Consider the following 144179-nt stretch of genomic DNA (forward strand, 5'->3'; position numbering starts at 1 on the left):
ATTCAATAATCATCACGCTTTGGAGTTCTTTACCTTGGAAAATGAAAAACTCAAAGCTGAGATTTTTTGAAGAGAACTTCAGTGTAAAATTAGCAGGTAAAATTGCATAGTCTGCAAACTAATTAAATGAAGTTGGCATCTCAAGAGGGAGACTGCCAGCATCTTTCCCAGGCATTTAACGGCAGCTGCCTGACATGACCACAGAAGCCAGGTGATTTGGTTTCATCCAGTCAGCCCTCCTGATTTAACAAGACAATGTCTTATCACATAAGAAGCCCTAATGTATTAGCCAATATTGAATCATTCCATTTCTCATTCCATTGGCATGTGTTATTCTAAGGTATAGGGAGCAAAAATGATTCTCTGGAACTGATTGATGACACAATTCAGGGGTATAGAAACCACACCCTTTAATCTACATCACCTTAATATTATCCTTGCATTTCTTCTCATGCTTGCTGCCTGCAGCCTATCAGTCATTGTTTACCATGCACCTACTATGTACAAAGCACCTTGAAAGGCATTATGGAGAAGGATTTTCTGAATCAGACCCATTTTCTGCCTTCAACAAAACTTTGGAATCTCAGAGAATGTGGGTGCGCGCATGCTTAGCTACTAAGCCGTACCTGATTCTTTGAGACCCCATGGACTATAGCCCGTCAGGCTCCTTGTCCATGGCATTATCCTGGCCAGAATATGGAATGGGTGGGTTACCATGTCCTCCTCCAGGGAATCTTCCTGACCCAGGGATTGAACTTGAGTCTCCTGTAGCTCCTGCGTTGGCAGGTGGGTTCTTTACCCCTGAGCCACCTGGGAAGCCCCTCAGAGGAGGTAAGAGTACACAAATAGATATCACAGAAGAAAGATGAGATGAGAACTATACACAATTAGAGAGTACAAAGGAGTTCAGAGAAGCTTTTTTTAAAAAATCCCTTCAATAGGTTCCATCTGGAAAATAGTCTCCTTCATATGTATTCCTTGGTTTTAAACAATTCTGTTAAAACCTAACATCTCACACTCTCACTTTATATCCTATGCTGGGTCTTCTTAATCACCATAAAAATTAAAAATCTCTTCTTACCTCTCCTATTCCCAATCCTGGCTTTAGTTTGGGTTCTGCTCATTAACTGGTTTTAAATATTATGTTTTATTTTCTGCTGATGGAAGTCTTGACATTCATATAGCTAAACTTTCAAAGGAGACAGAAGAGGATTTCCCCAATTGTCTATACTCAAGCTCATGACTTCTGACTTAGGACCATCTCTTGCAAAGGGCAATGGAGGAGAGACAACATCTGACAGGCAAAACGTGCAGCCCATTACTGAGAGTTTTAAAGGTCAGACTGCAAGTGACCTGCTCTTATATGTGGATTTCACAATGACTAAAGAACAAATGTTCTGAAGAGATTAGCTGGATAAAATGACTATTATAAACTCACCATTTATATATGCCAGGACAAATGGAGCAGCATAAGAGCATTTTTTTCTGAATTTGAGGTATGACAGAGAAAATTAATTTGAGACTAGAGAATAGAAAAGGAGAGTTATAAATTTGGAGTTTGACAAATATGGCATGCTTATACAATGTGCCAAGTCTGAAATAAAAAATGAACTTATTAGAAAATCCCAAGTCCTTGTAGTTTCTTTTCCTAAAACATTTTTGCCACTCAGAACTTTTTTCTACTTTTTGTCTTTGATGTTGTAATTCCTGTTTTTATTGTGTTTCCAAATGTTGAGCCATGATTACACCATCACCACTATCATCACCGTGAAAAAAATACATATAAAGTGGATGTGAATTTTATCTGGGTTATGTACAAACTAGCAAATAAACACCTTAAACTGTACTTTCAGCCCCAGGAAGGTAAAATAAAGAACCAACTGAAACTAAACTGTAGCATTTTTGCATCTACTTACATATATATGATATGTATATAGGGCAAGTATAAACTTATGGTGCTGATTTTTCATATGCATATATGCCCAAAGACACACACACACACACACATCCCACACACACCAGGCAGTACCCTTGCTATATATGTGTGTGTACACACAAACACACATATGCAGCACTTAATTTAGTACTTTGTCCATCTGTTTGAGGAATTTCAATATAGTCTTTTCAATTGCAGTAAAGTATGAGGATGTGTTTCTATTTAGGATCAGGTGAATCCATCTTTTTATTTGTCCTGAACATGGTATATAGTGCCCAGAACACAGAACACACTTAGTAAATATTGTTTGAACTAAATTAGACTGAATGGTGAACACTACAAATAATCAATTAAATCAGTACAACTTTAATATGATATATAACATAGGCATAATGAGATTGTTCCTATTCTGATTATAATTCTATAATCAGAATAGTTCAAGTCTTGGAGGTCTGAAGTATGATGTAGAAAAAGGGCATATCCAGACACAGGAGTTACAGAACCCAGGTGTGAATTTCAGCTCTGTTATTAATAGCTGTGTGACTGGAGGTAATTTATTTAATATCTCATAACAGTACTGACCTTGGTGTTTGAAGCATCAAACCAAATAATCTGTATAGGCAATTTTTACATGGTAAGTACTCAATATATATGGCTTTCTTTCTCCTTTTTTATTTTGACCAAATTTTAGCTGTTTAATATTTAGAAATAATAACTTTGTCTTTTGTGGGTTTTTTTCCTACTTTTGGGATTATTAAATGAGCAAAAATATTAGACCTTTAAATTAGTTCAGTTACATTATCTGTTGCTTTATTGAGCAGATGTGTATCTTCTAGTGTAGTAAATAACTGAAGGATACACTTGTATGCAGATAACAATATTGGTGGAGACCTCTTGTTAGAGCAATCATAAGGCTACCATGGTGGTTTGGAGACTGAGATCCATATATCAAGCCTATGTGACCATGGAAAAATCATTTCTCCATTCTCTGGGTGGTAGTTTCTTTAGTTTTAAAATGAGGAAGGTATACTATATCTGAAGGTTATCCTAAGAGTTCTGTGATTCTTCATGCATAAAAAGATTCTTGATTACTGGAATTTATGGGAAATGACAGAGATAGAAGGGGGAAAAGACAGTTACTTAGCCTTTCGAAGAGTTGATACATTCTTCTGAATTTTCCTCTGTCCTGTAAGTGTTCAAAACTGAAGTATACCTTTTTGTAAACAATTGTCCCACTGCTAAAACGCTTTGATCATGCTTGCTTTGTAATTTGAATTGTTATTCAACAATGATGGTTAACTTATTCTCATATTCTCTCTCTGTGCAACACATCCACTCTAACCTCTTTCCTGTGTGTCAGCTTGGTACTGTGTGCACTGCACAGAATAAGACACGGTTCCTGTCACCAAGCTGCTCACAGCCCAGGGAATGACTGCAAGTGAGACAAGACAATTGAGGAAGATGAAGTCTGTTCTCTAATTAGGGCATGAGAAGGCGGCAGCATTGAGGGGCGGGTATTTAATTCTGACTGAAGGAAGCAACGCTTAGTAATTTAAAGTAATAAATTGCATGTTTCCAGACGTTTTTCTCAGGATGACTGTTTTCTTAAAAAATTTTCCTTAAAAATTTTGAGAAGAGAGCAAATCTAGGCCTTGCAATTCTGCTAAAGAAGGTTTTATGCCAAAGTGTTTAGATCCCACTGGACTTGATGATATAAGAGTCTGATGTGGTGAAGGAATTCTGACCATAACTGCCCTATCCCTTAATCCTGCTTTCAGTTCATTCATTCATTTTCTCAACAAATATGGAGCAACTCCTCTGTACTAGTTACTGTTCTGGGTGCTGGGGATATAGAAACAACTGAATTAACAAAGATTCACCTTCATTCCTTGAAAACAATGGCTGATTCTAAAACAGAAACAGGTACTATACGGATAATCCTGGACCATCACGTAATGCCGAAATTAAGAAAGTGCTAAAAACAATTGATGGGAATATGTCAAATGGATGTAGGAGCAACAGAAAGCACTTCTAATGAGCAAACACGGGGCAGCTTGAGGAATAAACTGAGACAGTACTGGACTGTAATGCAAAACATAAAATAAAATCAATATACATTTATAATGATAAACCTAAATGATTGAATAAATTAATAAATGAGGGAGAAGAAACAAATCTCTCATGCAGAGAAATTCCAAATAATTTGCATAGATATTCTGCCCTCAAGGAGTGGGACTGTGTGGACTCTCTGTGTACTGTGTACAATGATTCACTGAGGACTGCATAATGACTTCCTTCCAAAGATTACAATATGGAAATTGTGGGGGGAAGGTAAGAGTATAGTAGAGAAATCTTGATCAGCCAGGTGATCAAGGTCAACTTCATCAGTCATAAGTCACGTTGATAGTGTGCACTCTTGATATGATGTGATGAAAATGGCAATTTACCTCTGTGATATTCTTCTCCAAAAGCCATAACCTCAGTGTAATCATGAGAAAAAATAAGAAATTTTCCAATATAGGGACATCCTGCAGTATATCAAACCATTACTCTTCAAAACTATCAAAAATATCAAAAACAAGGCAAGCCTCAATAACAACAGCCTAAGGAAACAATGCAAAATGGCTGTCTGGGGAGGCCTTACGAATAGCTGTGAAAAGAAGAGAAGTGAAAAGCAAAGGAGAAAAGGAAAGATATAAGCATCTGAATGCAGAGTTCCAAAGAATAGCAAGAAGAGATAAGAAAGTCTTCTTCAGTGATCAATGCAAAGAAATAAAGGAAAACAACAGAATGGGAAAGAGTAGAGATCTCTTCAAGAAAATTAGAGATACCAAGGGAACATTTCATGCAAAAATGGGCTCCATAAAGGACAGAAATGGTATGGACTTAACAGAAGCAGAAGATATTAAGAAAAGATGGCAAGAATACACAGAAGAACTGTACAAAAAAGATCTTCACGACCCAGATAATCACGATGGTGTGATCACTGACCTAGAGCCAGACATCCTGGAATGTGAAGTCAAGTGGGCCTTAGAAAGTATCACTATGCACGATACTGGATGCTTGGGGCTGGTGCACTGGGACCACCCAGAGGGATGGTATGGGGAGGGAGGAGGGAGGAGGGTTCAGAATGGGGAACACATATATACCTGTGGCAGATTCACTTTGATATATGGCAAAACCAATACAATATTGTAAAGTTAAATAAAATTTAAAAAAAAAAGCATCACTATGAACAAAGCTAGTGGAGGTGATGGAATTCCAGTTGAGCTATTTCAAATCTTGAAAGATGATGCTGTGAAAGTGCTGCACTCAATATGCCAGAAAACTTGGAAAACTCAGCAGTGGCCACAGTACTGGAAAAGGTCAGTTTTCATTCCAATCCCAAAGAAAGGCAATGCCAAAGAATGCTCCAACTACTGCACAATTGCACTCATCTCACACGCTACTAAAGTAATGCCAAAATTCTCCAGGCCAGGCTTCAGCAATATGTGAACCATGAACTTCCTGATGTTCAAGCTGGTTTTAGAAAAGGCAGAGGAACCAGAGATCAAATTGCCAACATCCGCTGGATCATGGAAAAAGCAAGAGAGTTCCAGAAAAACATCTATTTCTGCTTTATTGACTATGCCAAAGTCTTTGACTGTGTGGATCACAATAAACTGTGGAAAATTCTGAAAGAGATGGGAATACCAGACCACCTGATCTGTCTCTTGAGAAATTTGTATGCAGGTCAGGAAGCAACAGTTAGAACTGGACATGGAACAACAGACTGGTTCCAAATAGGAAAAGGAGTACGTCAAGGCTGCATATTGTCACCCTGCTTATTTAACTTATATGCAGAGTACATCATGAGAAACGCTGGACTGGAAGAAACACAAGCTGGAATCAAGATTGCCGGGAGAAATATCAATAACCTCAGATATGCAGATGACACCACCCTTATGGCAGAAAGTGAAGAGGAACTAAAAAACCTCTTGATGAAAGTGAAGGTGGAGAGTGAAAAAGTTGGCTTAAAGCTCAACATTCAGAAAACGAAGATCATGGCATCCGGTCCCACCACTTCATGGGAAATAGATGGGGAAACAGTGGAAACAGTGGCAGACTTTATTTTTGGGGGCTTCAAAATCACTGCAGATGGTGACTGCAGCCATGAAATTAAAAGATACTTACTCCTGGGAAGGAAAGTTATAACAAACCTAGATAGCATATTGAAAAGCAGAGACATTACTTTGCCAGCAAAGGTCCGTCTAGTCAAGGCTATGGTTTTTCCTGTGGTCATGTATGGATGTGAGAGTTGGACTGTGAAGAAGGCTGAGCACCAAAGAATTGATGCTTTTGAACTGTGGTGTTGGAGAAGACTCTTGAGAGTCCCTTGGACTGCAAGGAGATCCAACCAGTCCATTCTGAAGGAGATCAGCCCTGGGATTTCTTTGGAAGGAATGATGCTAAAGCTGAAACTCCAGTACTTTGGCCACCTCATGCGAAGAGTTGACTCATTGGGAAAGACTCTGATGCTGGGAGGGATTGGGGGCAGGAGGAGAAGGGGACGACAGAGGATGAGATGGCTGGATGGCATCACTGACTCGATGGACGTGAGTCTGAGTGAACTCCGGGAGTTGGTGATGGATAGGGAGGCCTGGCGTGCTGCGATTCATGGGGTTGCAAAGAGTCGGACATGACTGAGCGACTATACTGAACTGAACTGAAGGAAACAATACAATATAGCATACAAGATAGAATTCTGGACTAGATAAAGGACATTAAAGAAAAACTAAGGAAAGTGGAATGAAACTATGGACTTCAGTTAATAATTTTCCAATATCCATTCATTAATGTGACAAATGTACTATACTAAAGTAAGATGTTGATAATAAGAGAAATTGATGATGACAGTCATTAAAGTCGTGTCCGACTCTTCTGTGATCCCAGACTGTAGCCCTTAAGCGTCCTCTGTCCATGGGATTTTTGAGGCAAGAATACTGGAGTGGGTTGCCATTTCCTTCTCCAATAAGATAAACTGGATACTAGATATACAGGAACTTTCTGTACTATCTTCTATCTTCTCAGTTTTTTTTTTTTTTCTGAAAATATAAAGCAGTTCTAAACATTAAAATCAGTTTTAAAATTTCACCACTTAATGGGATGTTATTATTTATGCAAATAAAAATAATTGTAACATGCATAGTATGAGAGATGAAATAAATGCCATGGAAAAGATTAGAGCAAGAAAAGAGTAGTGAGTGCTAGATATAATGTCATTTTATCTGTAGTGGTTAGAGAAAGTCTACTTGAAAAGGTGGCATTTGAACAAAGACTTAAAAGGTAAGATAGTAAATCACATAGCTGACAGGGGAAAGATTCCAAGAAGATGAAATAGCCAGTGTAAAGGCCCTGAGGTGGGAGAAATCTTGCCATGTTTGAGGAGTAGCAATGATACCAGTATAGCTGTAGTGGAGTGTAAGGTAAAAAAGAGATGTAATGTTTGGCCAAATCATGTAGGAAGTTTTAACTGTTGGAAGGTATTTTTCTCTTTTTCAAAGTGAGATATGAAGTGGTGGATTTTGAGCAGAGAATTAACATGACCTGATCAAATTTTTAATAGGATATCTGAGAGCTAGGGGACCATAGGCTGCAGGAGGGAAGGCAGAAAATCAGGTGAGGTTATTGCAATAATTCAAGTGAGAGATGATGGTACCTTTGGCTAGAGATTTAGAGATAAAATTGGTGAAGATGGCTGATTCTGGATACATTTTCAGTGTAGAGCCAACAGATTGCTGAGTGTTTGAAGAGTGTGAGGGATAAATTTCAAAGGACAGTAGAAAGGATGGAGTGGCCATCAACTAAATTTGGGAAGATTGTAAAAGTAGTAAGTTTATGGCAGAAGTCCAGAAGTTCATCACCAAGTTTCATTTCTTCTACTTTCCAAATATATTTCACATTTGCCTTTTTGCTATCTCCACTGCCTCTCATCAATTATCTATCGTTCTTTTTCCTGGACCTTTGCCATAGCCTCCTAAATGGACTCTCTGTTTCATTCCTGCCCCTTACTACCAGTTGCTCTCCAGAAAATGAACACAATCTTGTAAAAATGTAAATGCATCAAATCATTCACTGCATAAAGTCCTCCCAATGGTTTACACTCACTTGTTGAAGCTAAAATGCATCCCTGTCTATAACATCAGCCTCATCTCCTTACTTACTAACCTCCAGTTGCAGTGGTCTTTTCTCAGTTCCTCATGGCTAGTTCATTCCTTCCCTACCCCACTGTACACTTCTTATCCCACCTCCCATTCTGACACTGCCTCTCCCAGGACATATGCACAAGCTATTCCTTCTTTCTGGAAAACCTTTCACATGATAGATGCCTTCCTAGTCTTTGCATCACAGCCTCAGAAATCTCTCTTCTTTGTTCTCTGTTTAAACAAACTCCCCTTTTCCTTGTTATCCTGTCTTGTCAGTATGTTTATTTCTTATCATAACTTGTCATTTGGTATTTTTGTTTGCCTGCCTCTTTTTCTATTTAATCTATAGAGTCTAAATGGGGGCCAAATCTGTTTAATTTCATCATTTCCCTCTCCCCCATGCATACTACAGAATCATCAACTGTATTAACAGCTCAATAAATACTTGAATTATTGAGATATTTTGAGTTTTTCCAATTATTTTAGGAACACGTTACCGGTGCAGGTCCTCGGCCTCCGTTTTACACTTTCATCCTTGAGGCCAAACTATGGAGTGTGCAGTTTCATAGAAAAACACCAGTGAATGCTTAACCTACAAAAGCTGCTTAGTAGCTAGCCTCAGTGATAGAATCTCATCGAGTGGGCTTCTATTCTGTTCAAGTGGAGTAAAAATAGGCACTGCTTAGCAACCAGTGTTTTGTATCGAGCTCTCTCCTTCAAGGAAGGCAGAGCGATGCTAGGGCTAAAATACTGAGGAGATTCAGGAACTGGTAAGTACAAGAAATAGCTAGGAAGAAGTGCTTTTGAGAAAAAGCTTCAGACAATTGTTCCTGAAAGAGCATGCTCTTGAACGTGACTTGCTAATGATGAAAGGACCACCCCTCCACCTTTTTTAATAGGAAAACTTCACATCTCCTAAATTAGGGAATATGCTCTGGTCAGATTACAGAGGTTCCTCACAGACACCAACACAGACATACTGACAAAAAACTTCCCTCCCTGTCCTGTTTAACTGCATTCATTGTTCTTATTACCACACTCACCAGAAATAACACTAAAACCAAATTAAAAGCTGGGTTTTGTTTTTTAGTTTGAAGCTTTGGTTTGGGTTTTGATTTTTAATTTCAAGATGCAGGTGGTATGTAAAAGCCTCAGCTTTATTTCTGCCACTCCATCTTTGTACAAACTTAGGCATGTCCCTTTTGCTTCCTGAGACTCATTTTCCCAACTGTCAAAGGAGATGATTCACTGACCTCTGAAGCCTCTTTTTTACTTAAAAATAAGAGATGAAATTATCTTATTTTTGTTAACAATCTAGTTTCCAGATGCAACTATTAGCATGTGATTTATGAACAATGAAATGATTTCAAGAGACAGACTAAATAAAATACACTTAGATTTTCAGTATGAAGAATTCTTATTTTATTATATCTCATTTAATTCTCTCAAAAATCTTCTGGGGAAGTTTGTATGAATATCTTATGGACAAGAAAATTAAAACTCAGGAATGCAAAATGTATAGCCTAAAACCACATAGAGGCAACTAGGTAATTTAGTAAGTAACATTCTTATTTTAATCCTGATTGTCTAATTCTTAAATATAGGAATTTTCCAACATATTAGAGCTGAGTTAGGGTAAAATTACATTAGTACATTAACAACTATTGTCAGATTTCCCTGGTGGTCCAGTGGTTAAGAATTTACCTGCCAGTGAAGGGGACACGGGTTCAATCCCTGTTCTGAGGAGATCCCACGTGTCCCAGAGCAACAAAGTCTGTGTGCTACAACTACTGAGCATGTTCTCTAGAGTCCTCAAGCAACAGCTACTGATCTGTCTGCTGCAACTACCGAAGACCTCATGCTCTAGAGCTGAGGCTCCGCAACAAGAGAAACTGAGGCTCAAGTGGCTCAGTAGAAGAGAATCTTTTGGTCGATGCAGGAGATGCAAGAGCCTTGGGTTTGGTCCTGGGTTGGAAAGATTCCCTGAAGTAGGAAATGGCTACCCATTCCAGTATTCTTGCCTGGAAAATTCCATGGACAGAGGGGCCTTGAGGGCTATAGTCCATAGGGTTGCAAAGAGTCAGATAAGACTGAGTGACTGAGCACAGACACACACAGAGACACACATACACACACACACAAGAGAAGCCACCACAATGAGAAGCCTGTGCCCCACACTACAGTAGCCCCTTGCTTGCTACAACTAGAGATAGCTTGCACCTAGAAAGAAAGGCCCAGCAGAGCCCCAAATAAATGAATAAATAAATAATAAATAGTTTTCTTTAGAAAATATTTTCTTTCAGATTCAAATGCTTCCTTCAATGCACACTTGGTAATCAACAATGGAATTCCTACAATCATTTCTCCTTCGAAGTAAGCGCCACGCTTTCTCATTAGAGGTTACTGGAGGGACACTGCAGAAGGATGAACCTTCCTCTAAGGACTAGGGGTCAACAATGCGGGTGTGAGGACATTTGGTGGAACCTGCTCCAACCATGGGCTCAGAACAGTCTCTCTAGGATCATTCCATCTCTGTGTGGTGATAATCTTCCCAGAGCCGCACAGACTCTCTGGGTGGTCCCCAAGCCCCTGTGGCCCAGAGGGTCACACACCTGCCGTGGTTTCATCTGCAAGCCTCTCCCATCCCCCAGCATGGTCTGTCTCCCCTTGAAGCCCTTCTGCCCTGTCAAGGCCAGCTGCCCCACTGCACTACTGCACTAGGTTGCTGAGCCCCTGCACCTCCTTTGCAATCAAAGGGTTGCCTATTGTTTGCCCGGAGGCTCCAGACCTGTCCTGCCACCTCTGCTATCCTGTGGCCGAACCACACCTTCTGCAGTGAAGTCTGAACCACTTTCAACTTTGTACTTTCTTAGACACTCCATCAGCCCTAGGGTTGTTTCCTTATATCTTACAGTTATTCTTTTACCAAGGCTGAAAATTCTTTATACTTAACTTCTTTAGGTTAATCTGAGTGGTTTCTATTTAACTCTTAACTGGGTCTGGACTGTTACACCAATTGAATTCAATTTGTGACACATTTTGACAGAATATTATATTTATTAGAGGGAGGGTGAAGCTCTTAATCTTAAAAAAGAATAATAGTTTCAATAAACATTGATTTCAGGTTTATCCTAATCGACTTAGTGGAGCAAAAAGAGAGAACTGGTAGAGACAGATCTACAGACAAATCTTAAGGGAAGACTGAGGGGAAATTTGGGTCCTTCAGATCAGATCAGATCAGATTAGTCACTCAGTCACGTCCGACTCCTTGCAACCCCATGAATCGCAGCACGCCAGGCCTCCCTGTCCATCACCAACTCCCGGAGTTCACTCAAACTCATGTCCATCGAGTCAGTGATGCCATCCAGCCATCTCATCCTCTGTCGTCCCCTTCTCTTCCTGCCCCCAATCCCTCCCAGCATCAGAGTCTTTCACAATGAGTCAACTCTTCGCATGAAGTAGCCAAAGTACTGGAGTTTCAGCTTTAGCATCATTCCTTCCAAAGAAATCCCAGGGCTGATCTCCTTCAGAATGGACTGGTTGGATCTCCTTGCAGTCCAAGGGACTCTCAAGAGTCTTCTCCAACACCACAATTCAAAAGCATCAATTCTTCGGGCTCAGCCTTCTTCACAGTCCAACTCTCACATCCATACATGACCACAGGAAAGACCATAGCCTTGACTAGACGAACCTTTGTTGGCAAAGTAATGTCTCTGCTTTTGAATATGCTGTCTAGGTTGGTCATAACTTTCCTTCCAAGGAGTAAGCGTCTTTTAATTTCATGGCTGCGGTCACCTGCAGTGATTTTGGAGCCCAAAAAGATAAAGTCTGACACTGTTTCCCCATCTATTTGCATGAAGTGATGGGACCAGATGCCATGATCTTCGTTTTCTGAATGTTGAGCTTTAAGCCCACTTTTTCACTCTCCACTTTCACTTTCATCAAGAGGCTTTTGAGTTCCTCTTCATTTTCTGCCATAAGGGTGGTGTCATCTGCATATCTGAGGTTATTGATATTTCTCCCGGCAATCTTGATTCCAGCTTGTGTTTCTTTGGGTCCTTAAAAAATGCATATTCAATTTTGATTCTAAATATCTGTCCCTTCTTCCCCTACTTTTGATATTGTGAAGCCATTTTGAAATTAAAAGAGAAAGGTAGGAAATAACAGTAACAATCAGGAGTAAAAGGAACCTCTCACAATAGCTAGGAAGTTTTTGTCTGGACAGTTCCTTCCTTTAGGAGTTTGTAGGGTATCCATCTCAACTTAAGAGGGAACATTCTAATGAAATGACACAGGAATCCATCTTGTGTCTAATTTGGTTCAGAGTTTCTGCTACTGGATAAAAACAGAGTAGAGAGATTCATTAAACTTTCAAATAACAGATGCTAGGAGGAATAACAAATATATACGTATAGGCTAAATAACCTCAAAGATCTATATAGAGCTGAGGCTAAACACTCTATAATTCAACAAAGCTGAGTCTTCAGTAGATTTATATTTTAAGACAGTTCCTAAAATTTTACAGCTCTCCCCAAAGGAAAGAAAGTTTTCTGTTTTCGCAATGAGAAATTATGGGCTTTGCCTGTCTCTGCTGATTTCTCTTGGTGAAAGTGAAACCCTTGATTAATTTTCAGAAAGATTCATAAATACAATGAATTCATTCTTTTGATCTTGTTTTTTTCTTAACAGTGCCTCACTAAGGATCAGACACGAGCTATGCCTACACAAAATCATAAATCTGGACAATTCAGGTTTGAAAAGAAAAGCAAGTCAAATGACTAAGAAATAAATCAAGGAAATGTCAGCTGCAAAACAACTCCTTACATGACTTAGTTTTTCAGTTCCATGTCCATATGAGCATCTTATGTATTATATAACCACTGGTAATTTGAGGTGGATTTATGGCAGCTATAAGTAGACATATTATCCCATGACCAAAATTGAGCTGCCCTATGTATTTGCCTTAGATAAAGTCACCCTAAAGGATTTATAATAATCAAAAATAGTATAATAATAAAATATCTTATAATTATTGAGAGCACCCTATTTTCCCAGGTACCAGGATAAGCACTTTACTTGTCTTACAGATTAAGTAGCCTGATAAATTAATATAGCTGGAAAAATAGAGATGTCAGTTTTGAATCCTGCTGTGCTAATTCTAAAGCCACTTTTATGTACTTCCAGAGTTTAAAGGAGCACGTTCAGTGCAAGCTCTATTTCATAAGAGAAAGAGGTCTGAGAAACAGCATATATGTACTATGGACTCCTAGAATCAGAATTCAGACCTATACCTCCTTCTCTGTTATATTTTCCACCATACAAAGTTTGTAAAGGATATTAGATTCTCTCTGGTGATACAGAATGTGTTTCTGAGTCTCTCTATAAAGAGAGTAGAGTACAGTGAAGGCAAGGTTGGGAGAGTGCGGGGCAATAATTGAATGCATGTAAATTAGAATGTATGGAATGGCAGTGTTCAGATATGGATACGCAGTTCAATAAACATTTTTAATGCTTACTATGGGGCAGTTAGTGTGCCATATTCTATGAGAGACTAATAAATCAATCAGATAAAAATCTTCCATTCAAAAGAATAATAGTGTAGTAGAGGAAAACTATATATCTATAAACTAATTTAATGAGAAACAGCCCTGTTTAAGTACATAAGAGGTTTTTTTTTTTTTTTTCCTAGAAGAGTATCAGCTTGGGTAATTTACTAGTGCCTTCACAGTATTGTAAGTTCCACTGAATAGTGTTTAAAAACTCAGTCACTGGATTATACTGCTCTCTGAGTTTGAATCTTAGATATCAAACTAGTGGGAGGAAATCAGGAAGAAAAGAGGAAGGAGGGAAGAGGAGGGGATGGTAGAGATAAAGGATCCAAAACACTATAGGGTATGGAAGAGTTACCAATCAATTTCCTTGCATAAGGTAGTCCTTGCTGTCTTCTGAAAGACATCTGAGCTAAGTTTAGAAGACTTCATGGTGTTTTAATATGCATAACAAAGTAATCTTCAAATTCTGTGTTATTTTCAGAGTTGTAAGAAAATTATAAAAATGAAAAGCCAATTTAAAAATTCTTTGTTTTCATCATTCTAATTAGATGGGAAAGAATTTGGATCCTAATATCTAAGACAAAGGTTACCAACTCTCAGCCTGTGGGCTGAATTTGGCCACAAATATCTTTTGACTGGTTCATGAAGGATTTTTAGGGATGCAAAATTGTTTGCCAACTTTTAAAAATCAAGAAAATTTGCATAAAAATGGAATTTTCTGTATATTTAACCCTGGCAGAAACAACCATGCATGGCTAAGTTCCAAAAAACTATTTTCTAAGTTTTCTGGACTCTATAAGCCCTCCAGATTCATACATAATTTTGAGGGAAAGAGGAGACCCTTCTGCCCTCCTAAAAATAATGACTGCAGTAAATTTCCTGCCAATATTTCTGAGTAGAAGGAAATCCAGATATATTTTATTTAGGATAATAAGTAAATGTGAGGTATTTGGCACATGAACAAAAATTTATCTTTTCACCAGTAGAGATTAAAGTAGGAAGGGAACATCTAGGTTGAGAGAAAGGCAATTCAAGTGTGTTCAGGGAAGATAGTAGGTGAAGGAATAGTTTTGTGGGGTGGGATGAGACAATGGTAAAGGAGGAAAAAAGAGATGTGGAAGGTGGGTATTTTGTGTCACATCATAGAAATTTTTGAATTAATATCATTCGCAGGTGGCTGAGACTGGTGCACTAAGCGCAGCCAAGAGGAGCTACCCCACGTCCGAGGTCAGGGGCCGAAGGCGGGAGGAACCCAGGCCTGAAGGGCAGCGGCCAAGAGGAGTTACCCAACGTCCGAGATGAGGGGCAGCGGCCGAGAGTGCCAGACTGTGACAGCGCAGGAAAGGCTGAGAGGAGCTACCCCACGTCCGAGGTCGGGGGTGGGTGGGTGGCAGCTGAGAGGAGCTACCCCCACACCCCCAAGCCCAAGGCCAGGGGCGGCGGCCGGGGGGAGGACCAACCCCACGTTCAAGGAGCCGTGGCTGCACGGGCACAGGAGGGCCTAGAGGAACTATCCCACGTTGAAGGTCAGGAAGGGCGGCGTTGAGGAGATACCCCTCTTCCAAGGTAAGGAGCAGTGGCTGCACTTTGCTGGAGCAGCGTGAAGAGATACCCCACGCCCAAGGTAAGAGAAACCCAAGTAAGACAGTAGGTGTTGCAAGAGGGCATCAGAGGGCAAACACACTGAAACCATACTCACAGGAAACTAGTCAATCTAATCACACTAGGACCACAGCCTTGTCTAACTCAGTGAAACTAAGCATGCCCATGGGGCAACCCAAGATGGGCGGGTTATGCTGGAGAGATCTGACAGAATGTGGTCCACTGGAGAAGGGAATGGCAAACCACTTCAGTATTCTTGCCTTGAGAACCCCATGAACAGTATGAAAAGGCAAAATGATAGGACACTGAAAGAGGAACTCCCAGGTCGGTAGGTGCCCAATATGCTACTGGAGATCAGTGGAGAAATAACTCCAGAAAGAATGAAGGGATGGAGCCAAAGCAAAAAGAATACCCAGCTGTGGATGTGACTGGTGATAGAAGCAAGGTCCAATGCTGTAAAGAGCAATATTGCATAGGAACCTGGAATGTCAGGTCCATGAATCAAGGCAAATTGGAAGTGGTCAAACAAGAGATGGCAAGAGTGAATGTCGACATTCTAGGAATCAGCGAACTGAAATGGACTGGAATGGGTGAATTTAACTCAGATGACCATTATATCTACTACTGCGGGCAGGAATCCCTCAGAAGAAATGGAGTAGCCATCATGGTCAACAAAAGAGTCCGAAATGCAGTACTTGGATGCAATCTCAAAAATGACAGAATGATCTCTGTTCATTTCCAAGACAAAACATTCAATATCACAGTAATCTAAGTCTATGCCCCAACCAGTAACGCTGAAGAAGCTGAAGTTGAACGGTTCTATAAAGACCTACAAGAACTTTTAGAACTAACACCCCAAAAAGAAGTCCTTTTCATTATAGGGGACTGGAATGCAAAAGTAGGAAGTCAAGAAACACCTGGCGTAACAGGCAAATTTGGCCTTGGAATACGGAATGAAGCAGGGCAAAGACTAATAGAGTTTTGCCAAGAAAATGCACTGGTCATAACAAACACCCTCTTCCAACAACACAAGAGAAGACTCTGTACATGGTCAACACCAAAATCAGATTGATTATATTCTTTGCAGCCAAAGATGGAGAAGCTCTATACAGTCAGCAAAAACAAGACCAGGAGCTGACTGTGGCTCAGATCATGAACTCCTTATTGCCAAATTCAGACTGAAATTGAAGAAAGTGGAGAAAACCACTAGCCTATTCAGGTACTACCTAAATCAAACCCCTTATTATTATACAGTGGAAGTGAGAAATAGATTTAAGGACTAGATCTGATACACAGAGTGCCTGATGAACTATGGATGGAGGTTCGTGACATTGTACAGGAGACAAGAATCAAGACCATCCACAAGAAAAAGAAATGCAAAAAAGCAAAATGGTTGTCTGAAGAAGCCTTACAAATAGCTGTGAAAAGAAGAGAAGTGAAAAGCAAAGGAGAAAAGGAAAGATATAAGCATCTGAATGCAGAGTTCCAAAGAATAGCAAGCAGAGATAAGAAAGCCTTCTTTAGCGATCAGTGCAAAGAAATAGAGGAAAACAACAGAAGGGGAAAGACTAGAGATCTCGTCAAGAAAATTAGAGATACCAAGGGAACGTTTCATGCAAAGATGGGCTCAATAAAGGACAGAAATGGTATGGACCTAACAGAAGCAGAAGATATTAAGAAGAGATGGCAAGAATACACAGAAGAACTGTACAGAAAAGATCTTCACGACCGAGATAATCATGATGGTGTGATCACTCACCTAGAGCCAGACATCCTGGAATGTGAAGTCCAGTGGGCCTTAGAAAGCATCACTATGAACAAAGCTAGTGGAGCTGATGGAATTCCAGTTGAGCTGTTTCAAATCCTGAAAGATGATGCTGTGAAAGTGCTGCACTCAATATGCCAGCAAATTTGGAAAACTCAGCAGTGGCCACAGGACTGGAAAAGGTCAGTTTTCATTCCAATCCCAAAGAAAGGCAATGCCAAAGAATGCTCAAACTACCGCACAATTGCACTCATCTCACACGCTAGTAAAGTAATGCCAAAATTCTCCAAGCCAGGCTTCAGCAATATGTGAACCGTGAACTTCCTGATGTTCAAGCTGGTTTTAGAAAAGGTAGAAGAACCAGAGATCAAATTGCCAACATCCACTGGATCATCAAAAAAGCAAGAGAGTTCCAGAAAAACATCTATTTCTGCTTTATTGACTATGCCAAAGCCTTTGACTGTGTGGATCACAATAAACTGTGGAAAATTCTGAAAGAGATGGGAATACCAGACCACCTGATCTGTCTCTTGAGAAATTTGTACGCAGGTCAGGAAGCAATAGTTAGAACTGGACATGGAACAACAGACTGGTTCCAAATAGGAAAAAGAGTACGTCAAGGCTGCATATTGTCATCCTGCTTATTTAACTTATATGCAGAGTATATCATGAGAAACGCTGGACTGGAAGAAACACAAGCTGGAATCAAGATTGCCGGGAGAAATATCAATAACCTCAGATATGCAGATGACACCACCCTTATGGCAGAAAGTGAAGGGGAACTCAAAAGCCTCTTGATGAAAGTGAAAGAGGAGAGTGAAAAAGTTGGCTTAAAGCTCAACATTCAGAAAACAAAGATCATGGCATCCAGTCCCATCACTTCATGGGAAATAGATGGGGAAACAGTGGAAACAGTGTCAGACTTTATTTTTCTGGACTCCAAAATCTCTGCAGATGGTGACTGCAGCCATGAAACTAAAGACGCTTACTCCTTGGAAGGAAAGTTATGACCAACCTAGATAGCATATTGAAAAGCAGAGACATTACTTTGCCAACAAAGGTTCATCTAGTCAAGGCTATGGTTTTTCCAGTGGTCATGTATGGATGTGAGAGTTGGACTGTGAAGAAGGCAGAGCCCCAAAGAATTGATGCTTTTCAACTGTGGTGTTGGAGAAGACTCCTGAGAGTCCCTTGGACTGCAAGGAGATCCAACCAGTCCATTCTGAAGGAGATCAGCCCTGGGATTTCTTTGGAAGGAATGATGCTAAAGCTGAAACTCCAGTACTTTGGCCACCTCATGCGAAGAGTTGACTCATTGGGAAAGACTCTGATGCTGGGAGGGATTGGGAGCAGGAGGAGAAGGGGACGACAGAGGATGAGATGGCTGGATGGCATCACTGACTCGATGGACGTGAGTCTGAGTGAACTCCGGGAGTTGGTGATGGACAGGGAGGTCTGGCGTGCTGCGATTCATTGGGTCACAAAAAGTCGGACATGACTGAGCAACTGAACTGAACTGAAGGCTCTTTTCTTCTCCTTATTCTTTTTTAGAAAAGGATTCAACATGTATTAAACACATATAACAATCTAAACAAAAATGAAAATTAAAGAAAAATACAAGCCCATTCAATGAGAATGACTTTTCCCCCTATTTTCCCCTTAAGTTTTTATCCATCACTTATTATAGTCCTGAAATAGTTTTTAGAACATATCTATAAGAGGGATGCAGCATGGAGAAGTCATTTGTTCCCATAATTACCACTCGGTCAAATAGCAATTTAGTGCTTAACTTTACCAAGTGCTTTTGTACATACTATTATTCAAATCATAATACTCTCTGAGATAGGTGAAATTATATTTTCTACCAAATGGAACTAAATCCCATGTTTTGTGTCCCCAGGCCCAATCTACTTGCAATATCCCCCAATCATCACTTCAGTGCATTTGCTCTTGGTATTCTGGATCCTTTGAGTACAAAAGGGTTTACTTTATTGTATAGGGCTAGTGAGGACAGGCTGACCTAGAACCGGTATGTTAACCAAGATGAATCAGGTGTTAAGGAGGGTAGTGGGGCTAAGGCATGACCAACTTCCAAGTGTAAACCTTGTATTTTAAGAAGGGACTATAGAACATTCATGAGACACTTGAGTGCCAGCAGGCAGGCAGAGAGGCACCTCTGTGGTGGGTTTCAGGTTACAGAGCAGGACTATAATCTATATAGGGAGACTCTGCCAAGAATAAGGAAGAGTCTACACCCACAGCTTCCTGGCCACGTTAGGAAGACAGAAGTCAGAAATTATAATGAGGATTCCAAGAGAAAGCCACAGTCAGAGCACTATAAATGGCAATGCTTCTCAAACTTTCAGGTGCCCTTGAATCACCAAGCGGTCTTTTTAAAAATTCACTTTCTGAGTGGGCCTTGGGTTGGACTTGAGTTTCTGCATCTCTAAAAAGTCTTCAGGTGTTGTGGTTGCTGATGGTCCTCTCCTGAGTAGCAAGTGCTGTGCTGCATTCAGTCACTTCAGTCTTGTCCAACTCTTTGCGACTCCATGGACTATAGCCCACCAGGGTCCTCCGTCCATGGGATTTTTCAGGCAAAAATACTGGAGTGGCTTGTGATGCCCTCTTCCAGGGATTATTACCAACCAGGAATTGAACCTGTGTCTCCTGTGTCTCCTCCATTGCAGGTGTATACTTTACCACTGAGTCCCTGGGGAAATCCTTGAGTAGCAATGCTCTATAGCAAAGAGTCACAACAGATTAGCTGCCAGAGGCCCTAGAGCTGCCTTAGGTGAGGATTCATCCTGAAGACACCAAGTCTGAACTAGCATATGAGCATCGCTCTACCTTTAGAATGTAGAGTGAGAGGGTGAAAGATCTAAGCTTGACCTACCTCTCCAGACACTGGTAGATGACAGTTGGCATGGAGAAGACTCTCAATTCAACTAGTAAGAATTCCTCCAAGACCCACAAGCCATACAGGGCCATTCTGAAGCAGTCAATTGATATATCGGTACTTTAAAAATGAACTTTCAAGGCTTTGCAGAAGAATCAGAGTCAGTTCTTTTAGACCCTAGCCTAAGTAAGTGGGAAATAATAAGTACTAGATTTTTAGTGTTTTAAAACTGGCAGTAAATTTGGGAGCATGGATCAGCTTCTGTAGCTTGCCCAAAGGAGCTGAAAATAGGACTCATTGGCAGAGAATGTCATCTGCTGTGTTTGAGATTAAAACAAAAGCCAGATGGGCCCCAAAGACAGCAGAAGAGGTGGGGCAGATGGAAAATGCCCACCATGGGCTATATAAAACACAGGATGAGAAACTTGCTTGTATTTTACCCTTTTGAACCAAACAGATGTTAGGGAAGTACTTACCTTGAAATGAGGAGGGCAGTTGTCTAATGTCAAAGATAAAGCTGGACACTAGTTAAAGTGGTTGGGACAGATTTTAATCAGTAATATACTGTCACAATAGGGAAAAGAGTGCAGCATGAGCCAAATTCAATTTAGACTTATACTGAAGTGACTGGGCATTTAAAGGGAGAATGGACAAATGAGGAAGGAAGTGAACAAGGGCTCAGTAGAGTCAGGGAAGTGAGAAATTACAGAAAGTAGCAAGGGAAGGTTTCTTGTGAAACCCATCTGTGTTTGCTAAGTGGCTCTTATCAAAGTTAGGCTCCAGGTCTCTCGCTGAGACTGGAAGACAGGCACCCTATCTTTAAGTGTTGGCTGGAAGGAATGAAATATTCTCTTGGCAGCCTTGAGTTTCTCAGGTGTTTTCAGAGTCATCCTAGGGAAGCACTTAAGCTGTTAGAAATGTTAGTGTTTTGTTCGAGTGTTTATATGCTAACAGTAAGGCCTGGTCAAGCAGAAGCCCAAAGAAGAAAATATTTGTCACTAAGTAATGTGACATTGAAGGTGCTCAGAAGTTTCTAGATTGCTCCACCTTTAGGAAATTCTGGAATTTCTGAAAAGTGTGCCCATGAATTCAGCCTTTTGATATGATGCCATCAAAACACAAAGGCTATCATTTGAAAAATTATCAGCTATATTAATAATAACAAAGCAAATCCATAAAAGATTAATTCAAGACAGGCTTAAAGAGTTTATCTAGACAGTCCCATCCTTACCATTCCCATTTCTGGTGCATTTCATAAATGTGGATAGAATAATTCAACAAAAGTGTCTTTCCCAAGACCCTGTTAGGGAAATAATCAGATATATATTTCAGGAAAGCAACAAAAGAAGTTGCTGAAGCAATGTGGGGAATTTAAATTCACAAATACTGGGCTATTCCTCTTCTAAATGGAGTTTGCAATGCTTCCCCGACTCTCCCCACACCCACATCCATACCCGACTTTCCGCAGCATCCACAGCCTCAGGTGTAGTGGGAGGCGGTAAGTCCCGATGCCATCTGTGCTGCTAGGATGCCCTGGTATTTCCACCCTCCACCCCCTCTGTCTCATCTCCACCCCTATCTTTTTTTCTTTAGAAAAATCTGCACTAGAAGCAAAGAACTGTTTGATCTCATTCCTCTCCCCCTTACCACTCCCCACCAACACACATAAACACACATTTCTCCCTTGAGTCAGTTTGTCAAACCTTTTGTTATTTACCCTTTAGCGTCACAAATAAGTCTGGTCTTGCCAATATGAGCCACATTTCAGTATTATTTATATAGCAGCAATTGCTTCCTGCATCTGTGATTATAACCTAGGGGAAAGAACTAGAGCACTGGCTGGTCTTTCAAGTGTTTCCTTTTTGCTTAAGTCATTAATGTTCCAACATTCAGTGCAGGTTTTCTGCCATGCCTTTTAGCCACTAAACTAATGTTACATTAAAGTGATAAATGATGCTATAAAAAATGAGGAACCCCAGCTGAGGGATTAATGTGAGGTGCCCTTTGAAAAGGATTTAGATTGTGTATTTTGAATGTATTTGTTATGAGATTCTTTGAACATTTTAGTAATACACTAGCTTTAAATCCTTGCATTCTGATGTTGTCTGTTTAAACAATGTCAGATCAACTCTCGCTTCATAGACACCAAAGATAAATCTTCTCATTAAGTGAAGCCCTTTTGATCCTATCCAGATAGAAGCCCATGGTAGAAAAATGATTAAGGAGCTCCTCTGAACTCATTACCATTCATTCACTCAACTGCTTTTCTCTTCCTGATCTTTTCCTTTCTCTTTCCCTCAACAAGAGTCATCCTGTTTTTTCCCACCAAATGGGTGAAGCCCTGCTCTAACAGCCTCCCACGCAAAGGTGGTTTGCCAGAGGACAAAAATCTTCATCACAGAACTCTACTATTGAATTTCCCTCTTGAAACAGGGCTGTTTTATAAGATCATTAATTTGTTCCAGACCACTTTGTTGTTGTTTAGTCACTAAGTTGCATCTGACTTTCGCAACCCCAGGGACTGTAGCCCTCCAGGCTCCTCTGTCCATGGGATTTCCCAGGCAAGAAGACTGGAGTGGGTAGCCATTTCCTTCTCCAGGGTATCTTCCTGACCCACAGATAGAACCCACATCTCCTGCATTGGCAGGCACGTTCTTTACTACTGAGCCACGAAGGAAAGCCCTTCAGACTACTTAGGGGTTAGTTAAAGAAAAGCTCAAACATTTCCCCCATTTTATCATATATAGATTTATTGTATTTTACGTTTTACATTTGCGAGAAACTTTTAAACTCTTTTTTGATCCTTCCCTCAAGTACCAGCTCTTAAAGTCATTGCATCATAAGATATATGTGCTAATATTTGCTATGAAGATAATTATGTTTCCATTAAGTAGAATACTGACATTAAATTATTTCTTAATGTCACCTTGAATGAGTAGATCTTTTTTCTCTCATGCCTTTAATCTTATGTCACTATTCTCTTGTTTTACTAACATTCAAAAGCACTTGTGATAAAGAATGACGTAGGTATAAGAGGTGTCATAGCAACCAGCACAAGCTGTAATTATTCTGCAGTGCTATCAATTTGGTTTTGTAAGGAGTTATGTTCTTTAAAAGTATACTTCCTTTTTAAGTTAAGGCAATTAGAAGCCTGTGCAGATTGGCTATTTCAAGGAACCTTCAAAAGCACATCTGAGCCTAGTTACTCAGTTTCTTATTTACAACACAGAAGATGTAGACTGATGGAAATAAAAGTAGTGAATTCAGGAAATCATATTGCTAATTTAAGCCAAAAATGCTGTGGGGGATCCTTATGTGTCTCCTATTTTATCATTAAATTCCTAATTGTAGAACACAAAGTCTTTCCAAACTTATCAAGTCTTTTCCTTTTCCTCTAGTTTCTTTTCTTTCCTTTTGGATTAGAAATGATTTGCAACCTGATAGTTAAGATATCTTTGGGCACATTCAGAGACAGAGTAAACTGCTTGAGTTCTTAAAAATTAAATCCCCAAAGTAATGCAAAATGATAATTCAAAAATCACTTTCTGTCAGTTCAGTTCAGTACAGTTCAGTTACTCAGTCGTGTCCGACTCTTTGCAATCCCATGAACCACAGTGAGCCAGAGGTCCCTGTCAATCAACAACTCCCAGAGTTCACCCAAACTCATGTCTGTTGAGTGGGCAATGCCATCCATCCATCTCATCCTCTGTCGCCCTCTTTACCTCCTGTGCTCAATCTTTCCCAGCATCAGGGTCTTTTCCAAGGAGTCAGCTCTTTGCATCGGGTGGCTAAAGTATTGGAGTCTCAGTTTCAACATCAGCCCTTCCAATGAGCACCCAGGACTGATCTCCTTTAGGATGGACTGGTTGGATCATGTTGCAGTCCAAGGGACTCTCAAGAGTCCTCTCCAACACCACAGTTCAAAAGCATCAATTCCTCTGCTCTCAGCTTTCTTTATAGTCCAACATTCACATCCATACATGACCACTGGAAAAACCATAGCTTTGACTAGACAGACCTTTGTTGACAAAGTAATGTCTCTGCTTTTTAATATGCTGTCTAGATTGGTCATAACTTTCCTTCCAAGGAGTAAGCATCTTTTAGTTTTATGGCTGCAATCACCATCTGCAGTGATTTTGGAGCCCAAAAAAATAAAGTCTGACACTGTTTCCACTGTTTCCCCATCTATTTCCCATGAAGTGATGGGACCAGATCCCATGATCTTTGTTTTCTGAATGTTGAGCTTAAGCCAAATTTTTCACTCTCCTCTTTCACTTTCATCAAGAGGCTTTTTAGTTCTTCTTCACTTTCTGCCATAAGGGTGGTGTCATCTGCATATCTGAGGTTATTCATATTTCTCCCGGCAATCTTGATTCCAGCTTGTGCTTCTTCCAGCCCAGCATTTCTCATGATGTACTCTCCATATAAGTTAAATAAGCAGGGTGACAATATACAGCCTTGACGTACTCCTTTTCCTATTTGGAGCCAGTCTGTTATTCCATGTCCAGTTCTAACTGTTGCTTTCTGACCTGCATATAGGTTTCTCAAGAGGCAGGTCAGGTGGTCTGGTATTCCCTTCTATTTCAGAATTTTCCACAGTTTATTGTGATCCACACAGTCAAAGGCTTTGGCATAGTCAATAAAGGAGAAATAAATGTTTTTCTTGAACTCTTTGCTTTTACGATGATCCAACACATGTTGGCAATTTGATCTCTGGTTCCTCTGCCTTTTTTAAAACAAGCTTGAATATCAGGAAGTTCATGGTTCACATATTGCTGAAGCCTGGCTTGGAGAATTTTGAGCATTACTTTACTAGTGTGTGAGATGAGTGCAATTATGCATTAATTTGAGCATTCTTTGGCATTGCCTTTCTTTGGGATTGGAATGAAAACTGACCTTTTCCAGTCCTGTGACCACTGCTGAGTTTTCCAAATTTGCTGGCATATTGAGTGCAGCACTTTCACAGCATTATCTTTTAGGATTTGAAAGAGCTCAACTGGAATTCCATCACCTCCACTAGCTTTGTTCGTAGTGATGCTTTCTAAGGCCCACTTGACTTCACATTTCAGGATGTCTGGCTGTAGGTGAGTGATCACACCATTGTGATATCAGGGTCACAAAGATCTTTTTTGTACAGTTCTTCTGTGTATTCTTGCCATCTGTTCTTAATATCTTCTGCTTCTACTAGGTCCGTACCATTTCTGTTCTTTATTGAACCCATCTTTGCATGAAATGTCCCCTTGGAATCTCTGATTTTCTTGAAGAGATCTCTAGTCTTTCCCATTCTGTTGTCTTCCTCTATTTCTTTGCACTGATTGCTGAGGAAGACTTTCTTATCTCTCCTTGCTATTCTTTGGCACTCTACATTCAAATGGGTATATCTTTCCTTTTCTCCTTTGCTTTTTGCTTCTCTTCTTTTCACAACTATTTGTAAGGCCTCCTCAGATAGCCATTTTGCCTTTTTGCTTTTTTTTTTTCTTGGGGATGGTCTTGATCCCTGTCTCCTGTACAATGTCATGAACCTCTGTCCATAGTTCATCAGGCACTCTATCTATCAGTTCTAATCCCTTAAATCTATTTCTCACTTCCACTGTATTATCATAAGGGATTTTGATTTAGGTCATACCTGAATGGTCTAGTGATTTTCCCTACTTTCTTGAATTTCAGTCTTCTCCCAGTCTTGTTTTTGCTGACTGTATAGAGCTTCTCCATATTTGGCTGCAAAGAATATAATCAATCTGATTTCGGTGTTGGCCGTCTGGTGATGTCCATGTGTAAAGTCTTCTCTTGTGTTGTTGGAAGAGGGTGTTTGTTATTACCAATGCGTTCTCTTGGCAAAACTCTATTAGCCTTTGCCCTGCTGCATTCTGTACTCCAAGGCCAAATTTACCTGTTACTCCAGGTGTTTCTTGACTTCTACTTTTGCATTCCAGTCCGTATAATGAAAAGACATCTTTTTCGGTCAATGACTCATCATAAAATCAGTTTCTTGTATTAATGACCTGAATTAAAAATCCATTTAATAAGTAATCCCAAGGTGGATGAAGCACAAGCTGGAATGATATTTCATCCTGGAATGAAGATTGCCAGGAGAAATATCAATAACCTCAGGTATGCAAATGACACTACCCTTTTGGGAGAAAGTGAAGAAGAACTAAAAGGCCTCTTGATGAAATTAAAGAAGAGAACAAAAAAGCTGGCTTAAAACTCAACATTCAGAAAACTAAGATCATGGCATCCAGTCCCATCACTTCGTGGCAAATAGATGGGGAAACTATGGAAACAGTGACAGACTTTAATAATCACTGCAGATGGTGACTGCAGCCATGAAATTAAAAGATGCTTACTCCTTGGAAGGAAAGTTATGACCAACCTAGATAGCATATTCAAAAGCAGAGACATTACTTTGCCAACAAAGGTCCGTCTAGTCAAGGCTATGGTTTTTCCTGTGGTCATGTATGGATGTGAGAGTTGGACTGTGAAGAAGGCTGAGCACCAAAGAATTGATGCTTTTGAACTGTGGTGTTGGAGAAGACTCTTGAGAGTCCCTTGGACTGCAAGGAGATCCAACCAGTCCATTCTGAAGGAGATCAGCCCTGGGATTTCTTTGGAAGGAATAATGCTAAAGCTGAAACTCCAGTACTTTGGCCACCTCATGTGAAGAGTTGACTCATTGGAAAAGACTCTGATGCTGGGAGGGATTGGGGGCAAGAGGAGAAGGGGATGACAGAGGATGAGATGGCTGGATGGCTCGATGGACTTGAATCTGAGTGAACTCCGGGAGTTGGTGATGGACAGGGAGGCCTGGAGTGCTGCGATTCATGGGGTCGCAAAGAGTTGGACACGACTGAGTGACTGATCTGATCTGATCTGATCCTAAATATACATAGCCAATATACTTGTCTTTCCTAAAAAGCACATTAGAATTTCACATCTCTTTGCATTTGTGTGTATATTTCTTTTGATCTGAAATGACCATCTTTCTCCATCTGTGTCCACTGAAGTCATATAATTCTTTCAAGATCTGTTCTCAAATTAACTTCTTGAAGATTTCCCAAACTCTAAATAGAAATAAATTCTCCTTGACCTATTCTGCCAACACCTTCCTTTAAAATGTATAGGCAAAAATTTTTTTGCCTATAAATTTTATATTTTTTCCTGTAATTAATCTCATTTGGATAACTGTAAACTACTGGAGGAAAAGAACCCTGTTGAATTGATTGATGGTTTCTCTGCAGAGTTAAGAACAGTACCTGTAAACATTAAGTATCAAATGCATCAGTGTCTTTGTATTTTATTTAATAATGTGGCTACTGGAAAATTATAAAGCTCACCTCATTATATTAGGCTTTGGTTTTGACTTAGGACAGTATTGCATTCCCTTTCTTCCCAATCCAGAGATCAAATCTGTGTCGCCTGTGTCTCCTGCATTTCAGGCTCATTCTTTACCACTGAGCCACTGGGGAAGCCCTCTATCAGTTTACAAAATGTTAAAATATTTAAATATTGTTATGAGAAAAGAAAGTGTAACAAAAGCATTAACTATAATCAATATGTGCTCCTTTTAAGAAAGGGGAGATTCCAAAAGGTATTATGTATCTTTTATAGTTTTTCAAATGATTAAAGTAACAGCATTATAAACATCATGTCTTTTTATTTTATATACTCTGGACCTTAATTCTTACTTTGAAAAAAATAAAGTGGTTGGCTTGAGTGGTCTGGATGGTCTGTAAAATACATTCTAGTTCTGACATCTGGTAATCTAAGGAGCTTCATGTGTCATGACAAATACCACTCATATTCCCTGTCATTCCTTTTTCTTTTTATTTCCTCATCCATTAAATTGTGGGGATTTTTACACTATTTATACTTCTTCATCACAAAAGATATAATTTATGCCTCCAAATTCACTGTATTTGCGTTAATCAGACCCTACTTGCCCTCCACCTTCCTTGAGTTTTAACAGGACTTTCACATAGACCCTCTTCTCTCTCATTTCAAGCTACATTGAAAGGAATGTTTCACATTTCAGATCTTTTTTAGTTTAGTTTCCTTCAAACTAGCTTAATGAAGATGATTAGAATATTTTGTGTGGGTACAAAGTCTAATTGTCACGACAAAATGCACAGGGGCTTCCAGGAATTTTGTTGGAACACATGCATTGGGAATTCTCTCTCCTCCTGCCCCTCGTCAGGAAGCCCCAGCTGGTGAGTCATGGCTGTGCTGGCAGAACCCTTGAAAGATCTTGGAAAATAAAATTCTTCAGAAGGGCAGATTATTCTTCTTGGTGGAAAATGCCAGGTTGTAAAAACAGAGGCTGAATGACTGAATTTAAGCTGCAATTATCTCAGAATGATAATTAACTATCTTCAAGTTTTAAAAGATTTAAATGCCTTCTACTTTGCTGTATCTGTTTTAGTATGAGTATGTTTGAATTTTTTGAGTCCAGAGAATGATTTAAAACTGTTTTTCCTTTTTCTTTCTAGAATTTTTGTCCTCCTTCCCCACTTGGCCTCATAATCAATGATGGGAATTGCTTTTGTGTATTTTGTTGTTGTTGTTCAGTTGCTCAGTCATGTCCAGCCCTGCGACTCCATGGGCTGCAGCACACCAGGCTTTCCCGTCCTTTATTGTCTCCCAGAGATTCCTCAAACTCATGTCCATTGAGTCAATGATGCAATCCAACCATCTCATCCTCTACAGCCCCCTTCTCCTCCTGCCCTCAAACTTTCCCAGTATCAGGGTTTTTTCCAATGAGTTGGCTCTTTGAATCAGGTGGCCAAAGTATTGGAGCTTCAACTTCAGCATCAGTCCTTCCAATGAATATTCAGGACAGATTTCATTTAGGTTTGACTGGTTTGATCTCTTTGCAGTCCAAGGGACTCTCAAGAATCTTTTCCAGCACCACAGTTCAAAAGCATCAATTCTTCAGTGCTCAGCTGTCTTTATGGTCCAACTCTCACACCCATATGTGACTACTGAAAAAAAACATAGCTTTGACTAGACAGACCTTTGTTGGCAAAGTGATGTCTCTGGTTTTTAGTAGGCTGTCTAGGTTTATTATAGCTTTTCTTCCAAGAAGCAAGCATCTTTTAATTTCATTCATGGCTGTAGTCATCATCTGTAGTGATTTTGGAGACCAAAAAAATAAAGTTTGTCACTGTTTCCATTGTTTTCCCGTCTTTTGCCATGAAGTAATGGGACCAGATGCAATGATTTTTGGTTTTTGAATGTTGAGTTTTAAGCCAACTTTTTCCTCTTTTCTTTCACTTTCATGAAGAGGCTCTTTAGTTCTCCTTCACTTTATGCCTTAAGGGTGGTATCATCTGCATATCTGAGATTATTGATATTTCTCCTGGCAATCTTGATTCCAGCTTGTGCTTCATCCAGTCTGGCATTTCACGTGATGTACTTTGCATATAACTTAAATAAGCAGGGTGACAATATACAGCCTTGGCCTACTCCTTTCTCAGTGTGGAACCAGTCCATTGCTCCATGTCCAGTTCTAACTGTTGCTTCTTGACTTGCATTCAGGTTTCTCAGGAGGTAGGTATGGTGGTCTGGTATTTCCATTTCTTTAAGAATTGTCCACAGGTTTTTGTGATCCACACAGTAAAAGGCTCCAAGGTAAAAGGCTCTAGGGTAGCCAAGAAGCAGAAGTAGATGTTTTTCTGGAATTCTGTTGCTTTATTCTATGATCCAACATATGCTGGCAATTTGATCTCTGGTTTCTCTGCCTTTTCTAAATCCAGGTTTTATATCTGGAGTTTCTTGGTTCATGAACTGTTGAAGCCTAACTTACTAGTTTTTTTTATTTTTCTTCCCAATTTAAATGACCGTGAGTGAGTATATCATTAGACTTTAATACCAACATAATTCTTTAACATACTATATCAGGTAGGATATCCAAAAACTCCGAAATAAGAGGTTTGAAATTAGTTGTCCAAGGCCACACAATTAGTAAATACAAAATCAGGATTCAAACCCAAACAGTGTGGCTCCAGCATCCATGCTCTTAATTACTGCATTATATTGTCTCTCTTTGAGAGACATGGATGATTGCTGAAGGATAAATTCCTAGAATTATAACTGAGAGTAAAATGGTATATGAAGTTTTATATTTCTGTGCTGTGCTGTGCTGTGCTTAGTCGTTCAGTCATGTCTGACTCTTTACAACCCCATGGGGCTATAGCCTGCCAGGCTCCTCTTGTCCATGAGGATTCTTCAGGCAAGACTACTGGAGTGGGTTGTCATGCCCTCTTCCTTCCTGATCCAGGAATTAAACCCAGGTCTCCCCCATTGTGGGCAGATTCTTTTCCATCTGAGCCACAAGGGAAGCCAAAGAGTACTGGAGTGGGTAGCCTAACACTTCTCCAGGGGAACTCCTGACCCAGGAACAGAACCAGGGTCTCCTGCATTGCAGGCAGATTCTCAACCACTGAGCTACAAGAGAAGCCCTTTATGTTGGTGAAAGTGAAAGTGAAGTCACTCAATCTTGTCCGACTCTTTGTGACCCCATGGTCTGTATTTCACCAGGCTCCTCCGTCCATGGGATTTTCCAAGCAAGAATACTGGAGTGGGTTGCCATTTCCTTCTCCAGGGGATCTTCCCGACCCAGGAATTGAACCCGGATCTCCCACATTGTAGGCAGACGCTTTACAGTCTGAGCCACCAGGGAAGGTTTTATGTTGGTAGATATTGCCAAATACTTATCCATAAAGTTATATTAATATCTTCTAACCAAGATTACATCAGATTATCTATTTCCCCATATTCTTGCCCATGTGGTGTATTATTGATTTTTAAAGGAAATAATTGCCATTCTGATGGGTGAAAAAATATATTTCAACATATTTGCATTACTCTCATTCTGATGGTAGTTAAGCATGTTTTCAAGTGGTCAAGAGCTTTATTTTGTGATAGTTAATTTTAGGTGTCAACTTGACTAGGCTAAGGGATGCCCAGGTAGTTGATAGAACATTAGATACTGTTTAGTAATCATTAGGTTCAGGTGGCCTGCTCTATTAGTTCCCAGACAATAATGAAAACCTTCCCTGACCTATTCCATGTGCCCATGAAAATAGTTACCCATTCATGAATTTTGACTTAGGAATGCACATTCCACTTCTAAGCCCCTACCCCAGACCCTAGGTTAACTTTAAAATTGCCCAAATGACCCCTTTTGGTGAACAGTGTGGTTGCAACCACAAATGCTTACAGATCATTTTCTGCCCAATCCTGCCCTTATTAATCTCCCCAATAATAAACTGATCCATTGATTTTATGGAGCTGTCTGTCTCATTTTTTGGTCTCAAGATGTCTCCTCTGTTTGGTGGGTAATTTTCATTCCCTCCATCCTCCAACAAAAACCGAACTCCAATCAGAAGCTTCAGAGAGATTAGAGAAAATATTTCATGAATAAAACAAAAATAGAATGCAAAGGAAAAAGCAAAAGTGAGTATAAGGAGAAGATCTTGGAATTTAGAATAATTACTCAGATAAACAATTCAAGAGAAATGCGGAAAGATACATTCAAGGGAAGCTCTCACTTTTACACAAAACTAGTAAAATTCTCTATTTTGGTAGAAAACAATTTTGTTAGTGTTACACCTTTATATCTTTCTTGTTTTTCCTACTTCTAGTTTCCCTGGCTAAAATAGTCAACGCAACTGTCTAGCACTGCAATAGACCCAATAGGCTGCGGTTTATTTTGATTTACCATATGAAATCCTTAGTTCTTCTAGGTTGAATAAAAATCCTCAAAACACTTTGTAGTGTGTTGGTAGAGGGTATCAGTTCTTTGTTTGTTACTCACTGTGATAGTTAATGTTATATGTCATCCTAATGGAGCCACATGGTATCCAGACATTTGATTAAACATTATTCTGGGTGTCTCTCTGAGGAAGCTTCTGGATGAAATTAACTTTTAAATCCAGAGACTGAGTAAAGCAAATTGCCCTCGTTAATGAGAGTGGCCCTCATCCAATCAATTGAAGACCTAAACAGAACAATATTTTTAATAAGAATGAATTCCTGTACCTGCTGCTAAGCTGGGACATCAATTTTTTGGTTATTTTTCTGCCTTCAGACTCAAAATGACAAATCTGCTCTTTCCAATATCTATAAAATTGGGAGGTTCAATAGACAAACTCTATAATCATTCCCTGATTTACAATGTTATAACTTTTAAAAACAATTAATTAGTTTTTTTTATTAAACTTGTTATCAAAGTGATAGAATAAACCCATTTACTCATCTCCCATCACAAGATGTCTCCTTTATTTTTTTTTCAAATTCTTTTCTTTCTTCAAACCGTTACTCACTGTCCTTGTTTAACTAAAGCTTCTCCTCTAAGAAGAATTAACTTCAGCTTATTTTTGCTCACCACTGCAAGTTTTCCCTCATATATTTGTTGAAGTACATAGTGTATTGTAAATTATCGATTTGTATATCTCTTTCACTATTAAGTTCAGAATTCCTACATGATAAAGACTACCTACTTAGACTCTTTCACACAAACTTTGAAGAGAGCATCCAAGACATGATAAACACTAAAGATTGCCACTGAATAAAAAATTCAGTTGATCGAGTGTCCGCTTACAATGTTCACTTCCCATGTAGCAGACATGAAAACTACATGTTATATGGAGTCCAAGTAGGTAACACACCCCACCCACCATGCTTATCATGTAACTGAAAGCAGAGAAGATAAAAAGTCAAATGGATATACTGCAAATTAAAACTGAGTTTCTTATTGTCAACCTCAGCAATGCTGATAATTTGGGCCAAATAATTGCCTATTGGGGGGAACTGTTCTGTGTACTGCTGGATATTTCGCATCATTATTGGCCTCTACCCACCATAAGACTCTCTGAGTTATGACAATCAAAAATGTCTCTGGACACTGTCAAATGTTGGACACGACTGAATGACTGAACAAGTACGCAGTTATATTTACTGCCCAATATCAGTGTAAAGATTAAATGAGAAAACACATCTAATAAGCTTATGTGTGTGTGTTAGTCACTCAGGTGTGTCTGACTCTCTCTGACCCCGTGGACTGTAACCCACCAGGCTCCTCTGTCCATGGAATTCTCTAGGCTAGAGTATTGAAGCGTGTAGCCATTTCCTTCCTTAGGGGATCTTCCCAACCCAGGGATCAAACCCAGCTCTCCTGCATTGCAGGCAGACTCTTATAGCCTGAGCCACCAGAAAAGCCCAATACGCTTATAATACTATCTATTATTACTGTATGCATTCAACCTTTATTTAATATACAATTTTAGGCTTCCCATATCATGCTTTCTTCTTTGCTCTTTTCCCTGTCCTTCCATTGGATTTCTCTTCCAGCACTAAGTTCTGTCCAGCTCTTTGTGACCCCATGGACTGCAGCACGCCAGGTTTCCCTGTCCTTCACATCTCCCGGAGCTTGGTCAAACTCATGTCCATTGAGTTGGTGAAGCCATCCAACCATCTCATCCTCTGTCACTCGCCTTGTCCTTTTGCCCTCAATCTTTCCCAACATCAGGATCTTTTCCAATGAGTTCCAATCAGGTGGCCAAAGTACTGGAGCTTCTTAGTGTAATATTTATTTCCTTTTTTGGTCATTACTAGTTTCCAGGTTTTACATTTTCATTTGTATTCTTTCTGTGGTTACTCTTAACTTCTATATATGACTTAAAGTTTAATTAATAGCTTTACTTTCTATACGAACAACACAAAGATTATAAAACTATATTAACTCACATATTTCTCAGTATTTTGCTCACTGTTGATTCTTGTATCCACATTTTTCCAGGATTTAAAATCCTTTTTCCTGAAGGATGAGTCTGTCAGGGGCTCTCAGTCTTTTAGTTCAGTTCAGTCACTCAGTCGTGTCCAACTCCTTGCAACCCCATGGACTGCAGCATGCCAGGCTTCCCTGTCCATCACCAACTCCTGGAGTCTTTATTTATTTGAAATTCATTTCATATGATTCTTATTTTTGATAAATTAACTAGATAGAGAATTGGAGATTGACCATCATTTTTGTTCTACATTGTGAAGATATTATTTCATAATTTTGACTCCTGTAGTTTTTGCTGAGCTATCTATAGTCATTCTAATTATAACTCTTTTGTGTGTAATCTATCTTTTCTATTTAGTTGGGTTTTACATATTCTCTTTGATTTCATATTCTTAAATTTCATTAAAATATGTCTAACTGTAGAATTATTTATTCTTTATAGAATTTATGCTTCTTGAAAATGAAGAATTTTAATTCTGAAAATTCTCAACCATGTTGTCTTCAAATATAGAGGTACCCCTTTTATGGATTTTCTTACTCTGGAACTCCTATCAAACATAATTGGACATTCTTATTCTTTCTCCTTATTGGTGAGCCTATCTTCCATATTTTTATCTCATTATCTTTGTGTTGCATTACAGATGATATTCTCCAGTTTATCTTCCAACTCTCTAATTAGCTTTTCAGTTCTTATAACTACTTATAAACTACTTTTATGGGATTCCCAGGAGGCTCAGTGATAAAGAACCTGGCTGCCAATGAAGGAATAATAGGAGACAATCATTCCACCCCTGGGTCAGGAAGACCCCCTGGAGGGAAAAATGACAACTCATGCCAGTTTTCTTGTCAGGAAAATACCATGGACAGAGAAACCTGGAGACCTACAGTCCGTGGGATTACAAAGAATCAGACACAGCTGGTCATGAACAAAAATATTTTTATTGTGATATCATTTAAAGAGGTCTTCTGTGAGATTTTCTTTTGACCTAGATTGTGGAATGTAACTTTAGACTGGTTTCCTTTCTCCTTTGTTAGGAATAGTTAGGAACAACAGACTGGTTCCAAATAGGAAAAGGAGTATGTCAAATATGTACATTGTCATCCTGATTATTTAACTTATATGCAGAGTACATCATGAGAAACACTGGGCTGGATGAAGCACAAGCTGGAATCAAGATTGCTGGGAGAAATATCAATAACCTCAGATATGCAGATGACACCACCCTTATGGCAGAAAATGAAGAGGAACTAAAAAGTCTCTTGATGAAAGTGAAAGAGGAGGGTGAAAATTTTGGCTTAAAGCTCAACATTCAGAAAACTAAGATCATGGCATCTGGCCCCATCCCTTCATGGCAAATAGATGGGGTAACAGTGGCAGACTTTTTTGGGGCTCCAAAATCATTGCAGATGGTGATTGCAACCATGAAATTAAAAGACGCTTACTCCTTGGGAGGAAAGTTATGACCAACCTAGACAGCATATTAAAAAGCAGAGACATTACTTTGCCAACAAAGGTCTGTCTGGTCAAGGCTATGGTTTTTCCAGTAGTCATGTATGGATGTGAGAGTTGGACTGTGAAGAAAGCTGAGCACTGAAGAATTGATGCTTTTGAACTGTGGTGTTGGAGAAGACTCCTGAGAGTCCCTTGGACTGCAAGGAGATCCAACCAGTCCATCCTAAAGGAAATCAGTTCTGAATGTTCATTGGAAGGACTGATGTTGAAGCTGAAACTCCAATACTTTGGCCACCTGAGGCAAAGAACTGACTCATTTGAAAATACCCTGATGCTGGGAAAGGTTGAAGGCAGGATAAGAAGGGGACGACAGAGGATGAAATGATTGGATGGCATCACTGACTCAATGGACATGAGTTTGAGTAAAGTCCAGAAGTTGGTGATGTACAAGGATGCCTGGCGTGTTGTAGTTCATGGGGTCGCAAAGAGTCAGACATAACTGAGCGACTGGGCTGAACTGAGGAACACACTGGTGTGAGACCAATGTTTATCTTAATTATTGACATATAGGTTCCTACCTCTTGAAGTTTTTAGATTCCAAAATTCAAAAACTTGGGTCCAAGTTTACAAATTACCCCCTGTTTTTCAACCCAGAATCTAGGCAGAGATAAGATTCATTGTTGTCTATCTGCTTCCAATGTCAGCAAATATATTTTATTTCGGTAAAACCCTTTTATGGAGGTTTCAATTCTCTGAAAGCCCCAGGTACAGGCATCAGTCCCTTTGCAGCTTCTTACTGAAGTGAGGTTATTAAAATACAAGCATTAGGCATACTAAGTCTGAAACTCAATGCTTCTATCTGTCATGCCCAATGGTTTCCAGAGATCTAGCCAATTAACTTTTCAGTCTTAATTTCTATCACCTGGGGATTCTCATCACAGTTTGCACATGGGATCTTCACTGATTCGTGTGTAATCTGTTAGCTGCAGCATGCAGGATAGTTGTGGCATGTGGGATCTGGTTCCCTGACCAGAGACTGAACCCTGGCCTCCTGCACTGGGAATGAAAGTCTTAGTCACTGGACCACCAGGGGAATGGCCAATTTTACACCATTTCAGCCTACCAATTTATCAGAATCTGATGGGCTAGCACTTTGCTCATTATCAACACTTTATATTGGAAGCTTACCATCCACAGGACATCTTAGGAGAACAAGACAACACTTTACAAAGAGCTTTTAATTCAAGCCTCTGTTACAGTAATGGCAATGCTACTGCTGCTGCTAAGTCACTTCAGTCGTGTCCGACTCTGTGCGACCCCAGAGATGGCAGCCCACCAGGCTCCCCTGTACCTGGGACTCTCCAGGCAAGAACACTGGAGTGGGTTGCCATTTCCTTCTCCAGTGCATGAAAGTGAAAAGTGAAAGGGAAGTCACTCAGTTGTGTTCAACTCTTAGCGACCCCATGGACTGCAGCCTACCAGGCTCCTCCGTCCATGGGATTTTCCAGGCAAGAGTACTGGAGTGGGATGCCATTGCCTTCTCCGACAGTAATGGCAATAGGATTTCTCCATTTGCAAGTGGTAGAAAGCCAGAGGACAGTTAATGAAAAAATTGCTTAGTAAAACTTAGAACCACCCAGAAACTTCTTCTGGTATCACTTCAAGTGTCTTATATATCACACAATTTCAAAGAGCACAAATGATTATCCAAGTCATAATAAGATAAACATGCACTGTGGTTCCAGGGATCTTACTAAGAAAAATGAGTAAAAAATAAAGATGGTGGAATTACATTACATGTGAGAATTTTGGATAAGTTCTTTGAAAATCTGAAATAATAAATTATTCACAGTCACTGAAATTCAGAGGCTCTCAACAATACTTTTTGGAAATTATCATGCTCCATTCATATGTGCCACCCAAATGTGAAGTTTCAAACACAGTATGCATGAATTAGATGATAGAATAACTTAAGGCAGAATGTATTTCAATATTTATTGCTTAGTGATTTTGCCAAGGAAATTGACTTGATAATGTTTTATGAAAAGTGTTAGCTATTATGATGTAATTTCAAAGTCCAGTTTTAAATGCTATCAGTATTTCAAAAAAAATATTATAACTTTTATATTTTAAAAGTCACTGTTTCCATTCTGACTTCTTTTTTTGCCAGGATGAAGTAAAATTTATGGCTTGAAATCCCAAGTAAATTATTTTTGTCATAGCTTTTTACCTATAGGCCAGTTATAAGTAATATCTGGACACAAATTCTAATGAACAAATGGGTATGTAGTGAGGAGGTAGAAATAAAAGTAACTGCATGAAGGGGCAAATTTAATTTAAAAATTACTCCTCATTCATTTATTGAACAGGAAAAAGCTTATTAAAGTGAAAATTATAGTCACAGTATTTTATTCTGTAGCTATTCTTCTAAGTGATGAGGACCGTAAAGAGATTCCAGACAGCCTCTCTTACTGTGGCACATCATATTCTTAATTGCTTTCTCTAGAAAATGAAACTGATCTCTAAGTTAATAAACAGATAGGATAATTTCTAATTTGGATCCCCAATTCCAAGCCTGCCTGAAAACTAGGCAAAGAAAAATATGCTTAGAATCAGCAGATGATTATTTCAGGCTCAATTAACAAGGGTGACAGCAATGTAGATTAAGTCACAGATGAAAACCCAATCTCTACACACTTTTCAGGTTTTTCTTTCACTTTGACAAGGTGGGTGCCTTAATGCTAAAATGCTTTATACTAACCAAAAATAATGAACAAAATTATCTGTAAAATAACTGTGTCAAAATTTTAATATAATGACTCCTATTTTCCATAGAAATATGGAGTTTTTAAAGAAATTCTATACCAAGGTCTGGTAATATATTGCTAAGTAAATTGAAACTCTAAGAAGCAAAGCACCTTTTTCAAGCAGGAACAACCAATTAATTTCAAATAGAAAAAAAAAAAAAAACAGATAGTCCTTTCTCTATAGCATGAGCTTCCTTATACACTGAAGGTGTAGGATAAATAACTGAACCTGGCTTCTTTTGTAACAACCTTTTTTTCTCCCCTATGTTTTAAGTATAATTCTTTTGGAATTTAGGACAAAAAAAGGAAGAGAACACTTAACAACAACAACAACAAAAAAAGAAAAAACAGTGTGAGTTCTAGTTTTTGTTTGGTTATGTGAGTCCCTAGTAACCCAACCCTCCTGCTGACAACAGCTACAAATTTTACAAGATACAAAAAATACAACTACATTTTGTTTAATAAGGGAGTAAATAAATGTGAATAGCTATGAAGAAGAGTCACAATATGGAAGAGGAATAAAATGAGAGTGAATTTTCAGGATTCTTTTTCATTCGGCAGTATTGAAAGTCAACCTCAGTGGCAGAGTGATGCACTGATGCAGTGATGCAGTCATGTTCCAACAACTCAACTTTTTTCTGGCCATGGGGAGCAATAACAGGAGCAGAAATGGGCTGGGTGTTGGGACAGGATAGAAGAAAACTAAGGAAAGAAGCTTTAATTCTGGGAATGAGTTTTACACGAGTCTCAGCCTAACTGCATGGACAGGACTAAGTGAAACAATGAAGTTTTAAAAAACTAAACTGAGACTTGAGCCACCATCCTCAGAAGGTGAGCTAGAACTTGCAATCAAAATATAACTGGATTGATTGACCACAGAAAGAAGAGTAAAAATGTTTTCCAGAGAATTATAGCAGAATAATACACAAACAAAAACAATACTCACAATTTGCTTGACATGATCCAAAATTAACTGGTATAAAAGGAATTAGGAAAGATAATTCATTCTAAGAATAAAGACAATCAAAAGATGCCAAACCAAGATGATGCAGATGTTTATATGATCAGTTAGGACTTTAAAGCAGCTATTACACTGTGCTTCCCCGGCTTTGCAGGATGTTCCCCAAGAGGCCCAGCCCGTTTTTGACTCACTCATCAGAACTTTGAGAAGACTGTCATGGCTGTAGTCTGGGGATGGCTAACAGCAGAAAAGGAGAGTAAGAACTCATAGTAAATGGCCTGAAGATCTGAACAATTGACTACAGGTTCTATCCACTGCCTCAGGGGCTCCACCAAGAGCCTAGACCACAGATATTGAGGAACTCCCCATCTACAAACCCATGTAGCTAGCTGCCAACACTGTGCTTTTGGCTTCTCCCTTTTGGCTGGTACCCCACATACCCCCATAGACAGAACACATGAGCCCTCACAAATGGCACACAGATATTTTATATGCTTTGTAATAAACCTTTGCCTCATTTTTGTGAAAACATATTGTTTCTTCTATTCTAGGTATTTTGTAATTCGGGCTCTTTTATTTAGGTCCACAATTGCACTCATCTCACATACTAGCAAAGTAATGCTCAAAATTCTCCAAGCCAGGCTTCATCAATACGTGAACAGTGAACTTCCAGATGTTCAAGCTGGTTTTAGAAAAGGCAGAGGAACCAGAGATCAAATTGCCAATATCCGCTGGATCTTTGAAAAAGCAAGAGAGTTCCAGATAAAGATCTATTTCTGCTTTATTGACTATGCCAAAGTCTTTGACTGTGTGGATCACAATAAACTGTGGAAAATTCTGAAAAAGATTGGAATACCAGACCACCTGACCTGCCTCTTGAGAAACCTATATGCAGGTCAGGAAATAACAGTTAGAACTGGACATGGAACAACAGACTGGTTCCAAATAGGAAAAGGAGTACGTCAAGGCTGTATATTGTCACCCCGCTTATTTAACTTATATGCAGAATACATCATGAGAAACGCTGAGCTGGAAGAAGCACAAGCTGGAATCAAGATTGCCGGGAGAAATATCAACAACCTCAGATATGCAGATGACACCACCCTTATGGCAGAAAGTCAAGAGGAACTAAAGAGTCTCTTGATGAAAGTGAAAGTGGAGAGTAAAAAAGTTGGCTTAAAATTCAGCATTCAGAAAACTAAGATCATGGCATCTGGTCCCATCACTTCATGGGAAATAGATGGGGAAACAGTGAAAACAGTGTCAGACTTTATTTTTTGGGGCTCCAAAATCACTGCAGATGGTGATTGCAGCCATGAAATTAAAAGACGCTTACTCCTTGGAAGGAAAGTTATGACCAACCTAGACAGCATATTCAAAAGCAGAGACATTACTTTGCCAACAAAGATCTGTCTAGTCAAGACTATGGTTTTTCCAGTGGTCATGTATGGATGGGAGAGTTGGACTGTGAAGAAAGCTGAGCATGGAAGAATTGATGCTTTTAAACTGTGGTGTTGGAGAAGATTCTTGAGAGTCCCTTGGGCTGCAAGGAAATCCAACCAGTACATCCTAAAGGAGATCAGTCCTGAGTGTTCATTTGAAGGACTGATGCTGAAGCTGAAACTCCAATACTTTGGCCACCTCATGCGAAGAGTTGACTCATTGGAAAAGACTCTGATGCTGGGAGGGGTTGTGGGCAGGAGGAGAAGGGGACGACAGACGATGAGATGGTTGAATGGCATTACTGACTCGATGGACATGAGTTTGGGTAATCTCCGAGAATTGGTGATGGACACGGAGGCCTGGGGTGCTGCGATTCACAGGGTCACAAAGAGTCGGACACGAATGAGCAACTAAACTGAATTGATAATTCACTGAATAATTTCTGTGTATGTGGTAAGGTAAAAGTCGTTGTTTATTCTTTTCTATGTGCTTCCCAGGTGGCACTAGTGATAAAGAATTGGCCTGCAATGCGGGACATGCAGGAGACTTGGGTTTAATCCCTGGGTCAGGAATATTCCCTGGAGGGTGGCATGGCAACACACTCCAGTATTCTAGCCTGGAGAATCCCATGGACAGAGGAACCTGGCTGGCTCTAGTCCATAGGGTTGAAAAGAGTTGGACATGACCCGTGACTGAGCACACACACACATGCAAGCATTCTTTTCCATAAAGATATTTGGTTTTTCAGCACAATTTGTTGAAAAAATTTTCCTTTCCCCATTGAGTTGTGTTAGTACTTCTGTTGAGAATCAGTATTAAAGTTTGTCAAAAGCATTTTCTGCGTCTAACTACTGAAATTATTATATGGCCTTTATCCTTTATTCTGTTATATAGTAAATTATGCTTGCCTTTTTAAAAACCATGTTAGTGAGCAACATTGACATGTGAAAAGCTGTACATATTTAATTCAATGAGTTTGAGGGTAAGTATATACCACTGAAACCACTACCACCACCAAGGCCATAGATATATCCATTGCCACTTAAGGTTTCCTTCCACCTCCATTATTATTATTATTATTACCTATGTGTGGTAAGACCACTTAACATAAGATTTACTCTCTTAGCATATTTTAAGTATGTATACAGTATTGCTAACTATAAACACTTTATTTGCCCCCGTTTTCTGCTCTTACCCATCCCCAAACTATAGCCATGCCAGTCTTCTCAACGTTCTGATGGGTGAGTCAGAAGTGGGCCTCTTGGGCAGCATCTTGGAAAGCATAGTATCAATATAATAAGTCTAAAAAAATTTTAAAAATAAAAAAGTGAAATGAGATGAATTTTTCATTAAAGAGCAAATTCTTTCCAAACTATTTAGTTTTCAGACAACTGTGTATGAATACGAGATCTGGCAATACTATGTTTATTGTTGTTTACTAAGTTGTGTCCGTCTCTTTGTCATCCCATGGACTGTAGCCTGCCAGGCTCCTCTGTCTATGGGATTTCCCAGCCAAGTAGGTTGCCATTTCTTTCGCCAAGGTTTTATTTATTTGGCTGCACTGGGTCTTAGCTGTGGCACGTGGGAACTTTAGCTGCAGCACGCGAACTCTTAGTGCAGCATTTGGGATCTAGTTGCCTAATCAGAGATCAAACCCTGGCCTCCTGCATTGGGAGCTTGGGGTCCTAGCCATTGGATCACCAAGCAAGTCCCTGCAATGCAATAGTCTTAGTGAATCTGGACATGCAAAAATTTTCTCATAATCTTTTAGGTAAAGTAGGAAAATGTAAAACATATTCCCTGGTGGCTCAGATGGTAAAGAATCTGCCTGCAATGCAGGAGACTTGGGTTTGATCCCTGGGTTGGGAAGATCCCCTGGAGAAGGGAATGGCAACCCACTCCAGTATTCTTGCCTGGAGAATCCCAAGGACAGAGGAGCCTGGCAGGCTATAGTCCATGGAGTTGAAAAGAATAGGACGTGACTGAGCAAATAACACTGTTTTCAAATATGTGCTTATTTTCAACTTTAAAGAATGGTGCCAAATGGTCTTTTAAGGTAGTTGCACAAATTTTCTCTTAAGCTAGCATTATCTGAGGACTCATTGCTCCAGTCTCTCTAGTGCAGTTAGGCATGGCAATGTTTTTAGTTTTAGTCACTCAGCTTGGTGTTTAGTGGTATCCTATTGTGTTTTTATTTTAGAAACTTAGATTTATAGAAAAGTTTCAAAGACAAGATGGAGAGTTATATATGCTCTTCACTGGTATTATATTTTCATAATCATTTCATGGCAAATAGATGGGGAAATAATGGAAACAGTGACAGACTTTCTTTTCTTGGGCTCCAAAATCACTGCAGATGGTAAATGAAGCATGAAATGAAAAGACACTTGTTCCTTGGAAGAAAAACAGTGACCAACCGAGACAGCACATAGAGGGCTTCCCTGATAGCTCAGTTGGTAAAGAATCTGCCTGCAATGTGGCAATTTGATTCCTGGTTCAGGAAGTTCTGCTAGAGAAGGGATAGACTACCCACCCCAGTATTCTTGGGCTTCCTTTGTGGCTGAGCTGGTAAATACTCTGCCTGGAAAGCAGGATACCTGGATTCCATGCCTGAGTTGGGAAGATCCCCTGGAGAAGGAAAGGCTACCCACTTCAGTATTCTGGCCAGGAGAATTCCATGGACTGTATAGTCCATGGGGTCACAAAGAGTCAGACATGACTGAGCAACTTACACTTTCTTTTCAGACAATATATTAAAAAGCAGAGACATTACTTTACCTGCAAAGATCTGTCTAGTCAAAGCTGTGGGTTTTCCAGTAGTCATGTATGGTTTGGAGAGTTGGATAATAAAGAAGGCTGAGTATTAAAGAATTGATGCTTTTGAACTATGGTGTTGGAGAAGACTCTTGAGAGTCCCTTGGACTGCAAAGAGATCAAATCAGTTAATCCTAAAGGAAATCAGTCCTAAATATTCATTGGAAGGTCTGATGCTGAAGCAGAAACTGCAATACTTTGGCCACCTGATGTGAAGAACTGACTCATTCATTGGCAAAGATCTTGATGCTGGGAAAGATTGAAGGCAGGAGAGGAAGGAGGAGATGATGGAGGATAAAATGGTTGGATAGCATCACCGACTTGATGGACATGAGTTTGAGCAAGCTCTGGGAGTTGGTGATGTACAAGGAGGCCTGGCATGTTGCAGTCCGTGGAGTTGCAAAGATTCGGACCTGACAGAGCAACTGAACTGAACTGAACTGAATCATAACATGGGCTACCATGGTGGTTCAGACAGTAAAGAATCTACTGCAATGCAGGAGATACAGGAGATATGGGTTTGATCCTTGGGTTGGGAAGATCCCCTGGAGAAGAGAATGGCTACTCACTCCAGGATTCTTGCCTGGAGAATTCCACGGACAAAGGAGCCTGGCAGGCTATAGTTTATGAAGATACAAATTGAGAAATTAATATTGCTACATTACTATGAGCTAAACTCTAGTAAAAATTTTACTAATGCAGTTCATTTGCTCTAGGATCCGATCTATGATAGAATATTACATTCGATTATCATAGTCCCTTTGTCTCCTTTGGTCTGTGACATATAGTTTCTTGATTTTCCTTGTTTTTCATGTAAATAGCTGATATGTAATATATCGCTTGCCTAATTTTATAAAATAATGATAAATTGGAAAGTGAAAGTTAATAAGAGAAAAAAGTGCACTCCATCCAGCGAACATTTTGTCCCAGGCAAAATGGAAATCTATTCAGATTGGTCAGATTTCAAGGCAATAATGATCCTGTGCGAAGGAGATAACTGGACAGGTTAAGAATAAAAATAGCCATTTACTTCTGTCATTAAAATTTTTTCTAAGTATTTAGATAGGTGAGTTGGCATGTGATGAATTACTGTCAGAGGCCAGAGGTCCATGAGTAGAAGACACCATATATCTATCACCATCATCTAGAAGAATTTAATAAATAGCAGCCTGGCAGGTTGAATAAAATGTAATTGCCAAAATTTAGCCACTTTTTTTTTTGTTTGCACCTTGAGGCATGTAGCACTTCCCTGACCAGAGATCAAACCCCTGCCTCCTACATTGTAAGCATGGAGTCTTAACCACTGGATGATCAGGGAAGTCCTAGCCACTTTTAACAAATAAAAATAATTTTATGTAGTTTGATTTAATATTTACTGAATGAAAAAACAAATAAATAAATAATGAATAATTGAATACTGGACTAGGAAGTTCTTTTGATTTTCAGTGAATAAAAATAGACTTGCTATTAAAAAGAGAGTTCTTAAAGCACTAACGGAAATAAAAACACAAATTAATTATAAATTATACCAGAAGGTCATATTTTTTCTACCTTCAGGAAGAAATTTTTGAAGGGGTCAAAAAGCAATATCTCAGATAAATATTATATATATATATATATATGAATATATATATTATATATATATGAATAAATTTACTCAGAGATATTGAGTTGAAAAACCACAGTAAGTTTTATAAGGTGAAAGGCAAAATTATATATTTTACTGTTAGTATTAATAACACAAATCGTGAAATTAAAAGACAGTTACTTCTTGGAGAAAAGCTATGACAAACCTAGACAGTGTATTAAAAAACACAGATATTACCTTGCCAACAAAGTTCCATGTAGTCAAAACTACAGTTTTTCCAGTAGTCATGTATGGATGTGAGAGCTGGAAAATAAAAAAGGCTGAGTGCCAAAGAATTGATGCCTTTGAAAGGTAGTGCTGGGCAAGACTCTTGAGAGTCCCTTGGACAGCAAAGAGATCAAACCAGTCATCCTGAAAGAAATCAACCCTGAATACTCATTGGAAGGGCTGATACTAAAGCTGAAGCTTCAATACTCTGGCCACCTGATGTGAAGAGCTGACTCATTGGAAAAGACCCTGATGCTGGGAAAGAGTGAATAGGAAAAGGGGACAATTAAGGACAAGATGGTTGGATGGCATTACCAACTCAATGGCCATGAGTTTGAGCAAACTCCAGGAGATGGTGACGGACTAGGAAGCCTGTGTGCTGCAGTCCATGGGGCTGCAAAGAGTCAGACATGACAACAACAATTAACAGCACAAATGAAAAAATGCTACCTAGTAAATATACCTTTGAGATAGGAAATGCAGTAGCAAAATACTTATATCATTTATTTAAAAGGAAAAAATCTTTTTTTACCAATTCTTCTTATATGATTCAATTTGCATTGTCTTTTGTCATCCATTTATAAGAATGGATGAGAGTTGAGCTACTCCAAAGGAGAGAAATTGCTTGCTGTTGATTTTTTTTAATGATTTCAAGTTACTATATGTATAATTTCCTAATGCTGTCGCCTGGGAGTCATAAATGTCACCATGAGTGCAATTTTTTGTTCTTATTTTGATTTCTATTGACTAAGTCTTTCCCTTTTCAGCCACTTAGTGTCACCCTATCAGAACACAAATTATAGTCTAAATTACAAAGACAAAGTGTTCCTTTCCTCAGCCACAGTGGAATGCAGACTCCATGGAGCATAAATTTTTCCTGAGGGCAAGCAGCAGCCAATCTTTTATTTTCTTTCACATTCTTCATTTAAGAGAATTTCTGACAAATTTATGTGATAGGAAAATAAATATTTTTTTAGACACTTTGGTATATTTACAATCAATTATTTTCATCATCCTATTAGAAAGGTGGTTAATTATTACAGTGTCTAATATCTGAATAAAAACCAAGTAAACACATGCTTACTTATTAATAACATGCTGAAGTACATGTAGTCATTTTTAAGGATTCAGATGTTAATGACTGCAAATATTTCACTTAACATTTCCTCCAGCCAGTCTCATCTCCAGATTAGATACTGATCAAATCTGCTAATCATTTGTATTTCCTAAAGGGAAAGGCTTATCCAGACTCTTTATTCTGATATTTAAAGTCTCCATGATCTAGTCCTACATTTCTCGTCCTAGCTCTTTTGGAGCCCCTGGTTGCCATTCCCCACCTCTATCTTACACAGTCTTGACTCCATCTATACCTTTGCCAACTCTGATATTTCCTCCTGAGATGCCATTGCACTCCAGTTTATCTCTATACATCTTTTACAATGCATCTTAGATCTATCTTTTATATCATCTCCCATGAAACCAGCTATGGAACAGAAATGATATTTTAAATACAAAACATCTAAAGTCAGAATTTTTTTTTTTATCATTCTCTGGTTAATATTCCACTAGTGTGGAGAAATGTTTCCTATAATCAGTGTCCCTATAGCGTATTTTCTCTCATGTCTCATTGTCTATAACTGGGTCACATATCATGCTTACACTAATTATTAACAAGATGAATGAATGGACAACACAAATATTTGAGCCATCCATGGGGTTCAGAGAAGACTAAATGGCTCAATAAAGCCAGTATTAAATAGAAGGCAGAGCAGATTTTGGATAGACAGTCATCACTGTTTTCAGCTCTTTCCAATGAAAAAATACTTGCTAGCTCTGTAAATTCCAATTGATTTTTCTTTACACAGTTATCAAAGAAACTTACTCCAGTCAGTCTTTGATAGGCATGAAGAACAGCCTCAAAATTTCACCTGTTTATCCAAGTGTCTGGCACACATTGAATACAAGGGTCTGTGGGAGCAAATCTCATTGAGTGACCATCACTGATATTCTTCAGTCACAGAGTGGTGACTGTACTCCTGTCTAGAAGGCAACAAATGGAGGTTAATGGAAGAAGAACATGTGTGTATTCATAGGATGGTCACAATCATCTATTTCAGTTCTACCTCTGTTACTTCCTAGCTGTGTGAACTTTGGCAAGTAACCTAAGTTCCATAGCTTTACTTTTTCCATATGTACATAGGATGACTTTACATGAAAATAAAGCATTGCAACAGGCTCAAGTAAATCAATGCAAATTACTTAGCCTGCAAAAGGAGACTTAGTAATTAGTAGCTACAATTGGTGCAGTCTCTTGGGATCGGAAAGTCATGGCTATTTTGTCAGTACAAAACCTCTTGGAGTATGGATTCTTTCTACAAACAAAACTGAGCCAATTTTCATATGGATAGTTGGGCCAAGCAAGACAGACTTGCCGTTTACTGTCAAGATAGCTTAGTTAGCAAAATTGGTAAACTGTGAATTCTCCCATTACCTTTTCTGGATTTAAAACAACAAAACAGTTCAAAATTCTTTTTTGATCATTCTTTTGAAAGAAACATTAACTCTATTTTTATATGTAAGGGAGAAAATCAATCACTCTAAAAGGAAAGTAGGGAAGGAAGGAATGTGAGATATAAAAGAAAGCTAAGAATATTTATCCCTCGCATTCACAGAGATTTGAGTAATGTTTTATAAAATCAAAATTGGAAGCTAGAGTCCTAAACTTTTAACACTTGATAAGAAAAAATTCCACTGAAATTTGTGAAAGGAATTAAGGTCAACTTTAGTATCTCTCGCATTATATTTAACAGAGCAATGAACTCAGCTATTTAAGTAACTGCAATGTTAATCCAGTGGTTTTTAAAACACAACCAAATTTGCAGTTTTAAGGAATTCAATAATGTTGCCAGTTAATAAAACAACTCTTACTCACATCTAACCTAAGCATGGTTTGTCAATTATTACCATAAACAGTGGCATTTACAGCAAATGTTTAACTCTAAGTTATGTCAAGGCACTCTTCAGAGTGATATAATTTGTGTTAAATCTGCAAAGGACTACATTTAATGGTCCATTTCGGACATGGCCTCTTAGTTGCTGGTACAATCTAGTAATGAGTGTAGAACAAACCAATGTCAAGTTTTTCCATTCAAAAAGTTGCAGAGACTCTCTCTAAGCTGATCTGAGATTCATCTGACTACTGTGCCTCTTAATCAATTCTTACTCTCTTCCTCCATCTGCATTTTTTTTTCCTGGTTGACACCCTCTTATATTCATGTAACAGTAGCACGGTCAGTAAAATCCCATCAAAACTGACATTAAATTTGTGCTTATTTTATCCCTCTCATACAATCTGGAAACCATCTTCACTATAAAAGAATGCCTGGACTCCTGCTCCCAGAAGCAGCTTGTTCTCTATAGAACTGGGCAACCTGTTTGAGATGTTTGTTAGCCAGACTCTAAGCCAGCTCATTCATTCATACCTTAATTAATCAATTAGTTCATATAGTCAACAAATTTTTAGTGAGTGCTTGATATGTGAAAAGCACTCTTTTAAGTACTGGAGATACACAGTGAACAAAATAGACAAAACTTCTTTTCCTCAAAATGTTTTTATTCTAGAAAAGGGAGAAAATGATAAATAAATGTCAAATGTAGTATGACAAATAGGCATTTCACAGATTTTTTTTTTTATAACATGAATTACACAAAAAGGATAGGGAGTGTTGGAAAGAGGTTTTTATAATACCAAGTATAAAGGTTAAAGAAAGCCTCACTGAAAATGTGGCAGTTGAACAAAGAGCTGAAGAAGGTAAAGAAGTCATATTAATAAATGGGAAGTGCCTTTGCAGGCTGAAGGAAGAGTAAATGTGGAGACCCTAAAGTAGGGGAATGCCTAGGAAGTTCAAGGAAAAGCAAGTCCATCTGTGTGCTTGGAATAGAGTGGGTCAAAGAGACAGTACATATGAGGCCAGAAAGGGAAGAGAGCACAGACTTTGAGAGGCTCTGTAACCCATTGCAAGGATTTCCCTTCACTTTGAGGGAAATTCAGACCAATTGAGAGTTTAATGCAGAAGAATGACAGGATCTAACTCATAGTTAAGAGCATTACTGTGGTCCCTGAATTGAGAGATGATTGTGGGTAGGCAAGTGCAAAAACAGGAGGGCCTACAAAGAAGCTATTGAAATAATTCAGGCAACAGATGATGATGACTGGTAAGTAATTCAGGTAAAAAGTTGCTGACAGAGGTTATGAAAAGTACTGGGCTCTGCATTTATCTTAAAAGTAGAGACTACAGTATTTGCTGATTGACTGGACATTTGATGTGAAAGACAGAACTCAAAAATATTTACAAGTCTCTTTGAACCAAACAATCTAAAGAAAAGAATTGTAATGCACTGATACATGGAAGATCTGTGGGAATAAGGGAAGATGGGAAATGAGAAACTAGATTTATAGCAATTTTATTTGCAGAAATCTAGTAAATGTCAAATGACGACATGAAGTTGGCCATTGGTTATGAGTCCAGGGAAGAGATCTGGTTTGGACACCTGAGTTTTGGAGATAACAGTTTAGAATGATAGTCAATGAGATTGAATGAGATTTACAAAAGTGTGAATATTTATAGAAAAGTAAAAGGTCTGAAGTTCAGCCTTAGGATACCCCTAGCACTCCAAGTCTCGGGAAATGTGGGGAAATCAGCAAATAAAATGGAGAAAAGTGGTCCCTGGAATGAGCGGCCAACCAGGAAATGTATTGTTTTGGAAGCAAAGTGAAGAAAACATTTAAAGGAGGAGGAAGTGATAATCTAAGTTAAATGCCTCCAATTAAGACAAATAAAATGCAGGCTGAAAATTGACCATGGATTTAGCAATGTGATCAATGTTTCTTCTCACTGGGGAGAAGAAGGAAATGATGAAAGTGGACAACCAGACATGCTTCCTTATTTAAAGTCCTCTTTGTATAACTCAAACTCCCACAGCCTCTATGAAGTGAACCAATTTTGGAATTCTTTATTTTATTATGCTCCAGTAATTAATTCCTTATGACTGTGCCTTATCTTATTCCATGTTGATGTTTTCAAGTTGATCTTTTTAAAAAAATACATGAAGGAGATAAGTCAATATTTCTATCATTGTTTTGCAGAAAGCACAGTTTTTAGAGAAGATAAACAGTTCATTGTCACGCTTCTGGTTAGTGGCAAAGTGGTGACTCAGCCCAGGTCTTCTGATCCTCTTCCTTTAATTTCCATGAGAGAAGCGAAGACTTCTTATTCTTTGGAACTTCCTTTATGCACTGCCCACTTCTATTCATACATTCTATTTATTCTTACTTAATCCCTTGAATTTTGGTCCTTAGAGTTTTTTTGAATAGTTGCATATCATGACCTTTAAGGACAAACAGTGATATGACTTCAGAGCTTCAGGGAATTTGAACTTCTGCCAGGCTCTGAACCCAAAGAATAGTTTCATATGCCCTTATGTCCATCCTTTCATGAAGGATTTACTTCCTCCTAGCATAGGCGAAAGGTTGGGTAAATGACCAGCATTGTATTATTGAACATATATCTGCCCACTCTCTTGTTACAAAGAGTTATAGGCCCAACATCTAAGTACTCAGTAAATCTTGTGAGTGTAATCTCATATATCATCACAGTACACATCCTCTTTGTTCTTCTTCTTGATTCCTAAGAGTTTTACTTCCTTCCACTCTTACATACAAACATAAGGAGTCAGAATTTTAGCCTCATAAAAATATATTGTTAGGAATAGCAGTCATGCATCTTTAGCATTAATTCCTAGAGATGGTCACTCATTACCACAAGTTCATGCACATAAGCATGCAGTTGAGCAAAATAAATATATTAGTCACAACTTTTAAATGATAAAACATAAATAACAAAAATCATGCAGGCAACAGATTATATTGGTATCAGTTTCCTGGTTGTGATATCGTGCAAGTTAGGCAAGATGTTACCACTGGAAAAATTGGGTAAAAGATGTGTGAGACCTCTGTATATTTCTTAAAACTCCATGTGAATCTATAATTATCTCAAAATAAAAAGCTTAAAAATGATGCATATAAAAGAACATTCAAGGGCAAATGTCCTTTCCCAAGACCAGCAAACTGTCATGAAGTTGGAAAGGGAATGCACTAGAAAAGATACTGTCTTAGGCAAAATCTATCATGCTGGTTGTTGAGAGTATAGTGAGAAAGTCACAGAAGTAAACAGATAAATGATGATTTGTGAGGAAAAAGATAGTGACGAATATTAATTTTATTTTAGCATCAAATATAGTAATTGTGCTTGCAGTATTAACTTTTTTGCGAAGATGGACTTCGCTTTCAATCAGTTGTCTCCCATTCAGCCACCTGCTATGGGATCCTGTTTGTATGTGCGTTTAAAAACAAGAATTATTTAATCTATGTATCTGATGGGTCATAGTTTCAGTTGTAAGGCTGAACTAAACATGCTGCCCTTGTTACTATCCCATCTCTTTTCTAGTTATCTGGCCTTCTCTTTCTTTCCCAGGAATTCTTAAGATCATTGACTATGCTGACGGAAGTCAGGTTTCTGACCGCCTAATAAATAAGCTCACCAGTGAAAAGCCTATTTTTCATTCTGTTTAATTACAGGCTTAAGAGACACTCAAAATGGAGGGTGTCTTTGGACAAATAATACTGTAGGCTGGGTTTACTTATCTCTTATTGGCATTGGCACCAAGCCCTTTCTCTGCTTTGAAATTCATGGCTGTGTCTGTGGCTGCATACTAAACAGAGGCCCTCACACAGGCTGCTCAGCCATGCAGATGCAGCTCAACTAATCCATGTACCTAAATAGCCAATTCAGAACAGTAGTTTGCGTAACTAACACACTCAAATTTATTTCTAGTGCACTAAATGTATGTGATCATAAATGAATCCATATATTATCATGTGAATTGGTTGTTGTGAACTATCCCAGGGCTTGAATCACAACAACTTGTTCTGAATACTAGATGATTGGCTTTAAAATTGGCCCTTTGAAATGTATGTGTGTATAAAATGTTTAGATGAAAGAATTAAAAATAAAATCAAACATACAAGAAATTACCAGTAAAAAGTAAATTTCCCTCCTACTCTTGTTTCCTCTGACTCTCATTTCCCTTCTACAGATATGTTGCCATTAATGTGTGCTTTGCTAAGTTGCTTCAGTCATGTTCGACTCTTTGCGACCCTATGGACTGTAGCCAGCCAGGCTCCTCTGTACGTGGGATTCTCCCGGCAAGGATATTGGAGTGGGTTGCCATTTCCTTCTCCAGGGGATCTTCCCAACCCAGGGATTGAACTCACAGCTCTTATGTCTCTTGCATTGGCCGGTGGGTTCTTTACCACTAGCGCCACCTAGGAAGCCCCATTACCATTAATAGTTTTAAGCAAAGACATTCTATCCATGCATCAGCATATATACCCAGATTTTATATATAGAGAAAACATTATAAGTTATACTTCCTTATTTGTTGCATAAAAGGTAGCAGATGTACACATTATTCTAAGCTGGTTCTTTTTATTTAATAAAACCTGTTAGAAGCCTTCCTATATCAGAATGTATGGTTTGTTCCACCTTTTCAAACAGCTGAATAGTATTCTGATGTAGATGTAATCATTTTCTTCTAAAAAGTCACATTTTGATGGACATTCAATTTCCAATATTTTGCTATTTCCAACAATACTTCAGCGAACATCATTGCATGTAATGATGTGTGCCATGTGTAAGTAGTATCTATAGGGTACTTTGCTGAAAGGGAAATTCCTGGTCAAAGGACATATTTAGTTTTTAGGTTAATAGATATTATTTAATTATTTTCCACAGAAGCTGTGCAGTTTTCCTAACAACATAAGAGAGGATTTGACTTCCCATATCTTCCTCTCTGAATGGGCATCTGGTGCCATCATTACATGGCAACTAGATGGAGAAACAATGGAAACAGTGACAGACTTTATTTTCTTGGGCTCCAAAATCACTGCAGATGGTGACTGCAGCCATGAAATTAAAAGATGCTTGCTTCTTGGAAGAAAAGCTATGACAAACCTAGACAGCATATTAAAAAGCAGAGACATTACATTGCTGACAAAGGTCCATCTAGTCAAAGCTATGGTTTTTCCAGTAGTTATGTATGGTTGTAAGAGTTGGACTATAAAGAAGGCTGAGCATCTAAAAATTGATGCTCTTGAACTGTGGTGTTGGAGAAGACTCTTGAGAGTCCCTTGGACTGCAAGGAGATCAAACCAGTCCATCCTAAAGGAAATCAACCCTGAATATTCATTGGAAGAATTGATGCTGAAGCTTCAACTGCAATACTTTGGTCACCTGATGCAAAGAGCTGACTCATTAGAAAAGATACGTATGCTCAAAAAGATTGAAAGCAATAGGAGAAGGGGACAACAGTGGACGAGATGGTTGGATGGCATCACCAACTCAATGACATGAGTTTGAGCAAGCTCCGGGAGATGGTGAAGGACAGGGAAGCCAGGCATGCTGCAATCTGTGGGGTCGCAAAGAGTCAGACGTGACTGAGAGACTGAACCACAACATCTACCTCTTCTCACTTTATTATTAATTTTTTGAACTTAGGGATCTGACTATAATGGTAAGTTATATTTATCTAATTATGAATGTGGTTAGCATCTTAAAAGTCATTTGTAACATTTTTTCCACCTAAGCACTCAGTATTTCATCATTTGCTAAATAGTATCTGTTCCTCACTGGTTTGAAATGACAGCTGAGATAAATCTTTGTGTTTATTATAATTTATTTCTGAAATCTGTATTCTGTTTCGTACTCTGTGCTTGCACGCTCAGCAGTCCAGATGCAGCTCAACTAATCCATGTACCTTAATGGCCAATTCAGAGTAGTAGTTTAGATAACTAAAGCAGCCGAATTGTTTCTAGTGCTCTTTATGTGCTAAGTCACTTCAGTCGTGTCCGACTCTGTGCGACCCCATAGATGGCAGCCCACCAGGCTCCCCTGTCCCTGGGATTCTCTGGGCAAGGACACTGGAGTGGGTTGCCATTTCCTTCTCCAAGGCATGAAAGTGAAAAGTGAAAGGGAAGTCGCTCAGTCGTGTCCGACTCTTAGCGACCCCATGGACTGCAGCCTACCAGGCTCCTCCGTCCATGGGATTTTCCAGGCAAGAGTACTGGAGTGGGGTGCCATTGCCTTCTCTTTATGTATGTAATCATAAATGAATCCATATATTACAATTAGAACTAGATTTCATGAGCTATGCTGGGGCTTGCACTGCAACATCTTGTTCTGAATTCTTGTATCTGATTCTTTGTGACCTCATGGACTGTAGTCTGCCAGGCTTCTCTCTCCATGGAATTTTCCAGGCAAGAATATTGGGATGGGTTGCCATTTCCTACTCTAGATGATCTTCCTGACCCAAGGATTAAAGCCATGTCTCCTGCTTTGGCAGGTGGATTCTTTACCAATGAGCTATTTGGGAAGCCCAAAAGAATGGAGTTATGTACTTTGCACTGGCAGAAATCAAACCCTGGTCTCCTGCATAACAGGTGAGAATTTTACCACTAAACAATCAATGCTTTGCTATTCTGTTATATCTATCTTATTGTTTACATGTGTCAGTACCAATTTTTGTACATATTTATACTTTTATAATGCCTTAACATATAGTAGTTTAGTGCCACTTTATTGTTCTTTTTTAGAACTTCCCTAGATATTTTTGTAAACTTTTTGGTTCGTGGTTGGGTTGGAGTTGTTTCATTTAAATAAATACTGAAATATGTTGTTTAAAAATAAGGTGCAACTATTATGCACAAGGAAAGCTTTATGCCCAAGGTTGGGTTAGACCTGGGCCTGAAAATAATGTATAGGAAAAGAGCAAAGAAGGCCAACAAAGGGTGGAAAACAAAATAAATTTTCCAAATAAGAGTTCTGAAAAACAAGCAAACAAAAAACCCAGAAGTACCCTGGAATAAAACATGTGCTTGAATGTTTTAAGTTATTTTTGCAGCCAGTTAGTTTTACAGGTCAGCATGGCTAACCCTGGCTTTTAAGGGCTTGACAAACATTATCAAGATTCTGACCTTAAACTGAAATTCCTTGAACTCTCAGTACCTGTGAACTTGCACCTCAAATTCCTGCCCCTGGCATGTACTTAACCAGTCACAAAGAGCCAGCATTAATGACTACTCTGGCAGGAAGCATAACTTGTAGAAAAGTTAACAACTTCTGAGTAAGAGATAAATGCAGATGACAAACCGCTATCTTGAGCTGCTTGTCCTTTAAGTATGTTGAGATCCAGACTTTTAAGTGACACTTCAGTGATCTCAAAAGCAGGAATCTTGTGTCTGCCACTATTCCAGGTAACCAACTCTCTTTTGGGGAAATAATTTTCAAAGCTACTACTCTAAGGATCTGATTTGTAATAGATTTGTGATCTGGGTAACAACTCCTCTGATGTTTAGAAATTTCCTTTAAGAAAGCCTTATCAGAATTATATGACTAATTATATTTACTGGTTAAAGATAAAGAAAGCTGGCGTTATTCCTATGTCTTCTTTATTTAATTTGATTGCTACTGAGATAATATGATGCAATTTAATCTTTGTTTAGCTTTGCTATGCCATAACATTTTAAAAAATCAGCAATGCTATTGACATAAAATGCTATGGTAGGATTAATTTAAGACATGTTTACTGTTGCCTGAAGCCATACTCGAAGCTCAATGACTTTTCAGTGCTGAAAAAGGCAGATGGAACCATCTTTGAGTTTATTTTGATTCCTTTGCTCTAGTGTTACTTGAATGCAATGTATCTGAAAGATTTAGGTCTGAAATATGTTAAGACTCCCTATTTCGTGATGAGTCCAAAGCCTAACATTGGAAGTGAGGGGGCAATAATGTCACAGTGCGTACGTCTTGCTGGGATACAGCACACAAGACTAGGAATTGACTTAAGAATGAAAGGCTGTCTTCATTTATCTGTTAAGCTAGATCCTAAAGCACCTCATCTACTCGTAAACTTTCTTTATGGACAAAATAGGAATGTTTACTTTCCTCTCAGTTAGTATGCAAGTCTATTTGCAGCATTCTAGCAAAGGAGAGTACAAGTCATTTTCTGTGCTTATAAATTGTTCATTACCATGCTCTCTTATGGCCAATTCATGGCTCCATCTGCAACGCCACAAATCTCTTTGCCCAGATAAGCTTGGTGGAGTAAATATGAGGTGCTAAAGAAGATGAGCTCAGGATTAAGGGGAAAAAAAATTATATCTCACATGAAATTCCCATCTATGATTTTAAAATTTCTAACTCCTTACTTGTATTGATATTTGTGTATTATGGTTCAGGAAAATAGAAGCTTCACTGACCTCATTAAGGGGCTGCCTATGAATGACTTTTAATGATTTTTCTCGTTATACTTGAAAAGGGTCTCAGTTCAGTAGAATAACAAATACACAAACAAATCCTTCAGATAGTAGTACTTTCGTTCCTCTGTGATGTGTGTTGTAACCTAGAAGACTCAACACAGAGGACTAAGATACTTGTGTTAGAATACTTATGGTTTGAGTCTTTCAAAGCAAAGCAATCAAGGTTATTAGCTTTTCCTTCTTCTTTGATAAACAGAGAAATGTAAATCTCAACAAGAATGTCAATGGAGCTTAGGTGGACCTTAGCCTTAGAGCAGTTAAAAATCACTCCTTCCTGCATATTTTTAACATCCACTATCGCTAATGGGATGGACGTCACTCCAGTTTTCATGTGCGGAACTTGATTCCTTCATGTGAAAATAATATTTACAAGCAATGATGCTCCTTCCTTTAGCTAAAATTTGAAAACAAAGCAGAAGTACAAGGTGCACAAAAGCTCCTTAGAGAAACCAAAATCTGCCTATAGACAAAACAGTGTTTTCATACCCACCTCTGGTGGTGTGTAGGATAAGAATCTGGCTCACAATATATATCTCCTGTCATTGCTGAGCTGAAGTATCTACCCAGAGATTTTTTTCAATTAAAATTCTGTGCACCAATAGATTCTGCTACGGAGATTTTAATTAAAAAAAAAAAACGAAATGATATAAACCCCCATTGTCTCTAGGCACTGTTTGTATTAAAGGATTAGACTGATGAAATGTTTGGATTTTATTGTTCTAAACATGTGTTTCAGTTGGTGCTATCGGACACACCATGTGAAGAAAATGAAATGTAAGTAAATAACAAAAAGCTCCACAGTTTTATTCAGCATTTTCAAAATCTGAAGACTGAAAATGTCTCAAGTCATTTGAGAAGCACAAAATGAGTTTCAAATGATCATTACAATTACTAGAGGAAAAAAAATACGTTACTTTTAAATGCAAATGGCTCGGTTTTTCTAAAAGCAGAAAAGATGCACTTTCATTGTGGTCAGCTTTGTTAAATAAAAATAAGGGGCCTCGTTGATTTCAAGGTATTTTTGCTCATTGTGTTCTCCATCCTGGAGGTTTTAGATGTCCTTTAAGTTCATGTCTTCCTCTATGACTGCATCCACATGCATTAAGACACAGAGATGACGGGAGACAGTTTTCTGGCTAATTTGGTTTCAACTATAAGCAAATAATGATCTAACCTAAATTATATTTCAAAGTGTTTTGATATAAGTTATGTAAATAATTGACTCAATTTTCTAATTTTTTTGTGCTATAGGCTTAAATGCTTCTCAGAATTCTATTCTGGAAATGGGGAGAAGGTGTCATTAATAAAGCTGCTGCTGATTAATGATAACTATAACATACTGAGACTGGTGCAAGTGTCAGAAATCACTTCTGCCAAGTGCTGTCTTCTGGGAGCAGTCCTCACTGCCAACTAGCTGTTTTAATTATCATTGTTACCCTCCAGGCTGGGGTCTTCAGGCCCTGTCTCCAGATTAAGAGGCCATGCTGGGTGGGATGCTTTCCTTGGCCCTGGAATCCTTCACCTGTTCTTGGTGGATCATCCCATTATTGATAATCTGCTGGTTAAGTATGTGCCTATCTTACAGTTACTGCATGTTTCTCCATTGCTGTTTCTTTGCACTGATATTGAACTTGCTTTTCCCTCTGTCTTCTGGGGTTGGTGACATAATGGATTTTTGACTATTGGTTTGTTTAATTTTGGACCTGGTGACTGTTTCATCTTGCCCTTTCATCTTCTGCTTTTGACCCAGAGTACTAGAATAATGAAACTGTTTGTTTGTTTGTTTTTTGATGATGTTGCACAGCTTGCAGGATCTTAGTTCCCTAACCAGGGATTGAACATAGGCCCCCAGAAGTGGACATATGGAGTCCTAACCACTGAGAAGCAAGGGAATTCCCATTAGAATAAAGAAATTCTTAATTGGAAAAATCATAAGTGTTGAATCTAACTCCGTCATCAACATGACAGGAGAATATGGTATTGGAGAACTTAATATGCTAACTTTAGAATCACTTAGGCTACTAGCCTTTTTTTCAGGTGAAGAATTGAGACCCAAAGAGAGATAGTAACAAATTAACTACTGGACTTAAACTGGTACTCAAGTACAAAACTTTTGGCTACATCATTTTGTATTTGCATGTCTGTTATTAATATATTTGTCATTATTTAGTGGCTTCCCTAGTGGCGCAGTGGTAAAGAATCTGCCTGCCAACGCAGGAGATGTAGATTCAGTCTCTGGGTAGGGAAGATTCTTGGGAGGAGGGCATGGCAACCCCTCCAGTATTCTTGTCTGGAAGATTCTATGAACAGAGGAGCTTGGTGGACTACAGCCCATGGGGTCGCAAAGAGTCGGACACTACTGAGCACACACCCATTGTTTAATACCACTACTTTTGAATAAAAACAAACAAACAAAAAGACCCGCTTCAGATATAATGAAAATTAGCAGAAAATAAAGATAGAGAAGGTAAGAAAGTGGTTGACTTTGTAGGGAGCTGGTAGAGGGTAAGTAAACACATTGAATGTATTGAAAATAGACACAGTATCTCAAATCTTTTGTCACCACAAGAAGGTGTTTGTGGAAATCTAGTATTAGTTCTATTTAAACTGTTTCTCAAACACAAGACAAATTTTTTTCTGATCAAACCTGCTCTATTTATTTTTATAATAGCATTTTAGTAGAAACAGCACATTGCTAAGCTTTTATATATAATTTAGATATTGTAAGTAATTTAATATATGGAATAAAACATGACAGAGGCCCTTTGCATAATTATACCTTTAATCTTTCCTTTTCCCAGAAATAACCAATATATTGATGTGCATGTGCATGCAAAAATGGATATTTTATGAAACATAACTAAAACCATAAGCATTCTATAAATTAATTGCATGAATACATTGCTGAGGATAGTCTGCCATATTACTGAGCTTGGGGAAGTTAAGTATTTTGCTCAAGAGTAAGCAAGTAAAAGGCAGAGCTTTGATCTGGGCTCACAAATGACTCCTGAGCCTGGGATGTTCACCATAAACCGCACTATGTATCCAGTATGTAGATAAAATTACACACCTGGTGACATACCTGAGGGATGCACAATCCATCCTTCCTTTTGGTGACTATACAATTTACCAACCTGAAATTAATTAGGTCAGGTCACTAGTCTCTGAGTGATATGATTAGGCACTCATCACTCCCCCAAATTATTGTAGCTAAATTTGATTCTAGCTTTTTGTTAAGGATGATCTTTACAAAAAGGACCCAAGAAATTTGTTATTGCATTTACATTCTAACTAAGAGTACTATGAAAAACATTGCTCTTGTTCTTCAGCTCAGTTCAGTTCACTTGCTCAGTTGTGTCCAACTCTTTGTGACCCCATGAATTGCAGCACTCCAGGCCTTCCTGTCCATCACCATCTCCTGGAATTCACCCAAACTCACGTCCATCGAGTCGGTGATGCCATCCAGCCATCTCATCCTCTGTCCTCTCCTTCTCCTCCTGTCCCCAAACCCTCCCAGCATCAATCTTTTCCAATGAGTCAAGTCTTCACATGAGGTGGCCAAAGTACTGGAGTTTAAGCTTTAGCATCATTCCTTCCAAAGAACACCCAGGGCTGATCTCCTTTATAATGGACTGGTAGGATCTCCTTGCAGTCCAAGGGACTCTCAAGAGTCTTCTCCAACACTACAGTTCAAAAGCATCAATTCTTCGGCACTCAGCTTTCTTCACAGTCCAACTCTCACATCCATACATGACCACAGGAGAAACCACATCCTTGACTAGACGGACCTTTGTTGGCAAAGTAATGTCTCTGCTTTTCAATATGCTATCTAGGTTGGTCATAACTTTTCTTCCAAGGAGTAAGCGTCTTTTAATTTCATGGCTGCAGTCACCATCTGCAGTGATTTTGGAGCCCAAAAAGGTAAAGTCTGACACTATTTCCACTGTTTCCCCATCTATTTGCCATGAAGTGATGGGACCAGATGCCATGATCTTCGTTTTCTGAATGTTGAACTTTAAGCCAACTTTTTCACTCTCCTCTCTCACTTTCATCAAGAGGCTTTTTAGTTCCTCTTCACTTTCTGCTATAAGGGTGGTATCATCTGCATATCTGAGGTTATTGATATTTCTCCCAGCAATCTTGATTCCAGCTTTTGCTTCTTACAGCCCAGCAAAGAAATAGAGGAAAACAACAGAATGGGAAAGACTAGAGATCTCTTCAAGAAAAATAGAGATACCAAGGGAACATTTCATGCAAAGATGGGCTCCATAAAGGACAGAAATTGTATGGACCTAACAGAAGCAGAAGATATTAAGAAGAGGTGGCAGGAATACACAGAAGAACTGTACAAAAATGATCTTCATGACCAAGATAATCATGATGGTGTGATCACTCACCTAGAGCCAGACATCCTGGAAGGTGAAGTCAAGTGGGCCTTAGAAAGCATCACTATGAACAAAGCTAGTGGAGCTGATGGAATTCCAGTTGAGCTCTTTCAAATCCTGAAAGATGATGCTGTGAAAGTGCTGCATTCAATATGCCACCAAATTTGGAAAACTCAGCAGTGGCCACAGGACTGGAAAAGATCCGTTTTCATTCCAATCCCAAAGAAAGGCAATGCCAAAGAACGCTCAAACTACCACACAATTGTACTCATCTCACACACTAGTAAAGTAATGCTCAAAATTCTCCAAGCCAGGCTTCAGCAATATGTGAACCGTGAACTTCCGGATGTTCAAGCTAGTTTTAGAAAAGGCAGAAGAACTAGAGACCAAATTGCCAACAGCCACTGAATCATCAAAAAATCAAGAGAGTTCCAGAAAAACATCTATTTCTGCTTTATTGACTATGCCAAAGTCTTTGACTGTGTGGATCACAATAAACTGTGGAAAATTCTGAAGGAGATGGGAATACCAGACCATCTGACCTGCCTATTGAGAAACCTATCTGCAGGTCAGGAAGCAACAGTTAGAACTGGACATGGAACAACAGACTGGTTCCAAATAGGAAAGGGAGTACGTCAAAGCTCTTGTTGTTAAACACAGCCTATTTATGAAGCCCCATAGTTTGAATTTGTCTCTCATTTATCTGGGGCTTCCCTGGTGGCTCAGATGGTAAAGAATCTGCCTGAAATGCACGAGACCCAGGTTTGATCCCTGGATTGGGAGAATCCCCTGGAGAAGGGAATGACTATATCAGAAATAGTTGTGCGTGTAGTGAATAATGTTGCCTGTTTTTATTAATTTTAGAGAATGCTACATTACCAATTCTCTATTTTATCCTATTAACTGCTAGAAAGTTTAATCCAGATCTGAAGCTGAGTTCTAATTTTATATATGGGATTTACTACATTCAGTTTACAAACTGATCTCACTCGTGGCTTATTCTTTTTGTCTGATACTATCTGAGGTCTCACTTTTTTTTTCTATTTTTAATAGAAATAGAAAATGTTTCTTGAAACATTTTGTAACATGGGATATTGAATGCACTCAGGCAGTACACCACACAGCAATATGAGGCTAGAACTGACTTTTACTATTCCCAGTTGCAGTGCTGCATGGTAGTAAGAGAGACATGGGCTCCAGAGCAGGACAATTTGGCTTTAAAGCCTGCCTCTGGCCCTTCTAACTGGGTTATCATGGACAAGTTATTTAACCTCTTTATGATTGAATTGTCTCAATTGTAAAGTGAAAATTACAATAGTGTGATACTACTTTGTATAATTTTAAGTTTGAAAGTGAGTTAATTCACATGAAATTATATAACTGTTGGTTTAGAAAAATGCCTAGCATAGGAAATTATGGATAATTCTATCAGAGGAGCCAGTGGAACAACCCTGAGCTTTTTGTCTATTTATCAAATTAATGAATTTGTAATTAATCTTAGGTCCACAGATTCTCAGCACTGATAAGAAAATTAAGATTGGCTATATCCCCAAATAAGAAGTATTTTAAAAGAGAAGTAAAAAAAAAAAAAAAAAAAGAGAAGTAGGTGCCAAAGGAGATAATTTTTGTCCTTACAGCTCAGGAATCCTCTCCACACATCACAGTAGGACACTAGAGGTTCTGAAAGGGACAGAAAGTATCTCCTCTGACCCCTACTTCTTTTTTAAACTTTTTATTTTGTATTGGGGGTATAGCTGACTAACAGTATTGTGATAGTTTCAGGTGAACAGCAAAGGGACTCAGCTGTACATATACATGTATCCATTCTCCCCCAAGCTTCCTTTCCATCCAGGCTGACACATAGCATTGAGCAGAGTTCCATGTGCTATACAGTAGGTCCTTGTTGGTAATGCATTTTAAATACAACAGAGTTTACATGTCTGTCCCAAAATCTAAAACTATCCGTTTCTCTCATCTTTCCCTCTGGCAACCATAAGTTCATTCTGTAAATCTTTATGTCTCTCTTGTAAGTAAGTTCATTAATACCATTTCTTTTCAGATTCTGTGTTTAGAGGATGTCATTCAATATTTCTCCTTCTCTGTCTGACTTACTTCACTCAGTATGACAGTCTCTAAGTCCATCCATGTTGCGCAAATGGCATTGTTTCATTCTTTTTTATGGCTGAATAATATTCCATTATATATATAAATTGCGTCTTCTAAAACCATTTGTCTCTTGATGGATACTTAGGTTGATTCCATGTCTTGGCTATTGTAAACAGTTCTTCAATGAGCATTGGGGTACATATATCCTTTTGGATCATGTTTTTCTCTGGATATATGCCAAGGAGTGGGATTGCAGTGTCATACAGTAGCTCTATTTTTAGCTTTTTAAGGAACTTCCCTACTGTTCTCCATAATGGCTGTACCAATTTACATTTCCACAAACAGTGTAGAAGGGTTGACTTCTCTCTACGCCCTCTCTAGCATTTATTGTTTGTGGACTTTTTGATGATGACCATCCTGGCTGGTATGAGATGATATTGTAGTTTTGATTTGCATTTCTCTAATAACATGAATGTTGAACATCTTTCCATGTGCCTCTTGGCCATCTGTATGTCTTCTTTGGAGAAATGTCTGTTTAGGTCTTCTTCCCATTTGTTTATTGGGATGTTTTGATGTTGTTAAGCATCATGAACTGTTTGTACATTTCGGATATTAATCCATTTTCTGTCACATCATTCTAAAATATTTTCTCCCAATATGTGGGCTGTCTTTTTTTGTTTTGTTTATTGTTTCCTTTGCTGTGCAAGCCTTTTGAGTTTAAGTAGTTCTCATTTGTTTATTTTTGTTTTTATTTCTATTATTCTGGAGGTGGATCAAAAAAGATATTGCTGTGATTTATGTCAGAGAAGATTCTGCCGATGTTTCTCCCTAGGAGTTTTATAGTGTCCAGTCTCACATTTGGGTGTTTTATCTATTTGAGTTTACTTTTGTATATGGTGACACCTACTTCTAGAAGGTTCTGGTTATTGAAAGTGTCTTCCTTAAACATTATAATCTGCTCTAACTTCTCTTGCATTTTTTTTTCTTTTTGACATTCTCATCTGAATTTGACTAAGCATAAATAAATCTCCTTGCAAGGAGATACAACCAGTCTATCCTAAAGGAGATCAGTCCTGGGTGTTCATTTGAAGGACTGATGCCAAAGCTGAAACTCCAATACTTTGGCCACCGCATGCGAAGAGTTGACTCATTTGAAAAGACCCTGACGGTGGGAAAGATTGAGGGCAGGAGGAGAAGGGGATGACAGAGGATGAGATGGTTGGATGGCATCACTGACTTAATGGACATGGGTTTGGGTGGACTCTGGGAGTTGGTGATGGACAGGGATTCCAGGAATGCTGCGGTTCATGGGGTCGCAAAGAGTCGGACACGACTGAGCGACTGAACTGAACTGAAATAAATCTCTGAGTAACTACTTTGTTTAAGAAAATGTAACTTTTCCTACACTGAAAATTTTGCACCTAAATTTGAGTATTTAAAATATTGCTACTGTTCAGATGCTATTTTATTTTTTAAGAACTCACAAATTTCTATTTAAAAATTAAACTTGAGAAAGACATGGAAATGATGATAGGGAGGGAGTGAAAAGACCTATATTCTAATTTAAGTTCTTTGGTCAGCTGGTGACCTTCCCACTTTTTTTCCCACAGTGAAAAATCACAATGCACAGTGAAAAAATCCTAAGGTTGAAATAAATGATCCTAAAGGAGCTTGCAATTGTGAAATTATATGATCACTTTGCATTTCTCCAGCTAACTGCTTTCTGACCATTTTATTGCTATTAGTAACTCCAACAATGTATGCACAGGGTCAGAAAGAGGAAGTAAAGTAAATAAGTTTGGGTAATTGATAGCACTTGAAAAAATATTAATTGGCTCAAATATTAGAACTAAGACATTAAATGAGGTAGTTAATATTTAGAATTGGCATTTCAATAAGCATATGACCTATTTTTAAATGTAAGAAGAGAAGCAGAGATTTATACATAGAGGAAGATGAAATAATCCATTCTCTCTGGTTATAAGCTTACATTTCAAGATTGAAAACCAAGAATCTTGTGCTCTATTATTGGATCAGGATACCAAGAAAATTTTCCTACATCCATTTTGAAAGTGGGATACTACATTCAATTATATATATATTTAATATATTATTTATAAAATTTATGGCTACAAAAATGATGCATGTACATTACAAAAATTCAAAGAATATAGAATGTTAAAAAAAAATTAAGTGCCTCACAATACCATCTTCAAAAGAAGCAGGCATTGTTAGTAACTTGGTGTATACATGACCCCATGGACTGTAGCTTGCCAGGCTCCTCTGTTCATGGAATTATCCACACAAGAAATCTGGAGTGGGTAGCCATTCCCTTTTCCAGGGTATCTTTCCTACCCAGGAATTCAACCTGGAGTCTCCTGAATTGCAGGTGGATTCTTTATCATATAAGCCATCAGGGAAGCCCCATATCTATACATACTAACTGTATAATACCTATTTAGTGAAATCAGTGTATTTGTGCAAAAGAAAATATACAAAGTAGAACAGAGACCTTTGCATTATTTTATTTCACAAAGCTTTCATTGTAAATATAACCTATATTCTCTTTAATGAATGGATAATATTTCTTTACAAGGATGTGCCATTAATTATTTGTAAAATCCTTGATTGATCTCTTATCTTAGGATGCTTTTTAAACTCACACTTCAGTTCCCATTTTTTTCCTCTGTCATTTGAACTTACGTACTTGACTAAACCCTCTAGGTGCCCCCCCAAAAAAATTATTGTTTTTTAAGTTTGACTTTTGTCTTAAACATTTGCAATAAAAATTTTAAATTGACACTTCACATGTGTTAAAAGTCATTTCTGAATACTATAATGGTAAACATGACACACTGCCTCCTTAGAGATGCTGAGAGCAATAAATCAGCTGACATTTATGAATGCTTTCAAGTTGAGAAGTATTGAGTGTTATTTTAACAAAGATGATTAAGTATAGGTCATCTCAGAAGTTACCAGGCTGTGATGAACAGTTTTCCACTGTTTAATCTCAGAATACTTTAACAGCATCGTCTACACAAGCGCGTGAAAAAGGTCCATCAGTAAACGTACATTCAGTACATGTGTCTGACATAGAAAGGGGCTCTAAAATGAATAGCACTTAAATGTCTATCCCTGGGGAGTTAAACCTCCTGAAAATTGCACTATGGACTTTGGCTTTGTATCACCTTTTAAATGTTAATTCAAGAATGATTGAGTTGTGCCTAGATACACAAATAGTTTGACCATCCTGAAAATCAACTTCTAACTCCTTGGTAAATGGTATGTGTGACCACAGACACTCATTTTCCTTTTATTATAATTTCTTTATCCTACCAACTTATGGGGCTTCCCTCATAGCTCAGTTGGTAAAGAATCCGCTTGCAATGCAGGAGTCACCGGTTCTCTTCGTAGGTCCAGAAGATCTACTGGAGAAGAGATAGGCTACCCACTCCAGTATTCTTGGGCTTTCCTTGTGGCTCAGCTGGTAAAGAATTCGACAGCAATGTGGGACACCTGGGTTCAATCCCTGGGTTGGGAAGATCCCCTGAAGAAGGAAAAGGGGATCTCCAGTGTTCCAGCCTGGAGAATTCCATGGACTGTATAGTCCATGGGGTTGCAAAGAGTGGTATATGAATGAGCGACTTTCACTTTCAACCAGGTTGTAGGCCTTCTATTCCTTACCAAGATATTAAAGGTTAATAGAGATCATGAACCTTCCCTGGAGAATTTGCATTCTGAAGAATTCTAAGTCTCTGAATAAACAGAATACTGGGGCAGTTATCTACCTAATACTTAATACCTATGACATGCTGACTCATTGGAAAAGACCCTGATGCTGGGAAAGATTGAGGGCAGGAGGAGAAGGGGACAACAGAGGATGAGATGGTTGGATGGCATCAGCGACTCGATGGACATGAGTTTCGGTAAACTCACGGAGTTGGTGATGGACAGGGAGGCCTGGCGTGCTGCAATTCATGGGGTTGCAAAAGTCAGACATGACTGAGCAACTGAACTGAACTGAACTGATGATATGTTAGTTCTGGAAAGTAGTTACTACCACCTCAATGCACAACAGTATTCAAAATTCTAGAATCAACCCTATTGCAGTGCAATTATCTGTCTATGTGTCTGACAGATTCACAATTAGCTGTATTCTCAGTGCCTTAAATGAAGTGGACATACAGTAAATATTTGTTTAATTATGCTGTGGGGTACCGTGAGCAGGTAGTTGTGGGAGAAAAAGGTGTGGTCAGAAAAAATACTGTAGTCCAGAATAAGCTTTGTCAATCTAGAGATCCAGCACTGACTGCTCTTCCTTTATCACCAGGTGCATAAACTATAAAGATCATTACACAAATGGCTGGTATATCTGGTAAGGACATCTTCAATTTGTGCTATAAAATCTTTGGTGTATATACATACTCCTTTTCCTAAGTAATTGAGATAGCATATGAAATCACACAGCTTAAGAAAACTTTAGGGATCATGTGGATTAACATACATAGAAACATCAGCTTCAGGTCATTTTTCAGTGTTTACTTAAACACTTCCTGTGACAGGGAACTGACTATTTTTAAGAATGATAGTTTACTCCCAAGTTGGATATTTTTAAAGGTGAAATCTTTCTCCTGAAATCTTTCAAATCGACTCATCCACCGATTTTAGTTCTTGCCTTAAACTTTCAGGATAAGACCAAAAAAAAGTTGTTATACATTTCTAAATCTTGGCTTCTGTATTTTTCAAACTAAACATTGCAGTTAGTGGTTAGTTCCTCAAAGACAGAAACCCTATCTTGTCAACCTTTGAATCCCCACCTCCAACATCTAAAATCTATTTGGTCATTTGCATTCTAGAAGATGGTGCAGTGGTAAAGAATCTGCCTGCCAATGCAGGAGACACAAGAGACGTGGGTTTCATCCCTGGGTTGAGAAGATCTCCTGGAGTAGGAAATGACAACTCACTCTCGTATTCTTACCTGGGAAATTCAATGAACAGAGGAGCCTGTTGGGTTATAGACCATGGGGTCACAAAGAGTCAGACCTGACTGAGCAAGTGCACACACACACACACACACACACACACACATACCTACACACACACTAGTTGAATGAATGACTGGATAACTGAATGGAAGCAATAATGGATGAATGTAAGGAATTAAAATGCTGCTTCTTTGAACAAATCTCCAACTTCTAATGAGGAAACAATTAAGATTGCCTGGCAAGACTGCCTCACTCTGAGCTCAGAGAAGATTCTAGAGTAAGTGAAAATGTATGAGAGATGATGGGGGTTTGTTTAAGGAATTTAGTCTCACAGATTCCTTACAGCTGGGCTTGCTGAGTTTTTGCACCTTTCCAGGAAGTAGCAGGAGCTCTTAACTTTGAGGCATGTTCCATCTCACTCTTCCCCTGCTTTCTCTGGCGTCAGGTTCTTGCTGCTGATTTTCCTGGTGGCTCTTCTCTGTGGAACAGTGATCTTCTGCCTCCAGTGCTGCCTGAGGAGACTCAAAAATGGTCCTCGAAGACGCACCATGGCTGTTTTTGCTATTGGAGATTTGGACTCCGTTTGCGGTAAGATGTTTACACACTTCTAGATGTCCTCTTTGGAAACCTTATAGTTTTGTGTGAGTTGAAAAGTTAATCTATGAAAAACAAATTTGTAAACATAGAACAAATATAGTTTACTGAGGACTCAAAGGCATGTACTGGGGAGAGAGTCTAAACGAGAAAACTTCAGAAGACTCCAAAAAAAAAGAAAAATTGTTTCCTGGGGAAGTGACTCAGAGTTGAGTATGGGAACAGAACCTAAACCTAAACATTAAGTCAACAACCAGAAGAGAAAAGGTACACAGGACTGGCCATTCCAGGTGAAAGCAGAGTTTAAGGGATAGAAGAGTATCTCTGGGCTTTTGATGTCCATCTGTGACCTTGTGTTCATTTACGAAGCTTGCCATGCCTCACTTACCAGCAATAATATCGAATAATGCTTTTCAGATTGTCTGCTTCCAGTGCAGAGCCTGAAATACTTTGGATTGTGTGAGTGAGTGTCAGTACTCATGTCCTTTCTCTCCAGACACAATTGGCAGTCTCCTGATCCTTCCTGCTCCCCACATCCACTCCCAAACCCTGTCCTTTCTATTATTTTTTAGTGTGCATTAAGAGGTAAGAAATGGAGAAAACTGTGGTCTTGAGTTATTTGTAATTTCCAGCCTCAGCTTTAAATGACAGTTTTAATGAAAAATGACAGTTTTGTGATTTCTCAGAGGTGACAATTGACAGTTTATATCTTCGCATTAAGCATTGTCCTCATTCAGAGATTGTCTGTTATGAGATTTTCCTTCTAAGGCACTGCATTGTATATTACAGTTGCCTCAAGAGTGCTTGGTAGAAACTAACAGCTGCCCTTCAACACTTGGGTCAGCATAAGATTTTCAACAGAGAGAGTGGGAGATGTCCTGGAAAAACTCACAGCTAAATAGAAAGTGGGGTAAAAATAAACTAAAGTGTTTTAATCTCAAAACTCAGTATTAAGACTTAGTGATTGGATTCACTGTTGACTTCTTTTTAAAGTTATTATTTAATAGCGAAACACATTGTTAACTTGAAAAATGATTATTTGGGAAAGGATAATTAAGGTCTCCAATGAAAATAGCTTTGTCTTCTAAAATCAGCAGCACTTTCCACTGAGTGTATAGAGAAATAGGGTCACTGACCTTCAAGCAAAATATGTTAGTCAAAGGGATCAACGTGGTCACATTGGTCTATTTTTCTTTATCTAACAAGAGGTATTCAATAAATAAACACAACTATGTTTCTTCCACCTTAACTTGAGCTACTACAGAGGAGAACCTGCACTGGTCTTCTTAGCCATTCTCTCACTCTGAAGCGTTAAAACAAAACAAAACAAAATCTGTTTTAATTTTTGGTAAATAAGCTACCCAGTTATACTGTTACAACTTTTCAGGCAGTTTATGTGCCACAGTTAAATCCCAATTTATCTAATATTTTTATATTTCCTGGATGATGGTTTACATACATGCTTTTGAATTTTCTGAACTTCCCTGACAGGTATGAATGTGAGAAAAAGGAGTCAAGACTGCAATAACGCTTCACAATTTAATTTACACCGACAAAGTACTAGGCACTAGGTCAGGGGTTTCACAGATACTATCTCTAATTCTTAAAATACCAACTCAGAAAAGTGGCTATTACTTCCTTTAGAGGATGTTATCTACTTTTCTCACTCTGCTGCATAAATATACCCCATAAATCTCTGTTGCAGGTCAACTAATATACTCCAGATTTTCCAGGATTGAGGATAATGAGCAATAAAAAGTTACGTAGGGCACACATGGCAAAGGATCAGACACGACTGAGAATCAGTACACACACACACACACACACACACACACGGCTAGTCACCTCATTCCTGGACACTAACCACAGCCTTATATCTTGAACCACCAGATATTTCCAATGGGTGATTCCTCAGTGGTGGGTTTCGCTGTCCAGAACTCTCATTTCCTTCTTCATTCTCTTCCTCATTCTATCTTTTCCTTCTTAATCCCTGGGGTGTAGCTTTGACTCTTGTTTTTTGCAAGAACATTTAAAGTCTTTTTCACCTTCAATGGCATTACAAAGTTCACTTCTGTTGACTTCCATTATAGAGAACACGTTCAGTTGCCTCTTTTGGTTTATTTCTATCCTCACCTATGGTGATTTTCCCATCCACTGCTGTCTCCCATCCTGTCCTATGGATGTTCAAGGTGGCTATATAGGTAGAGAATCTCCATTCACATCGTCTTTGATGTGGATGTGGCTCCCAGACTTATGCTTCTTGCCATTTTTATTTTGCCTCTCCAAAACAAAACACAAACAAATAGTTCCAGAAGTGGTAATCTCTGCGATCTCTAGTCATTGGTCGATTGGTTTAATCTCTAAGTCATGTCTGACTCTTGCATCTCCATGGACTGTAGCCCGCCAGTCTCCTCTGTCCATGGGATTTTCCAGACAAGAACACTGGAGCAGGTTGCCATTTCCTTCTCCAGGGGACCTTCCAACCTAGGGATCAAACCCACATCTTCTGCATTGCAGGTGGCTTCTTTACCCCTGAGCCACCACGGAAGCCCCAAGTCACCTCTTCTTAACTAGTAATTTCTGGAATTAAACTCCAGCGAGCTAATGTTGTAAGGCAGTCTGACACCCAGACCCACACCAAATTTCCTTTCTCCACTGAATTCTCATTATACTCTCACTTCTCCAGACAAATATCCTGCCTATCTAATATTTCCTTAAAAGGGGGTACTCTCCAAAAGAGAAGTGAGGGAAATACTAAAGGATTTTTTTTTTATTGCTGAGAGGGAAGTAGGGGCCAAACCACAGCCTGCTTCCACAGTCCCACAAAACTTTGTGCTCCCAGGTTGGAGCTAAGTCCACTACTGCTGGGTTTTCCCATCTACACTACAGGTTATGAGTTTGTACTTCTGAGTCTTCCCTGTAGCCACTGTTCAGAAGCAGGAGAGGAAAATGAGAACTCGTTTGCAAACTACTGGTGACATATTAGAATATGAAATAAGGTTCCTGGACTCCCTGCTATCCCTTGATCAAAAGGGGGCAGATAGGACTTCCCTCCTGAATATAGAATGTAGGAAATAAGTCATTTAAAGCATTTCAATGATGAGACGAGATTTTATATATATGCCCTGGGTTCCTCTAAGACTTTCATTTTATTTCTTCAAAATTTATTTCATGTTATTACCATATTCTTCTGAATGTATTAGTTGAAATAGCTATGCTCTTCTGACCTGAGGGTCAGAGGTTTGATGTTCAAGATCCCATGAAATCTGCCCTCAAATGAGAAGAGCAAAGAAGAGAATTTTGACAGACTCTCAGAGGCTGGAGTGGAGTGAACTTTACTGATGTTGAAATATATAAAATAGGAAATTTCTCGCTGGCAATTTCTGACAATATTACATGACTCTGGTTGTCAATTATCTTGATTAGAAATATTAAAAGGAGGAAGGAAAATACTTGGCTCAGGAATCCTTGTAAAATATGTTTAAGGAAGGCCTTACCAATTCGGCCCATCACAGTGATGAGACTTCTGTCTGGAAAAGTCCTTAGGAATCTCAGCCAAACACCAAGGCCTTAAGAGAATCTTCTAAACCAATAATCATGCCTTTTCACAATTCTGTGTTGACTCAGGGCTCAGATTTGTTTTCCTTCCCCTCTGAAAAGGTCTAATGTTTCCATGTCGTAACATGTTATGGTGAAGCTCTTTGTGCACCAATAAAAGAATTAATTCCTCTGATACTCCAGTAGAGGGTAAGGAGGAAGAGAAGGTATTGCTAGAGAAAGAGGAGGAGGAGGACCCGAATAGAGTCAAGGAAGTGGAGGGGGAAAGGAAGAAAAAAGAGCTAGAGGAGAAGCAGAGTCACCTCTCCTGACACTCATCCTGACTTGGCTCCTCCTCGGGCTGATCTCCTGATTAACGCTGCATTTCCACTATCCAGTCTCCCTGGTTCCATTTCTTCTGCAATTTCAGAAATAATCTTACCTTTTTCTTATTTCAAGGCAAATAGAAATACTAGTCTTCCAGCAATGATTAAATGTGAATGCTCCAATTTGGGAAGGGGAGAAGGGACTGGACAGTCAGGCAAGAAGCTGATCCTTACATGCTTTATTCTCCTCTCTCCTCCCCTCCCCCAGAATCCTATCTTATTTAGGAATGCTTTTTGAAATGTCATTTTCCTATGCCTTGTGTTCTACATGTAAATATTCCGGGACTCATTGTGGGAAAGGAATGAGAGTCTTTCACAAGCTTTCATGGATGGGCATGATGATAGTAATGATTCATACTGAGCACTTATCATGTGTCACGTTCTGGGCTACTCCTTGACATCTCTCATCTCCTTTATTCTTCCTTACAGCTCCATTAACAGTTCACTGTCATTCTGAGCACTGAAAATGAGGGAACAAAGGCATTTAGAGATTAGGGACAGAGTGGATGGTAGAATGGTGATTCAAATTCAGGCAATCTTAGTCACCCCCAAGTGAGAGAACAGAATGATATAAAAAGGATACAGAACAGAAAGAATAAGAAAGGCATTTTCAAATGAACCAAGTCCATTAGAGTGACTCTTAATGACTCGGGGAATCTGGACTCCAGGTATAAAAAATTAGCAGTGAGTGTATTGGTTTTACAAAATCAAACAACAAACTATTATCTTCACCAACAGCTGTCAAAATCATAGAATTTTTGTAAGCATTTTTAACTGAGCTCTCTCAGGTTCCTAATTTGTCAAAAGGTAAAAATAATGCCTGTTTCCCTCCCAATCACATGATATTGTATGTAAACATGCTTTGAAAAAAAAAATTGAGAAGTGACATGTGTTCAATTTTACCAAAGCTCTCTGAGCTTAATTCTGTTTATCATATGAATACCCTATGGTTTTCATAAGTTTAAGAGCAATGGGCAAATCTGTAGTAAGGAAATAATAATAAAGCTTTTCTAACATAAAGAGCAAGTGTCGATATCTTGCTGCCTGGAGCATGACACTAATAATGACCCTGGTGGATATAAATTCAAGCTAATATTTATTTTGAATAATCCTGGTCAACCACTGCAGATACAAAGATAGCCAAGTTACCTCTGACTCTGTATTGGATTTGCTGGAAGCAGTTCATCTGGAAAATGGGCAGTGCTTACTAATTGTATCCATAAAGGAGGGAAATACTGAGGCAAGTCCACTTTGCCAGTGTTAACTCTTTTTATTAAGACATTTGGACTAGCCTACATCATTCTAAACTTCCTAAATATTCAAGGCTCTAACTACAAGAAAATTTTGTTTTTAATAAGAAAGTTTTCATTCAGTAATCTCTGTGCCATTAACCTTAATAAGAATAATGATTAAATCATTATTTAAACATTAAAATAAGAAAGTTTGGGAAATATTACTGTCAATAAAGGAAAATGCATGCATACTCCTAGCATAGTACAGTTCTTAATATATAATAATGCTTATGATGATACTTTGATCACTTGATGAGAAGAGCCAACTCATTGGAAAAGACTCTGATGCTGGACAAGATTGAGGGCAGGAAGAGAAGGGGGCCACAGAGGATTAAATAGTTGGATGGCATCACTGACTCAATGAGTTTGAGCAAATTCCTGGAGCTCGTGATGGACAGGGAGGCCTGGTGTGCTACAGTCCTTGGGGTCCACAAAGAGTTGGACATGACTAAGTGACTAAACAAGAACAACAACAAAATGCTAATATCACTACTGATAATAGTGAGAGTCAACTTTAATGCATGTGAGGCTTTGTTTTAAGCACGTTACATTCATTTAGCCTTGCTTTTACCGATATTGCAGAAGAGTAAGCTGAGGTGTAAAAACGTGTAATAAGTTAGCATTAGGTTATTCAATTAAATAAATTAACTCCTTAAGGAAAGTGTTGAACCAGGAGGTGAGATTTATATTCTACATATGGCTCCACTCTTTACATATTACATTAATATTTAAATTATTATACTTTGTCCTGTGAACCAGTGAAATACAAAATAAAGCAATACAAATATATGGAAATTCATGATTCTAAATAAATAAAATGCACTCCAAAGCAATAATTTTGATTAATTTACATATGGATTCCACGGATACAGCTATTGCCTTTTATGTAACTACTTGGAGTCATTTTAATAATTGTGGCTTGTTCTTTGAAATATCCTTGATGGTATAGAATCTTAATCCTTTAAGGAAGGGGTCATCAAACTTTTTGTATTAAAGTTGCACAAGAAATATGTTTGGCTTTGCAAGCATATGATCTCTATGGGGACTACTAATTTCTGCAATTATAGTAGAAAAATCAGCCAAAGACAATATGAAAATGAATGGACATGATAGTGTTACAATTCATTTTAATACACAAAAACAGTCAAAGGGTAGTTTAAGGGTGTAATTTTTTCTTTAAAGGTGAATTTATGGCTGTCATGAATTTATGTTATGTTATTAATATGGGAAGAAGCAGTCAAATTATTCCCAGAAAGGTAAAGACCTTGTGAAAAAAAGGAAAACAATATAGATAAATGAATATAAAGTATTCCTATTGATTTCCTGTGTGACTCTAAAGCAGTCTTTCAGGTCAATACTAATAAAAGATTTCCCAAAAACCTATTGGAATAAGTGCATAATCTCTCAAGGTGATCAGTTTAAGGAAGAAAATGCATGTCTTTTATATTGGATGGTTTGTAGTGTGCATAATCTAAGTCAAGACCTTTAATTTCAAAATTTAAAATTTAAGAATGCTTTTTGCTTATTGTAAGTATATATTTTAGTTACAAACTTCTCACAACTTAATATTTTTACTATGCATCATCGGCAAATGTTGAAATTAATTAATTGCATTAGTTGCAGTTTACGGAACATACACATGAAAGAATGAAGTTCAGATGTAATACTTTAATGTTTCTAGTGAGATTGCATATCTCATGATGGAAGCATTAGCTAAAATGCCATTAGTGTTTACAGGAATCTTGTCTTCCGATCTACCAAAAAGGATATTTCTTCTAGTTTCAGCTGTTAAATTGTAAATGCTTCTTGATGGCTTAGTCAATGATGGCCTAATCGGTGCATGAGAGCAAATTTTCTTGCTATAATGACTAAAATATCACAGCAGAGAGTGAGATGATTGTAAATTTTTTCTCAAGGGTACAAATAATTTTCTGTTGCTCCAGTGATCCAAGAAATGCCAGATTTTATTAGGAAGCTCATGTGCTTCTGTTTTATGCTGACTAGAAAGATTATGCCTCTACCTTTCTCTTCCCAGGGACAGAAGCAGCTGTGACTCCAACTGTTGGAATGCACCTTCACACTCAAAACCCTGAACTGTTTCGTGCTCCCTGTTTTGGAGTTTTAGGCCCCCCGCCTCCATATGAAGAAACTAAAATCAAGCCGAGTTCAGATCTAGATCGCTAAGTGAAATTATTAGAAATATTTAAAATTCCAAAACATACAATTTAGGAACAATTCTTTCACTTGGTGAGAATTCCTGGAGATTAGTTAATGTAGTCTTAAAAGTACAAATAAATGAATATTAGAAAAGAATTTTGTGCATGGAGATGTTTCTGTAGTCAACTAGTGGACTCTTGTTATATCACTGTTGCTTTATAATTTTATCTTCCTAATCAAGTTTCTTGATGCAATCCAATAGGCAGTAATTAACATAAGGAGTGGCTTCCATTAACTTTAGAGTTCCACTCTAGAATATGTCACAGATTTTTCTGCCTCAATCTCTGTTTTAACCTGACCTCTTCCCTGATATGGGTCAATAAAATTATTGTCACTTAACAGTGACCCACAATAAACTGTGGAAAATTCTGAAAGAGATGTGAATACCAGACCACCTGATCTGCCTCTTGAGAAATCTGTGTGCAGGTCAGGAAGCAACAGCTAGAACTGGACATGGAACAACAGACTGGTTCCAAATAGGAAAAGGCTATACATTGTCACCCTGCTTATTTAACTTATATGCAGAGTACATCATGAGAAACGCTGGGCTGGAGGAAGCACAAGCTGGAATCAAGATTGCCAGGAGAAATGTCAATAAACTCAGATATGCAGATAGACACCACCCTTATGGCAGAAAGTGAAGAAGAACTAAAGAGCCTCTTGAAAATGAAAGGAGAGTGAAAAAGTTGGCTTAAAGGTCAACATTCAGAAAACGAAGATCATGGCATCTGGTCCCATCACTTCATGGCAAATAGATGGGGAAACAGTAGAAACAGTGGCAGAATTTATTTTTGGGGGCTCCAAAATCACTGCAGATGGTGACTGCACCCATGAAATTAAAAGACGCTTACTCCTTGGAGGGAAATCTATGACCAACCTAGATAGCATATTCAAAAGCAGATACATTACTTTGCCAACAAAGGTCCATCTAGTCAAGGATATGGTTTTTCCAGTAGTCATGTATGGATATGAGTGTTGGACTATAAAGAAAGCTGAGCACCAAAGAATTGATGCGTTTGAACTGTGGTGTTGGAGAAGACTCTTGAGAGTCCCTTGGACTGCAAGGAGATCCAACTAGTCCATCCTAAAGGAGATCAGTCCTGAGTGTTCATTGGAAGGTCTGATGTCGAAGTTGAAACTCCAGTACCTTGGCCATCTGATGTGAAGAGCTGACTCATTTGAAAAGACCTTGATACTGGGAAAGATTGAAGGTGGGAGAAGAAGGGGACGACAGAGGATGAGCGAGTTGGATGGCCTCACCGAGTAAATGGACATGAGTTTGGATAAACTCCAGGAGTTGGTAATGGACAGGGAGGCCTGGTATGCTGCAGTCCATGGGGTCACAAAGAGTCAGACATGACTGAGTGACTGAACTGAACTGAGCAGTGACCCAAACAGAGAGTCATACTTGTCCAGATCCAGAGTCAGAAAGATAATGTTTGAATTAGGGACGGGGAGAGAGCAAGAAGAAGGGCCATTTGGAGTTGAAGGGTGAAAGATGAGTGAAGAGTATGATTAAAGTTCAAGGAGCTGTATGTCACAGTCTGAGGAAAGAGAAAGTGTTGATAGAAGCTGAAGGACATTTCTTAACTGTGCATCCATGCGTACTAAGTAGCTTCAGTTTTGTCTGACTCTGAGATCCTGTGGACTGTAGCAGGTCAGGCTCCTTTGTCTGTGGGAATCTCTAGGCAAGAATACTGAAGTGGGTATCCATTCCCTTCTCCAGGTTATCTTCCCGACCCAAGGATCAAACCCATGGGGCACATGTAATCCCATGATGTGGAGAAGCAGAGGCTCCAGTTTTATTCAGCTCAGTTCAGTTCAGTTCAGTTGCTCAGTCGTGTCTGACTCTTTGAGATGCCATGAACCACAGCATGCCAGGCCTCCCTGCCCATTACCAACTCCCAAAGTTTACCCAAACTCATGTCCATTGAGTCGGTGATGCCATCCAACCATCTAATCCTCTGCCATCCCCTTCTTCTCCTGCTTTCAATCTTTCCCAACATCAGGGTCTTTTCAAATGAGTCAGCTCATCTCATCAAGTAGCCAAAATATTGGAGTTTCAGCTTCAATATCAGTCCTTCCAATGAACACCAAGGACTAATCTTTAGGATGGACTAATTGGATCTCCTTGCAGTCCAAGGGACTCTCAAGAGTCTTCTCCAACACTACAGTTCAAAAGCATCAATTCTTTGGTGCTCAGCTTTCTTTATAGTCCAACTCTCATATCCATACATGACTACTGGAAAAACCATAGCCTTGACTAGACAGATCTTTGTTGGCAAAGTAATGTATCTGCTTTTGAATATGCTATCTAGGTTGGTCATAGACTTCCCTCCAAGGAGTAAGCGTCTTTTAATTTCATGGGTGCAGTCATCATCTGCAGTGATTTTGGAGCCCCCCAAAATAAATTCTGCCACTGTTTCCCCATCTATTTGCCATGAAGTGATGGGACCAGATGCCATGATCTTCGTTTTCTGAATGTTGACCTTTAAGCCAACTTTTTCACTCTCCTCTTTCACTTTCATCAAGAGGCTCTTTAGTTCTTCTTCACTTTCTGCCGTAAGGGTGGTGTCATCTACGTATCTGAGGTTATTGATATTTCTCCCAGCAATCTTGATTCCAGCTTGTGCTTCTTCTAGCCCAGCATTTCTCATGATGTACTCTGCATATAAGTTAAATAAGCAGGGTGACGATATACAGCCTTGACGTACTCCTTTTCCTATTTGGAACCAGTCTGTTGTTCCATGTCCAGTTCTAACTGTTGCTTCCTTACCTGCATACAGATTTCTCAAGAGGCAGATCAGCTGGTCTGGTATTCCCATCTCTTTCAGAATTTTCCACAGTTTTTTGTGATCCACACAGTCAAAGACTTTGGCATAGTCAATAAAGCAGTAGATGTTTTTCTTGAACTCTTTTCTTTTTTGATGATCCAACACATGTTGGCAATTTAATATCTGGTTCCTCTGCCTTTCCTAAAACCAGCTTGAACATCTGGAAATTCACGGTTCATGATTTGCTGAACCCTGGTTTGGAGAATTTTTTTTTTAATTTAAATTTATTTTAATTGGAGGCTAATTAATTTATGATATTGTATTGGTTTTGCCATACATCAACATGAATCCACCATGTGTGTACATGTGTTCCCCATCCTGAACCCCCTCCACTCCCTCCCCATACCATCCCTCTGGGTCATCCCAGTGCGCCAGCCCCAAGCATCCTGTATCCTGCATCAAACCTGGATTGGCAATTCATTTCTTATATGATATTATACATGTTTCAATACCATTCTCCCATATCATCCCACCCTTGCCCTCTCCCACAGAGTCCAAAAGACTGTTCTATACATCTGTGTCTCTTGTGCTGTCTTGCATACAGGGTTATCATTACCATCTTTCTAAATTCCATATATATGCATTAGTATACTGTATTGGTGTTTTTCTTTCTGGCTTACTTCACTCTGTATAATAGGCTCCAGTTTCATCCACCTCATTAGAACTGATTCAAATGTATTCTTTTCAATGGCTGAGTAATACTCCATTGTGTATATTTATCACAGCTTCTTATCCATTCATCTGCTGATGGACATCTAGGTTGCTTCCATGTCCTGGCTATTATTTTGAGCATTGCTTTACTAGCATGTGAGATGAGTGCAATTGTGTGGTAGTTTGAGCATTCTTTGGCATTGCCTTTCTTTGGGATTGGAATGAAAACTGACCTTTTCTAGTCCTGTGGCCACTGCTGAGTTTTCCAAATTTGCTGGCATATTGAGTGCAGCACTCTCACAGCATCATCTTTTAGGATTTGGAAAAGCTCAACTGGAATTCCATCACCTCCACTAACTTTGTTTGTAGTGATATTTCCTAAGGCCCACTTGACTTCACATTCCAGGATATCTGGCTCTAGGTGAGTGATCACACCATTGTGATTATCTGGGTCGTGAAGATCTTTTTTGTATAGTTCTGTGTATTCTTGCCACCTCTACTTAATATCTTCTGCTTCTGTTAGGTCCATACCATTTCTGTCCTTTATCGAGCCCATCTTTGCATGAAATGTCCCCTTGGTATCTCTAATTTTCTTGAAGAGCTCTCTAGTCTTTCTTATTCTATTGTTTTCCTCTATTTCTTTGCGTTGATTGCTGAGGAAGGCTTTCTTATCTCTTCTTGCTATTCTTTGGAACTCTGCATTCAAATGGAAATATCTTTCCTTCTCTCCTTTGCTTTTCACTTCTCTTCTTTTCACAGCTATTTGTAAGGCCTTCTCAGATAGCCATTTTGCTTTTTTTGTATTTCTTTTTCTTGGGGAAGATCTTGATCCCTGTCTCCTGTACAATGTCAAGAACCTCCATCCATAGTTCATCAGGCACTCTGTCTATCAGATCTAGTCCCTTAAATCTATTTCTCACTTCCACTGTATGATCATAAGGGATTTGATTTAGGTCATACCTGAATTGTCTAGTGGTTTTCCCCACTTTCTTCAATTTAAGTCTGAATTTGGCAATAAGGAGTTCATGATCTTGAGAGAGTCAGTTCCTAGGCAGGTTGATAGGGAGTCTAGGGGTCCCCAAGGAGAGAGGGGTCTGGAATTCTCAAGGAGGAAGAAAGGACAAACTTTTTTTCTTTCTCCATATTCCTTAGGATTATATAACAATAATGTATCCTGCCTAAGGACAGTCTTTGGATTCAACCTTCTGTTATCTTAAAATGTTAATTATTGGAGTAGGTCTGATGAGGTCTTTACAACCTCCAGACATTCTTTGGATTATATAACCTCATTGTTAACACTAGCAAGCGGGTACTCTTTCTGCCCCCTTCTGATGCCTATGTCAGAAGCTTTCTCTATCTCCTTTATACTTTAATAAAACTTTATTACACAAAAGCTCTGAGTGATCAAGCCTCGTCTTTGGCCCCGGATTGAATTCTTCTCCTCCAGGGGCCAAGAATCCCAGTGTATTCACGTGATTCAACTACAGCCTTTCAGTCTGAGCCACAGTCAGCTCCCGGTCTTGTTTTTGTTGACTGTATAGAGCTTCTCCATCTTTGGTGGCAAAGAATATAATCAATCTGATTTCGGTGTTGACCATCTGGTGATGTCATGTGTAGAGTCTTCTCTTGTGTTGTTGGAAGAGGATGTTTGCTATGACTAGTGTGTTCTCTTGGCAAAACCCTATTAACCTTTGCCCTGCTTCATTCTGTACTCCAAGGCCAAATTTGCCTGTTACTCCAGGTGTTTCTTGACTTCCTACTTTTGCATTCCAGTCCCCCATAATGAAAAGGACATCTTTTTTGGGTGTTAGTTCTAAAAGGTCTTGTAGGTCATCATAGAACCGTTCAACTTCAGCTTCTTCAGCATTACTGTTTGGGGCATAGACTTGGATTACTGTGATGTTGAATGGTTTGCCTTGGAAACGAACAGCGATCATTCTGTTGTTTCTGAGATAGCATCCAAGTACTGCATTTCAGACTCTTTTGTTGACTATGATGGCTACTCCATTTCTTCTAAGATTTTATATGAGAACTGAATAATTTGTGCCTCAACTGGGCATTTCTCAGCAAACTATGATAAAAACCCTCAGCCTAGGTATCAATATTCCCATTGAGAACTCTGACTACAGAAGTAACAATGAGATATCATCAAGAAACACTTTTCATTGCTCATGACAGTGATCATGAGCAATGGATCTAGGAAAAGAAATTCATGGCAGATGCCATATAGTCTTAAGCTGGCCAATTGTTGAACAGAACAGTCAACTTCTTCACTTGTCAGTCTAATATACCTTTCAAAGTTAGCTTTGATTTATCTTCTAAGCTCTTCCCAAACATGTTTGTCCAAACTTTCCCCAACTCAGTTGATGGTAATAGCAAGCTTCCAGCTTCTGGAATCATATCACTTGAAATCAGGCTTGAGTCCTCCTTTTATACTACTTCCTACATCAGGAAATGCTTCAAATTGATTCCATCTTCAAAATAGGTCTGGACACTAAGCATTTCTTACCCTGTCTCTGGTGTGAGCCCATGTATTGTCAGTTCTTGCATGGATTACTGCATAGCATCTAAACTGGACTGCTTGCTCCCAGCTTTGACTTCCTATATTCTATTTCCAACACAGTATCTATAATGGTGCTTTTAGTACATAAAGTGGGTCATGTTCCTTAACTAAACTCCAATGACAACACATCTCACTCAAAAATGCCAGAAGTCCTCAACACATGGCCCTATAGAATCTATACCCTTCTCAAGTTTCCTTTTTAATTACTCTCTCCCTTGCTTATTTGCTCCAGGAACATGCTCCTCAAACCTACCAGACATTATTCTACCCCATATGTCCTTTCTGGCCTTAGTGCTTACTGTTCTTTTTTCCTATGAAACTGTTACCTCAGATATCAACATTGCCTCACATTTTCACCTCCTGTTAGTCTTTGTTTGAAAGTCACCTTCTCAATGAGGCCCACCCTGATTATCCTACTTTAAGTTGCAATTTCTCCCAACACTAGCACTTCAACCTCCTTGTCTCAGACACATTTTTCCTTTTCTCATAGTACGTATTGTCTTCTACGCATTGTCTTCTGCTACAATATGTGACAAAATTCTATTCATAGTCTGCTGTTGACTTTTCTTTGCTAGAATGTAAACCAATGAAAGGAGGAATCTTTGTGTTTTCCATTGATTTATACCCCTAGCCTCTAAAGCAGCCTGGCACTATTATGTATTCAAACAAATTTTATAAGTTCCCAATTCTGGAAATTTCCAAAAATAGCTGGATGGAAATTTATGAGGATGAAACCTTACAGAAGTGAATCTGGGTGAGAGCTGGAGACAGCTGACAATACTGTAAAACTTGAAGTTACACATATATCCATCCTCTTATTAAACCCACTAAGGTTATAGTAAAGAAGTAAAAACACTTTTTCATTCACAAGTATAAAGAGAGTAGCAAGAAGATGATGAAGAAAATTAACAACAAGTTTTAGTACATGGAAAGATGCCTGAGACAGATGGGGTTTCAAGTTTCTCCACTATGCTAAATGACTTAAGGAAAGAAAGAAAATAATCTAACAAATTCATGCTGTACAAAACAAAAAATGCCTTAGAGTCAGAGACAAGAGAAGTGAAGAGAATTTTGGAAATGATGAAAAACTTCATCTGCAGGAGGATAGCATTGAAGCAGCCCAGACAAGAGCCAATTCCATCAGAACATGACAACAAATAACTACAGTTGAATAAAGAGGTAAGTGTAGGGAAAAATTAGTGATAAAAATGTGGTGATAGAATTAGGGTTGGTAAATGGAAAGGGGAAAAAAAACTGAAAAACAAGGTGATTATAAATCTATGAAAAACAAAAGATTAACCCTCCCTCAACTGGTAAAGTTGTAAATCATGTAAATAATTACTGTTGAATTATAAAATAGATGTTATTCATATTGACAATGTAGGCAGAGAAGGAAAGCTTGTATTAGGGAAGAGGCTTAGGGTTAGAAAGTAAATCTTAATCTCATATTGTGTGGAATCAATTGTTGTTTAGTCATTAAGTTGTGTCTGACTCTTCTGCAATCCAATAGACTGTAGCCTGCCAGGCTCCTCTGTCCATGGGATTTCCCAGGCAAGAATACTTGAATAGGTTGCTGTTTCTTTCTCCAGGGGATCTTCCCAACCCAGGGATTGAACTCACATCTCCTGCATTGGCAGGCAGATTCTTTACCACTGAGTCACTGTGGGTGGAATCAAGGAATAACATCTAAACTTTTTAAAAAATCAAGTAATAGTAGTAAAGCACATCATTTGAAAATTAGGTCATAAATATCTGAAACAAAATGCCAAAAGAGTTGAAAAGTATATTTCCTCAAGAAATGGGATTTGGAGATAATGTTCTGTGGAAATAGAACAAATGAGTGCTAATTTTCATCATAAGCCTATAGTGCTATTTTACTTTTAAAACTAAATGCAAGTGTTACTTTAATAAAAAGAGTATAAACAAAGATTTGGCAGATCTATACTTTGCAATTGCAACAAACAAGGGGAATCATACCATAAATAAAAGTGTTAAACATAAATGTCTTTAGGTGGTGGAGCTTCAGGTAATTTTGCTTTTTATTCATGTTGTTGGATTTTTCTAATTGCTCAATAATATGTGTATATTACTTTTATAATTGAAAATCTCAGCAACATTCTTTGTTAAAAACAAAGCAAAACAAAATCTTGCCTTCATTTGTCAGATAAGAAAATGGGCTTTGGAAAGATAATTGACTAATCAAGTTACATAGCTAATTGAGATAAAACTAGGGACTATGTATTTTTATCTTTTAATTCCTGTTCTAAGTATCTCTTCCCTAAGATCTTTTATCTTCAAAAGTGTTTATAATAAACATCAGAGAATTGGGTTAAAATACATTTATTTTGAATAAGTAACTCTAAGGAAAGAATTTTTCATCATATCCTATAAGTTACCTATATTAAAATCAATTCTAATTACAGGAAAGACAGAGGTTATAATAAACACTTAGAAAAGTGTAAGCATATCTGGAGACAGGCCTAATGATTCAGCAGCTGGAGTTTGATGAAGATATTAGTGAAAGGCAGAGTTGAAGTGGTTGGAATTTATTTTTAAGTGACTTGCATGTATGTGTCAATACTTGATTGGTGTGTGGTTGGTTGGTTTACTTAGGGGGCACTGGGGAGGAAGTGTGGGGAATAAGCTCTAAGCATGTGGATAGGGTTAGTAGAAAAGAGTTTGTTTTCATAGAAACTTTCCTGGCAAAGATTTCTCATCAAATATCACAGATCATATTTTAATTATAATGTCTTAAAAATACTTACTGAATGATTACATATATTAAGTATTGTACAAGGTTCTGGATATATTTCTTCAGTAGACTTTATTATTGTTAGTATTATTTTTCATGATACTAGTTTCCGCTACTTTACTCTGATCTCCAGAGACTTGAAAGTCCTGTAGCAAGTGCTCTTTGTGGTCCCCTGAAAACTATTGCAAATAATAAAATGAGAAAACTAATTTAGGTTATATGATTATCATGATATTTAAAATAGAAATTTAAAAAATAAGCCTGTATTCTTTTTTGTCATCTCATTTCAGAAAATCTTTGCCTGCATCTTATTTCATCAATAAATCATTAAAATTCAATTTAGCCTGGCATCTCAAATTTTAATTCTAATAGGATTAGATTTTTTTTTCTTTCCATGTTAGAGCATTGTTTTTTGTTTTTTGTTTTTTGTTTTTGCTTTACCAAACCATCTTATTTTAGTTTAGGTTTTTAAGCTGTTTATGTATATAAGAGTAGAGCCAATGAACAATGTGATAGCTTCAGATGAACAGCAAAGGGACTCAGCATACATATATGTGTATCCATTCTCCCCAAACTTCCCTCCCATCTAGGCTGCCACATAACATTGAGCAGAGTTCCCTGTGCTATACAGTAGGACCTTGTTGGTTATCCATTTTATTTATTTTTTTTCTTAGTTTTTTTTTTTTAATTTTATTTTATTTTTAAACTTTACATCATTTTAAATATAGCACTGTGTACATGTTGATACCAAACTCCCTATCTCTCCCCCCACCCCATTCTTCTCCCCTGGCCACCATAAGTTCACTCTGTAAGTCTGTTTCTGTTTTGTAAATAAGTTCATTTGTATCATTTCTTTTTCAATTCCGCATATAAAGAATGTCATACCATTCCTTCTCTGCATTCATTTTTTTTTTTTTTTTTTAAGGTTTTTCTTACTGCTGAAGGATGTAGTTTTTTTCTTTGAATATCCAGCAGAGGGCATGAAAGCCTACCTATAATTCTAGCCCAATAGCCAGATTTGATGTAATGGCTAAATGAAACCGTGAAGCTAGGTTTTTGACAGACCCTAGCAGAATGTAATAATAATGAGGCTCGAATTTGCAAAGAGGAATTTTGTACTTTAGCTTATATTGCTCACAATGAAGCTGAACATCAGAGAAGATGCATGCCATGAGAAAGTCTAGGTAATTTGAAATGTACTTCTGCAGATGACGTCTGTGAATGTGAGCTGCCTAAAAAGGCTGAGTAATTTATGTATATGCTCCTCCTGTGGGCTGTAACATCTACAGTACTGACCCCGTAGGTCTAGTCTGTTTCTTTTTTTTGTTCCTGACTATGAGTCCCCCTTTAATTTTCAGCTTTGTAGTTCCAACTTTGTTTCATTTGTGTTAGGAGCACAACTTTTATAAAACACAACCATAAAATTCAATATCTTTCACGGAAATGAAATAGAGCTAGGATAGGACTGTATAGTATTCAGGTAGGCAATAAAATGAAACTCAACCAGAATATTATATTTAAGGCAAAATGTGAAATACTTCAGGTTTGAATAAGAGAAAATGAGACAGTGAAAATGTGTTGGCTATAAGGCTCCACTTTCAGTGATTTTTTTTTTTTTTAATCAGAACAAAGAAAGGAAATAGAGTATACATTTTCAAGGAATCTTTCAGGTTTAAATTCATTTTGCTTTGTGATTTTGTACAAAATAACAATACAGGTTTTTTCCTCCTGTTTAATACTATATCCTGGAAAGTAGTATATCTTTTTATTTTACTAAATGTTGTTCTGGAAAAATGAAATGAAAGTAATATCCATTTACAAAATGGCATAATTTGGTGATAAACAAAAATGTAATTGCGTTTGTGCACTTGGAAATAGTTATTTTTTCCCCCTTCTAGAATTATGCCAGGGTTAGACATACTATCTGATTGATGAAGCAAGCAATGAATATCAATCAAAATGTCAGGTTTTTATATTAGTAAAATGAAAAATGGGCTTCCCTGGTAGCTAAGACTGTAGAGTCTACCTGCAAAGTGGCAGACCTAGGTTCAATCCCTGGGTTGGGAACATCCCCTGTTGGAGGGCATGGCAACCCACTCCAGTCTTCTTGCCTGGAGAATCCCATGGACAAAGGACCTTGGTGGGCTAGAGTCCACAGTGTTGCAAAGAGTCAGACATGACTGGGCGGACTAAGCACAGCACAATAGAAGATGAAAAATGGTATTGCTCAGAAACCCTGAAATTATCAATGAATGCACGTATCATCATTTCACTATTATGTTTATTGGGGGGCGGATTCCTCTTTGGAAAATCTATTTATAGGATGCAGTAATTAAAACTATGAGAATTTTCCTTTCTCTAGTAATTAATATAGTTATATTATAATATAATTACATCTGTCTTTATATTTAATAAAGCATCAGTTTTCTTTTTCCATGGATATGAAAATTGAATTCATGAATCAATTCAGACTATTCTCTAATTTATGTATCTAAATCTGGATAAATTTATAATGCTAAAAAGTCTTAGTTACTTACTAGTTGCTATTTAGATTTAGAAGTACCTGAAACAATTATTTTTTTTTCTTAAAAAATATTGTTAGACACAAATAAGAAAACCTAAGTATTTATTTTAGGACTTCCCAGGTGGCGCTAGTGGTAAAGAACCTTCCTGATGTCTAAGGAGTTTGTAATTTCCTCAGTTTTGTCTCATCCCAACAAAAATTTGAAGCGATGGACAGACCAGTGTTATAGCCCTCAGACGGACCAGTATTACAGCCCTCAGACAGACCAGTGTTATATCTCTCAGACAGACCACTGTTACAGCTCCATGTTACAGCTCAGTTTTATTTAGAAAGTAAAGGAAAATACATCCTTGAGGCATAAGGGCATGCCAACCCAAAAGACATGAAGAGAAGAGAGGCCCCCAGCCCAATTTTGGCTCCTCTTTTTGTATGTTTTTTTTTTCCTCCTCCTGGGTCTGCCCTATGTAAACTGGGCTAGCCAGGAGTGCTGTTTGTTTTACTTGAGGTCCTCACTCTGGTCCTCGGACCTTCCTTTGTTCTATTTTTGTGGGCTTTTCCCTTCCTTGTCTTTTAGCCACTGCCATTCTGGATTCCTTTTTCCTATTTTAACCACCTAACATTCCTCCCCTCAAGAGATGGGAGGCCCAATTATTTGGGAATAGGGGCATTGAGGCCTTTCTGGCTACTTCCTGCTGAAGTGGGATGGCGAGGGGCATTGGGCCTCCCCCTCAAGCCTCAGAGTCCTTATAGCAGTGTCCATCTAAGGGTGAGTGATATTTTCTGTGGTCGACTGTAGTTTTATATATCCTTGTTGAATTGGCATTGCATGTTGTAGCTTGTTGACCTGGGCATAGAAAAAATGGGTTAGACAATAACATGGAGCAATCATAAGCAGCATCAATATGGTGATAACAAGGACTAGTAGGGGGATTGGCCAACTCCAAATTCCAGATTGTAGCCACCTCGAGAACTCTCCAGCTGGTTTTTTGAGATCCTGTAGGGTCTGAATGTTTTCCTTGAGGACTGTGAGACTTTCTTTAACTTAGCTGGAGGTATTTATTCAGAAACAACACATCTCATTCAAGATGGCTCAAGTCCCTCCTTGTTCAGGGATCAGGAGATCTATCTCCTGTCTGTTTTGGATTACAACCCCTGCAAAGTTGTGTTGGCTCTTTGGCACTGTCCTCAGAAATCTTATCCCCAGAAACTTAATTTTGGGGGTGTTCATTAGAATGGCACTCATTTGTAGTTCTGAATAGGCGTCTGAGATCTCCCAGGGGCTCACAGTATATTGAGTGTCCTCTTCTGTTTTCTTTCATGGCTTGACTTGTGAGTAGTGAATCCAGGAGTTGTGTCCTGGTACCTTGACTGCTGTGGTGGTAGAAAGTATTACAGGGTAGAGGCCCTTTCATGTGGGCTGGAGTTGAGCCTTTGGGGACCCATCTTTTTAGACTTTAATTAGGACTTGCGTTCCTGGAATGTACAGTGGTGACTCTTTAGAAACTTTTGGGTCCTGGTTGACACCCCACAAGTGTATATCATTTTGGAGTTGCCCAGTGGCCATGGTATAAGACCAGAGGGTCTGAGCCTCTGGATCTAGGAAGAGGTCATTGACATAAACAAATGGCCTCTCATATAGCATCTCATAAGGACTAAGAACAACTTATTCCTTAGGGGCAATACAAGTGCAGAGCAGAGCTATTGGTAAAGCCTCCTTCCATCCCAAGGAGGTCTACTGGGTTATCTTTTTATTGCTGATTTTAAGATTTGCTCTTTCTACTTTTCCTGAAGACTGAGGCCTCCAGGCACAAAGGAGATAATAAGTAATCCCCAATGCTTTAGAGACCCCTTGGGTGACCTTAGAAGTAAATGATGTTCCATTGCCACTTTGTAATGACCTGGGAAGACCAAATCTCAGAATGATTTCATGGAGCAGTTTTTTTACAACCTCCTCAGCCTTCTCAATCCTGGTGGGAAGGCCTTCAATCCATCCTGTGAATGTATCCATCATGACTAATAGGTATTTATACCCTTCAGAAACTGGCTTCTGGGTGAAGTCCATCTGCCAGTTCTCTCCTGGGTAGGTCCCACATCATTGGACAGGCTGGGCCAGCTGGGGTCTTTGAGCTGCTTGGGGTTGCTTAGTTGGCAAGTGGGACATGAGGAGACCACTTGACTTATAGTTGTTTGGAGGCCTGTTCATCTGAAGGATCTTTCTAGTAACCTTTGGAGGGCCTTTTCCCCTAAATGAGTGGTGGCATGTAAGAGTTAACCGACTTCCATCAGAGGTTTCCAGCAAGAAAAAGGAGTCCCTCCTTTTGGAAGCACCCCATATAGTCTTCTTAAAATCCCTCACTCTTAGCTTTAAGAGTCTCACCTTCAGTATATGAAGGAGTTTCTGGCAAATTAGTCTGTGGAACTAAGGTGGCAATCCCTATTAGGTCATTGCTCTGTAATGCTGCTCTCTTAGCTGCCTGATTGGTTGCTTGACTCCCTCGTGCCACTTCCGTGCTCCCTTGTTGGTGTCCTTTACAGTGGGAGACTGAAACCTCAGTGGGCAGATAAACTGCCTCCAAGAGCCTAAGGATATGATCGCCATATTTGATTGAGGACCCTCAGGTGGTCAAGTGGCCTCTTTCTTTCCAAATAGCAGCATGTGCATGTAGCACCAGAAAGGCATACTTGGAGTCAGTATAAATGACTTCTCTTTTTCCTTTTCCTAGCTCTAAAGCTCGAGTCAGGGCTATGAGCTCAGCTAATTGGGCTGAAGTACCTGGTAGCAAAGATTTAGCCTCTATGGTCTCAAAATTGGAGACTACTGCATACCTGCTCTTCTTTTTCCATCCAAGACAAAGCTGCTTCCATCAGTGTACCAGATTTCCTCAGGATTGGTCAGAGGATCTTCTGACAATCCCTCTCGGGGTTTTGTCCAGTGGTCCAAGGTTTCTAGGCAAGAGTGAAAGGGGAGAGAGCCCCCGGGGGTAGTAGTAGGGTGGCTGGGTTAAGAACCTCACAAGGAGATATAGTGATGCCTGGATTTTCCATCAGCACTACTTGATATCTGAGGATTCTTTGATCAGACATCCATAAAGGGCCTCTCCCATTTAGGAGTTGTTTCACTTGTTGGCTGGTAAAAATAGTTAGTTTGCCCCCAAAAGAGAGTTTTAAAGCATCTTCTATCAGGATTTCAATAGCTGCAAGACTTCGAAGGCGGGGAAGCCAGCCTCGGGTGATTGGGTCGAGCTTCTTGGATAGGTAAGCTGCAGGCTGGGGCTCGGGTCTCAACCTTTGAGTTAACACTCCCAAGGCTATTCCTTCTTTTTTGTGGGCATAAAGTTGGAATGCTTTTTCTGGGTCTGGCAACCTCAAGGCAGGTGCTTGAGTTAAGGCTTGTTTTAGTGTGGCCTCTGCCTTCTTTTGAGGAGTTACCCACATCAGTGGGATTGAATCATCCCGTCCCTTCAAGCTTTCATATAAGGCCTGGGCAATTAGACCATAGTTGGGTATCCAGATTTTGCAATAACCAGTTAGCCCTAGGAAACCTCGTAGTTGTTTTTGAGTCATGGGGAAGGGCAACTCGAGGATTCCTTGTACCTGATCAGAGGACAGCCTCCTGGACCCGTGTGTAATCTGAACTCCCAGGAAAGTGATCTTTGTCTTGACCATCTGTGCCTTAGCATGGGACACTTTATATCCCCTCTCTGCCAAAAAGTTTAGAACCTGAATTGCATGTTTTTGGGCATTTTTCTCATCTGGAGAGCAGATTAGTAGGTCATCAACGTATTGTAATATTTTCCCATTAATTTCCAGGTCCAGATCTAGGAGATCCTATCCTGGCTAAGACTCTGCACAAAAGTTGGGAGCTATCTCTGAACCCCTGAGGTAATACTGTCCAAGTCATCTGTTGACATTTTTCTCCTGGAGCCTCCCACTTGAAGGCAAAAAGATATTGGGATTCTTAAAGATGGAGAAGCTCTATACAGTCAGCAAAAACAAGACCAGGAGCTGAATGTGGCTCAGATCATGAACTCCTTATTGCCAAATTCAGACTTAAATTGAAGAAAGTAGGGAAAACCACTAAACCATTCAGGTATGACCTAAATCAAATCCCTTATGATTATACAGTAGAAGTGAGAAATAGATTTAAGGGCCTAGATCTGATAGATAGAGTGCCTGATGAACTATGGACGGAGGTTCGTGACATTGTACAGGAGACAGGGATCAAGACCATCCCCATGGAAAAGAAATGCAAAAAAGCAAAATGGCTGTCTGGGGAGGCCTTACAAATAGCTGTGAAAAGAAGAGAAACAAAAAGCAAAGGAGAAAAGGAAAGATACAAGCATCTGAATGCAGAGTTTCAAAGAATAGCAAGAAGAGATAAGAAAGCCTTCCTCAGTGATCAATGCAAAGAAATAGAGGAAAACAACAGAATGGGAAAGACTAGAGATCTCTTCAAGAAAATTAGAGATACCAAGGGAACATTTTATGCAAAGATTGGATCCATAAAGGACAGAAATGGTATGGACTTAACAGAAGCAGAAGATATTAAGAAGAGGTGGCAGGGATACACAGAAGAACTGCACAAAAACGATCTTCATGATCAAGATAATCACGATGGTGTGATCACTCACCTAGAGCCAGATATCCTGGAATGTGAAGTCAAGTGGGCCTTAGAAAGCATCACTATGAACAAAGCTAGTGGAGCTGATGGAATTCCAGTTGAGCTCTTTCAAATCCTGAAAGATGATGCTGTGAAAGTGCTGCATTCAATATGCCAGCAAATTTGGAAAATTCAGCAGTGGCCACAGGACTGAAAAAGGTCAGTTTTCATTCCAATCCCAAAGAAAGGCGATGCCAAAGAATGCTCAAACTACCGCACAATTGCACTCATCTCACACACTAGTAAAGTAATGCTCAAAATTCTCCAAGCCAGGCTTCAGCAATACAGAAACCATGAACTTCTTGATGTTCAAGCTAGTTTTAGAAAAGGCAGAGGAACCAGAGATCAAATTGCCAACATCTGCTGGATCATCGAAAAAGCAAGAGAGTTCCAGAAAAACATCTATTTCTGCTTTATTGACTATGCCAAAGCCTTTGACTGTGTGGATCACAAGAAACTGTGGAAAATTCTGAAAGAGATGGGAATACCAGACCTCCTGACCTGCCTCTTGAGAAATTTGTACGCAGGTCAGGAAGCAACAGTTAGAACTGGACATGGAACAACAGACTGGTTCCAAATAGGAAAAGGAGTACATCAAGGCTGTACATTGTCACCCTGCTTACTTAACTTATATGCAGAGTACATCATGAGAAATGCTGGGCTAGAAGAAGCACAAGCTGGAATCAAGATTGCTGGGAGAAATATCAATAACCTCAGATATGCAGATGACACCATTCTTATGGCAGAAAGTGAAGAGGAACTAAAAAGCCTCTTGATGAAAGTGAAAGAGGAGAGTGAAAAATTTGGCTTAAGCTCAACATTCAGGAAACGAAGATCATGGCATCTGGTCCCATCACTTCATGGCAAATAGATGGGGAAACAGTAGAAACAGTGTCAGACTTTATTTTTCTGGGCTCCAAAATCACTACAGATGGTGACTGCAGCCATGAAATTAAAAGATGCTTACTCCTTGGAAGAAAAGTTATGACCAACCTACATAGCATATTCAAAAGCAGAGACATTACTTTGCCAACAAAGGTCCGTCTAGTCAAGGCTATGGTTTTTCCTGTGGTCATGTATGGATGTGAGAGTTGGACTGTGAAGAAGGCTGAGCGCCGAAGAATTGATGCATTTGAACTGTGGTGTTGGAGAAGACTCTTGAGAGTCCCTTGGACTGCAAGGAGATCCAACCAGTCCATTCTGAAGGAGATCAGCCCTGGGATTTCTTTGGAAGGAATGATGCTAAAGCTGAACCTCCAGTTCTTTGGCCATCTCATGTGAAGAGTTGACTCATTGGAAAAGACTCTGATGCTGGGAGGGATTGGGGGCAGGAGGAGAAGGGGACAACAGAGGATGAGATGGCTGGATGGCATCACTGACTCGATGGACGTGAGTCTGGGTGAACTCTGGGAGTTGGTGATGGACAGGGAGGCCTGGCGTGCTGCGATTCCTGGGGTCACAAAGAGTCGAACACTACTGAGCGACTGAACTGAACTGATGCAAAAGAATGCATCTTTGACATCCAAGACTGTAAACCACTTGGCACTGGGTGGGATTTCTCCCAAGATTACATAGAGGTTGGGTACTGTGTGATGTGGGGGGACTACAGGTTCATTTATGATCTGGAGCTCTTGAACCATTCACCAGGTTTCATCCTTTTTCTTTATAGGGAGGATCAGGGTGTTACACAATGAATTGGTGGGGACCAACATCCCACAGGCAAGGAATTTATTTATTAGAGGCTGTAGTCCTTCCCGAGCTTCTCTTCTGAGGGCATATTTTTTCCTGTTAGGAAACCTAGTGGGATCTCGGAGGACAGTGATGACTGGTTCAGCTTCGTGGGTTCGTCCCGGAGTCCCCTCTTCCCACACTTGGGTGTTAATGTTGTTCTCCCATAGTTTTTGGTCCCTCTCTATTAGAGAGAGTGTAATGGGTTCCTCAGTAGTAACCAGAAGCTATAGGGCTCAAGGGGCTGAAAAGCTTTCCATCACAAGGGTAGTCCCCAGTTTAATGAGTATATCTCTTCCCAATAAGGGAGTAGGACACTTAAGGACCACCAGAAACTGGTGAGAAAAAATTTGTCCATCCTAGCAACAAAGATCCACTCCAGTACTCTTGCTTGGAAAATCCCATGGACGAAGGAGCCTGGTGGGCTGCAGTCCATGGGGTCGCTAAGAGTCGGATACGACTTAGGGATTTCACTTTCATTTTTCACTTTCATGCATTGGAGAAGGAAATGGCAAACCACTCCACTGTTCTTGCCTGGAGAATCCCAGGGACGTGGGAGCCTGGTGGGCTGCCGTCTGTGGGGCTGCACAGAGTTGGACACGACTGAAGCAACTTAGCAGCAGCAGCAGCAGAAGTGACTTAGCAGCAGCAACAACAAAGAAGTGCTTGGGTGAATCTTTTAGTAATTGTTTTTCCTGTTGCACCCAAAATGGTACAGGTTTGGGAGGAGAAGTCTCTGCAATAGGTCAGGACAGAGTAGGTAGCCCCTGTGTCAACCAAGAAATTCTTGGACCTACCAGATACATCCTATTGCACCCTTGTTTCCCACTCCGTGATGGTTATCAGTGACAGGCGGGCTGGCTGGAGTGGGCCACTTCAGTCCTGTTAAACCATCTTGAGGGAAGGCTTAGTGCTTGACCATTGAAGCTCTTGGGTCCCAAGGGCAGACTGCCATCCAATGTCCCAATTGATGGCATTTGTAGCAAGCCACTTTAGGAGACTTGTCATGGTTTGGACACTCTTTGGCCCAAAGCACCGCCTGTCTACAGATTAAGCATTTGTCTGGTGCCTTGTCCTCAAGGACTCGGAGTTTGCCAAAGGGCTTCCCTGGAGGGTGGCCAGCATCTGGGCATGCCTTGTCTCTTTCCTTTTCTCCCTTTCCTGGGCCTTGGCTTCCCTTTCCTGTTCTCCATTATAAAAGGTATTGGTGGCTGTGTGGACCATCTCATCTAAGCAGGCAGCAGGGTCCTGCTGCTGTAGCTGTTGTAACTTTATTCTAATGTCTGATGCACATTGGGACAGGAATTTGTCCTTTAAAATCACCTGTCCCTCCTAAGAGTCTAGGTCCAGAATGGTAAACTTTTGGAGGGCCTTTTTCAGCCTTTTCAGAAAGGCAGTGGGGTTCTCATTGGCTTCCTTAGTTATTGCTGAGATGTGGGCATAACTGATTTCTTTTTGCTGGGCTGCTTTCAGTCCTGCCTTCACACAGATCAGAAAATGATCCCTTTCCCAGATGTGCTCAGGGTCATTATAATTCCAATTAGGTTCTGAGGAGGGGACAGCAGTTTCCCCTATTGGGTTATTTATCACTTGACATGTGAAGCCCCATAGCATACCTTTGGGCTTCCTTTAAGACCCTAGCATGCTCAGGGTCAGATAAAGTTTGACTAAATATGACCATGATGTCTTTCCATGTCAAGTCGAAGGCCAAGGTAATGTGTTGGAATGTATCTATATGTTTGCCTGGGTCGTGTGTATAGCTTCCCAAGTCTTGTTTGATCTGTCTTAGTTCTAAGAAGGAGAAGGGCTTATGGACTCTGGTTGGTCCAAATTTTCCTCCAGTTTCAACTAAGGGATGTACTCAAGTTGGCTTTTGTGGAGGGAGTGCTCCCAGATATGGGGGCATGTTTGGATACAAGGAAGGAGCACCAGGCAACTTGGGAGCTGTCGGGGGTGAGCTTTTATTGGGGGTGGGGTGGGGTTCCTTCTCTTGGTTGTCTGTGCCTAACACTATTTGCCTAGTAGGCTCACTTTTATGGCATACAACAATCCCATACTTAAGCCAGAGTTCCTTCATATCTCTTAGTTGGAAGAAAATTTGGACATAGGGCATCCCTGTATATTTGCCTTGTCTTTTTCAGAATAAGTCTAGCTGCAGGATGGTATTGTAATTTAAACTCCCATCCTCAGGCCAGTGTTCCTTGTTCCCCAGAGGATACCATGGCCACACAGTGGCACAAAAGAATTTTAAGAAAATTCTCCTTAGAGTTAGAGGATTGAACACCTTCCAGTTATCAAGGATGCATCTCAAGGGCATCTGTCAGGAAGTGGATTGGTTATTTCCCATCTGAAAGACAGTGATGACAAGGAGGAAAAGAAAAAAGAAAAAACTAATAGACTTCCTTCAATTTCCATAAGTGGACTTCCTTAGGGGTGAGTCTTTTCGAAGCTTATCCTACCCAGTACTGTTGCAACCTGAGAGCCAGGCATTTCCCGGGTCAGGGTGCAGATCCCCAGGCAGGCTGAAGCATGACAGCCTTTTGGAGATTGAATCCCCAGGCAGGTTGAGGCAGGTCAATCTACCAAGAATTGGGTCCCTGGGCAGGTCGAGGTGTGTCGATCTCCTGGGATCCCTGGACTGGCGGATCCCCAAGCAGATTGAGGTGTGACAACTTTTTGAGGACCATATCCCTAGGCAGATCGAGACAGATTGACCTCCTGGGGTCCTGGACTGGTCTCCAGCATGACCAATGCTGGGTAGGATTGCTGCTGCTGCTGCTAAGTCACTTCAGTCGTATCCGACTCTGTGCGACCCCATAAGACAGCAGCCCACCAGGCTCCCCCATCCCTGGGATTCTCCAGGCAAGAACACTGGAGTGGGTTGCCATTTCCTTCTCCAATGCATGAAAGTGAAAAGTGAAAGTGAAGTCGCTCAGTCATGTCCGACTCTCAGCGACCCCACGGACTGCAGCCCGCCAGGCTCCTCTGTCCATGGGATTTTCCAGGCAAGAGTACTGGAGTGGGGTGCCATTGCCTTCTCCGGCTGGGTAGGATTAAGGGGTTGTAATTTTAACTCATTGCCAGTTTGTTCACTGCAGATGGGAATAGATATCACAATGTAAAGCAATCCAAGCCTCTGCCCTTAGGCTGGGAACCTGCTGAAGCAGCCATAGCCTTATCCTTTTACTGCTCTAAGGGAATGTAAGTCACTGATTTCCTCCCATAGTCTTCCATAAAAGCAGGTTAGAATGTCTCCAATGGTAAACATTTCATTGTTATAGACACATTTTAGGCAATAACAGAAGTAATGACAAAGGAGTGGGTTATCTGGTCCTGTTAGGGGCATTAAGAGTATTTTAATAATAAGCGGGGTGGAACAATGTTGCCCACAAGGGAGCAGGGTCCTGGTTGTAGTAGTTAGTAAGAGGCTTAAGAACAAATTGATAAGAGGCAACAGACCAGATGTTCCATAAAAGTGGAGTGGAGATTTGATCCGGGGGTATGTTTGGAACTTTAGGAGAAGGGTGGTAAGGATTTGGGCCCAAATGGCCTGCAGGGCTAACTCCCAAAGTGGCAAACATTATCCCTGGAAGCCCAATTGCTTTTGATGGGATGCCAACAGATGGACCTCTAGCAGGCATTGTGTGCCAGTCACCAGCCCTAGCTGGTCCACTGAGAGATGCTGTTGTTGCATATGTTGTAGGAAACATGGAAGATGAAGGCCTGAATATCTAGAGGGATTGGATATTATACAGTATTTCCCTCCCAAGGGCCAACCATTTTCTGGTTGTCCATCTAGAAGATTGTAGAGGCAACATCGTAGGCCTGGATGGGGCTCAGGAAAAGAGGATGAAACAGGAGGGAAGGGGGCAGGGCACAACTTTGGAAACAATGACATAGCGCAAGAGCATAACATAAATCAATTAAAATCAAATGGGTCCAAAATGACAAGTCAAATTCAACTAAACCTTGATCCCAAATCTGTAAGCTAAATGGTACACACCCAGAGGTGGCAGGACAGTTCCAAGGCACTGTCAAAAGACAGAGGAGTGGGTGGTTCCCCAATGGTTGGGGTGATCCTCCCACTCAGCATATGAATTCACCTAGCTGGCAAAAACTAGCCACACCACATTCCACAGCCACAGCACTTGCCCTCTGCAATGGCCCACACCCTGTGGAGTGTGCTTCTTTCTATATCAGAACAAATCCACCTCTTAGCTATTGCTATGTCTCTAACTGAATTTTTGCAATGAGACATCAGAGCCTGAGCTTCATTAGGTCCTGAAGCCAGGCACCATGGGTTTTGGCAGGCTCAAGTCCCGGGAAAGAGGAGCTGAAGGACAGGAGGAAAAAGCAGTGGGAAAAACGTGCCAAGGAATCCCCTTCACAACCAGCCAGAAAATCTGCTAAATACCTGACCTGTGTTCACAGTTTTCATTGACCTGATCCATGGCACAAAGAAGATTAAGGACAGAAGAACCCCCACCGGCTTGGTTAACAGCTATTAGAGTGCAGAGGATAGTGGAGCCGTCAGGACATACTGAGGATAGCCTCTCCAGAGTCCCTCAATTGCCCCCACTGCCGCCCACCTGTTTGTGGGGGGTTCGAGAAAACAAGAAACGAGAGATTATAAAGGAATTAAGATTTTGTTAGGCATATGTCCTTCCAGCCATAGGAGCGAGGACCTCCGACTTTAACAGGTCTTCTGGAATCTGAGACTGAGCCACGTGAACTTCCTGCTGAGTTCATTTTTCGCTGTCCCAGTTTCCAGCACGCTGGGCTTCTTGTCTCTTCCCCTGCCCTGGGTTTTCTTCACGTTCAGCTTCCACTGTGGGAGCTTTTGCTAAGGTGGGCTCCTGCTGTGCTTGGCCTCCTCCTTGTGGGGGCCGTGCCGAGGTTGTTTCAGCCAGGTTAAATCTGAGAAATGGCACTATAGATGTCGGGGGAGTGTCTAATTTCCTTGGTTCTGTCTCATTGCAACAAAAATTTGAAGTGACAGATGGACCAGTGTTACAGCCCTCAGACAGACCAATGTCACAGCTCTGTGTTACAGCTCAGTTTTATTTAGAAAGTAAAGGAAAATACATCCTCAGGGTGTGAGGGCAGGCCGACCCAAAAGACACGAAGATAAGAGTTCCCCAGCCCAATTTTGGCTCCTCTTTTTATGTTTTTTTCTCCTCCCCCTGGGCCTGCCCTATGTAAATTGGGCTAGCCAGGAAGGCTGCTTGTTTTGCCTGAAGTCCTCACTCTGTTCCTCGGCCCTTCCTTTGTTCTATTTTTGTGGGCTTTTCCCTTCCCATCCCTTCCCTTCCGCCATTCTGGACTCCTTTTTTCTATTCTAATTACCTAACACTGCCAATGCAGGAGACATAAGAGACACGGGTTCGATCTCTGGGTTGGGAAGATCCTTTGGAGTAGGAAATGGCAACCCACTCCAGTATTCTTTGCCTGGAAAATCCAATGGATGGAGGAATGTGATGAGCTACAGTCTATAGAGTTGCAAAGATTTGGACATGACTCAAGGATTTATTTAAACTAACTTTAAATACACACAAGGATTTATTTTAAACAATCAGTGGACCATTGCATGCTTACCTGATACCATATGAAATGCTTGTCACTTGTGACATGGCCAACAATATAGACTGATGTTACATTAGGAGAGTTAGATGAAGGGATGGGAATACCAGTCTCTTAAGGATACCAAAACATTACTGTGGTTCTTCTTTCTGGAGATAAGGGCTTTTAAAGGAGAGTTTGCAGTTGAAAGGAATATTTTGGTAAGCTGTGTAAGGAGCAACCAGTCAAGGAACACTCAGATAAGAATAGATGGTCACTAAAAAGGGTAAGTCTGTAACTACATGACTTCCATTTTGTTGTTTGAGGCTTAAGTGTTTGGGACTAAAACTAAACTACTTAAGGCAAGAGATTGTCTACTTTTTTACTATAATTCTGTTATCGTAAGGAGAGGATTCCATTGAGAATTGGTATATGCTCAGAACAGCCAATACTGGAATACTCCATGTGATTAAGCCTCCACTGTTTTTAGCCTGATTTTGGGTTTCCAAAGACACACTTTTTTCTTAGTTTCCTTCATTTTTGTTTTCTATGTTTTAGACAAGGTTTGCTGAGTCCTTCAGTTTTTTCTGTATTAACCAATTAGATTATGTTTTTTTATTTACTAACTTGAAGCTTTTCCCTTTGCCAGTAAAATAAAGCCCCCCTCTGATTTCCTCCTCTAATCAATACTTCTTGCTACATAGTTTTAGAAAACAAAGGCACGGTATAATGTTGTTTCACTTTAGTAAAAGGAAAACAAACACTTGTAGCTAGAGTCTTTCCTCTCCTTCCCCTAACTCTCTAGCCTATATAGGCTTAGCTTTGCATACAAAAACTTAATTTAGAAAGTAGCAGAAATGTTTAAGGATTCCTACAACCCTCCTCAATTTTCTGCCAACATCCAAAATTTCCCCCAGCAAACTCAGGAAGACCCTAACGGGACACATCTATTTGGCTTCATTTTCCTTTATCTATGCAAAGGATGTATCACAAAACCATCCCCTTAACATCCAATTTCAATTGCAGTCCCTCCCTACTCAAGCATTGTTAACACATTTAATCCACAAGTTTTGTGGAAGCAGTCGAGTTTTTGTGAAGGAAACCTTATAGCACTTTGAATTTTTCAAAGGTCACCTAAACCCTGATTCAAATACAGATTATAGAAATTAAAGTTACAGTATTGTATTTGAACCATAGCAAATGCAGAGTGTGGATCTTGCATTTAGAGCCAGTTTAAAAGGACATTTTTCAGACAATTAGAACAAAATAGACATTGGGAAACGGATATTACTGAGTTGTTAATTGTTGATTTTGTTTGCTGGTGTTGTGGTCTTTATGAGTGAAATTATGTGATTTCTAAGATCTATTTTAAACAATCAAATAAATATTCTTATTTTCTTATTTAGCTCTGGAGACAGTCTCTCTGAATTTGAGCATATGTCCATTTTTCACTTATTATTACAACTTTTGCTTAGAGTATATTTTATTTTAAAAATATTACATTGATTAGACAATTGCATGCCAAAATTCAGCTACTCAAATTTGGATTTACCTATTTTTGATGTACACAAAAACATTTTTACTTATTTTTATTTTATTTTAAAATCAACTCAGTTTCAAACTTAAATGTATTTAAATAAAAACTTTAAATTGCATAAGTGGAAACATGCTTTTTCAAATCCACATAAAAATGAGTAGGTTGCTGTAAAATAAAAATATTTAATGTACCACCTAAAAATATTTCAAATACTATTGCTATTAAGTACAATATAAAATATTTTGAGAAAATAAATACATGTTGTGAAATTGGAAATAGACCATAGCAGGGACCCCAAAACAAAACAAAACTCATAATTTCCATCTGCAGAAATAAATATTCAAACAATTAGTGATTATTTTAAAAAGTTTATCAACTGTACTCAACTTAGTTAAGTAAATGAATATCAAAACAATGTATCATTTTTAACCATAAAAGTGGTAACAGTATTAAACATTGCAAATATCATGTGTTGTCAAGGCTGTGGGGAAATAAACATTTTTATATACCCCTGGGGAAGTATGAATTAGCATAACATTTCTTGGAGGCCAATTTGGCTATGTGTATCAAAAATGATAATACATATTTTCATGGATTTGGTACTTCTACACACAAGGCAATTTTATAGTTATAATCCTACAAGAAGGCAACGATGTTTTCAAAAGCATATTCATTGTCACTGTGCTTAATAATAGGAAAAATGGCAGCAACAATGGAGATGATTAAGGGAACAAATAATGGTACATATGAACAAAGAACAATGCAGCCATTAAAAAGAATGAGGTGATATGGAAAATGCTATTAAGGATGAAAAGTGAAAGTGAAAATCGCTCAGTCATGTCTGACTGTGATCCCATGTATCTACAGTCCATGGAATTCTCCAAGCCACAGTACTGGACTGGGTAGCCGTTCCCTTCTCCAGGGAATCTTCCCAACCCAGGGATTGAACCCAGATCTCCTGCATTGCAGGGAGATTGCAAGATTATTTACCATTTGAGCCACTAGGGAAGCCCAAGAATTCTAGAGTGGGTATCTTATCCCTTCTTTCTGAACCAGGAATCGAACCAGGGTCTTCTGAATTGCAGGCGGATTCTTTACCAGCTGAGATACCAGAAAGCTCGTCAATAAGTATAGTTAACTATTAATTTTATTTTTAAACAGAAGATAAAGAATAGCAGTATAGTGTATACATTTTCAAAGGATTTATATATGCCATAAATTTCAAATCTTTTCTTTGTAAGGATAGAAGAAATACATGATAGTTATATGTCTTGGGAGAGAGATGGTGGGGGAAAACCATAAATGTGGGTAAAAGAGACATTGTTTAATATTAATATTCTGTATTGTTAAGTTTTGAAAAATCTTACCCATGTATAATTTTTCTCTATGTTAACAGACACTCTTTGGGTGTGAGGATAATTGGTGTTTTTATTTGTCTGATGTTTTATTCTTTATTCTTTTCTGTTTTAAACAAATAAAGATTATTTCAATAAAAATTTTAAGTGAAAAATCACCAGTTTTTTTTTAATGGAAACATAGGGTAACCAATGTTGGATTATGTATTATATTGTTTTCCAAATATATCACTGATTATCAGGGGCCAAAATTATTCACTTGAAAGTATTTAGTAGCTGAAAGTTGCAGAAACTGTTCTAAGAATATATTTTTTTACAAATAATTCCCAGTTTATCTCCTTAAAATGAAACTGGAACTATTCTTTCCAGCATGAAGATGTGGAGATAAAGAAACAAAACCAAAAAGGTAAAGTAATTGAAAATAAAATTTAAAAAAATTTTATTAAAAAAAAAAAGATTGACGTGTAATGGAGAACATATGGTAAGAAGATTAAACTTATCTCTGTGATGAAGTCTGCCTTAATAAGACTTTTGCTCCATGTATACCTGTGATGGATTCATTTTTTTTATTTGGCAAAACTAATACAATTATGTAAAGTTTAAAATAAAATAAAAATTAAAAAAATAAAAATAAAAAGAAAGCTATGGTACATATACACAATGGAGTATTACTCAGCCATTAAAAAGAATACATTTGAATCAGTCCTAATGAGGTGGATGAAACTGGAGCCTATTATACAGAGTGAAGTAAGCCAGAAGGAAAAACACCAATACAGTATACTAACACATATATATGGAATTTAGAAAGATGGTAACAATAACCCTGTGTATGAGACAGCAAAAGAGACCCTGATGTATAGAACAGTCTTATGGACTCTGTGGGAGAGGGAGAGGATGGGAAGATTTGGGAGAATGGCATTGAAACATGTAAAATATTATGTATGAAACGAGATGCCAGTCCAGGTTCGATGCACGATACTGGATGCTTGGGGCTAGTGCACTGGGACGACCCAGAGGGATGGTATGGGGAGGGAGGAGGGAGGAGGGTTCAGGATGGGGAACACATGTATACCTGTGGCGGATTCATTTTGATATTTGGCAAAACTAATACAATTATGTAAAGTTTAAAAAAAAAAAAAAAAGACTTTGCTCCATAGATGATGCTTCAAAGAGGCTGACTGTTGAAGGGAAGCCAGGATAGTTACTGGCAGAGTAACACTAGCACCTTATGACCTTGGATTGTGTTTCTAACGAGTGCTTTTTAGCAAATATCTTCATCTTCATTTTCTTTCTTGAAAGGGGGAAAAATACTATTTTCCTAGGGTTTTCATTTTAAAGTAATTTGTGCATTTCAAAACCACCTTATCCCAATTATGTTCTGAGGTCATGGAATTACAATCTTTAGCACAATAGCTCCTCTCTCTTGATTCTGTTTCTTTGTACACATTTTTCTCTTTACAAGAAATTATTTCCCTGCTATTTCTTTTCTTTGAAAATGCCTGTCATCTTCCTTTATGCAACTGAAATTTCCCTCTTCTCTGAAGTTTTCCCTGACTCCAAAAGTAGAAGCAGGGGTCACTTTTCCCATGACATTTCAGTCACAGCGACATTATGCAATTATTTTATTGTACTCTAAAGTTTCATTTTTTTTATGCCTGTGTCCCCTCTATGCCTTAGGCAGCTTTAAAACATAGAGATGGTCTTTCAATAAAACTGCACAAATGTGTGCATGACTAATGGAAGGAACAATTCAATGAACAAATAATTGCATACATTGGATACAAATTAAGTAGTTTCTCCAGACTAGGGTATTATCATCATTCATTCACTCATTTACTCAAAAATATGCATTAATGACCTACAATGCATCAGGCACAGTGCCGGGAATACAGCAGTACACAAAGTAGGAAGTGTTGTGCTTTTTCAGAATTTGCAAACTTGCAAGATTGAGATACATATCAGGAAACTGCACTCAAAGTGAAGGGCAATGCGGGTAATGAAAACAGAGCCCTTGGGTGTTGGGGAACCTAGTCTATTGGAAGTCAGGGAGGCCTCCCTGAAGAAGTGATGTGTTCCTGGAGACAGGAAGGATGACAGGGATAAGAACTGGAAAGGGAAAAGTGGTTCTAGAGCTGAGGCAAGACAAGCATGTGGCTTTTGAGGCAAAGGCTGAAGTGCAGTTTGATTGGATGGTGGTAAGATATCATGGCATCTAAGATATCATGGCATCTGGTCCCATCTGGCAAATAGATGGGGAAACAATGGAAACAGTGAGAGACTGTATTATTTGGGCTCCAAAATCACTGCAGATGGTGACTGCAGCCATGAAATTAAAAGATTTTTAATTGCTTTCTCCCTGGAAGAAAAGTTATCACCAACCTAGACAGCATATTAAAAGTGGAGACATTACTTTGCCAACAAAGGTCCATTTAGTCAAAGCTATGGTTTTTCCAGTAGCCATGTGTGGATGTGAGAGTTGGACTATAAAGAAAGCTGAACACTGAAGAATTGATGTTTTTGAACTGTGGTGTTGGAGAAGACTCTTGAGAGTCCCTTGGACTGCAAGGAGATCCAATCAGTTCATCGTAAAGGAAATCAGTCCTGAATATTCATTGGAAGGACTGATGCTGAGGCTGAAACTCCAATCCTTTGGCCACCTGATGTGAAGAACTGACTCATTTGAAAAGATCCTGATGCTGGGAAAGATTGAAGGCAGGAGGAGAAGGGGATGACTGAGGATGAGATGGTTGGATGGCATCACCGACTCAATGAACATGAGAGTGAGCAAACCCTGGGAGATGGTGAAATACAGGGAAGCCTGGCATGCTGCAGTCCATGGGGTCACAAAGAGTGGGACACGACTGAGCAACCGAACTGAAGAAAGGGAGAGAGTGTTCAAAGAATTAGGAGAGGTATCCAAGGACCAAGTTATGGCCAGCCTTTTAAAATCATGCTAAAATGTTTGTTATTTTATCCTAGAAACAATAGGAAGACCTGTAAGTAACATTATTGAATATGTATTTTTTAAAAGCTCCATCTGACTATAGTCTAAAGCATTGACAGGAGGAAGGGAAAGAGGAAGCTGACACAATCATCAAAGAGAGAAAAGATAATGAACTACATATAGATCATTATAATATCAGCATATCTGAAACGTTTAAAGTTTACAGTACTATAAACAAGGAAATTATATGGTGAAGGACATAATGAGACCTCTGTATAGTTGTATTGTCCAATCCCCCTGTGTGGAAATCATCTTTACTGTATCAAGAAAACACAACAGCTAGTTTACAAGAGCCCACACAGACCAAAGGCCTGTATCATTTACAGACCTTAAGCATTTAAGTATCATAATAATAATCACTATTATGGATTAAATTCTATGGATTACCATAGAATTAATGGTAATTTGTAGGTTGATAATGACACTTGAATATAAACAAATATTGAAAAACAATATTCATCACTTTTTGAACTATTAAAAGAAGGGTCATATCTTCTTACCTTTCCAGCAAAGACCTGACTTAATTATTAATGCCCCCCACTTTTACTTTATCTCACTAATAAACTAACTTTATTTTGTATTCATGAATTGGCAAATGAAGGGGAGGAATTTTAACCATTTATCCTGCCTTTTCAGAGTAACTCAAAGAAACTAAGGCTTATTTTACAAAAGAATTTTTACTACAGATGAAGATAGAATAGAATTAGAAAACCATCTTTCTACAAACTGTAAGCAATGTATTGACTCCAATAAAGATTATCAATTTAAAAACTATTATTTTAAACTTATTATTATTGTTGATCAAGAATAGAATATTTCTGTAATTTCTGAAATAACACCACAATAATCACTTGTATTTGTCACTAAAGGAAAAACACATACAACTGAAGAGTGGAGGAACCAGATAAGCATCACCCTGATCCAGTGGACAACTTTAGCATAATTATGTCTAAATCAACCAGATATTAGGTCTCCAAATACACTTCACATCACCTACAGTATGTTTTAGAAACTATTTAACTTGATTTTATCAAAGCATTTTGATTTAAATTTCAATTTGCTGGAGATACAAGGTATAGAAAAACAAGCTAAATAACCACCAGAGACAATCCAGAAGATAGAAAAAACTAGGAAAAAATGTTCAGCTTTTTTTTCTTTTAAGTAAATTAGGGAATGGTGAAAGAAAATGTAGCTTGATTAAAAGAGCCTTGAGTGGCATAACAACCAGAGGAAATGCAAATACTGATTTGCAGAAATCAGTAGTACAGTTGAGAAACTTGGGTAAATTTAAACATGGATTGGGTGGGTGTTAGATAAGATGAAAAGTTATTGCTATGAAAAGACAATGATAATTAATGGAGGACAATTTGATTAAAAAGCCACACATATGGAATGCACTCTTAAAAAAGAAATACATTATCTTTGTACATATATGCATAAACAGAATATCTGGAAGAATGTGCAGATGTTCAATAGGATTTTAGGAGTAGTGATATAGGCAGAGAGCATATGGTCCCACTATATTTTAGTAAGATAAAGTTTGGTTGTTTGTGCTTTCCAACTTTCTATTATACAATGCACACATATAACTTTGTTAATAACAAAAGGCTAATTTCAGTTTAAAATGTGATATTAAAGATTTTATAAATTTATAAATTTTTATTAAATCTTTTTGTTTATAAATTTTTTATTTTTCCATTTTATAATTTTTTATTTTTTCTTATCACAATTGACAGGACATGATTAAATTATAGTACTCAGATTGAGTGGGCTATTTTAATATTTCAATCTAATAACCAGATGTGTATATATTCTGGGCTTATATTATTTTTTCTTTCCAAGCATATTGATCTATCACTGTGTGAATTATCGCTTCTTCACAATTTGACATTTGCTTTGCTGTTCACTAGCTGCTTTATGGCACCCCACTCCAGTACTCTTGCCCGGAAAATCCCATGGATGGAGGAGCCTGGTGAACCGCAGTCCATGGGGTCGCTAAGAGTCGGACACAACTGAGCAACTTCACTTTCACTTTTCACTTTTATGCATTGGAGAAGGAAATGGCAACCCACTCCAGTGTTCTTGCCTGGAGAATCCCAGGGACGGGGGAGCCTGGTGGGCTGCCATTTACGGGGTGGCTCAGGGTCGGACACGACTGAAGCGACTTAGCAGCAGCAGCAGCAGTAGCAGCTGCTTTATTTGGGGATGCTTCATTGAATTACTATAGATTAGGAATAAAGATTCCCAAGGGAATTTTCAAAACATTACTAATGCTTTTCAGGATATGCAAATGGTTTTATTGAAAAAAAAATTCAAAGCAGTCAAAGATTTCAATTATCTCCATAATCTTCTGAAATATTTCCTCATAGAAATGAAAACTTTCAGGAGGGAAAATTTTGTATCTCTAAAATTTAATTAATCATTTAATTAATTTTACCCTGCCTTTTCACAGAAATACTTCAAGATACTTAATAGAATATACAAAATATGACAGACAATAAATCATAAAATAAATGTGGGAATAAAAAATTTAAATGCCAATGTTGAGTAAAAAACACAAAATAAATTTTAAAATGCTTAGAATAAAACCCATATAATTAATAAACATAATAATTAATTTTGCTAAATGTCAATTAAACAGTAGTTACATCCATGAAGTAAAAGTGAATCAATAAATCACTCTTAATTCTAAGATTAGACTAGTATTCTCCTGAGATATTGGTAAAGAGATGCTTGTGAAGTATGAACATCATTTTCAAGGATATATGAACAAGATGCTATTATCTCATTTTTACATTATTTAGCTTTTAAAATTGGAAACACTTCTTTTGAGGGCTTCAGAAATTCACAACTGTATTTCCATTTTCCAGAGAACTAATTTTCGGTTTGGTTTTATAATCTGTTAAGGTACTGCATGACTATTACTGCTAATCATGTGACTTTCAAGGAAACAGAAAAACTAAGGTAAAATTTTATAGCTTTAAAAAAACTCTTCAGTTTAAAAACTGAAGAATGGTTATATTATGTATGTGAATAAAATCCATTAGCAATCTTTCATTGATTTCTTTAAATGTATATATAACTCTGTTTTTTCAAAAAGCACATATTTTGTGAGGAAAATTGACTTTTTTTCAGTAGAGAATTGTGAGCCTTTATTGCTTTCAAGCAAAAAAAAATTATTACATTTTATCATATGTTGGCTCTTTTGCTGGGTACTGAGAATCCAGGGGTGAGAGGACACCCGAATCAGTGAATTCTAATATGGCTCATTCCTGAAAGGCATTGAGATGCGCAATCAATCAATACTAAGTGAACTCCCTGGTTTAGCTATTAACTGCTGTGGTTTAATGTTCGACAATATACAAGCAAACTTGGAGTAGTGATAAAATAATACACAGATCTCTTATGTTGCTAATGAGGAAGAAAGTCAGCACTGACTCTGATATTAATTTGGTATTAATTCAGCATTTGCTTTTGACATTTAGAGCATAGTGAGGGCACTTTTTATCTTTAACTCCCACCAGTGGCTGGTACATAGAGCTGTTCTTTTCTTTTTCTATTTTAACAGAATCAGAGCAATGGTAAGCTTTGATATACTGGTTTGAATTTGGAAAAATCATCTTCTTCAGAGTTATCAAATAACTCATTCAGTGGAGAATACAAAAAGTGAGCCAAAAGCCAGGGAAAGAGCTAAAAGCTTGTCAGTCCCTTCAAAGATTAGAATCTCTGGCCTCCTTTGAAAGTTTCTGTCCATTCTTAAAAAGAGTCATTTCATTTTAATACCACCATGTCACTGTCTCTCATAGCAATATAGAAATCACAGCAAATGTTTTTGTATCCCAGCAACCTTATCATCAAATACAGGGGAAGTGTGTGTGTGTGTGTGTGTGTGTGTGTGTGTGAGAGAGAGAGAGAGAGAGAGAGATGGTAAAAGAATGCGGAAGAAAGTAATAATTGAGAAGGAGAAGCAATAGGAGACTAATTTTTTGAGTAAGCTGAGCAATTAATTTAGTCGGACTTGAGGCCTAGATGTCTGTTCCTGGATAGGCCTGCTATTTGGTTAATTTGAACTCACTGATTAGTTAAACAACATATATACACAGACTGATACATGTCACTTCACACCCTGGTGTCGACAGCATACATTTTGGCAGTCTGTGTTCGATGGATCGCATGTGACCGGGGCATGGAAACAGCTGTTGTTGAATAGGCTTTCCTTGTGGAATAAGGATAGCTCCTCTCAGGTCCAACATCTGTTCAGAAGAGATAAATGTAGCGATATAAAAATAATTATGGCTCAGTAAACTTTCGGGAAAATGTAATTATATATTCTTCTCTCAAAGAGGCAAGAATATAAATATTTTAAGAAGGAATCATCTAAGAACCCTAGAAGAAAATCTAAGAGTTTTAACCTGAAAGTTGTTTTTAGATTTAAAATTCAGCCAAGTAATTTCCTTTTATTTTTTTTTATGAGAAGACAAATTTCCTAGTTTTATTTCAGTGACATTTTAGTAACCTAATAGTAACACATTACATTCTTTAACAAGGATACATTTGATTTGACTTTGCATCTACTTCTCTGTTTAACTCTAGAGCTAAATTTAGTCAGTTGTGTGAAATCAGATGTATAAGATAATGACACATTGAAATAATCAATATCTATTTGGGTATTGGACACAATTGTATCTGCTCCGCCCCCCGCCTTTTTCAACAAATATATCACTAACTGGATAGTAAGGTTCTAGTATTACAAATCAGTTGTCCTTGAACAATAGAAATTTCTAATGGTAATAGATAAGTATCAAGCTATCAATATTACTTTGGGCTGGTGAGATGTGTTTCCATTAGGTTGGGAAAAATAACACTGGAGGCAAGGAAGTGTGCTATTTTATTTTGTCCTTACCTTTGAACAGGTATAAGCAGCATGTGAGGATAGCACCAGCCAAAAAACAACCCAAAGAACCAGCCATTCCAAGCCAACAGGACCAACCAAATTTATATTGGATGCCAAGAAATATATTGTGCAAAACCAGAGAAGAACGTTCTACATAAACATCAACAGCATACCAAACAGAGCCAATTATTCCTGGGGCACCTGAAAGAAATAGAAATTGCTAAAAATAATTCATGTCTTTTCCAAATATAAATCCAAGAAGATTAAGTTATTCTATTGTATTGTATTTAAGAGTATTCTATCATGCTGTATTTAAGAGTAGTCTACGACTCCCCTGACCCACCACCCAGACCCATGATTGAAGTTATGTCAACTACAAAATCAGCACCTGTAATTTTAGTGCTTTGGGGTTAAAAACAAATAACTGAAGTAGAAATTGAAAATTTATCTACCACACCCACCATGTAAGAATAGACTAAGAATTTTGTTTATTTCAAATAAAATATAATCCTCACAGATTTGCCTTTCTGAAAATTGACTGGTTTGAAATGATGCAACTAGAGTCCTTTCACATGTACAAATTACAGGTATAAATTGCATGTCAGGGCTCAGATTGGAAGAAAATATCATGGGCAGTTGTAGAACAAAAACTTATATGAAAATAGTGTTTCTGAAATCTGTAAGCCCCCAAGAAACTCTCACCTTTTTTCCTAGTAAGTCTGTGATTTCCATTTAAGTCACAATTTCATTGCATTCTTTTCACAATTATTTAATGCAACAAGTTTAAGAAGGACCTGATCGTGAACACATAATAACCTTTAGAATACAGGACATAAATAACTACATCTTTTCTGTAATACTGCGACCTATAGGTTTAGCATGAAAATTTTTTTTTTTAAACTTAAAACAGATTTTATATATATATATATATATAGCATACTAATTTCAAATGATAATTCCAAGGCTTTGGTCATCTTGGGTGATTTACTTCAGTCATCTTTTTAGCCATTCCTGCAGGAATTTTCTTCATTGACTTATTTTTCTTTAAATTTAGTTTTGATATTTTATGAAAAATAGAGTAGATTATCTAGTGATGTCTTGAATTCTAGAACAAAATTGCATAGCATTAAATGATGTTTAAATTTGCTAAACAAAGTATATTGTTATATACAAAAGGTTTATGTTTTCACTAAGCTGGATATGGGAATGGATATTTTGAAAAGAAAAAAAAAAACAATAAATTATTGTGGCTTTTTAGTGTAATCTAAGGATCCTTAGGGCCTTGTGAGAAAGTATCAGGGAGGTCCCATTTTTGACCATGTGATGGGTGAGACTTTCTGCTATGAGCTTACTCTGCCCACTTTGGGATCTTTACAGTAACAATTAAGAATGGATACTATTGCTGGGTCTTTATCCTAATTTGCAGACCAAGAAAAGGAGACAGATTAAGTTAACTGGCATAAAGTCCCACATTACACATATATACATATCTCCAAGTATTTTTAGTTTTAAAATTCTCATCAATTTACCCTTCACATCCCAGTCAGGTTCCCACTTAAATTTGCTTTGGTGACTGTTTGCTGCTACCAAAAAAGAAGACGGTTTTCACTCTGGAGGGTAAACTCATCAGTTTTCAATCTTCGTACATTTTGGTTTTTTCACAGTGCACTTCCTCCCAATTTGCATTGTGATCCAAGAAAGACACTGTGTTTTATTTAGGATGACTAAATTGAAATTAATGGCTGACCTCAGGAAAATATCAATTTTGCTGTTTCACTAATAAACCCCATATAAAGTGCGTCTTGATTTATTGTTTTTTAGTCTTGCTTGATTTATGTCTTCAGACATCCACTTACTCTCTGCTTAAGTGAAGATAAGATCATACTTGTTTATTGTTACAGATATGATCATATGAGTTGGCACATGAGAAAAGTCTAATGAATAACTTGATACAACTTGCTGCTAAGTGGCTTCAGTCGTGTCCGACTCTGTGCGACCCCATAGACGGCTACCCACCAGGCTTCCCCGTTCCTGGGATTCTCCAGGCAAGAACACTGGAGTGGGTTGCCATTTCCTTCTCCAACTTATACAACTTCTCCAACTGATACAACTCAGGTCATTGCAAAGAATTGGTGAGGATATGTACAGGCAAGGTGGTGGCAGCTTGGGGCTTACTTTAGGATTTAACTTCAAGAATAATCACTAAAAAAGTTTTTAAAAATTTAAAGCTTTATATACTTTTTAAGTGGTTAAAAATTGTTTGAGGACATCAAAAACCTTGATTGGGGATATTAGCCAAAGATTAATATCTGATTACAAAACTAAGGAAAGCAGAGTTGGTAGATGTGCTCCTTATTCCTTCATTCTAGAAAAGTAAGTCACATATGATCCTAAAATGAACTCTTTCAGAACAACACCCTTCTTCATCCCAAAACCTTAGTTGAGTATCTTTATCCCCATCACTAGTCCAGACCAGTACCTGCTATTAGTAACGTGGTTCCAGCAACAAAGCTGATGCGGACTTTGATGTATGGCTCGTCAGGGAGGAATTTCACGCAGTCAAGTCCAAGGAGCAGAGTAATAAATCCAAATCCAGCTAGAATATCTGCAGTAATCATCAGCGCCCGAGTTACCACCAGCTTCACTAGAAGATCAGAGCATGTGGTTTCAGCATAATCAGAGGAAGGAGACATGTTAATACATAGAGGTGCACCAAAGGAAAAAAGGCAACTGCATACATCAACACATGCCCAGTGAATACAATCACACTGTAAATGTGCATGAACTTGAAAATAAATACTCTTATTTAATTTTTTTATAAAATCCAAAGTATTATAAGACTACTGACATTAATTGTTTAAACAAACATTATTTGTTTAAGCACTGCTTATTATGATCCTCTTAGCAAAATGCCTGGCATATGGCAGAGACTAAATAACTATTTCTCTTTTTGCCTCCTGTTTTGGAATGAGTCTTGTTCACAAGTATTAGCTGAAAGCTATATTGAAAGTAGAGTATGTCTTCTTCCAAAGATACCCAATAAATATTCAGTAAATAATTAATCACTATATTTGTTTGAATTTCTATTGGAAAAATGTAAATAATTGGTTAAAATTTGATATAGACGAGAAGAATAAAATACTTCAAGATGTCTCACGCCAATTCAGGTGGGAGCCATCAGCAGATCTTTAGAAGAAGAAGGAACTTCTGTTACTAAGTAGATTATTTCTGGAAGCCAGAATCGTATTTTCGTTTAATTCCTTTATGTTGTGACCCCTCTTGGCCAACACTGTGCATTAGTCTATCCACCTTGCATTGTCAACTGCACATATTTTAAAGCCATCACCAATGAGAATATTTGGCAGAAAGTCTAGGAAAGAGAAGATCAGGGAAATAGAAGTGGAATAGTAGCAGTCATCTGTAATGGGAACGTCAACTGTGAAAGTTTCCTCAATTGTGAGTCTCAGTGATACTAAACTAAAACTAGGATAATGTTACCACTAATGGAGGATTAATTATCTGAAGTCAGAACTATTGGTGCTTTAGCTGGCTAGTGGAAAGGAGTAATAAAATTTATTGCTTTGATGTTATAGTAATTATGTTTTATTTTCATAGTGATTTGGGGTTTCATTTTACTGAAATAATTTTTTCCCCAATGATGAGACCACTTTAGGACCTACTTAGTTATAGACTGCCTGTAAAAATGTGGCCAATCTTCCTCATTTCAAATATAAAATATTTTCATAATCCTTCTAAGAAAGGAAATCAATGCATAAAATCAATCTGTACCTTAATAGGTGAATATTTAAGATATCAAAAAGTGACGATATTTTTAAAAATTTGACTCAAATTTAGGCCAAATCTGAAGTTCATTTTTTTTTTCAAAATTGAAGAAAGAGAAAAATATGTAACTTGTTAGGTTGATAGTTTTTATATTTTGACAGATCTCCTTGATCCTCAAATGGGTATACACAAGTAAGCCTCCTGTTCAGCACCCCAAAACAAGTGGTCCCACACTCTGGAGTATTTCCCTTGAAGTTTTGTAAGTCCCCTTTGAAACTTAGGTCAACAGGGCCAGGATTGTCATCTGGATAGAGTGCCCTGGAATCACTGTGGGCCCTGGTCTTCCCCTGTCTGACCTAGACTCCCGTACCAAGTGTGATTCAGATGCTCCGTGGAACTTGAGGACTCACTCCTATGGTGCCATCCAAGGACCATATAGCTAGTTCACTTTCAAGAAGGCAGCTCTCTAAGTAGGTTGCTAATGCTGGCCAGTCAGGAATCTCCTTTTGGAGATTGTCTTGGATTTGGCTACCAGAATATTAAATACTCTGATTTGAAGGGATGAGATGGACTCAGACTAACAGTATCAACAGAGTCCTAAAAAATGCATCTGAGTCTAAATACCCTAAGTAGACAAGAGCAATGAGAAAGGTGATCTAATTGTGATTGTATAAAACATATCAAAGACTAAAAATAAAATCCTACGCTCTTATAGGTAACATCTTCACAGTTCATTAGTTTCTTAGAACACATTTTTATCTCTTTTGTCTTTAAGCATATGGTAGAATTTTTAAAGAATATTAAGAGATTGTTTAGGATATTGTTTAAAAGTAATAGATAAAAATATATCAAGAGGAAAATGTGAAATAGTATAGGCAAAAGATACAAGACCATATTAAAGTACAGTGGCTTTCTCTGTGTAGTATGAGATCATTCAAATCCTATGAATGATTTTATTGTCTTCTTGCATAAATGTACATAACAATATTTTGAAAGTTGGAAATATTGTATCTTTCTGTTCTTCTCAGTTCTAAACCTAGCCCTGAATTTCTAGAATAACCTAGTGTTCACACGAACACAAATGTTCATTCCTATTGACCAAATTGTGCTTCGTTCTATGTAAAACTAGGTTAAGTGCAAGGAAAAAGAAAAAACATAAAAGGTTTTTTTTTAGCCAAAAAAATGAAATAAAAGCCTTATGAATTATGTTAAAAAGTATTCCAGGCACTCAAATCCTAAATGGCAGAGAATGCTGTTTTTAGAGCACAACTCCTTTTAAGTGCTTTTCCCTGGACTAAAATAGCCGTCCAGGGGAAAAGTCACATTCTAAGGGTTTACTTTTCATTTATCTTGAGAAAAGAATTTGCCATGTTGTACCACCACCCATCATTTTATTTGAAAGAGACTAAAACAAATTTGCTTTAATGACTGCACTAGTACTTAGCACAATTTGATGTTCTAAATAAATAAATAGTATGGAGAAGAGTGGAGAGAAATCAGTAATAAGGCTTTTCAATCTGTGAAGTCTCTATTCATAGAAACAAGGGCCTTGTTAACACCTAATTATAATTTAAAGCTAAAGGTAGAGAAGCTGAAGGAACTGGCTTTTTATATCTGCTAATAATGTGTCACATATCTGATTTTTTTTCATTCCCTGATCCCACAGTCTGTGTCTCTTTGCTTATCTCTTTGTCTCCTTATCTGTTCTTCTGTCTCTGTCTCTGCCCCTCTGCCTCGACCTTCTCTCTTTCTTAGCAAATCATTCACTGAAATATTGTAAACTTTCTATCTGACCTAAGTCATTGCTAAAAGACTTCTCTGAAGTCTTTTCATCCAACCTATCAATTCTAATCATAAAAATCACTGCCCTTAAAGAATTAATTTCATTTTTTTAAGTATGAGCCTACTGTGTATAAGGCACTACAACAGACTATTTGTGGGAGAGCAGAGCTGAATAAGGTAACAATTTTACCCTAAGGGAATTTATAAATATATGGGGAAAGACTAAATATCCTAAAAATGCTTCAATTCACATTTCAGAAATAATAAACTAAAATTTTAATCAAAACATTTAGAACTGAACAGAACCTTACTATAGTATAGTAGAAGACAAAAACACATCATGGAAACCTGAGTTCAATTTCCTTTGGTCTTCCTGCCCTGACAAGGAGGGATGTGTAAGGCATACGTACAGGAGTGCTCAGCAAGTATAGAATCATACTCATCACAGGTGCGAATTCCATCAAAAGCATTTGTGACACACTCCCACCAGAGGCCTCGGCATTTTGTGCTCACCTAGATGTCAGAGAAGACAACATGTGAAACAGCCAGGCAGACACACTTCAGTTTACCTTGATCAAAGGAAGAACTTAGCTGTTATGAGACCAGTGCTTACAAGGGTGATCTGCATTTCATTGACAACAAAACCATATATTCTAGAGTATTTTCTCTTAAGCACTAACAATAAAGACTTTTCTCAGCAGAAAGTAGGCTTATTTCCTGATTTGGGAGTGGAGGGGGAATCAGTCATGCTGAAGATGGATAAAATCAGAATTAAACACATTCAGATGCCTATGGTTGGTTCCATCATCAAGTCATTTCATTTTGCTATGCTGACATTTACTTATCAAAAAAAAAATCAATATAACAATAGATGATCACTGTTGGCATCTTGATTCTATTAGGAAAGTACATTAATTTTTCTTCATCATGAAGATGAATCCCTTGAAGAAAAATGTTATTATACATGAAATTCATAAATTTAAAATAATGGTCAATGAAAGTTTTACATGAAGACAACAATAAATGAAATATAAAGACCACACGACTTCACCCTTGCTCCACTGACAGACTACAAACGCTTAAGCTATGATGTGGATATAAACAAACTGAACATTAATTTCATAAACCTGACAGTTGTAAACCACTACTACTTAGAAATGTTGTACAGATGATTCTAAAGATCCACTTTAAAGCTAAAAGGTAGCAGTGTACTGAAACTTCTCATACTTTATAAGCTGTAAGTCAAAATAGATTTCCTAGAATTATAAACATGCCAACAGGAAATGTTTTCAAGTAATCTTGACAGAACTGTTGCATATGGAACAGAGCTAATATGATTGCTTATTCTGATTTAATTACAGATTCACATTATTTTGGCAATCTGGGAATAGTTTAGTAAGATTTAAACACAAATTATCTTGGAAAATGAAAGCATAAAGTTTTTCTTAAAGAAAGAATAAATAACAGAGCAGAGTGGGAACAGAAATGAAAGGCAGGGAGATTATAACTGATGTGGAGAAGAAAGGAATATAGCACATTTTTATTTGCAAAAGAAAATTATATCAGAGGATAACTGTACTATGAAACTCCCTGCCCCATGTTCTGCTTTGAAGTTGTTTTGTGCAGCAAATAAGACTTTACTGCCAGCTGAAAGAGAAGTCCCTCAGTCGTGTCCGACTCTTTGCAATCCCATGGACTGTAACCTCTAGGCTCCTCCATCTATGCAATTCTTCAGGCAAGAATACTGGAGTGGGTTGCCATTTCCTTCTCCAGGGGATCTTCCTGACACAGGGATGGAACCCGGATCTCCCACATTGCAGGCAGGCTCTTTACTGAAGTGATTTAGTACACACATCTCATCTGAGACACCACAGAGACTAAAAATTTAATACAGAAAATTCATCGTATGAAATCTAATATATCAGTTTCTGAGGGAGGATTTGAACATACAAAGTTATATGAAAAATGAAAGTGTTAGTTGCCAAGTTGTCTGACTCTGTGACTCCATGGACTGTAGCCCGCCAGGCTCCTCTGTCCATGGAATTCTCCAGGCAAGAATACTGAAGTGACTTGCCATTCCCTTCTCCAGGGCATCTTCCCGACCCAGGGATCAAACCTGGGTCTTCTGCGTTGCAGGTGGACTCTTTACTGTTTGAGCCACCAGGGAAGCCCAAAGTTGTATACACATAAAATTTAAACTATAACTGATAAAACAGACTTTAAATTGACACCCATTACTTGTGTTGTTTCTTTGAGCAAGATCTTACCTTTTTGAGCCTCAAACTCCTTGTCTTTATATAGGAACTAATGCTAGAGTGACTATAAGAATTAAAAATTACAAAAATACATAATACAAGTGATTTGCTCAATAAATGATAAAATTTGTAAAGTACTTAAACATCATAATAACCTGAGTAGTGACTAAGTTCAGCATTACTAATGAACCCTATGAAAGTTGAGAAAAGTAGATGTAATTGGTTGAATGGCAGCCCCTGCCCCCAAATGTGACCATGTTCTAATCCCCAAACCTGTGAATGGGACCTTATTTGGAAAAAGGAACTTTGTATGTGTAGTTAAATTAAGAGTTTTGAGATAAGGAAATCATCTTCAATTACCAGGGTGGCCTTAAATCTAGTGACAAGTGTCCTTATAAGAGACACACATATGTACATGCTGCTCTGTTCAAAATGAGTAACCAACAAGGACCTATTTTATAGCATATGGAACTCTACTCAACGTTATGTGCCAGCCTGGATGGGAGGAGGGTTTGGAGGAAAAAGGATACATGTATATGTGTGGCTAAGTACCTTCCCTTTTCACCACAAACTATCAAATATTGTTAATTGGCTATATTCCAATACAAAATAAAAAGTTTAAATTTTGAAAAAAAGAGAAATGCAGAGGAGACACAGAAAGAAGAGAAGGAGGTCATGTGACCACTGAGGCGGACTTCAGAGTGACGCAGCCTCACGTCACTGAAGCTGAAAGGTCATCAGAAGCTGAAAGAGGCGAGGAATGCATTTATTCTCTTCTAAGAACCTTCAGAGGCAGTGCAGCCCTCTTTGACTTCAAACTTCTGGCCTCTGGAACTGCAAGAGTATATTTCTCTTGTGTTAAGTCAACAAATTGTGGTAATGTGCTGTGGCGGCCTGGGGAAATGGATATAATAGAGATGATTTGTACTAAACTATTATAATACAACAGAAAAAAAAAAAAAAGCCTTCTCATAGCCTTTTACTCGTTGGAGTCTCAATGAACAGAAACACACTGGATCTAGTTCATTCCAACTTGAAGTAGGTTATGTGGACCTGAAGTCACTATTCTAATAATCAGAGATTGACTAATAATCTCCAATTTCCTGCTAACTCAGCTACTAAAATGAATTAATGAAATCTAATTTAGTCATTCTATTTGAGGTTATTTAGAAAATGAGATGAGATATACATTTCAGGATACTTATTTTAAGCTAAAAAGTATTTTTTTCTTGCCAAAATAATCCAGTAGTGGTGTCATTTTTCAAGGCTATTGATCATTTACCTGCAATAACCGTATTTAGAAAAGCAATGAGCTCATTAGGGGAAACAAGGAATCCAATTTCATTAGGTATTAATGCTCTAGGGCACAATATTAGATTGGTATTCACACTCAGTCAAGGTACGTGAGAATAGTGGCTGTAATTAACTAAACTTCTGTGTTAATATAGCACTTACTGGAGACACCCTTAAAGGTGCCTTTGTGCACAAAAAACAAGGTTAAAAGATTGTAGGTTATTTATCACATTTAGGAAAGCCCTCCTTGCCTAAAATTTAGAGTCTTCACTTATCCTTCTGTTGTATAATGTCTTATTAAGAACTCTCTAAACGGCACAAAGGTAAGTGAAAATGTTAGTCGCTCAGTTGTGTCTGACTCTTTGCGACCCCATGGCTCCTCTGTCCATAGAATTCTCCAAGCAAGACTATTGGAGTGGGTTGCTGTTCCATTCTTCAGGGGCTCTTACCAACCCAGGGATTGACCCTGGGTCTCCTGCATTGCAGGCAGATTCTTTACCCTCTGAGGGAAGCAAGCAATTCTATAATCCTTAAAGTTTTAAGAAAAGGTTCTTGCAAAGCAGACTGATGCTTAAAATATTATGGTTAATATTTCTTAAAGGGCAAAACTGTGGTGTTGGAGAAGACTCTTGAGAGTCCCTTGGACTGCAAGGAGATCCAACCAGTCCATTCTAAAGGAGATCAGCCCTGGATGTTCTTTGGAAGCAATGATGCTAAAGCTGAAACTCCAGTACTTTGGCCACCTCATGCGAAGAGTTGACTCATTGGAAAAGACTCTGATGCTGGGAGGGATTGGGGGCAGGAAGAGAAGGGGACGACAGAGGATGAGATGGCTGGATGGCATCACTGACTCGATGGACATGAGTTTGAGTGAACTCCGGGAGTTGATGATGGACAGGGAGGCCTGGCATGCTGCAATTCATGGGGTCGCAAAGAGTCGGACACAACTGAGCAACTGAAATGAACTGAACTGAACTGAACTGAAAGGACAAAAACAACATTAACTATAATTTTATCTCACAGTGTTATCCAAAATGGACAATTCCAAATTTAAGCTTTGTCCTCTTAACATGTGATCCATATATTAATAGATAACATATAAAATAAAACTTCAATAATTTTTATTTTTATTTATTTCAATTTTTTTTAATTATAAAAGTATGATAACACATTTACAGAAGACTTGGAAAATACAGAACAAGGTTACATGTAGTTCCACTATATACTACCATTATCTTTTAAGTAGATAAATTAAGATTTTTAGTTGGAGTTTCAATATCAAATTCAAAAATTAACAGAATGAATGTACAGAGAGGTAGAAGGATACAGTAGACCTGAAAAGCACTATAAACCAATTCAACATAATTAAGATTTATACAATTTTCACACAACAGTAGGATACAAACTCTATTCAAGTTCCCATAGACTTCAAGCTAGGAGACACTGGAACGTATCTGAGGATGTAAAACAAGGTGCAAAAATTTCATGGTCTAAAGGCATTGAAATCATAACAGAGCCTGTTCTCTTATTACTGTGGAATTATGATAGAAATCAATGCCAAAGATATTTGAAAATAACCCATATATTTTCAAGTGCAATGTGACATTTACCAAGAGAGATCTTTGACTTAGCCATTGAATTGAAAGCTTCCATAAAGTTAGGCTGATAAACAACATAGAGGGCGATTGCAAAAAGAAAGCATTTACTTTTCTGTAAATAATGTTTTCCCTGTTTTGTTTTTCACTTTTTAATTTTATTTTAAAGGGTTTTTATTTTTATTATTTATTTATTTGGCTGTGACACATCTTCGATCCTTGTTACGGCATGTGGGGTCTAGGTCCTTGGTCAAGGATCGAATCCATGATCTCTGTTTTAGAAGCGCAGAGCCTTATCCATGGGACCACTAGGGCAGTCCTGATTATGATGAATTTTTATATCATTTCAATGAATATTTATTGATCCTGAAGTGAGGAGAAGTCAGTTTACCCAAGGTGTGACAGTAAAAGTACAAGACACAAATATGAAGCCAGCATAAATTTCTTAATATTTATTATTTGCCAACAGTAAAACATAAAGATTTTATGAGTACAGACTTCTGGCCAATGTGGCCACCTGGAATTCCTGGTTCCATGTAGCAACAATTAGCAAGAACTGAGTGGGTCTTCAAATTTCTGCCTATCATTGAAACCTTGCCTCAAAAGTCTGTCTTCTTCCATGAGATTCTCCCAGTCTCTCCAGCTAGAGATCCTACAGCAACCTGTAGGATCCTACAGCAACCTGTCCATATTTCTATAGCATTTATAATGTTGCATTATCTTTTCATATGCATTTATGTGCATCAGTCTCCCAAGTCTGTCTTTCAGACTATGTTCATTCATTCAGTGTCTGTCCCATGTCAGTCAACCAGCTAATGCTGAGGATACAGCAATGACCAAGATAGGAATGGCACCTTGTTTCAAGGAGCTTACAACCCCTGCTTCTCAGTGTATAATAGATGCTCAATAGACGTTTACTGAGAGAAAATATTTGTCGGTTTTTTTCTAATCCATACACATTAACTCTCATTTCAAATTTGCCATGGAAAATGGTTACTGATACACTAGATGTACAATTGATCTTTATATGTCCTTTCAGCTTGACTGGATAGAGTAGAATAGTCAAATCCAGGAGTCTAAGAACTATTACTGAGACTAAGAATTTATGCTGATTGGATGTCAGCCTAGACCCTATCTACTCAATTGACTCTGGAAAGTATTTACCATGGTGGCACTTTCATGCACTGGAGAAGGAAGTGGCAACCCACTCCAGTGTTCTTGCCTGGAGAATCCCAGGGACCGGGGAGCCTGGTGGGCTGCCGTCTATGGGGTCACACAGAGTCGGACACGACTGAATCGACTTAGCAGCAGCAGCAGCAAGGATGAACAGGATACCACATAGACAAGGCTTAAGGAAACCAGACTGATAATCTCTCTTCCAGTTGAGTATGAAAGTGAAAGTGAAGTCGCTCAGTCGTGTCCGACTCTTTGCGACCACCAGGGTCCTCTGTCCATGGGATTTTCCAGGCAATAGTACTGGAGTGGATTGCCACTTCCTTTTCCAGGGGATCTTCCCGACCCAGGGATGGAACCCGGGTCTCCTGCATTGTAGACAGACGCTTTACCATCTGAGCCACCAAGGAAGTTGAGTATATAATGGCAAAAATTAATTCCTTAATCCTGGGATTTTTTATTCTAAACTCTTTAGCAGTTTCCCATTAAGGCGTCTCTATCCTGCTGCTGCTGCTGCTAAGTCGCTTCAGTCGTGTCCGACTCTGTGCGACCCCATAGACGGCAGCCCATCAGTCTCTATCTAGTCTTTGCCATTTTCTCTTTTCTCATCACTCTGTGTTACAAGCAACAACACACAATTTTGCCTACATTGTCTTTTTACTACAATTTTGCATGTGTCTTGCCTCTATATATTTTATACATCTTTTGAGAAGAGAGAAACTTAAAATACTGTAATTCACATTTTTCATATGTAGTAACTATACATAGCAAGTTAGTAAATACTTATTCTTGGCTGACCACTATCAAACAAGATTTTTCTTTTTCACTATGCATTATGTTATAATTGCATATGCATTGGGATTTATGTGTAAATATAAAATATAGGAAGAATAATGCACTAGCCAAAAGAAAACTGGGATAAGTCATGAAGATATATTTTTCTAAAAACCACCATAAAATAGAAACTTATAGTTTCACACCACTTTGCCAACCTCACACTAGTGTACTGTAACATTGAAGATGCAACTTACTGGCTTCCAGCACTAACTTGAATATATTTATTAAAATGCAAAAGTTTTAATAATACTAGAGTAAACAATGTTTTCTAAAACATGAAACATTTTCACTTTGAACAAAAATGGCTTTTGAATTTTTTTATACTAGAGTTCTGAACTTTTAATTTTTATATTTTATTTTCTTTTTCTTACTATTCTAGGGCCTAAAAGAACACAAGACAGGTATTTATAAGGATGAGGAAGCAAGATTAAAATAAACTTAATAAATGTCATCTTTCCCTTCTAGTCCATTTACATACCATGAATTTATTTGCTAAAATACGTTTGGTTAACTCTGCTTACTTAGCTGTGAAGCACTGGCTAAAGGTTTAAATGGCAAGAATGGGACAATGCAAACTTACTAGGTAAAATATAATGTCTGTGGTCTTCATGATAATATCATCTAATTTACATATATGGACTATATAAGTATTTTCATTGTAATATTTATTATTTAATTTAACCCATATATTTAATCATTTTAGAATGTTTTCCTTTTGAAAGTATGGTATCTTAATTTTGCAATGTTTACTATCCAGTGACAGAGATCACAATTTATGTTGAGTGAATTATTATAAAATATTAATTTCCTTTTATATCTCTCCTTTTCTTCATTTCTTTCCCCCTTTGAAGCACCAGGAAGAAAAGTTATATTTTCTAGATGAGAATACTCTCTTCACTAATTTTATTATGCATCTCAGGGGACTGGATCTTTATTGTTATCTGATTAAAAAGAGGAACCAGATCCACATATTGGAAAAATTTAAATTGCAACAAGATGAAAAGTCTTGCCTAAGAAAAAATAATGATCTTTCTACAGAAATACTTCTTGTTCAATGTGAGATTTCCAAATAGTACTTCATATTTTATTTCATTTATTTATTCATTCTTTTAGTAAGTTTGTCAAGTATCATAATAGGTACCCATTCGGTTTATATTAACAAATACCTCTTAAGTCCCATTATTTAGAAGGAGGTGCTAAGAATTGTAGGAGACAATGAAGCAAATTAAAGAGTATCTGTAGCCTCGAATGTCTGCTGAAGGAACTGGAAATCAGTTAGAAAGTACAACTAGTATAGAAATAATCAGAGTATATGCTAGCTATGATAATTTAAATATTTACTTTATATCTGAAAGAATTGTAGCATCATTAATGCTTGTCTCATGTCTGAAAAGTGTCTTATGTCTGAAAGACTTGTAGCATCATTAATGCAAATGGAAATCCCAGGGGAAAATCTGGTTATGAAGATAAAATGAATCCAAATGTGGATTACCTTTCATTTGTGTTAATAAAATTTTAATCATAGCATTGCTTGGTATATGGCAGATTTTCTCAGTAAATAACTAACAAAAGTTGAACTGAAAAGTGAAAAAAAAAACTTGTGAAAAAAAATTTTTTTTGATAATTGAGAGACCAGTAACTTTGTAGAGAAGCTACTTTTCAATTTCACTATGGATAACGAAGAATTACACATAATATAATAACATATTAATAATGTTATTAATTCACAATTTTTAAATGCATTTAGTATAATACTTATGCTATTTTGTCTTTATTCTCTGCCTTATTCTCCTAGTTACACAAAAAGGGAACAATCATAGGAACTAAAATGGAAAAACCAACAGCTCAGAGAAATGAACACAATTTGTCCAAGAGAATCAATAGAGAAAATAGGAACAGAACTTAAATCTCATATTTTTCCCTTCAGTGAACATTCTACAAAATGTCATCTCCTCCTCCAGAACAAAAACAAAGCAATAAACTGCAAATAGATGATAATATATCTAACAGTTATTGACTGATTTATATTTGCCTGGTACTGTGGTAAATACTTTAGATACATAGGCTCATTTAACCCTCACAAGACAATTACAATGTGCATATCATTATTCTTCCTTTATAGGAGAGGAAATGTGGTTTTACAAAACCTTAAATGTTTGTCTAAATTCACACAGTTATTGCCTGGCAGGTTGAGATTTCATCTTAGGTCCTTCTAACATCAGGTTCAACCTGTAAACACCCACACTACAAAGGATTACCTCTCTGGCCCTCACAGGGTGCTGTGCAACAACCTAAATGAAAAAGAAATGGCATGGTGTAGGAACATTTCTGCTTGATAACTTTTGCATAAAGATTAATTTTCCTCGATTTAAGCTCTAGGTGAATGATTCCATCCTTCCTTCCATTGCCCCAAAACAGGAAAGCGGATTTCAAATTTTACTTCTCCTTGTGCATCAGTCTTACAGTCAATTATCAATCCCACCAATTCAAGTTCGTTAGCTTCCCATATCTTCACAACTTTTAATGCTTGGTGCCACACTAGTTTAGATTATCAATGTTTTCCTCCTGTTCTATGGCAAAAGCCTCCTAATTGGTCTCTGTGTAATTCATTTTACCCTTTCTAATGCCCACATTAGCCAGAATGATGGATTTTTCTAAAACACATACATATGTTTGCTTAGAGTGAACCACTTTTGTCTATGATATAAGATCTATGGTAGTGGTTTAGATCAGTCATGTTTGACTCTTGCAACCCCGTGGACGGTAGCCTGCAAGCCTCCTCTTTCCATGGGATTTCCCAAGCAAGAATACTGGAAAGGGTTGCCATTTCCTTCTCTAGGGGATCTTCCCAACCCAGAAATCAAACCTGGGTTTCCTGCATTGCAGGTGGATTCTTTACCAACTGAGATAAAGGAAAGCCTCATATAAGAATTATATTTTACTTGAACACAAATCCCTTGATGATCCAGCACCTATCGTCTTTCCTTACATTGGACACTCTTTCCATGCTGAAATATGTCTGAAGCCATTAACATATAGCATTCTCATACCTAGATTTCTGCCTATATCATATCCTGTGCTTGCAATACTCTCTTATTTTTCTGGCCCTTTCACCTGTTCCTCCAGTCTGTATTGGATACTTTTGGGTAGCCTTCACTTATTATTCATGATTGAGTGAGCTGGCCACTCAGAGGTACCTGTAATCACAGCACTCACTGGCCATAGCATACTGTGTCTATCAGCTCACCTTTCTGTCTCTCCCAATATGCTGGGAGAAACATAAGGAAGATCCAAGACTCATCCTCTTTCATAATCAGTACCCACTACAGTATCAGGAAGACAATAGGTATCAAAGAGCATTTGTGGAATGATAGATGATAGAAAAGAAAAACGAGAAGCACAAATAGAGGGATAAAGAGACAAAGGAGAAGAGTAGGGGAGAAAAAAAAGAAGAAAAGGGAAGTAGAGCATAAAAGATTTTTTAAAAAAGGGGAAAAAAGAAGGGGAGAATGAAATGAGAGGCGGAAGAAAGAGAAAGAAAGGAGGGAGGGAGGAAGAATAGAAAGGAAAAAATAAGGATGGAAGGAGAGTGGGAAACAAGAAGAAAGAATATATGAAACTACAGAAAAATGAAGACTATTAACATTAGATTTCCTAGTGGAAATTTCTGGGGAGGCTCTAGATGCCATTGGTCCTCCTGTGTAGGCTGGCCATCTCTCTGGAAGACATAGTCATGTCTCTAGACAGAGTCATAACCAAGGAGTTCTGATGTTGAAGAATATAAGACTGAAAAGGACCTTAAAACAACTGAATTTGACTTCATGTTTATAATTGAGGAAACTGGGCCAAAAACACGAGCTGTGACATCCTCAGTAGAAGACAGTTAAGATGCAAACACAGGCTACAATAATCTCAAAACCCAAGTTCTTGTCACACAGCAGTGTTTCCAGGACACATGTGACCCAAGAATGAAGGAGGAGCAGCATTATGGCTCAGGACCCCTGCTGCCTGACTTGGGGCTGTGCACGACACAGTCCCATGCGTTTTTTCCCTAATGTTTTTATTTATTTATTTTTTATATTGGAATACTGTTGATTAACAGTGTTATGCTGGTTTCAGGAATATAGCACAGTGATTCTGATCATCAGTATGTATCAGTATGTATAACTGATGTATCAGTTATACATACACATGCATCTATTCTTTTTCTTAACTCAAAGAACTTTTCTCTTCAGGGCAGGTGTAAATAAGACAAAAATACTATTTTGTTGTATTTTGAGTATTCTCTAGTAAGGCAAAGGGGTTTTTGAGCTTTATCTGCTCCCTGTTACTCACATTTGTTCTGTATTTTTGCTATTTGTCCTCTCTCGGAAGACCTCTGCTGCCATTTCTACTTTTTGAAATCCTTTGCATCTTTTTGAGGCTTTGTTCAATGGCTTTTACTCCCTGAGGCTTGCTTCAATGTCCCTGACAGGAAATAGTCACCTATCTTCTTTATTCCCTTGGTACTTCATTTCTTTCTCAATACGAATTGGCCTCTGCCCTTTATTATAGTTTCATGGTATCTCTGTTCCTGTCTAAGTGTATACTCATGAAAAGCAGGACCTGCTCTTGTTTTATCTTTGCCTCCCCTAGTAGGATTAGCAGAGCACCTTTTACATGACATATATTTCATGTTTGTTATGTTATCCTGAACTATAGAATCCATTTTTCGACTTTGATGTCTTCATCACAATAAAAGATTAACAAAGTTAAAAATTCATTATATCCATTTTTGTTCAAATTTTATATGGCTATGCTTTTTCTTTTTTAAAGCACTTTTATTGTGTCAACTTTTTTTTTTCCAATAGTTGTTTAAAGTGAGTTGTTAATATGGACCAATTATATATGTATATATATCCATGAGAAGGAAGCAAAGAGGGAGAACAGTATAATTGTGTCAGTGAGTATCATATCTTGATGTTTATGGATAATATTATGACTTTACATGTTGCAAAATGAAGTAGCAATTATTATGAGAGATCCACAAAATATTGACAAATAAAGAGACTGCTGGAGAGAATATTAAAGGTTCTTATAATGGGAAGTCTTCTTGGGGAGTGTTTATTATGATACATTTCAGGTACAGGATATATGAAAAAAGCTAGGAACTACTAACTATAGTCCAAAGTTCGCAAGGATTTACTGGAGGTGAGAAAACTGGACTTCTCATTCCATTCATTTTCACTAGAAGTGTTCTTGCACAGAACAGATGGCAAATTGTTTGTATGTACTGAGATGAAATCAAGGAGACACTTTAAGTGCTAGTACTTCCAATCTATCTCAGCAAGGTCTGACTCTTTTAAAATTTTTATTTCTTATCAAGTGAAGTTATCAGTTCCATCAGCTTAAGGGGAAATATTTTCAAATTGATTTAGAAAATATTTTAAGAATGTTTTTAGATGTGATTTTGCATATTTTTAAAAAAGTAATTTTAAGTGTGCTCAAGTCCAGCATATTTTTGTATTCATCACCTAGTACTGACAGTCCATATTCTAGCAAGCTAATGGTAGCAGAATGTTTCTATCTGCACTTTCTGAGTACTGTTAAAAGGACAGTTTTTTATTTCATTCATCAGTTATGTGCATGGTCAGATAATGCACCCTGGACTAACATATAACAGACATCCTTTATAATATTTCAATTCTATTACAACTTTCAGAAATATAATTTTCAAGTTCTAGCTAAAGAAATACTTAAAACTCTATTGGCTTTGAAGTGCCATGTAGGAGTCAGAGGCAATTTAAAAGAAAGAAAAAAATAAAACAGAAACATAATAATATACAGAAAAACAGAAAGATTATTAGTTTCCATCTGAAACTCCAACTTGAGTGTTTAACAAATAAAATTAGTAAAAAAATATAAAAACTTGCCCTCGGGTATCTTTCTTAAACTTCATAAAGTTATAGCATTTGTTAGAGTAAATTGTTCTCTTCAGGATGTACCAGGAGAACATAGTGGGTTGCTATATATTCTTTATTTGAGTTCCTGATATAGCTTCTTTTTCTTACCTACACTTTTTGAGGCCTTGCTAATGAATAGTTGCTGATTCTGAAGAATTGATTTTTACCTCTTTCAGATTCTTATAGCCACTGAAAAAAAATTTAAATTTCAAAATTACTTCATTCAGAACTTCTCTAGTGACAACAATAAAATTTTTAGATATGAACCGCTCACTCATCTCTTGGACGAACATTAGGTTCCCAAGAGCAACTCATTTTTAAAAGAGGGTTTCTTGACTCCATATCTGTCCCCTGCACTTTGGGACACACTGGAAAGATTTGGTTTCACATGGAATTTTTTATCCTATTTGGAAACTGCTTAAAAGGAGATTTTTCCATTACACAGTAATCGGGTATGACTTGAGTTTAATCATTTGATCAACTTTTAGATGTTTGTTTCTTAAGAAAGTCTATCATATTATCCTTAGTGCTATATTCAAGATTAGCAAATTTCTGTTTGAGAGGAAGGATGTTACTGGAATGCTATTCAATTGGGTATACACAGCAGTGGAAGAGGTGTTTCTGGAAAGCATACACAATTATGCTTGTATGAGTTTACCTTTATGAAGAAAGGGAGGTTATCCAGTTACCTCATCTGTAAAGTGGGATAACAATACCTACCCCATAGATGAGCTGTGTGTATTAAGTAAGTTAATGATGTAAAGACTCAGTAAGTAGCAAGTAAGGAATAAATCTATCCACTTTGGCTAGTACTACAATCACTGGTCCTAGAATGCAATGCAACAGGGGGCTTAGGGAAAAGTCGGATGGACTTGGGTCAGTAAAAGAATCTACTGACTTCTTACCTCCAGGGAATCATCTGCATTCACCATCCAACAGTCTGTCCAGGTGGCCACAACCAAGAACCCAGCGGAGAAAAAAGCAAAGAAGCAGGCAACATACTGAAGAAGATCCCTCATCTTAGCGAGCAGACTGTCTGGAAAGGACACATGGGAAGCTGCCAGCCCTGGGCCCATGCAGGTGGCTGGAATGCTGCCAGTCTTCTGTGCTTCTGGTTCCTGGGGATGTTGAAAATACTGCTCTTTTCCTTTTCCTTGCTCCCCGCTGCAGGTGTCTTAACAAACAGGCTGTAACCCACAGAGGGGTCTTGGAGGTCATTATCTGCAGCAACCAGCCTCCAATCAGAAGCTGTGAAAGGACTGAGGTCAGTGAAAGGACTGAGCGTGTTTGGGGTGGGGGAGAAAAAGAGCCCTGTTCATGGTTTCTGCCCAGACCGTGGGCTAATGGGAGATGATGGTCACAAGAAGCACGTGCCAGTGCCAAGATGGAGAGAAGGAAGAAGGGTTACACCCCATGCTGACGCCTGTAAACTGATCTTTCTCAGGCCCTCCAGGGAAAGTGAGCTATTCTCCTCCTCCCCTCAGTCAGGGGGCTACACGGTTGACCAAGCGCTATTTTATTATTAGGCCTATTTTAATATTCGCTAACTACCTAAGACAGGCTACTGGTGAAACTATGCCAACAAGGGCTTGCTCAAGGGAGTTTGCATTCCAAAGTGCTGGGCAGAACAGCCCATAAAGGGTTCCCAAGCACCTGGGCCCCAGGTAGAGCCATGGCTCCTAACCTTTTGACATCATTCAGTGGGAAAGAGTACGCATTTTAATCCAGACAGCTCAGGGTATAAATCCTTGTTCTGAAGTTTATAGGCTGAAGGCGCTTGGGCTCCAGTTTCTGTAAAATGAGGATATCAATACAAGCAGACATCATGACGTGCTTGGGAAAATAAAACAATATTGTGTCTGTAAATCATTTAGAATAGTGTCAGGCAATAGCTACAAATAGCTAAATGGTAAATATTAACATGACCAAGAATTCCCTATATGATTACTTTTTCCCCATGAACCAATGTTTGAAAAGATGCCTGAAAAAGAAACTGTATGTGCTAGAATAAAAGAATTTTTTTTAAGTGTGCAATATAGCATGGGCAACTTGAATTTCACCTGCACCCAAATGGGTAGCCTTATTGAGTATAAATGCTCGAAGAAGCAAAGTGCATGAGTTCAGTATGTCTGACTCTTTGTGATGTCATGGACTGTAACCTGCCAGGTTCGTCTATCCATGGGAATTTTCCAGGCAAGAATACAGGAGTGGGTACCCAGTCCCTTCTCCAGTGGATCTTCCAGACACCCAGGGATTGAAACTGGGTCTCCCGCAGAATTGTAGGCAGATTCTTTACCATCTGAGTCCTAGAAAAGCTGATAAATATGCCATAACCAGTGGTATTTTAAAAATACTTAAAAGAACATTCAATCATCATCAGACAGATCTTTCTACACTAAAATACAGATTTGTAAATGAAAATTTAAAACAATTTATGTGGTTCTTAATGCAAGGGAAGGAAGGAGAAAGACAGGGAGAGAGAGACTGAGAGAGAAAAAGAGGAACAAGAGAAAAGGATTAGAAACAGGTCATTACTCTAGGAAGAATCAGCTACCAAGATAGTTATTTTAGTTACAGCTGAGGAAGGGATTACTTTTTTCCACTTAATGATTCAGTTATAATATTTAGGGTAAAAGGCTAAAATCAGTATTTTTTTATTTTTTTTTTTTAAATTTTATTTTATTTTTAAACTTTGCAATATTGTATTGGTTTTGCCAAACATCAAAATGAATCTGCCACAGGTATACATGTGTTCCTAAAATATCTTTAAAGTATACATTAAAATAATATACGTTTGTGACTAAAGTTTCTTGTTTTCTAACTTTAATTGATTTGTGTTCAAAAGTAGAGAATGTAAATATAAATGTGAGAGCTTTTGTAAACTCATATGTGGAATATAAGTCTATTTATTGCCATAAACAAGGCTATGTGTATATATATATATATACATACATATATGTCAGTAGTTGTCATAAGTTGGTGCATTACAAATTCTTTTAATTTTATTTACTTTATTTGTCTTATTTTAATTAATAATTGGAGAAAAGAATACTTATTTTTAAAGTGCTCACTCAAAGAATGGAATTTCCTATAGTGTAAGGCAGCTACAACACACACATGCTGCTTCCTGAGTCATAAGTGAGTCTGTCCCTGTGGCCTAAAATCTAAAATGCTCATGCTCTGTTGATCTGGGCAAGGAAACCAATTCCAGAAGCACATGCCCATTACAGGAAAAGCTCTGGACTTGGCTGCTAGCTTGCCACCCAGGGACCTTTCACAATGTACTTTTCCTGCTAACAATGCACCCAGGGCGATGGTTCTTAAACTTGAGTACACACTGGAATCTCCAAAGCCACTTGTTATAAATGCAGACCTGGGAGCTCCAGCCTCAGAGATTTGGACTTGGGAAATTTGGAATGAAAGCCAAGAGTTCACATTTTGTAAATGTTTTTTACAAAATTCTGATTCTGAGCCAAGCAACCATGCTTAGAAGGATTAAGAAGAGAAGAAAAGTCAGCATTAAAACCAACATGGTACTTTACAGAGTCATATACTATAGTTCCATGGACAGAGGAGCTTGGAAGGCCACAGTCCTCGGGGTTGCAGGACTCAGTGACTAACACTTTCACATTAGATTATAGCTCACAGACAAAGCTGTGGAAACGGGGATCCCAGAATCACATCTTTGGTACAAACTCTTCCTTCAGTCAGTTCAGTTCAGTTCAGTCGCTCAGTCGTGTCTGACTCTTCGTGACCCCATGAATCGCAGCACGCCAGGTCTCCCTGTCCATCACCAACTCCAAGAGTTCACTCAGACTCACGTCCCATTATATTAGATCCCAAATTCAAATATCAGAACTGAATAGAGAAGATGAAGTGAAAAAAAAAAAAAACTGAGCACCATGCATGCACTATGTATGCAAACATATACATGTACACACCCCCCCCCACACACACACACACACATATATATATATATATCTGGAAATCAGAGATTATTTCACAAGAAAAATGTAGGCTGTACCTTAATTTATTTCCTTCCCCAAGTTGTACTGGATGTTGTATGTGGTTACAGATTGGGCGACTACTAATAGCACCATAGAATTATTTCTGAATCAAAGTATAGTACTTTTGGAGCATAACATAGGACAAGCATGTCTAAAGGTTTATTTCTATGGGTGAGTCCATCATATGACAGGAGATCCAAGAAAGGAGAGCCATGCGGACTAACCAATGAGTAAGAAGGATATCACAGGTATGGTCTGAGTGTACCTCAAAGGAGCAGACAGATGTGCTGGGAGCCATGAGGATGGAGGTGCAGGTGCAGAATAAACCATTCATGCGTACAGAAAACACACTGATGGTTACCAAAGAGCATAGCAGAGGGGAAGGGGTTAAATAGGAGCTTGGGATTAACATATACACACTCCTATATATAAAATAAGTAAATAGCAAGGACCTACTATATAGCACAGGGAACTATATACAGTACCTTATAACAGGTATGATGGAAAAGAATCTGAAAAAAGGATATACAAAATACATGCTAAGTTGCTTCAGTCATGTCCAACTCTTTGCGACCCCATGGACTGTAGCCCACTGGGCTCCTCAGTCCATGGGATTCTCCAGGCAAAAATACTGGAGTGGATTGCCATGACCTTCTTCAGGAGATCTTCCCGACCTAGGGATCAAACCTGCATCTCTTATGTTTCCTGCATTGGCAGGCAAGTTCTCTACTACTAGTACTACCTGGGAAGCCCTGTGTGTGTGTGTGTGTGTGTGTGAAGTGTGAAAGTGTTAGTCACTCAGTCATGTCCGACTCTTTGCAACCCTGTGGACTGTAGCTTGCCAGGCTTCTCTGTCTATGGAATTCTCCAGGTTGTACTCAGAGTTGGCTGAATGGAACACTTAACTTCCTCTTGTGTTCCAGGTTTGGGCCACTCACCGGGCCACTCACTGCAGCTTCTCAAGGACAGGGACAAGGGCAAGAATACTGGAGTGGGTTACTACTCACTTCCCAACCCAGGGATCAAACCCAGGTCTCCTGCAATGCCGGGAGTTTCTTTACCTTGAAACTAACACAACATTGTAAATTAATTATACTTCAATAAGACAAAAACAAAAGCAAAAAACCATTCATGAGTCTGTGTAATTAAATCTATTCTTCATTCTCCCCATGCTCTAGATTCTAATACTTAGCTTTATCAACTCAATCCTAGTTTAGGTCCATTCCATTCAGCACACATACAGCCTACTCTGAGCAGTACTATGCTAGATCCTGGAGACAGAGAAAATAGAGTACGGAAGCTCTCGTTCCTATCCTTGAGAAGGTGCAGTGAGTGGCCCGAAACCTGGCATGCAAGAGGAAGTGAAGAGTTCCGTTCAGCCAACTGAGTGACAGTACCGCATCCAAGTGTAATACAGAGGCACATTGGTTATAAACATGCAGGGTTTCCCAGTATGCTATAAACACGGACACTCTGCAAGGGACCAGTAGTGTTTACAAAATATTTTCAAACCTATGATCTCATCTAAGCTCCATGAAGACAGACAGTTTTGTTTTGTTGACCAATCTACCCTCAAGTGCTTAAAAGTCTGCCTGCCCTATAGCAAGCTCTCAGCAACTAGATGATGATTTTGTTTACTTCTCACAGCTCTCACATTTGACAGAAGAGATAGGAATAATGGACTTGGTCCTTCAGAATCAACCAGCATTCCCCAGGGTAAATACTGGGCCAACAAGGCTGGCTCCATTACACTTGCAGCTACATAGCTGTTCATTCCTCAGGATCCCTAAGACATTGGGGTTGATTCACAAGCACCATGTTCCCACTGGCCCAGCATGTGAATGACTCCTGGTTGAAGATTTAGAGCCACCTGGTGATGAAGTGATCGGTGCCCTCAGCCTAGCAACCTGACTCCGCATCTCAGCTCAGATGGAAATACTGCAATTGTTCCTCTGGCCTGTAGGTGGAAGCAGCTCTGCATTTTCAGCTGGAAAAACAGCAAGTTGTTTTTGTGCTCTTGTTTCTGTTAGTGTCACACACTGTTCCTTCTGTGTTCATTATATGTTCTTAGGAAAAATAAGCTGATTTATACCACATCTTATGAATAATCTTTTCACTACTTTTTAATTGCCCAATGCTCACTGGAAAAATGTACATAATAAAATCAGTTGCTGCTGTCAAACACCATACTGCCTACATCTAACGGCAAAATAAATCCGTGGTAAAAAAGCTTGGTCCTCAGACCCAAGTTCAGGCTAAGCCACTTAACATACGTGAGCTCATGGGCACACTATTTGTTACTTAATTAATAAATGGCTCAATAAAATGAAAATGACAAATTCTGTCTAAGATGACTATGAAAAACAAATAGTATTTGTAAAGGTCTTCAGACAGGGCCTGAAACATGGAACACATGTATACCTGTGGCGGATTCATTTTGATATTTGGCAAAACTAATACAATTATGTAAAGTTTAAAAATAAAATTAGAAAAAAAAAATACAAATGAGCACACCCAAAAAATAAATAAATAAATAAACTATAGCTACTATTTTTTTACATTACAATCTTGCTCTTCTTCAGATGTGCCATATATATGTATATACATGTGTGTACAGGTATGTATCTGTGTATGCCTATGCGTGTGTACATATGTATCTATGTACATACACATAGACGTGATACACACATAGATATATAGATGGGTAAAGCAACTTAGTCAACTGAACACAGAAGAAACAAAAGGTGTAATCATGAAGCAATCTCATTTTTCTCTCCTACAGTCCTTTCAAATACATTCATTTTGGGCCAATTCTTCGCCTGCCTGTTGGATGAAATCTAGGGTAAGCCCCATGATATTGCTGTCATTATGGGGTAATATAAATTCTAGCAGTCATTTGAAGGAACAAAGACACAGCATCATTCCAGTTATATAAACATCTGTACTCTCCACAACGGTCAAACCTTTTGCAGCCAATCCTCCTTCGTGCAGGCCTCATAGCAATGTGCCTACCACAGTCTCCACCCTTTAAATTTCTTGGACCCAAAGATGGACAGCAGTCCACTATGTCTCTCCAGGTTCAGGGAACAAATACCAGGTTCTTAGTGTAGACAAGTTGAAATTCCTTTCTCTGGGCTTGAACTAAGGTGTGAGAATTCTCCTCCTTGGAGGCAGGGAAGTGGGACTCAATACATATCAAGAATTTTCTGAAAATCTCTCCTAATATCCATTTCTCTTCTTGGAGATAACTGTCTTTTTTTGTATGTGTGTGGCGAGATTGAGAAGGGTGAGAAGGGTGGAGATAGCTAGCCCACTAACAGTTGCAAAACTAGTTCAAAGACAACTCTTTTGCAACTCCTGCATGGGGTCCCTCATCTCATTTTGGAATGTGGTATTTACTGTCTAGTCGAAACTGGGACTAAAACAGTTCCAATTGAAAAACCTAGTACACAGGCTTTCTTTGTGTTAAACTGAAACTCCGGTGTTCATCTTAGCTAGACCCCATCTGGATTCCTGTGTTTGCTCATGAGTCTGCTCATGAGTCTCATCATTTAAGATGGACCTAAGCCCACCTAGCGGAGAAGGTTCCAGTTAGTGAAGTAAGTGAGGAGATTGACAACCATCTTATATTAAGTATAACTGAAGGAAGTTGGGAAGAAGAGGATATTTAAAATCTTAATAAAGGGGAGAGTAAACATGATGGTGGGTTTTAAATAGTAGAAGAGTTGTCAAATGGGAAATGAATGATAATCTTTCCAGGAGGCTTCAGAGAACATAATATTGTTCAGAGAACAAAATATTGTAAATGCACAGAAAGGAAGAGCTATGTTCAATTCAGGAAGAATTGCCAACAATCAGAACTGACTGAAAAGAAAGTGGTCTGGTCTGATGAGCTCCTTAATACTGGAGATGTTCAAAAAGAAAGGATTACCATTGGCAAAGGTTCCTGTGTCAGTTCATGGTGGGATAATTGAACTCTGATTTGAAGAATGCTTGGAAAGTCCCTTGGACTGCAAGGAGATCCAACCAGTCCATTCTGAAGGAGATCAGCCCTGGGATTTCTTTGGAAGGAATGATGCTAAAGCTGAAACTCCAGTACTTTGGCCACCTCACACTAAGAGTTGACTCGTTGGAAAAGACTCTGATGCTGGGAGGGATTGGGGGCAGGAGGAGAAGGGGACGACAGAGGAAGAGATGGCTGGATGGCATCACTGACTTGATGGATGTGAGTCTCAGTGAACTCCGGGAGTTGGTGTTGGACAGGGAGGCCTGGCGTGCTGCGATTCATGGGGTCGCAAAGAGTCGGACACGATTGAGCGACTGATCTGATCTGATCTGATCTGGAGAGCATGGGGTCCTAGAAAATTTGTATTCCTAATTTATCTCTTATCTTACATAGAATACGAGACCTTCTTAAGCCAAACCTCAGAGATGACTCAGTGAATCATTCATCAATAATGACACCTCAAATTCAGCAGCCATGCATATATCATTATTCATTCTGTAACTTATTTCCCCTTGAAAACCAAAATTTTCATTATGGTACAGTACGATTAAGATATCAATGGTGCTTTGGGTGAACCACAACGTAATAAACCCAGTGTCAAATGGTAGTTAACAATTTACTATTTACCTGTGAGTTAACTGGTAACTCAGGAAGCCATCCTAACATGAAACTTTTCTCTTGAATGGTTTGTATCCTTCCACATATATCCTTATTTTCATTATTAAAGTGGTTTTAAATAAGTATATTAAAATCAGTTATCTTACAATTTGAACATCTTTTAATTGACTCAAGTACATTCAGCTATTACAGTTTTTTCTCGTCATTTTGTACTTCCTTCTTATTTTCTTTCCACATATTCAAGCATTCACTTATGAGTTAGTTTCACCTATTTTTTTAAATTACAAAGGCTATATTAATGATGAATATATTTACAGTGAATGTTCACTGTATACTTAGTCTACATTGAGTAGGAAAACACTGAAATTGTCAGGAAACTGTAGGAGTTGCCCTTATATACTGTTGAGTTGTATCCTTATCATTGTTCTTGTACTCAGCTTTATAATCCAGCTGTCTTTTTTTTTTCTTTTCTTTTTTATTTTTTTTCTAATTTTATTTTATTTTTAAACTTTACATAATTGTATTAGTTTTGCCAAATATCAAAATGAATCCACCACAGGTATACATGTGTTCCCCATCCCGAACCCTCCTCCCTCCTCCCTCCCCATACCATCCCTCTGGGCCGTCCCAGTGCACCAGCCCCAAGCATCCAGCATCGTGCATCGAACCTGGACTGGCAACTCGTTTCCTACATGATATTTTACATGTTTCATTGCCATTCTCCCAAATCTTCCCACCCTCTCCCTCTCCCACAGAGTTGTCTTAATTGATGTATTCTTAGCTCATTTGGAATGAAAATTGCACAAAGCCCTTATCTAAGACAGTAGAGGGCAAATTTGGGGTTTCATTCAATATACTGGTGAGAGATGATATCAGTGATAAGAATAACATTATCAAGGGTCTAGAGGCAGAAGGACAAAGTATAAGATGAAGAAGCACTGAGTGCTCTGCTATGCCCAGAGTTTTGTGTATGTTTAGGAAAGTAGAGGAAAAGAGAGCTGGAGTGGCAGCATCACAGAAGATCCTCAATCCTAGGTTAAGGAGTATGGATCAACATACAATTTGTTGACAGCCACTGAAGGTTCTAGACAAGGGGGCAAGAGTGGTCAAGTAGTAGGCAGGTCAGGTAGCATCTCTTTTTACTACTATCTACAAAATTAATTCCTATATGCCCTAATCTTTATGCTTTAAACCAGAGTGATCTGCTACCAGGTGTGAAGAAACTAATAAAAACAAGTTATAGTCAATTAATTACATTTTAGAAAACTATTTTGGGTCCTCCCTCTTCATTCCGTCCCTAGCACTTTGCCCCACATTGTCCTATACCGCTGCCCTGTCTTCTTGGATTCAAAGTCTTTGGGAGTTAATCTGTCATTGAATCCCACCAATGACCTTTCAGACTTAGAAACTGACTGTATTCCCTAGCTTTTGGTGCTCCCTAGGGCACAGCTCAGGCCCACCCCCCTTGCCAATCTGAATAACCTCCATTGTATTCTACTTAGCCCTGGCCCCAGGGACCCTACCTTGTATCAGTTAATCTGCAGACTTATTTCCTTCTGTCCACAGAGGGAAGGTACCTCCAGGCCTTGGTTGTCTCTCTGATTCCTTGGCAGGAGAGCTAAAATTCTACTAATTTAAAAACAAATCTACAGTCTTACTTTTTTTAATCTTCATAATTTTTCCAACAGTATTTTCATGGTCAAATTTGATCAGGAGAAGCAAGAGAGAGTGAGAAGAAAACAGAGACTCAAAGGTCTTGATTGTTCAGGGGAGAGGAGGTAAGGCTGGGTCACTCTGCCACTCCCTCCCTGTAACCTAAGTGATGTTCCATGTAGGTGACTATTGCCAGAACCACAAATATCCTCTCCTTTCCTGAATTATACCTTTGGTCATGCTGCTTTGTCATCAGGAATGACCCCTACTAAAATCCAAAATCTACTTATCCCAAATTTACATAATCCTTCAAGATATCGTTTTCATAAAACCTCTTATCAATAATGCTGGATGAAATTATCTTTCTACTATTTTCTCTATGCATCTTTTGATAGTTAACTTTCTGTATCAAAATGATTGGGCCATAGAGTGACCAGATATTTGGTCAAAATATCCAAATGTGAGGGTGTTTGGGGTGAGATAAACATTTAAACCAGTGCATTAATCAAGCAGATTTATGTTAGACATGGGCCTAACATGAGTGGGCCTTGTTCAACCCACTGAAGGCTGGAGTAGAACGAAAAAGGCTGGCCATCCCCCCAAAAAGAATTCTACCTGCCAGACTGCCTTAGAATTGGAATGTTGGCTTTCCTCATCTGTTAGACTTGAACTGAAGCTAAACTTGGGTCTAGAGACTTCCAACATTAAAATGAAAAATATACCAGTGGATTTCCTGGATTTCAGAGCTTTGGACATTGGACCTAGGATTCTCCAGGGTCTCCAGCTTCCCTATTCATCAAGCAGATCTTGGAATTTGACTTGCTCACCTTCAAAATCCAGTATATGTGTGTGTGTGTGTGTCTGTGTGTGTGTGTGTTTCTCTGGAGAACCCTAATATATATCTCCTAATGTGAAGTCAAGTGAGCCTTAGAAAGCATCACTATGAACAAAGCTAGTGGAGGTGATGGAATTCCAGTTGAGCTATTTCAAACCCTGGAAGATGATGCTGTGAAAGTGCTTCACTCAATATGCCAGGAAATTTGGAAAGCTCAGCAGTGGCCACTGGACTGGAAAAGGTCAGTTTTCATTCCAATCCCAAAGAAAGGCAATGCCAAAGAATGTTTCAAACTACCCCACAATTGCACTCATCTCACATGCTAGTAAAGTAATGCTCAAAATTTTCTAAGCCAGGCTTCAGCAATATGTGAACTGTGAACTTCCAGATGTTCAAGCTGGTTTTAGAAAAGGCAAAGGAACCAGAGACCAAATTGCCAACATCCGCTGGATCATGGAAAAAGCAAGAGAGTTCCAGAAAAACATCTATTTCTGCTTTATTGACTATGCCAAAGCCTTTGACTGTGTGGATCACAGTAAACTGTGGAAAATTCTGAAAGAGATGGGAATACCAGATCACCTGACCTTTCTCTTGAGAAACTTGTATGCTGGTCAGGAAACAACAGTTAGAACTGGACATGGAACAACAGACTGGTTCCAAATAGGAAAAGGAGTACATCAAGGCTGTATATTGTCACCCTGCTTATTTAACTTATATGCAGAGTACATCATGAGAAACGCTGGGCTAGAAGAAGCACAAGCTGGAATCAAGATTGCCAGGAGAAATATCAATAACCTCAGATATGCAGATGACACCACCCTTATGGCAGAAAGTGAAGAACTAAAGCGCCTCTTGATGAAAGTGAAAGAGGAGAGTGGAAAAGTTGGCTTAAAGCTCAACATTCAGAAAACGAAGATCATGTCATCTGGTCCCATCACTTCATGGGAAATAGATGGGGAAACAATGGAAACAGTGTCAAACTATTTTTTGGGCTCCAAAATCACTGCAGATGGTAATTGCAGCCATGAAATTAAACGACGCTTACTCCTTGGAAGGAAAGTTATGACCAAACTAGATAGCATATTGAAAAGCAGAGATACTACTTTGCCAACAAAGGTTCGTCTGGTCAAGGCTATGGTTTTTCCAGTGGTCATGTATGAATGTGAGAGTTGGACTGTGAAGAAAGCTGAGCATTGAAGAACTGATGCTTTTGAACTGTGGTGTTGGAGAAGACTCTTGAGAGTCCCTTGGACTGCAAGGAGATCAAACCAGTCAATCCTAAAGGAAATCAGTCCTGGGTGTTCATTGGAAGGACTGATGCTAAAGCTGAAACTCCAACACTTTGGCCACTTCATGCGAAGAGTTAACTCATTGGAAAAGACCCTGAGGCTGGGAGGGATTGGGGGCAGGAGGAGAAGGGGATGACAGAGGATGAGATGGCTGGACGGCATCACTGACTCGATGGACATAAGTTTGAGTAAAGTCTGGGAGTTGGTGATGGACAGGGAGGCCTGGCATGCTGTGGTTCATGGGGTTGCAAAGAGTCGGACACAACTGAGTGTCTGAACTGAACTGAACTGAATAATCAATCAAGGGATGAATATTGACTTTACAAAGCCTGATATGATATTTTTAGCTCTCTCTCCTCTGTTTGACATGTAATCAGTAACCACATAGTTTAGCATGCCATTATTTCAAGGTTTCTATACATTAGTTTGATGTCTCCAGATGATGTTTAACAAACACACAAAAAAATTTACCAAGTAGAAAGTGTTAGGCACACATTAAGTACTTTATACCCAAACATTAATAAAGCACCATTCATGAAGTTTGCAATTGTTTGGGAGAAGAGATAGATACATACATAAATGTAGAAAGGAAGACCAATCCTTTGTTGAAATATCTGTTTTTGAAAAATGTTTTAGGAGTATCAATGATGGAGTGATTGATATCTCTAGGCAATTACAAAATGCTTCATGAAAGAGAAGATGGCTGATATGGTTCTAAAATGATGATAATTCATTAAACATAAAAGAAGGGAGCAGACAAATTAAACATCTTGACAGAAAAAGAGGGAGGGTGAATGTGCATCACATTATTGAGAAATGAGTTTGAGGCAAACACCAATAAGCAAGCAGGAATCCTTGCTTTTTTGTTGTTTGTTTTTGCCTGTGTTTTAAATGTTCCACGATATCCAGTACAATGATGGCATCATTGTAGAAGCACACTTGCTGGGGACATTTATCTGTTTATTTAAGAATTTAGGCCCCGTGGAAATAGGAACTGTGTTGACTAGCTTTATTAAATGCTAGGTTTCGATAAATACATGTTGAATGAAAAAATGAATTAGTTCCATGTGTCAGACATCATGTTAGTTTTAAGACAAAATTTCAAGTATATTTCTTTACCTATGCCTCAAATGAGCAAAAAGGTTCATATACCAGTGCTTAAAGAATTAATGAAAAAACTGTATCAACATTCCTAATTTTAGCCATATTTAATTGCAGCTTATAGATATTTTCATTTATATTATTTCATTTTGTATTAAACACACAACTGGAGAGGCATCATATCACCATTTGCAGATGAGGAACATAGGCCTAATTGATTAGTGACTTATCCAACTTGATAGAGCTAGAAAGTGGAAGAATCAGAGTTAGGATCCAAGAGCATCGAAGTGGAGCACAGGCAAGCATCCAGTGGAAACTATAAGAGTCAATGGAGACGAGTCAGGGAAACGGAAGTCCTCCCGAGGAGAACAGGCCTACTCAAACCTGGCAAGTGTTCAGGGACAGTCCCACTCTTCTGTTACCTGTCCAATATCCTGACTCCTTAATCCTCAAGCAGCAGTCAGATGTAAGATCCATCGTAACCACCGCTGAATAGGCAAGAATCAGGACCTGGCAGTCATGGTATTTGTATCATCATACTGGTACAATGAAAGCTCTCTACTGAAACCATGAAGCAAGTCATTTTACTCATTTGAATTTATCAGTGACATAGTTTCAACCAATCTGCCCTCAGGGAGGCAGTGACATCACTCATGAAGGATGGGCAGTTCTGTTGTACTTTATGTTCTGTTTTATGTACATGTATAAATGCTGTGAAGTTCTACCCTCCTTCAGAAAAATCTTCTCCTCCCACTCTTGTCTCTTCTCTCTCTTGTATCCCAAACTTATTGACTGAGATCTTCTTCCATCTTCCAGGATCTTCTCAAATGTTCTCATCATTTGAGTGTATTGTGAGGCTCCCATTTGTATGTAATGTCTCTTTGAATCAATATTAATTAACCCTTAGCTTGTAAAACACTTATTGGGGGCTTATTATATGCTATGGACTAAGCTGGTTGATTTTTGAGTGTTACGTTTTTACATTCTCCCAACAAGTGCAAGAGGTAGTTCTATTATACACTTATGGATAAAGAAACACATAATTAGGATAAGAACCTCATCCTCTTATCACCTGCAGTATTGCACAGACATCTTGCTTATAGAAAGTGCTTAAGAATTTAACTTTTTTGGATGGTTTTGTGATCAGAGATCACTAATTAGAATACACATATTTTAGCATATTGGGATTCCCTTGTGGCTCAGAGGGTAAAAAGTCTGCCCACAATGAGTTTGACTCCTGGGTTGGGAAGATCCCCTGGAGAAGAAAATGGCAACCCACTCCAGTATTCTTGGAAAATCCCATGGATGGAGGAGCCTGGCGGGTTACAGTCCATAGGGTCGCAAAGAGTCAGACATGACTGAGCGACTTCACTTTCACTTACCATATCGTGATTATTAATTACATATGTAGATATAAACTAATAACCATAATTTACTTGCATATCTAAGGAGGCTTTAAACAGAATAGCAAAACATTGGTAGTAGGTGTGATTTTATTTACTTAACCATGGACCAACTGAAGTCTGCTTAGCTAAACTGACACACAGAGATGAAACTAACTAAAAGTGACAAAGCCCAAAGTGGAGCCCAAGAATGGAAATTCTTATGACAGAAGATCAGTCATGTGATTCCTCCATTTTAGTGAAATGTTTCAACTACAAAATTCAGACATTAGTGGAAAAAAAAAAAAAGAAAGCTTTCAGAATCACGTACATTAGCAGTAATTCCTTGTGCCTCCTCTACCACATTGCTCTCTACTACCCTTTTAAAGATTCTCATCACTCTGTGGATAAAATACAAAGTGTTTAGAATGGCATGCAAGAGCTCTCTCAATTTGACACTTCTCTGCTGCTCTAGGTTTACCTGTTGTGACTTCTTACATGCAGGCATGTTCTTTTGAACCAATAACTATCTCTCTAGGATCTGGAAAATGCTCTTCCCTCTACCTGGAAGATCCT

General features: G+C 38.5%; 2 protein-coding genes across 2 annotated transcripts; one reads left to right on the plus strand and one right to left on the minus strand.

The window, feature by feature from the left end:
• Window positions 1-488: 488 nt before the first annotated feature.
• TMEM207 (transmembrane protein 207) lies at window positions 489-75958 on the plus strand. Its single transcript, XM_070359118.1, has 6 exons — window positions 489-596; window positions 2368-2485; window positions 63362-63404; window positions 67311-67355; window positions 68411-68553; window positions 75810-75958. The coding sequence occupies exons 1-6, from the start codon at window positions 489-491 to the stop codon at window positions 75956-75958; spliced, it is 606 nt and encodes a 201-aa protein (XP_070215219.1).
• A 33319-nt stretch (window positions 75959-109277) lies between these two features.
• Window positions 109278-129788, minus strand: CLDN16 (claudin 16). Its single transcript, XM_005897672.3, has 5 exons — window positions 129618-129788; window positions 116028-116130; window positions 112532-112696; window positions 110062-110253; window positions 109278-109411 (listed from the first exon to the last, which is right to left on the minus strand). Exons 1-5 carry the CDS (start codon window positions 129786-129788, stop codon window positions 109278-109280), a joined length of 765 nt encoding a protein of 254 aa, XP_005897734.3.
• Between the last annotated feature and the right edge of the window lie 14391 nt (window positions 129789-144179).

This window comes from Bos mutus, chromosome 1 (genome assembly GCF_027580195.1).
Source record: "Bos mutus isolate GX-2022 chromosome 1, NWIPB_WYAK_1.1, whole genome shotgun sequence".
In the NCBI taxonomy this organism is placed as follows: Eukaryota; Metazoa; Chordata; class Mammalia; order Artiodactyla; family Bovidae; genus Bos; species Bos mutus.

Excerpts from the sequence above, each read along its gene's own strand:
- TMEM207 (XM_070359118.1), top strand. The coding sequence starts at position 489 with ATGCACCTACTATGTACAAAGCACCTTGAAAGGCATTATGGAGAAGGA. Across the intron at positions 597-2,367 it reads TGGAATCTCAGAGAATGTGG|AATAGTTCAAGTCTTGGAGG; the intron begins GTGCGCGCATGC and ends TTCTATAATCAG. Across the intron at positions 67,356-68,410 it reads ACAAATGGCTGGTATATCTG|GTTCTTGCTGCTGATTTTCC; the intron begins GTAAGGACATCT and ends CTCTGGCGTCAG.
- CLDN16 (XM_005897672.3), bottom strand. The coding sequence starts at position 129,788 with ATGGGCCCAGGGCTGGCAGCTTCCCATGTGTCCTTTCCAGACAGTCTG. Across the intron at positions 116,131-129,617 it reads ATGCAGATGATTCCCTGGAG|GTGAGCACAAAATGCCGAGG; the intron begins GTAAGAAGTCAG and ends TCTGACATCTAG. Across the intron at positions 112,697-116,027 it reads TATACTTGCTGAGCACTCCT|TGAAGCTGGTGGTAACTCGG; the intron begins GTACGTATGCCT and ends CTGATCTTCTAG.